Source organism: Neltuma alba, unplaced genomic scaffold (assembly GCF_004799145.2).
Source record: "Neltuma alba isolate B1F8T4 unplaced genomic scaffold, ASM479914v2 tig00011939_pilon, whole genome shotgun sequence".
In the NCBI taxonomy this organism is placed as follows: domain Eukaryota; kingdom Viridiplantae; phylum Streptophyta; class Magnoliopsida; order Fabales; family Fabaceae; genus Neltuma; species Neltuma alba.
Genome location: NW_021636525.1, coordinates 1 through 125,478, shown reverse-complemented (window position 1 = coordinate 125,478; position 125,478 = coordinate 1). Strand labels below are relative to the sequence as shown.

Sequence of the window (125,478 nt, the reverse complement as noted above, 5' to 3'; positions counted from 1 at the left end):
TATTTTAGCCAGATATAATATCATTGGATCTAATCTAAGGCCAAATCATTTCAGCTGGTAGAAGGTCAATAAAAATTGAAAAGTGAGATAAACAGTGATTGGATGATCCTACTCATCAGTGTGTCAGATGAGTCTCTTTTATTTTTCTGTCTTTTCCTTAACAAAACTAGGGCTGAAAAACATTGAACCTTCCAATTCAGTTTTCTCAATTCAAACAAGTTCATAAATATATAATAAAGTCACATAACTTAGGCACAATTAATATCCACAGGTGATTTCAAAAAAAAAATCCACAAGTGAATGAAATACTATTCTTGTATGGTCAATTGAAAATAAAAATAAGCAATGACTAGATGGTATAATTTAGATTAATTTGTTTAAATAAATTTCATAATTTCTTTTATCCTTCTCCTCACTAAACTGGGGGCTAAAAGAAAACCTTTACTTGGTATAATATCAATGGATCTTAATTTAGGACTGCCTTCTTTACAGCTGTCGCCATGATTAATTGAAAATTGAAAAGTGAGATAAACAGTGATTGGATGATTCTACTCATCAATGCGTTAGAAAAATTTCTTTCTTTTTCTATTTCTTCCTTAAGGAATCCCAAGGCTTAAAAAAAAATTGAACTAGCCAACTCACTTTTCTCAGTTTGGACAAGTTCATGAATATGTAATAAAGTCACATAACTTAGTCGCAATTAATAACCATAAGTGAATGAAATACTATTCTTGAATGATCAATTGAAAATAAAGATAAGAAATGAGGGATGATAGAATTTGGAAAAATTTGTCAAATAAATTTCATAATTTCTTTTATTTTTATCCTTAATAAACTCGAGACTTAGAGAAAACCTTCACATGGTATAATGTAAATGGATTTTAATCTAGGGTTGCATCCTTTACAACTATTGTGTAGTCAATTAAAAATTGAAAAGTATGATAAACAGTGATGATCTAACCTATCAATTTGTTAGATAAGTTCTCTTTTCTTTTTCTTTTTTTTTTTATATCTTCCCTTAATAAAGCCATAGGCTGAAAATTATTGAACCAGCCAATTCAATTTTCTCAATTCAAACAACTTAATAAAGCCATAGGCTGAAAATCATTGAACCAGCCAATTCAAACAACTTCATGAATATGCAATAAAGTCACATGACTTAGTCACAATCAATATCCATAAATAAATGAAATACTATTTTTACATGGTCAATTGAAAATAATGATAAGCAGTGATTGGATGGTATAATTTGGATCAATTTGCCAAACAGATTTCACATTTTTTTTATATTTCTCTTCAATCTAGGGGTTAGAAGAAAACTTTTACATGGTATAATATCAATTGATCTCAATCTAGAGTTGCATCCTTTACAATTGTTGTATATACGTCAATTGATAATTGAAAAGCGAGATAAGAAGTAATTAGAGATGAGTTTGCTCATCACTGTGTCAGACAAGCTTCTTTCCTTTTTCAATCTAGCTCCTTCCTTAATAAATCCAAGGGCTGAAAAACAATGAACCATCCAATTCAATTTTCTATTTTTCTCATTATAAATACGCTCATGAGTATAGAATAAAGTTGCATAGCTTAGTCATTTTTATATTCATAAGGGAAATCAAATACTATTATCTTGAAAATAAAGATAAATATTGAATGGATGGTATAATTTGGATGAATTTGTCAAACAGGTTTGCTACTTCTTTCATCTCTCTCCTTAGTAAACTTTGGGCTTAAACAACAACTAACTAGCCTCTAACTTGGGTTAAAACGCTCCCATGAGGAAGAGAAAGATAAGGAGAAAAGGAACTCATTTCTGCAAACTCACAGGTAGAAAAGCGAGACTCATTAAGTGTCAAACTAGAATTGAGTGTTTCACAGTTATTGCGTAATGAACTAACAAAAGAGATAAACGTTGATTGGATAGTTCTATTTGTTTTTTTTTTTGGCCAAAATTGGATAGTTCTATTTGGATCCACCTATAAGCTAGGCAAACTATATCGTCCATATCTCAATTTAGTAAACCAGGGATTGAAAGAATAACTTATCCATCTAGCCAATTCAATTTTCTCAATGCGAGTTAGGTCGAATAATATAATAAATAAATATCTTGCCATTAATATCAATATAAAATATGAAATCTATTATGAGTCTTACGATTCAAAGCCATGTCTAATATGATTTATTCATTATATTCATTAAAATACAAGAAGAGAGAAGCCTACGTAACTAAGGTTAAAATGGGCTCTTATAATCCTACAAGATAGAGAAAGGTAAAGTGGAAAGTGGACAAACTTCTTCATTCAGATGTCAAGAGCGGAAAGATCACATTATGTCTTCCATTCCTATATATCTTTAATAAAGTAAGGGTTAGAAGAATTGTTTATCCGTCTAATTCAAATTTTTGGGTCATGAAATATAATAAATAGTGATCCAAACGATAAAAATACTTTGTTATTAATATAACAAGTAGCATGATTCATATGAACCATATATAAGTAATACGACATTTTAATCATACTCATTAAATTACATGAAAAGCCTTTCTGTCTCAGTATGATTATAATAATGAGCTCTTCTAATGCCACAATTTAGAGTTAAATATATTTCATATGTAATGTAACGTGATCAACTAAGAAAAGAGAGATAACTAGTGATTGAATGATCCTACTGAATGCACTTGTTATCTATGTCACATCACTTCTCCACTATATCTCTACTTGTTGAACTAGGTGCTAAAAGAATAATTCAGTTTTTTTTTTCCAATTTGAGCAAGGTCTCAAAACAAAATAAATAATGGTTTAAAATTATTAATGTTGTTTAATATTAATATAAAAAGCATGGTTATCCTCTTTATTCATTGGAATATAAGAGAAATCTACCTAATTAGAGTTGAGAAAATTCTGTTAATTCCATAAGATAGAGAAAGATAAGAAGAGGAGAAATTGGTCCCGTTTCTGCAATAATTTTTAGAAAGATGTTGTGTCTGTGGGAGACTTGCATGTAATGATAAGATTCATTATGAGATGTCAATTTAAAGTTAAATATTTCACCCTTTTTGCATAATCAAATGAGGAAAGAGATATACAGTGATTGAATGATCCTGGCCTGCTTGGATTTATCCGTCAATTAGATCATGTTATGTCTTTATATCTGTCTCCTTCATAAATTAGGTGTTGAAAAGAAAAACTAAACTAGCTAGCGAATGTAACACATTTTGTGTCCCAAAAGGCAACAAATAATGGTCCAAAGACCCAAAAAAAAAAAACTATCATTATTGTCACTATAAAATAAGAAACTTATAACAAGTTACACCATTTATGAAGTATGAATTAAATAATATGACTTATTCACCATACTCAATAGAATACACGAAAAGAAAATTTAATTAGGATTAAAAAAACTCTTGATTCTATAGGATAGAGAAAGATAAGAACATAAAAGTTAGTCTCACTCTTGTGAGACTTGCATATAAATAAAATGATATTCACTGGAAATTAATTTCAAATTGAACCTTTTACTATTATTGTTGCTAAAGGAAAGAGAGAAACAGTGATATGATCTAGCTTGAATATAATCCACCTATCAGCTAGCTGTCTAAGGTTAGATTTTCATGTGTTCTATCTTTTCATTAATAAATCAATGCTGAAAGAGAAATTAATCCAGCTCATTCATGTTTCTCAATCCAAGTCAGGTCATAAAAAATTTAATAAATAACGGTCCAAAATGAGAAAATATATTTTTCTTATTATATAAAACGTATAATTTATAATAAATTATATTATTCATAAAGTATGAGTAATTTTCATTAAATACAATGGATGAGACCCATAGTAGTTATGCTGGTTGGAATTAACTAGAGCTCATTGATTTGGATTAATTAAGCAGGCCTTTAGAATTTATGGAGTCTATGCAACCTAAGTTATGTGCTTCTTAAATCTTACATCCTTTCTTGGATGCTTAATATAAGAACTACTTAATTAATTTAAATATAATAAAAAAGTCAAATAAATTAAGTTAATTATAACCAATGTGATGATATGATCTCCCCAATTTACTCTTGCATCACATTCAATTATATATCAATTTATGAGTTAAATAAATCAGTTTTGAAAAAAAATAATAATAATATAAGAGATGAGATATTATATTTAAGAATAAATTGAATCCTCATGAAGGAGTATATAAAAAAAATAGCTTTTTTCCGACATTAAAAAAAAATAGTTTTGATGTTTGAAGGGATGAGGAATTGGAAACAAAGATAAGATCTAAGATGATTTTTAAGGAATAAAACTTTAATACAAGAACAGGTAGACATGTCAAAGTCAAACCAATTAATACTTACGGGGTCTTCCAATCATCAGATCCAGAAGGTTACAAAACCTTCAATCCACTGTTTCCCTCCTCTCTACATTAGTACATTGAACCTAATTATAATTAAGGTCAAGTTTTAATTTCAATTAATGGAGAATCTGCTCAAACTTAAATGCATTGGATTTTCATTTATTATGATCAGTCACTTTAAATATGCGTTTGTATTTGGTTCGATAGACAAGGTGTAGGTGTTTCTTAAAGCCAGGCTTCTTCTTTTTTAACAAAAAAAATCCAGGCTCAGATGAGGATTTTATATATATATATATATATATATATATAAATATATATATTGCAATTTGAACTTAAGATCTAATTTAATGTTTTCCAATATTGTACTACAACTGTAACCCCAAAACACAAAGTTATGTCAAGCCTGATATATATCTTCGATTTTTTTAATGAAAAATTGCATCTTTAATCCTTTCATGTAAAGTTTTATTTTATTTCCTTAATTTTATAAAGTATTTTTCAGTCCTTTTATCATAATTATAATTTATTAAACATTCTAAAAAAAATTTTCACTAAATCAAATAAGACTGTCTATACAAAAATATTTTCCCTTCTCTCTCCCTTCTCAACTAAACATGGTCACATGAAAACCTCTACCCTCTCTTCTACTCCCCTCTGTTTTGTTGAACCAAGCGCCGCATAGGTGGTGGAAATTAGGTAATGTCACTGTTTAAATATTGGGCCTCGTTCGGCCCATATTGCAAATTTCAAATTTAAATATCCCAGAAATATTGGGCTGCGGGTTGGGGCTTTGTGTGCTCCTCCAAATTCAGCATCTTGCATATGAGGCCCAAGACTTAAATCAAATCCCCACGGCTATGATAATACTTGATATTCAGGACTTAAGTTTAGCAAAAGGGAAACTTTAACTATTTCAAAAATTTACCCAACCTTCCTTCCTCCCTGAAAATTTATAAATCCAATTCTTATATGGTCCCTTAAATTAATTAAAGGGTTAATACAAATTTGGTCCCTCAAATTTGGACCCAATTTGGTATTGTCCCTGAAATTTAAAACGTGTGGTATGGTCCCGAAATTATGTTCGTTTCAGACCGTTGGTCCCTAGCATTTAGCACCGTAAATTCTGCACATGGCGTTAACACCGTTAAACTGATGAGTTGGATATGACCTGGACATGATATTGGTCCCTCAAATGGGGCCATTTTGGTATTGGTCCCTGAAATTTAAAACTGATGGTATTGGTCCCTCAAATTATATCTGTTTCTAGCATTTGGTCCCTGATAGCTTTAGGCCCTCCTCTTTTTATCTGTTCCTGTAGAACCCTCTACTTTGCTGTCAGCGGCTGGTGACTTGCTGGTTGTGCCTGCCTTTGTGTTGGAGTTGCTAGTGAGGTTCTTGTTGCTTTTTCTCAAGCTTTTTACTCTGGTAATATGGGCTTCTCTTTTTTCTTGGGAGGTTCATCATCATCTGTACTAGAAGAAGATGGCTTCAATGGGAGTGGTTTTGTATCTGAAGTCGGCTTCTTCTTCTCATGAACTGTTAAGTCACCTTTTTGCCCAAAGGTAGCAGATGAAGTAGAAGGTTTAGCTGAGAATGCAATACGTTTACTCCACAATAATATAGGAGCAGAAGCTCTATGTTTTGACAAAAGTGAATCCCAGATTGCATAGATTCTCTTCGACCATAGCCTTCCATTGCTCATGCCACATCATCAAGTTTTAGTTGCCAAGTCAAATGCCATATCATAGGTTAACAAAGTTAGAGCCAACTCAGACAAATTTGATGGCGTAAAGCTATCAAGAACCAACGGCCAGAAACAGATATAATTTGAGGGACTAATACCATCTATTTAAAATTTCAGAGACCAATACCAAAATGGCTTCAAATTTGATGGACCAATACCATGTCCAGGTCATATGCCACATATATGCCAACTCATTGGTTAACAGTGTTAACGCCACGTTAGCAAAATTTAAACGGTGCCAAGATGTCAAGGACTAACTGTCTGAAATGGATATAATTTCAGGGACCAATACCTCACGTTTTTAAATTTTAGGGACCAATACCAAATTGGGCCCAAATTTGAGGGACCAAAATTATATTAACCCTTAGCAAAACAAGCTAATTCCTCACAACATGATCCCAGAGATATTGGGCTGCTGGTTTGGCCTTTGCGTGCTCCTCCAAATTCAGCATCTTGCATGTGAGGCCCAAGACCTAAATCAAATCGGCAAGAGCCATGATAATACTTGACATTCAGGATTTGAGTTTAGTGAAAGAGGCTAAATCCTCATAACATGATGAACTAAAATTTGAATCATCACTGAAAAAAGACACCCACATTTAGCATCCAACATGTCGGAATCAAGTTAAAATTGGTATTTTGGGCTCATTTCACTCACCACGTCTCGCCAGAGTTTTACTCATTTCGAAACATGATTTGCCAACCAAATTGGGGATCAAGTAATGGGGAAGAAAACTGTGAAAGGAGTCATTCTCAGATACATCTCTGGCACTATCACTGAGTTTGAATCGTCACTGTGGTCTCAGCCAAGTGAGTTCGCACATGGGAGGGATGAAGCTTAGACCTTATGGCATTGCAGATGTTCAGGCTGCTCAGGTGGTCGCCGAGCGAGCACTTATTAAACAGTGTTTAAGAATATAGAGATCTCATTACAACTTTGGTATGATTCGGTTTAAGATGGCTTATTTCTCGGGTTTGATTTTGCTTCCCTGCTTCTCTCACGAGTGATTGAGTATTAATTCAAATGAGGTGAGAGAGACCATAAGCATTGGTTTCTTCATGTAAGAAACGTGCGGCCAAACCCCAATCGTAGTCTTACACTGCAACTGAGAGAGTATTTCTGGGCAACTTTTTTCCACTCATGATCATACCTACTTCCAGCAGGTCTGCATCTTTACACTCTAATTAACAAAAAAAATTTCTGCCTATATGTGATAAATTAGTTCTTAATTAACTTAATATATTTGTATTACTTTAATCTTTTCATAGTACGCACTAAGGAATCCTGCTCAAGAAAGTTGGCAGCCTCTGTCCAACAGAAATGCTAACTTGTAAGGCAATATTAGCTCCAGACTCTTTATTGCTGTAAGAGAGAGAAATCAAACCCCAACAACCGGAATATTTTCTTTTCCTTTATACTCTTTGTTTCACACTGATGAGAATAAAACAACAATTGAGATCACAGTCCCATTATGTTTAACCCCAAATATATATGTACATAGGAAGCATAATGGCCAAAACCAATTATTTTGACTAGTAACTAAAATTGTATGAGAGAATCATCATAATATTCCAAATAAATAGAAGGAAGTTATCCAAAAATTAAACCAGGTTGTTTTGTGTCCCTTATTCTGCCAAGAATAGAAAAACTGCCTTCTGTCAAAAATCACTCAGACAAAGGTAAGGAAAGAATAAGCTGTAAATCTATGCAGAAAACGGCGTTTGGTTTCCCTTTTTATACAGTACACAAGGACTATGAACAGAAGAACATTAACACGATACAAAATGGAATTTTCTATACATCACCTGAGTGCAGACATGAGAACAAAGCAGAAAAGTAAGGCATTTGATGCTAATACCATACAATTCAACTTACCATCTAGGATCCCACTAATCACCATTGTTTATCTTTAATTTCTATAAGTTCCTCAATAGATTGACGACATATTGGGCATTTATTCGATTGAAGCCACAAAGCTTGTGCGCAGTCACTGCACATGCACTGGAAAATACAACAAGTATATTATAATCAGAATACTCATATGGAAAACGATTGCAATATATATTTTCTTTTATCAGTTTTAATAATATATACATGATCTGAAAACATGCAAAGAACTGATAGCTTTGAGAATAACATAGAAAGGAAAAATCACGAGCGGAAGGAAAGAGAATTCTAAGATGATACAGGGATCATGAAACAGCCAACAGCCCTCTTCTAACAAATACAGATATAGTGAAACTCCTGCAGACGGCAGTCCATTATCCATGATTATCACAACCATCATCCCATATAAGTAGCCCTTATCCAATCCATGTGCTTAGGCCATAAAAAATAAAACGCACTTATTGCTTAACAATTAAATATCAACCCTCTACATAAGTAGATTTTATATGAAATCTTACCAAGTGTCGACAAGGCAATACAGCTGTGTCCTTTGGTTCAGTCATGCATATTACACACTCCTTCCCAGAATCATTGTCATCAAAACCAGCTGCTGCTGAGCCTCCTATTCCATATAACTCTCTTAACTCATAACGGACCCCATCAATCCACAGAATTTGCCTGTCTACTTTTACTTGTAAAGGACCATCACCATTGCCTTTCTCTACGATTGCTTGAGTAATCTGCATGTGAGGAGAAAAATCTAACACGGAATTGCAGAGATTGTCATCTGCTGATGAAGTTAGTAAACATGTTTCAGCACATATCACAAAGGGGAAGACATCATCTCCAAGTGAGGGTATTGAAACATCATCCAACTCCAAAAACCCTTTGTCAATGCCTGTTCCTGAGGGCTGACAAAATTTCTGGCCTATTCCTTTCTGAAAAGGGATTCTTATAGGCTCAAATACATTGGGAAACAATGAAACAAACCTACATTTTTCCTCCTCCTTTGCAAAGTAGATTATAGTGATGCTGCCAATCAGAAATACAAGGAGTACAAATCTTAGACATGCAAAAGTATTCGATTGTGGTAATCCAGCTAACAAAATCTTTTTATTTTTAGGTTCATTCCATAAGCATCATGCAAACAAAATTAATTTATCAAGTTAAGACTCACTTGTTCAAAGTTCTTAATTTAACAGCTGATATCTTGTTCTAAACAGTCTTTTTGATGATTTGGATTTAAACACTTTACACGAGTGTAGGGATCCCTCCCTCCACATACCATATTTTCCAGCAATCAACACGAAGACATATCAACTACGATTTCATGATTCAAGATAAGCATTAAAGACATAGGTAATAGGTCTAGCAGCTAGAAAATTTGCAAATTATCCTAACTCTTAAACAACAAACAAACATGTTGAATCTCCTCACCTTGATGGATAGAATCATTGACATAATAGTAATATTCCTATCTAAAAATCTCTGCATTTCATTGTAAGTGGAAACCTTCTCGATAGTGGGTATATTAAACTGATACAAATGTGAAGGAAACGAAAAGAAGAATTTCCCACTAAACAAATTAGTTTCTTGATAATCTCATTGTCCTAAATACATGACCTAGGTAAATAATTCATGGAGATTTAAAAATTGATTATTTACTATTATCATGTAAAAAAATGTGTGTCAGTTTGCGGGGTATTAAATTTTTATTCTTTTTCTTTTTTTTGGGGGGGGGGGGAGGGGAAGTATTAAGCGAGGGAGACAAGAAGATTGAGGAGCAAAACAAATCCTCAAACTAAGTGCCATATCTAGGAATAACAGACTCTTTCGACTTCTGCAGAGTATCCTCATGGCCTCAGGTTTTCTAAGCAATGAAAACATCAGGGTCAAAATTAGAAAAATCATTTCTTGAAGCAAAAACTTCTATCATTTGTATGGACAGACAAGACATCCACATTATGATCATTACTAAACACGAAATTCATCTTAATCACCCCACCACATACATCCAAATGCAGCAACAAACTAGCAATTAAACTAATTCAGAAAAGTGAAGAACCAAAGGAAGTCCTCAGTCCTAACCTCCCATCATGCAAGGCATCGAAAACGAATGAAACCAAGCGCTGATCAGGGTAATGCTCATCTACTTCCAACCGCAATGTATCTTTGTGCACGTTCACATCGTTCCTGATCTTCTTAGCCGTTCGATGATCAACATAGGGCGGTGGCGAGACGATAAGACCAGCCGCAGCATAAATTGCAGGCCACCCATTAGCATGATTTACATAATAAGATGGGGGATACTGAAACCTACCCACCATAGAATTAGAATAATTGGAACAATTGCTATACGCATTTGAGTAACAGAAGATATGGGTCTGAGGACAGGGAGGCACATAGTTGTTGCTTTGCAGTGCATAAGGCGTGGATGAGGAGAAATAGTAGCCTTGAGGCGGCGGCGGCGGAGGAGGAGGAGATTCTGCCGAGTAATAGAAAGGTGGCGGAAGATGTGGGTTATGAAAGTAACTGCTTCTTCTTCCGCTACTCGAAGAAATTCCCATTTCAAACGGCGGAAGTAACAGAGAAGAAGAGAGAGATGAGATTGAGAAGGGAAAGTTGAAGAATCAGAATTGAGAATGGTTATATCATTGCAGAGCCAAAAATGAGCTTCAAGTGCCCAGTAAGATATTACTCGCATTCACCAAATTCTTTATTTTTGAGAATGACAGTTCATAATTTTATAATTTAGTGGTGTCATAACATTTTTTATATTCAAATTAATTATAAAATTAATAATCAATAATTTAAAAAATTTTGTGAAAAAAAAAAGACAGGGAAATGAACTCAACGCTGCATATATTATATTATAAGGTATTGTTGGCAAAAAAAAAAAGAGGTAGCATCGGAGAACAAATTTAAAAATCATTCGGATTATTTAATCTCTCATTAACTTCAATTCTTTTTAATGCCATCTAATTTACTCTATAAAAAAGCCTTGAAGTATCAATGGTACAGACTTACTGAAGTTATCATCATTTTAGTGACCTGATCAAAACAATTAAAGACAACAATTAAAAAAATCAACTAATCCAAAAGTATTGGCGAAAACCAACTAAATATTAATAATTCTCCTTAATTTTTTATCTAATTAATCGACTTAATTGTTTTGATTAAAAGGGAAAAAAAATCAAATGGCTCAAGTATAATATCAAGAGTTTCATTGATCACATTGAAAAGGAAAAAAGAACAATAATAATTTTGTAAAACGCTAATGCTTCCTTATTCCTGTCGGCTAACCACCACACCAAAACACACGCACAACACATATTTTTAACTCAGGAAAACACAATCATTATCAATCATTAGGTATAGAAGAATTGATAAGAAACCCTAAATTAAAATTTTGGATACTCTACAAATTACAGCAGTAAAGATGGGATACAAAGAACAAAAAATGGTTCAGACATCAAATTTACTGCCATTACGACAAAAGTTATATATTCAAGACCCAAATTTCTAACATTGATTCTGTGTGTGTAAATATATCCCTCCATATATAAATAAAATAGGAGTCAGCACTCAGCTTGTGCTCAAGCACTTTAATAAAGAAACAGACATAGCCTTAAGAAAGCGGGGAGAAGAATTTACAGAAACTATCGTTTTTAATTTTCATGATGATTGTCTTCAGCAGTATCATCTATCTTGATTATGAGGGGTTGGTTGAGATCTGCTGCATGTTCAGAGGTAATGGGTAAGTCTGGGAAGGAAGAGTGCCATCTATATCTCCATTTTCAGCCAAAGCTTTTTCTAAAGCAGACTTGGCAACTTTAGTTACACATATCATCAAAATCACTGCACCCACCCGGAAAACAAAAAAAAAAAAAAAACACATTGAGAGGTCAACATCTATGTATCTATTAAATGACCATCTTGCTGCAAAAAACAGAACATTGATTCGCCAAGAAAAGAGAATCAGTTTGCATTTAGGGTAAAAGGAATTTAACTCACCAGATATTGCAAGGCCCAAAATGATAAGTGCCTGCATGCACAAGAGAAGTAAACATTTGTTACGCATACACGTGTGTGTGTATTCAATTTGGTCCAGTCAAGAAAATGAATAAATTGCATGTATGATGCAGAAAGGAGTAGACAATTAGCATCTCTTACACAACGAGTCTTTGAAAATTCACTCCACCCATGTGTTACATCTGATAGATCTTTGAGGGTTGTTCCAAGGTATACAAGTGCCAGCGTTATTGGCTGCAATAATAACAATGTTGGAGGTGTTAACATACTACTGTAACTGGGAAGGATCTAGCAAGAAGCAGCTAGCCTATACAAATTACAGAATTCAGTGTTGGTGGAATGCAGTGGTAGACCAGGCTTGTTATTTTTTTTGGAGTAGATGGTAAACCACACTATTAGCAGAGAGACAAAACCATTTCAGAACCACATTCCTTCCCAAATCAATTCCTCACAAATCAGTTTAATCACGGTCATATTCATTGACAATGTTCGGTAATTAGGGAGCACCAAGGGTTCAATGTGGCAGTACTGGCAATCAAAACGAACAACTTTGATGGCTTTCAGAGGTGTCCAATATACCATCGAAAACTAGCAATAAGAAATCTAGTTGGCATTTGGCATTCCACAATTTGGGGGATCATTAAGTGTACAATAGAGTTCTGTTATGCATAAGTTCGTCTTTGATAATTGACCAAGGGTGGAGAAGATACCATCATTCCTAACCAGGAAGCCAGCATGTATTCCCCCAGTGGAACTGGAGTCACGGACAGGAGATAATTTAACATGTTAAATGGTAGTAATGGAACAAGCCGGAGCAGTAATACAATCTGAAAGACAGACAATTAAATTCAAAACACATCAGTTGAAAAAAAAAAAAAAAAAAAACTGAAAGTAACACCAATCAAACCAGCAATAAGAAAGGATCTATTAGAAGTGTAGCCTTCTTCAGAAGCCACTAGTAATTTCCATGTTATTAGCCACTTACACATCAGAAGATTCAAGAATTTCATAACATTATGAAGCATACGAACCTTAAAGCCAGATCGCTGAATTGCAATAGCCACTGACTTAAACTGAGGATAATCCTTCAACCTAGAAATGACAAATGATTTCCCAATCTGTACAGAAGGACTAAGGTGTGAATAAAAAACCTCACATCACGGAATAGAAACATGGACCAAAATGTTGCTTATGGTATATAGAGAAAAGCAAGAAACAAAGGGAATTGGGTACTACTACAAAAACAAGTTTTTAATTATGGAGTTTCCAAAGGTGATGTTTCCGTTCCAACTACTTAATATTGTAAAACTTTGGAAAACTTACTGTTCTACCAAGAAGAAATGCAGCTCCTGCACCAACAGTTGCACCAACAGAGTCAGCAACAAAGCCCACTGGAAGACCAAAAAGATAACCGCCACCAAGCTGAAAACAGTATATCAAGTTAAAATGGCATGGTGTTGGTTTCGTACTCCACCAGGTTCTTTAAAGAAGAGAAGCACGGAGATGAAGAAGGGAAGGAAAGCAAAAACGCAAAAAGGATGATAACAAATAGAGTAAAACCTAAAGCGAACTTCAATAAGATATAAAAATCAAGTTCTAAAGAATGACACAGATCAGCCATCAGAACAGGAAAATTAAATGCTTATGTTGCAAATTAGACTATCAGGTTCAAAAAGTCAAATGCTGAGAAATTTCCATCAAATCAGATATCACAGGCATTTTTGCCCAAAATATGCGACGTGACATAACCACATAAGCAGTACATGCATCTCCGTTTCCTTATCACATGCATCCAGTCACTGGCCATTCTCAACCATAGAAAAGGTTGTAGGAGAACAAAGTTCTGGCACACAAAGCAATGCAGGCAAGTCCACATAAAGGAAGCTTGTATAAACCATCACTTGAATAATTTACACTGTACATGGTCTACTGACTCCAGTAAACGGGGAGGACTACAAGGGCCAAACTTTGTAATAGCCTACTTTGTACTAATGAACTATTTCATTAAAAAAGGATTTAAACTGATTTAAATATATAAAGACTATCAAGTTTCTTTGTTGGGTGCCCGCATGTTGCACTACAAAGGAGAAGCCAGACAGCAGACTAATCATTTAAGACAAGATAATATATTTTCTCAGTTTGGTTTATACGTTCTCAATCTCACATTATTCATCCCCACTATTCTATCTTTTGAAAGGCAGACATCAGACATTCAAGTTAAGAAAAATGGCAGCCTTCAGTCTAAATCTACTACCTCAAAATCTTTGGGGAAATAACAGTGCCATCAAGTTTGTAGAACTTATATACCTAGATGGCCCAGGTAAGTTCAATCTAGAAATTTACAAATAACCAAAGCTTATTAGAGCAAATATCTAGCAATGCTTTTGAGGAACAACTCTAAGCAACATTACATGCAACTACAGAAAATTTCTACAAGCAATTCAATAATGTCTACTACAAATTGTGAGGGTATCAATGCCTCTTACAGTGAGTACAGAAGCTGGAACTGCCAAGACAGTCAGAGGTATGTAAGCAACAGCCCTGAAGATGACCAGATAAATCTGAGTTTAAGACTTCATGCATTCAAGCCCACTATCAAATTATAGACTCAAGGCTCTTTAAACATGCCAACTGTTTTATGTAAATTTAATCTTTTTCACTGCATCAGGAATAAGAAAAAAATTTAAAAGAACATGAATTATATAGTAAATCTGGTAATCAGTAAAATCATCAATCTCTTAAAGTGTTAACATAACATTGGGATCTCCTGACCATTTGATAGCCCAATGTTTATAAAATCCAATAATGGTACTCCAAGCAAATAACAAAGTTATAGTCTTGCAAATTTCCAATAGCTGTTCCAACTTCCAAGGATACTTATATCTATCCTATACAGCTAATATTGCATAAAATCCCTATATGATCTTAATTTCATATAGGCTTTCATCATTGGCCTGGGTAAAAATTTATTCTCAAATTGACATTTTGGATAAACATATTATAATATATTAAACGTTATGCTTCAAAAGCTAGTTTGGTCCATATGATCCGCATAAAGTACCTTGGTTTTCACATTATGACCGAAAGTTGAATACGTTAGACTTCAGTTAGTATCTTTCTCAGCTGAGACAAAGCATCAGCTTTAGAAACGCACTTTTGACCGGGTTTGTTCTGACCAGAATATTTCATACTACCAATTGCCTTTTAGTAGCAAATAGCAACAATGTGATAACATGCATTGGTTGAAGTTTCACAATCATGACAACGTAAGAATCCAAGAAAGATACTTACGAAGTGGAAATAAAGGAAGTAAAGCTTGCAATAACTTACAGGACAAGTGGACCCCAGGGACCAAGATTACTATGAACCCATACCAAGAAATCCTTCAGCATCTGCAACAAACTTAAAAAATATTAAAAAACAGTCCACAGCCAGAATGTTCCTGCAACTTTTCGGGGATGAAAATCCCAAGGCAGTGCTTGTAATGAAGGATAGTAGAATTATAATGAATATGCTTATCAGTGCAGCATTGTTGTTCATACGCATAAATAAAAGAATGGGAATTTTCGTCTGGAAAATTGATTTAACTAATGAATGTCCTAGTTTTTTTAAGATCACATAGCGAATTTATGCAACTGTATTACTTAACTATCAACATAAGGAATCAGCCATTTTAAGAGCGTTCTTAATTTTATTTATTTATTGGATACAGTGCAATTGTCTTCTCCCCAACACTACTCTTCTGACGTTGGGCGCGTTATTCATACATAAAATCCGTTGGCTGAAATCCCAGTAAGCTAAGTAAACAAGACCGAAGAAAGCTTTCAGGCTAGTGCACCACAGCCATCAGAGGATCATCAAATTTAAAGGATAGATGTTAAATTCCATTTCAACTTAGGGAAGGAAAGGGGGAAACCACCGCTAGAAAACGAACCCGCAGGGGGGGGGGGAATTGAGTGGTGAAAAAAATTAGGCACGCGCATAGCGCAGCTAACCAATTCAACGAAAATGCATGCGTCAATCCCATTTCAACCAAGAAACATCTCCGAATCGAGAGAAGTGAATCCGAGATTGTAAAGGAAGAAAAAGAACCTTTTCGATTGGGAGAGTGAAACAAGCAGCAACAACAGCGCCAATAACAAGAAGCAGAAGAGTGATCTTGAGGGCGGAGGCCCAGGTGACAGCCATGGTGATCCTGCGACGCCAAGGCCTGCACTTGTCGTCGTCGTCGTAATCAGATGGCAAGTGTTTCAAAGATAAGCGAGCCCTCAATCCCTCAGAATTTGCCAGATTTGGATGAATTTGATCAAAACCCGATGAAAGCGACAGCGTCGTCTTATTAGTTCATCATCAGTCGGATTCAGGGCCCTTCCAAAGTTCGAACTTTTCTAACCGGCTTTTTCCGCCTCTCTTTTCTTCCAGCACTGCACCTCCAGACACTAGTATTTGATTGGACTGCAATTTGTCCTTCATATTCCTTCTTCTATTTTTTTGAACAAATATTCCTTTTTTTCCGTGAGCTGAGAGAGAGAGTATGTGTGTGATGCTTTATTTTATTTTAGAGTTAATATAATATTTTATTTTTAAGTTTGTTTTATTTTAATTTTGGTTTCTCAAATTGTAAACTATAGGTTTTAATCCCTTAAGAGACAAAATATTTTACATTTTTATTGAATTATAGAAACCAATATTATAAATGAGAAAAAAAAACTTAAGGAACCAAAACCAATAATAAAATTTGAGAAATTAAAACCAAATTAAAAATAAATTTGAGATATCAAAATTTGTATTAACCTTTTATTTTATTTACTCATTTGTTTGGAATCACAATTGAAATTCTAAAAAACACTTCTTTACTGGACAGAATTAAAAATTGTTTTTAAAGGATTCTAACTCGTTAAAAGTCGTTTTATTTATCATGAATTTCATAAAATTACTTCTAAAAATAGGCACAGCAAAAAATATTTTTATGTAAATTGAGATAAAACCCATCTTATATATTTATCTAGTACATCATAAAATTATTTTAAAAAAACTAATCCAAATACCCCTTAATTTTGTCCCAAAAAAAAAAAGCATCAACTTTGCAATTGCAAATAGTAGTGTATTGTAAGCCATTTGTGTTCCAATTTGATCAGATATCCCTAAAAGGATTAGTTATTTGTGTTTAGAAATAGTATGATCATGTAGCTGATTTCTTTTTTTTAAAAAAAAAAATCATAACTTGTCTATACTTTTCATTAAAAAAAAATCGAACTCCATCTCAAATTAAGAAAGTTTTTTTTTTAAAAAAAAAGACGTTTAGAATGATTTGAGTTACAATCCCCAACAACTGAAAATCTTGAGAGGGATCATTCTGGAGATGAACTTTTTCATAGCTATTGAATAGTGAATTATTTACTACTATTTCCGGTCCTAATTATAAGAGCCAGTTGATTAATTTAAAGAGATTAAGAAAGTAATTTGAGTTAGTTATTTGTCATAAATAGGTGTCGTCTTTCCTAAAATATCCTTGCTAATCAAGTGTATTGACTAGAACTCTTATTATTAGAACGGCTACTGTGAAAAAAAATGTATAAATATGATAAACAAAGTGGATTGCAGTCTTATATTTAGGACTAAAATAAAAGTTAAACAAGATCTTATATTAAAGACCAGAAGTAGTACTAATTAATAATTAAATATTACTTGCAGTGTGATAATATGATTTGAAATTTCATGGAGGCAAAGTGCAAAACTAACCTAACCCATTGTGGTCCAATACAGCCTAGCTGGCCCAAGCTGCCTGCTAAAACCGGATCTCCCCACATGGTCAGCCTATGAATCTCTTTTGGACAGATGACCACGCAAGCAACTTATAAATTCATCGCCCAAAACAAAATAATCAAGCATATTTGGCTGCGGTGAATTTCGGAAAAAGTTTAGATGCTCATCAGTTTTGATAAGAACCTAGCACTTAGACACTCCAGATATAATTTTATTTTTATTTTTATTTTTTTAAATAATTATTTTAATTATTTTAATAGGTATAAAATAAAAAATAAAGATAATTTCTTAACTATCATTCTTTGAAAAAAATAATTTTTTCTATTTTAAAATATTAATTATGAGCGCTGAGTGTTCATCAGAGCACCGAAACCGGACCTGATTTCTTTTTCCAGTTAGCAATAGTATCATAAAAATACAATACTTGCAAATTCCAGTTTCCAAAATGTTACTCGCTCCTCTTTTTTTACAAGTTCTTTCAGCATATTTTATAATGTTTTGTTTAAAGTATTAATTTTCTTCATCTAATATCCTTAATTTGGTATTCTTCCGATCTTTGATATAGAATCTAATTGAAAAGTTGATACTGATCTTATATATAAAATCAATTTCAAATGTTTATCAATTTTTTTTTCAAATTAATCCTATTGATATTTTCGTAACAATAATCAAGTAAAAGAGAGAGGAACTTAAAAAAGATATGTAAAGTATTTTAGAAAAAATACTACCTCCTCCGACCATAAGTATAAGACCTCCCTTATAATCTACAAACGAGATCTTATAATTAAAATCGAAGATAGTATATCATAATAACTAATTTAACTAACATCCCTAATTTATTCAATTAGTTAATTACGTTTTATATTAAGAACCGGAAGATTATAAAATTTCTCAATTAATTAACCATACTTTTTGTAACTAATGGTTTTTATTGAAGATAATTTTGATATTTTATTAGAACTAAATAATTTTAACTAACTTTATTAATACATGCAAAGTTGTTATTACATGGTTTTAAGTTACAACAACTTTGCATATATTATATTAAGAATTAAGAAATATCCATAACAAGTTAGTTTTCCTCATCTGGTATGCTCTGCAGTTTACTCATTTGGCCTTACTCGTGTTAAAAGGAGCTCACCAGCAACCCAAGACTACAGAACAAGAGATCATACTTATTTTATTTTATTCCTGTCCTCTAATATGGACAAGATTACTAAATTTTCCCTATTTTCTTAATCCTCTTCCAACTAAAATAATGTTTAGTTCTGCTACCCTGTTATAATAACAAATCAACAAGGTTTTCTGGAACTTAAAACCCAATGTAGATCCACAAGTGAAGCAACCTCGTACATATACTCTGACACATACGTGATAAACAAGAAAGTATGCTAAATCCTAACCTCATGTAACAACAATTACTGACAATGCTATGTATGTAAACAATATAAGCCACCTGAGATAATTCAGATAGTAAGAATGAAACATGCCTATGATGTGATTAAAAAGGCAAAAATACAGTATATGATATGAACATGCCTTGCCTATCTTACACAGATTGCATTCAGCAGAACATGAGCTAACATGAGATCCACAAAATATTGGTGCCCAATTTGGCCATCTCGCCACTTCATCTTCAATGGAGCTCTTCCATAATGAACTCCATCATTACAACGATTATCAAAATGCCATGGATATGTGAGATCAAAGTTATCAATCACACCAGAAACCACCCCAGCTTGCTTCAACTTCTCCAACAATATGCCATTGAAGACCTCCATCTTGCTAGGATTATAGGCCAGTGATCTTGCATACCCACCTGTAGCGACTGTGCTTCTGTAAAACACTCTTGGCCAAGCCAACCCTCTTTGCTTCACTGAGGTCATAACTTCTTTCCAGAATGATGCTGCATAATCTGCTCCTTTTGAGAATGATCTGATGCTAGCCCAGTGAACACCATCATGCAGGCCAGAGTTGATTATCATGGTGTCTGGAACTGTGGGTTCTGAGAAGTAATTCTTGAGCAGGTCTTGAAACCCTTTGTTTCTTAGAGAATCTAGACCTTCATAGTTCTTTGTTTCATTCCAGTGGCCATTGAAGATGCTAGTGATCCTAACTGTTTGAGATGGGTCTTTCGGGTTTGAGAAGTTCATGTCAAATCTTCTGGGTACAGCATGTACTTCAGGCAAGTCTAAGATGAAATTGAGCATGTTACGTATTGTGTCAACATGATTTGAGTCACCCCAGAAGAAGATCCACCGATTCTTCAAGCAATTCCAAGCAGAATCAGCCGAGAACAGTTTGAATGAACAATGCGTGGAATAAACCCATCCATTACTCTCCAGAACCCCCAAAGAACCATCACACCACGGAGATTTACAAGGGAAATCCGGAGCTAAGCATCTAAATCTACCATCATTACTTATTTCACAATCATCATTTTTTCCAAGCCTAATCCATCTTCCACACCACACATCTCTGGTAAAATCAGAAGATTTACAAGTCTGTAATTCTGGTAAATCAACAGTTCTGATGAATCTGACTGGGATATTTCGAAGCACTCGATCGTATACAAATTTCCAAGGGGTGAATTTGAGGCCTTCGAAGTGTCTGTAAAGCAGAATGATGGTGAGATTGTACAAACCTTCGAAGTCTGGATGAACTTGGAGCGAAATTGAGTAAGTCCCATTGCTGAAATCTCTCACTAAAGGCCGAGATTTCCACTGTTCTCCTGAAAGATCAGTTTCAAAGTAATCCCCACCTAAGCAACGAGGATTTCCAGCCTCATCCAATGCTTGGAAAGTAAATTGATGAACTTCACCAGCTGAAAGTTCTATCTCTTTCCCATTATCCAAACCAGAAATAGCAATCTGTGTAGTGTAAGAATCTCTACAAGGTTCTCCTCCAGGAGCCAACCATCGAGCAAGAAGATTTGAAGTCAAGTTGGGTTCTAATTCAGAAGAAATCCAACTCGGACTTTGCTGAACCACGTTCTGAATCGGGTTCTCACTAATTATTTCAGACACCAAAGTGGAATTCTTGAAAGGAACTGGTTCAATGGGAGCAAAAAGAGTTGAATTTGTATGGTTTTGGTTCGAACTAAGTGGAACAAGTGGGGATTTACAGGTCGAATTTTGATAGGTTCGGGAGACATTTGATGAACGAATATCATAGCGAGGGAATCCTCGAGCCTCAATGTAATTTCTAACAATGGTGCCATCGATTCTCCAAAAAGTGACCGTACCAATCAAAACCAAAGCCACCAGAAGCAAGCCCGAAGGCCAATGCCATATCGGACTGAACCAAGATGACCGTTGATTCGTCGAGGGCGTAACAACCCCCATCGGAGAGTCCCAGGACCACTGCCACCGCCACCGACGGAGGACGGCAGCTAACAAAAACAGTCACCACGAAAAAGTCGCCAACTTTTGAAGACAACAATTTAAAAAAGAAAAGAAAAAAGACTACCAAAGGAAAAAATATATATATATCGATTTTCTCGAGCAACAAACACAATGCTTTTAACAGGAACAGGCGAAGGTAACAAGAACAAGAAGAAGAAGAAGAAGAAGAAAATGATGCGGAGATATTTACAAGGAGGTGGTGGCGGTGGGTGTTAAACAGAGAGGAAGTTGGGAGTATGAGAAGAAGAAACAGAAACAGAAGGAGACTAGTGTAGTTGCAGGAGCATTCGGCGTGTAAATCGGGCTGTTGTCACAAAAGGTAAAGTCTTTGAGAATTATCATGGGAGATGATAATATGGGGGCAAAGGAGAATCCTACATGATTGAAATTGGAAAGCAGGGATCAAATCAAATCCAACGGTGATTCGATTACAGCCCTTGCTGTTATTTTATTTTCCTCCTTTTTTCCCCTCTTTATAAGAAAATCTCATGTCGAGTTTTTTTTTTGCAATAAACTGCATAATTCAAAAATATATACTCCCATTTTTCGCCGAAAACAAGTAAATAGAACTATGTGATCCAGATTATCATCATATCCCATAAATATTGGCAAAATTTTTACTTTATCCTATACTTAAATTTAGATAGTATAAATTTTTTTATTTTAATTTTTTTCTTAAAAATATTTTTAACTTCAAAGTAAAAGGAATGAAGCTAACTCGTGTTTACATTTCCATGAAAGCATTGATATAGCTTTACTAGAAACTCTAATAATCAAATAAAAAGCCATAGTTGGAGTTCAATGGTCAAAAAAAAAGTTTGGATATTGAACATTTTGGCACCAAGAAAAAAGAAACACTATTCAGATTTATGGTAGAACTTGGTTTTATTGCTTGTGTATTCATTGTTATATGATTGAGCCACAAAATTAAAATCCTTTTGGTGAAAGAATGAGTAGAGCTTACTGCAATGATCAGATCATACCAGAATCATCATTAGCCATTACAATAATATTGTAACCACATTACCAAACAAGTCTTGCAATTCATAACACGCATATTAAAAGGAACTCAAGACGGGGGCCATCATCAGCATCTTTATAACTATATACTACCTCCGGTCCTAATTATAAGACTCAATTGACTAATTTGAAGAGATTAAGGAAAGAAGTTAAATTAATTATTTGTAATAAATAGGTACTGACTTTTCTAAAATATCCTTACTAATCAACTATATTGGCTAGGACTACAATTATTAAAAGAACTATCTTGGAAAAAAAATACATAAATATGAAAGATAAAGTGGATTGGGGTCTTATATTTAGGACTAAAATAAAAGTCAAGTAAAGTTTTATATTAAGGACCGGAGGTAGTATATATATTAATAATGAAATCTTTGACTAGAAAATATTATCATCCACTGTTATACTTCAAATATATCATGTTTTTTATAAGAGTCTGATAATTGAATTACACAGAAAATAGTTAAAATTATTTAAAAATAATCTGATAAGAAATGAAGTTTTTTTTCCAAGTATGAAGCAAGGGAGAGAAACATAGTGGTAACAAGTTAAGAGAAAGTGTGAAAAAGAATATAATATGCTAAGTTGTCAATATTTTAATTAATATAACGTATAGAATTAATTAGGAGCAACTCAGTAAAAATACATTAAATGTTCAGACAATCCCAATTAGGATCTTATAAAAAAGATCAAGACAATTTAAATTTCAGACTCTTGTAAAAGAGACTAGAAAAATATTTAGAGGCCTATATAATTGTGTGTGATCCCAAACAAAGAACGTGTTAGATATAGAGTTGGAAGAACCTTATACCTTAATGGCATGAAGACTCCCTTAATAGTGAAGGTCATATGTTTGATCTTGCTGGTAACTTAATTATGTCTGCCCCTCAATCTTTTTTTAAAAAAAAAAAACGCATACACACACAAGGAGAGTTAGAGATGGTATTTAGTTCAAGGTGTAACCACACCACCTAAAATAGGGAGCTTATTATGAATCCCGCGTGAAGAAGGTGGTGATTCAAAACATACTACCCCACCCCCACCTCTCAGCTGTTCGCCTCCTTTTAAAAGACGCGTTTTCACACCGACTGGTATTGTACTGTTCCTCATTCTCACCCTGGACCTCATTTCTACGATGAAGTACTTGTAATTGCTGTTTTTGCCATGTTTGGTTTGATGATTAAATTGTTATCAATGAGGGCTTTTTTTTTTGGATTATAGGAATTTCTCTCACCCTTATGAATTGGTTTTTGTGACGGCTCCCCGACGAAAACCGAACATGTTGCCCATGACATCTTGACCTCATACCACACGTCCACACGTGGAAAGAAGAGAGAGGTTGCACGTTACAGGAGAGAAATGGGAAAAAAGAGAGAGAGAGGAAAAGAAAAATTTAAAAGATCGAAGAAATGGGATTGAAAGCTTTTAATTAATTTCTATTATTTTTTATCTTACATCTTCTATTTATTCAAATTTTAAAACCCCACTTTTTCAAGTTGTTAAATTGAGCTCGTTAAATTTTTTTTCCTTTATTTTTCTTACATCAAACATAGGATAAGAGGAGTGAAAAAAAAGCTCTTTCCTATGAAAAAAAATCTATTTCCAAGTGTGTTTTTTATTTTAAAAAAATAGACAAAACAAAAGGGGGGAAAAAGGCAAACTTTATGTTTAACTCACTTTTATAGTTCCAACCAAGTGAATCAAAGTGTGAAAGTAAGCATGAATGAAGAGGACAGGGGGCAGCAGAACAAGTATGGCATTATGCAGAGGGAGAAGGGAAATGGGGGGTAGGACCGGCAAGGCAAATGCAATCATGCTGATTCATCATTCATGTGCCAACAGCTGGCCATCAAATGTGTGGCTGCCTCCTACTCACCGTGACCTCACCCAATGAAGCCTGCCAAAACAAAATCACCCTTCACACGAGACGATGATAATTAGATAAAGGGTAAAACTGGGAAAAAATATTTTAATATTTTTAAATTATAAGAACTAACGATAGCATTAATCGTTTTTTAATACGCCCCATCCCTATTGAAAGTGTCCTCAAATAGAATGGTAAGATAATTTTCACCTCTTTTTTTTCCAGTATATAAATACCTCGTTATTAAAGGTAATTTTATTTGAGAAATCGTTTGGTATTAAATATGAGCACATTGATCAGTGAAGATTCGAACCAAAATTAATTAATACATAGTGGGGAACTAAATACTTTTGTTAGTTTTCACTCCTTTTTGATACTTTCTCTAAATGATGCGGCATTACTTTTAATTAGTCCTTGATTTATGACTGCCCATTCATTTTCTTATCAAGAGAATTCAAGCTCGGTGGGCAGCTAAACCGAATGAAAATGGTGACCGGCATACCCCAAATCAATTTGGACCTTGGGATGGAAACATAAGATGCTAATGGAAAAGAAAACGACCAGTGAAATTGATCATAGCTAAGGATCTGGGAAACCGCTCTAGCAGTTAGCGTAAGCATCGAATGAAAATGAAAGGTATGATGCTGCAAACAAGTGTTTCTTTCATTAAATACACTTTTATAATTAATACTTTATATACTTGTGAATTACTCCTCGATTTACTATAAGACCTAATTATTGAGTTAGTTTTGGTCATAAATATAAGACTCATTTCTCATATTTATTAATTTTTTCTAAATTATACTCCATCGACTATAATCAAGTGGAAGAGAGAGATGGGGTATTAAGAAAGATGATTATGGTGTTTTAGGAAAAACATGTCACATTTCTTATCATTAACTAACTTATCTAACTTTTTTAATCTAATCAAATTAGTTAAATGTGTCTTATATTAAGGATTGGAGGAGTAATTTTTTTAAAATTTAAATACTCTGTTTAATTATGACTAGTCTGGTTTCAAGTTAACTCCAAATTGAACTATTAATCATTAAAATAATGAGTTAATACAAACTTCGGCCATTAAAATTTATCCTTATTTTGGTTTGTATTCCTCAAATTTTAAATTATAAGTTTTGACCTCTTTAATTTCCTTTCATTTAAAATGTTAGTCTCTATAATCTAATAAAAATTTGAATCATTTTGCCCTTTAAAAAACTAAAACCTATTATTTGATATTTGAGGGATTAAAACCAAAATGAAAACAAATTTAAGAGAGCAAAAATTATATTAACCCTTAAATAATTGCCTTGATCGATTTGTTGACTGATCTAAGTTTTAATACACCGTTAATGCAGATTCCGTTAAGCTTTGCTAAATCTGACGGCAATAGTATTGCAGCTTTATATTTCTTTCATGGAGGACTGATTTAAAACAAAAATATTTTTTTACCAGCGATTTAAAACAGAATATTTAATACTATTTTCCTCTAATCTGTAATTCAAATAAAATAAAATAAATAAATCTGACATTAAAAACCTTTTTTTTTTTGCCTTCGAAGGATATTTAAATTATTGTCTCGTTAATGACGACACAAGGGGGAAAAACAAGAAAAAATCTAGGTAGATCCAAAACAGATAGATCGCTTTTCATAGTTTTACGAAATACTCATTGTGATAGGGAGGATGCTAACTGACACCCCAACCAACAACCGGAACTGTGGCTATTAGATCTCAGAACCTAGTTGGGAATTAGATTACTCTAAGCTATAAACACAAGTTCCTAGACTTTTTTAAAGGTTATTGAAGGAACAAGAAAATGCAATTGAGATTGTTGTGCTGATTGTCTGGCCAATATGAGCTTTCAGCAGAGGGAGGTGGTGACATTCTATGAGAAACCACCCCAGAAGCTGTCATTATATTTGTACAGGGATTACGTAGGAATTGCTTACCCACGTAAGGTTCTGAAATAATAATAAGGGCTTTAGCCCCGTATTTTCACCCCAAAAAAAAAAATGTTATAGAGATGAAATTCTGTCCCACACAACTGTTACAAACAGTTTTAAAAAATATCAACATGTATTAAATTGGAAAAAAAAAATGAAAGTAACAACCCCACCAACCCAAGAGGGGGGGGGAACAAGAGAGAAAAATGAAAGGATGGTTGGCTAGAAGAAGTGAAAAGGGGGGGAAAAAACAGTGATAGAGTGAGTGTAAATTAAGAGAGATAAAACACATTAATTCCAGGGATCATCCCAACCTTTTGGTCCCCCTCTTTTTATGAAGTCAATAATTGCTTGGACAGCCTCTTCAACTCTGTTAGAGAGGGAATGGTTCCCATGTTCAATCTCTACTTTTTCGGCGCCTCCCAACGCTCTGCATAATCTGCATGTTTTTTCAAATGCATCCCATCAACATATCAACAATTATCATATACCACCTCATAATTTATTATTCCCCTGTATCTCCCCCAACCCACACCAGACACAGGACATACTGCTTGAGATAGACTACAAACCCGAGAGGGTATTATCTTGATTAGCTTATTTCAAGGGATTTTGCCATGTATAAGATAAGTATATGAGAAGATTTTTGTTTCATAAAATGCAAAAGTGCTTTTTTTAAGTGATTGTCAGAGGTTGCCAAACAAACAGTATTGTCCTTCCTCTGACCTGGGGTTATTGCTCGAACAAAGAGACTACATATTTGTCAACAAAGAGGATTAGAGAATTTACCGCTCAACCAGTGCTTCCTTATCAACATAGTCTGGCACATATTCATCACCCATCGAAAATATAACCTGTAAAACACCATGGCATTTCAAAGAGATCAGCTCCATATTCGCCAAGTAATTCTCTATTTTCCCCCTCCCCCCTCCTCTCTCCAGATTAGAATAACAATCATCTTATTTTCTTAGCCCTGAATCGCTGACATGCATTTTGAGGACTCAAGACATTACCACAAGGGCAACATCAACTATATTTAGTTACATTGAAGGCAACAAATAGATCTTTATTTAGAAAAATGTTAAATTTTAGTTCAAGGATATACAGAATGGGGATTTGAAGAATCAAGCACCCAATCAAAAGAGATTTTTTAAATAAAAAATAAAAGGAAAAGAAAAAAATTAAGTCAGACAGATGCGCTCACCTGGCAATGTGTGCAAGACATGTGCCCAAGTTTCAATTTCAATTGATCCTCACTAAAGTCGGAACTGAATAAATCATCATCACCGTTATATGAACAAAGGGAGTGATACCTGCAAAAGTATTGGTTCACTACAAAGGAAGCAATGGCATGAGAAGACAATCACCTTTTCTGTATCATCCATTTGATGTCTTAATCTTGCACAACAGTCAATATTTTTTATGCATTAGCATATCAGGTGATGATTAGAGCAACTAAGGAGAGGAAGAAGGAGGCCGATGAAGGAGGTAGAAAAGATCAACAAAACAAAAGTAGGCCCGACTAAGGACCACAGAACTAAGACCCCATCCCCATAGCGCCACCACCCATGTCCATCATAACCTAAGCAAGCAAAATTCTCAATGCCAATCCCGGAACCCCAGTGCCCCATATACCATCTTTAATGACACAAGGTTGCCTTTCCCTGTTCTCAAAACCAAAAGCATTCTTTTCAGGGATAACTCACAAATGTAAATTTGTTTCAACTGTCAGATATATATATACACACACACACATACAGAAACTTCAATGAAACAAAAGGGCTAATTATAAAAGAGGACATATTTCAACGTCAAAATTTGTAAATGTTTAGACTCGCCTGGTGAACTACTAATTGAAAGGCAACAACCTACTTTCTTTTTTTTCTTTTTTTGGTGATACAACAACCTACTTTCTTAATCGACAAATTATGCTACTTTGGAATTTATCAACAATTTTATCAGTTCAGGTCAAGGCTTATTTCAGTATTTGTGCTGTTCTTACAACGTTATTGTGAAGCAAACTCACCTATAGGCAGTAATCGGCGCAGAAGAATCTGCTTCTCTTGGCATTAAATCAGAACCTCGCCCTTCTCTTATCAAACTAGCAGCTAAGTCAATCATAGAAGCTGTCTCGGGCAGCGTAGCTCGATATTCCCTATCACTAACTGGAGCCTGGTCATTTTTATTGGCATAACCGAAAAAGTTCAAGTGAGAGAACAGAGGCAATTGCAAGACATAACATGTTTCCTATAAAATAAGGTAATTAAAGAAGATAAAGAAAGTACAACTAAGGGGAGGACGATATATCTTCCAACAGTCAGAAGCTAACAGAAAAGAAAGAGCCAAGGTAGCTCAAAGCAGCAAAGCTAACCAATCTCTCTGCACATCAGAAATGGAAACTCCCCTAATACACGATGATTAAATACACAATGATTAAATCACCAAATACTTATAACACAGCCTTATTCTATAATTAACGAGGGGAAAAATTACAGCTTTGGATATGCACGCATCTACTCCATCCAAGTACACAAGGAAGCTGCAATTGACCCGATGCCACAGAAATTTGGGCTCTCTATCCTTATTAAAATTTAAAACTGTAAAATGTACCAAGAGAAACTGCTCCAAGGTGAAAGAACAAACCCATTGCTCACTGAGAGTACCAAGCAAATAATATTAACCAAAAAATACACATGGTGCAAGAATGAATGAATCATTGTTTCAGCACTAGAAGCGCACAGCCACAATGCTTACAAAGGGTATGTTTGGTTAGAGGGAAGTCCCCTTATTTGGTGTGGTTGAAGGAGAGAAGGAGAGAGATTTTGATGTCTCGTTGTTTGGTTTTGAAGGGGAAGGAGGGGAGGGGAAATACATTTAAATTGACTATTATAATCCTATCAGGTTCAAGTTCATTTGTCCCCCCCCCCCCCAAAAAAAAAAGGAAAGAAAGAACCTGCGTTCCTAGCACAAACAGGCTCCTCTTCCTCCTTGAAGGGGCTTGCAATATGAGAACACAGCTTGCTTTTAGGGATATTAAGGGTAATTGTGGAATTAAGAAAATAAGTGAGGATATTTCAGAAATTATATATAAATTGGTTGCTCCCTGCCCCTCCAAATCCCCCAAATTCTGGAGGGAAGCAATAGGACGGAAGGGCCTTCCCTCCATTTTTTCACCTAAACAAGCACAAGCGTAGGGAAGCGAAATCACTTGTTCTCCTTCCCTTGAAGTCCCTGAAACCAATTACAGGGCAAGTGTTTACATATGCTCTAATATAAATGAGCAAGTACCTGTAGGATGGCAGCACGAACAGCACGGGAGCATGCAGCATTTGTACGCATATAATGCACAATATCCTAGACAACATGTCCAAATTAGAGATAAGTTCATTTCACTTGCTCACCAGATAGTAGTTGCGATAAGAGAGTTAAAAGTATGGCTTAGGATTCAAGCACACTAATAAATAACCTGACAACCGGTACTATGCCCAAGCAGTACCACACCTTCAGAATCTTCTTTGTTAATTAAATAATTTATCAGCTGATCCAGCTCCTTGGCATCCTTCAACATGAATTCAACAAAATATCTTAAAATTCAAGCATCATGGCATCTAATTGAATATGAATATATGTTGCACGAGTTAATAGCCATTAAGACAACAGAAGAATAAATTACCTTGAATATTTGAATAAAAATTTTAAAAATAAAGGTTAAAATGCAAATTCGTCCCAAAAGTTTTCATTCAAGAGCACCGGTACTCAAAAGTTTTTTGGGATGCAAATTTGCTCCTGAAAGTTTAAAATTATAGCGATGCTGCTCCTTACCGTAAAATAATGACATTGACCATCAATATTTTTAATGATAGAAGGCAATATTGCAGCAATTTTAAATTTTCAGGCAAATTTGCACCCAAAAAACTTTCAATCGCCCAACACTCCTGAGTGAAAAAATTTTCAGAAGCAAATTTACCATAGTCCAAAAAATATATATATTTGCTTAATGCGCATATATAAAAATTCCTCTGCCAACATTTTCTTTAGACAACACACTACAAGTCTATAGTTTCAGGTGCCAGAGAATAAAGTCCTGAAAGACAAGGGCAACGTGCTTTGGAGCCAAGAGTATACCTTGACCAGAATGCTAGTAACATTTAGGAGGGTAAAAATTCATACAATAATTTTAAGCAAGTATATTAACAAAGATCAGAATGTTTGGCTTTAATTTAAAAAAAAAAAAAAAGTAAATGAGCATAACATGTTTGCAGAAATTCTTGTGTAGAGTATTACAGTACTACTGCCATATCAGAGGATAAAGATCTAATTGTTTACTTGTTGCAAGCTGGAGGTGCCGTATCCACTATATGAAGATGACATAAGAAATTGAACTAGAGACCATTTCTCACGGTCTAGAGCAATTGCTAGAGGTTCCAAATATCTGCAAGAAGACAGTTAACGGATATCATACGAATACTTTTCATTGGTTCACATATTTATAAGTAGTAAAATTTGGTTGTTGGATGATTTGATTGACAGAGGTTATCAGTCGAATGGTACAGAAGATATCATACTCGCACACACCAAGCCTGAGAGATAAGAAAAATGTATTCTAATATGCTTAAGTTATAAAATATTCAACATACGCCGTGGCAAGAAAACCATCAGTCAATCCACCGATGAAAATGACTTGCTGTTTGTAATCGCCAGTCTTAAATGCAACCTGTAAATAAAAGGAATCATCGCAAAGCAGTCAGCCATTTTATATGCATGCCAAAGTGCATGGCTCACAAGGAAAGATGAACTGGAATGAAGATGAATTTTCCTTCTCCAGCAGAAATTCACACCCCAACCATCTGAATTAAGATGAACTATTTGCTAAGATAGACCGCCCTTCAAAAAGGAGAAAAAAAACCTACAAGTCTTATTTGAAATTGAACATCCAAATATGCCTTGCAAAGAACACAAAAACATGTGAAATGCAAACCATTACTGCTATAACAATGAACTGCAGCATTTTCTTCAGTATAGCGAGAAAAAACCAATCACATGATGAAAACTAATGTAAAGAACGCCCTCAGCTTTACCACTCAATGTTTTAACTTCATAGGAGGGAGGGAGGGTGGGAAGGCAAATGTTCATCATATTGCAAGAATATGTGGAAGCAGTTTGGATGGTGTACTTCATTAATAATTATAAAATTTTAGATATCTAGGTATGTACGAAGCCTCAAATTTTAGATGCCGCCTCTTTGAAACGCAGCACCATAAGGCCAACAACTCTAGGCTCGCAAATATTACAAATATCCACTCCACTTATGTAAAAATATATTACTCGGCATTCATATCATAAACCCAAAATGATGCTTATGGTATTCCATGAACGTTCACTCCGTATTACTTTCATAAAATCACCAAAATGCAGTTATAGTCGATATTCAGACGATGCTTCTAAAAAGTTGCTTTTGTTGCCCCAAGGCTTAACCACATGCCAAATATCCTCTATGTGTACCATTACTCCCAACACAGTGACTCTGAAATGAAATTGGTCAGCAAAACGTCTCTACCTCTGGGAAACGGGAGATTTTGAAGACAATGCAGTAGATGCTAACAAACAACAGTAATTCGAGTTCACGCACATTTCAGCGAAAGTGAACAATGCTACTAAATGCGATCTCAAAGATGACTAAAATGAGCAGAAGGCTACGTTTAAAATGGTGAGACTAAATCTTGCACAATTTAAGTCAAATCCGAAGTTTCAACTCTCAATCCTTACTTCCCAAACTCTAAATCAACAAAAGCAAACACTAAGGTACCTGAATAGGATTCGGACCGTACTTGAATAAGGCCCCTCGGAACTGATTCTTCCGGACAACGGGACCGGCGGAATCACTCGTGCTGGCAGAGGAGTTATTTACCATTTTGACACTGCCTGATCTATCAGAACGGCCTCGAACAATTCCCGAGAACCACGACTTAGAAGATGACGATGATGACGACGACGACGACGACGATGATGAAGACAAAGAAGACAAGGTGGAAGAAGTAGTCGCCGAGGACAGAGAAAGATTCATTTCCTTAACATCGGCTCGAAGTTACGGCCATGATTTGAAATAATTTAGGAGATCTAGGTCGGATTATTCGCGAGATTTGAGGATGAAATAATGGATGGATGGATCCTCCGAGGCTAGAGTGAAGAAATGGCCCGATGTGTGGCACTCGACTTAGTTACTCGTTGAATCATTTCAGAACGGCCAGGCGTGACCATCGAAAACTGAATAGTTTATCGTTAACTTCGAATGCAGAAGTCTGAATCAGAGGGTCCTGATGACGTGTCGAGCGTGTGTCAGATACTTGTTTTCTCAGCGCGTGGGAAAGGAGTCTGGAGGAATATGCTGGACACATATTTTTTTTTCCAAATCCAGCGTTGATAAGCAGGCCCAGGCTTGAAGATCGAATCACAGGCCCATCACTTAATTGGGCCCCTTTGCTAAAATAAACAGACTAATCCATACTAATTAGCCTCTTTTTTTTTAACTCTTTCGTTGTGTTTAGTTTCCCCAGAAAAAAAAAACACTTTCATATAATTTGAGATAAAAAATTTTTCACATATTTATTTTGTATATCATAAAATTGTTTTTAAAATTATGGGCCGGTTTTCATCCAAATACCCTCATAATGTAAAACATAATCAACTAATTTAAATAGATTATAAATGTTAGTTAAATTAGTTAATATGATATGTTTTTTCTAAAACACCCTAAGCATCTTTCTTAATTCCTTTCATCCTTCTCCTACTTAATTATTGTTGGGAAAATATTAATAGAGTTAATTTGAAAAAAAATAATTAACATAAAAAAACAAGTCTTACAACCAACATCAATTTCCCAATTAGATCTTACATTAAAAACCAGAAGAGTACAATACCAATTAGCCAAGTTAATTTCAGTACTGACCAATAAGTGGCATCACCAAAATGGGCTAAGTTGCCCATAATATGATAAATCAATATCCAAATCTTTTTAGAAAAAGATATCTACATTTAACATCTTACGATATCTTGAATATGGCTACTGTCAATAAAAATATGTTTTTGTTCATAAAAAAGCACTGGTATCTTTGTTGTATGCCCTCGAATTCAGAGGATCAAGATGCACATTCGAATGACTCAGATTGTATTTATGCTGCCACAAGGGAAAGAGTGAAACCAAAAGGAAAAGAGTTAAATCAAATTAATTCCTAGCATTTACGATTTCACTTGATTAATGGCACAATTTCTGTAATCCTCAGGTAACACAGAAAGGTCTATTCTCATTCCGTACGATGATGACTCAAAAACTTTGATTTGATGTGGGGTATCTTTGGTGAATTGAATCTTATACCACACTTTACACTTAACCTTCGAATTGGAATTGTGGCCATCAAGTCGATGATCACTTCCGAACTTCTTGTTGGATCCAATTCCAAGCCACCTTCCCATCACTTAAGATATAATTTATTCTCTTTCCCTTTTTTTTCAATTTGATGGAAGAAAGTTTGATAACTGAAGGAGGGGAGGTGGGGAATAAGCTCCCATGTATTTTTCTCCCAAGTTAGATCATTTTATTCTTGTGTGTTTCGATTGAGTAATACAAGAACACACCTGACTAAGTAATGAACTTGACAAAACTAAATTAACTTCACCAAAAGGAGGTACATAATCTATAACCGTCCTTCTTTCCAACTCCCGATTTGAATTTCTCCTAAACATCACATATCCCTGTCCAAGTTAAAGAAGAGTTTTCTCTTTGCCCTTAGCTTCAAACAACGGAAGGGTATCGCATTTGTATTTGGCTCTTTAAGACCGAAAGTGCTTTCTTATCCGTAATTAAAACTTAATTGGAATCAGATTAAAGCCAGCGAACGACAGGACAAATGCATTGTACGTACGTAGTAGTTCTTTTGTTTGCTTGTGGCCACCGTTTGATCCCATTTCGAATTCACGAACAACTTCATATTCTACCCGTGTTTATTCTTATTAGGCAAAAAGTGTAAATTTGGTATGATTTAGACATGTGGCACTAAGTTTTCTTTTTTATTATTATGTCCCCTTGTTTTCTTCTTTTGGATTTAGATCTAATAATAATTAAGTATGCATATTTCGATATAATTCAGGTATACCCTATAGCTGAACTCCACCAGCGCGACTTCTTTAACCTTTATTTCCCATCAGGCATCTCATTTATTAAACCCAGTGATTCATGATTTATAAAGGACAGATAATATTGTATAACAAAGTTGGCTAAAATCAGATTGATTTGACTTAAGTGATACCAAACATTTTTTAAGTAATGCTCGTTTAAGTAAGAGGTTATGAGTTCGACTCTTCTTTTTCTCTTAAAAAAAAAGTTATGACTTGTTAGAGCATTAGAAAGAAGAAATTGTGCCCAATTTTGCCACCTATTTAATATCTAATTATGATATGCCATTAATAGATTAAATTAATTAATTTGATTTGAGTGAAAATTCTAAACCAACACTTCTCAACTAATAACATAAGGACCACATTTATCTAAATTTTAATAATAAAAAATCAATAACATCTTGTTAAATAATTTACATATCAATCAGAGACCTACCACTACTATATATATTCATTTATCTTCAGTTATTCATATTATACTTAGAAAAAGCTACTTTCAAATGATGATGTGATTGATCTTTAACAATAATTCTTTTTTATTTATATTCACATTGTACAAATTAAATTATATAACTTATGTTTTACAGTTCATCTGTCATGCAAAAGGAACTTAGATGGATAGTGATGGATGATAATTAATCATTTTATACCGATGATATATATACAAGTAAAATAAGTGACATAAAATAAAAAATTAAATCACTATCACATATAGTTGCTAAATGTCTGATAAAAGAACAGATCCTTCACTTTTCTTAATATATATACTTGTAAATTTTGGGGCACATATATTCTATATACCTTTGAGATAATACTCTTTTTCTTCTTATCTTTTTTCTATTTTGTATTTATATACAAATTGAGAGGAATATGCAAAGCTAAGACAATACCACTTCATTCACTAAAGGTGATTTTGACCATACATGCAATTGTAAACTATATACGTGACATATTAATTAACTTTACTTTATCAATTATGGGACGAATATTTTCCCTCATTAATTCTTCAATAAAAATTTAATAGATTCATTACTTAATAACGTATATTAAAGCATGCTTAATGAATTACAAGGGTTTGGACGAAAATGGCCAGCTTGAGAACAATTAAAAGATGTTTAAATTAAATTAAATTAAATTCTCTAGGGCCACTAGAGAATTTTAATTAAGGTGTGGTGAGTGGAGGTATAAAGGCAAAGTGTGTTATATCTATTTAATGGAATCATATGTTGGATGAAGAAGACTGAGCTTTCGATGAAGGTATGGATTTGCCTTTCCGTCCATTTATTTCCATTTTCAATATATGTTCTTTACATGGAAGGTTTTCATTTTAGCCATAGGCAAAGTGATAAACATTTCGGCTCGTTTCAATTCATGATCAATAAATATGTTTATATAAATCAAGACAAAACTCATTTTATATATTTATCTTGTATTCAGCAAATCATAGTTGAAAAGTTGCTTATATATAAGTCATTCCAAATAAACCTAAATTTATTACTCATCATTGTATATTCTTTACATGGAAGGTTTTCATTTTAACATATACTACTCCGGTCCTTAATATAAGACCTAATTATAGAGTTAATTTTGGTCCTAAATATAAGACTTATTTCTTATATCTATCAATTTTTCCCAAATCACGCCTATTGATACTCCCTCAACCATAATCAAGCGTAAAATGGAGGGACGATATGATGAAGATGATTAAAGTATTTTAAAAAAACATATCATATTTATTATAGTTAACTAACTTACTTAATTTTTTTAATCTAATCAAATTAGTTAAATATGTCTTATATTAGGGATCAGGAGTAATTCATCTAAATGAAGAGAGATAGGCAAGGTGATAAATACTTCAGCTTGTTTGGATTCATGATCAATAAGCACACTTACATAAGCCAAAAACAAAACTCATCTCATATGTTTATCTCGTATTCTGTAAATTATATTGAAAAGCTATATAAACTACTTCTAAGCTATTTCAAACAAGCCCGAATCTATTACTCTTATATATAACGATTATTAATATGTTTATAATTCACATAACCATTGCATACAGAGTACTGATATTCTAATTTAAGTTCTTCTCACTAATAAAATTTTCAGCAGGAACTTTTCTCCAATTTTTCTTCTCTCTCTCTCTTTTTTTAAAAATCAATTGGCTTCTCAAAATTATTCTAGGTCTCAACTAATTCAAGTTGAATCAAATTGGATTGGACCATATACGCATGATTAACGTATGTGTGATGTTTATGATTATCCTTAAGCAGATGTTAATATACATATTTTTTTATTTTTTAAAAAATAATTAAGTAAATTGGATTCCTATAAATTATTATATCTGTGAGTTATGAGAGTCAAGTTTTTATCAATCAGACAATCTTTGACAATAATATATAAATTATTTAATGAATTAAAATCTCACTGCACATGTCTAAGACTATCTTTTTTCAAAAATACTATAGTCCCAGTTCTAAATATACGAGTTAATTAAGGTCAGATGTTGTTTTAATTTGGTTCTATATGTAATATATTAATTCACTTTGTCTTCTAAAATTATAATTCTTTTTCTAAACTCTTCTAAATAATTGCATATATTAAATGAATTTTCTATTAAAAGAGTAATTTCCTGTAAAAAAATAATTAAAAAGAATATTTTAAAAAATCAACACATATTTTTATAAATAAGTAACTCAACTAATTTTTAATATTTATAAATTATTATTTAATTCATATAGTTGATCTATATATCAAAGACGCCGGACGTACGTACGTACACAAGATTTTAAAATCGTTGTTCTTTGCGGATATACTCCTTATGTCCTCAATGTAAAATTTAATTAACCAATTTGAATATATTAAAGATGTTAGTTAAATTAGTTAATATGATATGTTTTTCTAAAAGGCCCTAAATATTTATCTTAATTCTCTCCCTCCTCTCCCACTTGATTATTGTTAGAAAAATATCAATAAAGTACTTAGTTTGAAAAAAAATTGATAAATATATAAAATAGGTCTTACATATAATACCAATGTCAACTCTGTAATTAGGTCATACATTAATGAGTAGAGGGGTATTGTATTTTATGCTGTACTAGAGTGAATTTGCATACAAGTTTAAGGATAATCAATGAACGGGAAAACTTAGATGAAGCTGCTCATACTCATAGGTGAATTTATTACAAGTGCACATAGGCAATAACAAGTGTTCATATTTTCATAGATGAATTTATAAGCACACATATATATTTTTTTGGCTAAACCAAAGCAAGTATACGTATATATTTTAACAACTAATGATAAAATACACTTAGTGTTCCTATGAAAATTTACAAGATCCTAATTTATATTAAAACAGTTATTACAAAGATTTACAAATGAACTTGCGTATTTTATTACAACGATTAATAATAACAAAATAACAATTGGTAATTAACGAATTTGATCTGAATATAAGTTTTGTCGCAAATGAGTCTGGGAGTTAAACGTTGCTATGTGAGAAATAACGAATATCGTTGCTTCGTGGACAGCGTTTATTTGGAACTTTACAAGGAAAACAAACCTAAATTAAAGCAACTAATTCGGGAATCCATATATTTGAGCTATTAAATTGATTTTACTGTCAAAAGTCACTGAAAACAAATAAAAATCAACAATATAATAATTGATAACCCGTTTATAGAGATTCCCAAACTCCATAAGGGCAAAAATTCAATCCACACACGTCACCCAAAAAAAAAAATCAATCCATACATTAGATAAGCTTTTCTTTAAGCATAAATGTAAATATCGTGTAACTTTAATTTTATATCCCTATAACGTTGTATTCTGTTAATTAAGATGCGAAACTGATCGTGCCATGTGTATGTGTATGTGCGTGCGTATTTATACACATATACATGTATTATATAGACACACACATGTATGTCTGTCATCATCGATCGGAGGCATGTCAATGGTGAGTCAGTGACCTTTACTTTGTATAGATTCTCTGGCCCTACCACCTCTAATGAGTTGCAGTAGCCATGGCCACCAGGGAAGACGGCGGCGGCCGCGGTGGCACATTCATCACAGGTTTGGAAGACACCGCCGGCGGAATATGGCTTTCCTCGTACAAGAACTTGTGGACGATCCTTCGGCTTTTCTTCACCACTTGATTCTCCCACGACTCCGTCGATTCCTCTCCTTTATTCCTCATCATGAACGCCTCCGTCGCATCGAGCCGATGCATATTCCGCTTCCATAAGCCGTGAAGCCGATGAATTTTTAGCAGCTGGCGGCTCGCAAGCCGGCAGTTGTTCATCTTCAGCCTACCAATGGCAGCTTCAAGAAGCTTCTTCTTCCTCCTCTCGTCCGTCGTCGACGACGACTCAGCTCTCAGAAACTGGTCCAACTCTGGAACTCCGATTGCTTTTCTTACCCCTTTCGTGTAATCAGCGTAAGGGTCGAACATTTGTCGAACCTCCTCGACCAGACCGGCTTCGACCATCCGGTCGACCCTGTCCGACAAGAAGGAGTGGAGAACCGGGAGCGAGACGTCGACCCAGAGGAAGCAAAACTCAAGCCTGGTTTGAAACTCAGCGTGGTGGTTCACTAAGGCTTCGATGTAGGAATTAGAGCCGCCGGCGATGATGGGAAGGCAATGTCTGTCGACGATGGAATCAACTGCGGAGGAGGCGTGGCGGATGAAGTCGCCGGCGGTGAAGTCGAGGTCGGGATCTGCTACGCCAAGCAAATGGTGAGGAACACCTAGACACTCCTGTTCTGTTACCTTGTTGGTGGTGATATCGAGGCCTTGATAAACTTGCATTTTGTCGGAATTAATGATCTCTGCGGGAGCAAATTGGGTGGCCAGGTCAATGGCAAGCTTGGACTTGCCGGAGCCGGTGGCTCCCATGATGACGACCACCTTCTCCTTACGGTGGCGGTGGAAGAAAGGATCCATACGCAGTCCCCTTTCGAAATTCACAGAAGCTTGCTGTACTTTGCACACTGACACCGAAATGATACTCATCGTCAAAAATTAAACCTGCAACACCGAACAAATTTGATCGATCCTCAGAAACTGTTTTGATAGTGAATGAGAATTATTAAGCATATATATTATGTGTATACAGTTGAAGTGTTGAAGATGATACCTTTAATATGTATGCGAGAAGAGAGAATGCAGAATTGAGGAAGATGGTGAGGAAGAGAGAAATGGGAGGGGGTGTAGGCATAATTGGGACTTCGCGGGCTATTTATACAGTGGTTCTGAAGTTAAGAAATGTAAGGTGGCCACGAACGTAGATACTAAATTCCTATATAGCAGCTAGGGAGCCTATAAAAATAAGATCACTTGTGTATAGCTCATGGCCCTCATATAGTTGCATTTGTACGCACATATAAAATATGTTGAACCAGTTTTAGTACTCATTATCTTGATGAGTACTGTAAATTTATTAGATCTAAATGATTCATATCTAATTTGAGTAGTTTAAATTTAAAATATTTAATTAATTATTTTTAAATAAAAAATTATTTTTGGAAAGAATGATAATTAAGATATTATCTCTATTTTAAATTCTATACATATTAAAATAATTATTTTAGATAAATAAAAATAAAAAAACAAATTAAATTCGGAATAATCAAATGAAATATGAACATTCCTGGTCTGATGGGTTTAGCGTGCTTATCAAAATGATAAGTACCAAAACTGATTCTTAAAATACCTCTCTCACTTTTGTCTTATTCGTCTCCATGCTATTTTTGATTAATTAGTTGTGTAGAAAGAGTAAATAAATATGTAAAAATATTTTTTTTTATGTTGCAGAATGTAAAATCATTTATTCTAAATGTGAAATCACTTAATAATCTCTTAATGAGTTGGATTTAAGGAAACAAATAAGCGAGGTTATAAAGGGAAATGGGAAAAGAAAAGATAAATTAAATACTTTCTACTTGTATATTTCATTTTTTAAAATTCAACTCATAAAAATTTTTCATTCCTAATCAAAGAACTGTATGATTATATATATAGTATGACTCGGCATATATTATAGATAATACGATTTATTATATTCTCTAAAATTTAAAGAAAAACATATAATACATAAATTTATATATAGTATGACTCTGCAAGAGATAGACGCGTATAATCTACTCTAGTTACATGTAAAAATAAAATAAGTAAGAATTGTGAATTTATTAACAATAATATGATTATTTATTTATATTGAATAATTAATTTATTTTAAAAAAATTTATATTTTTTGAAAAAAAATTGTATTCGCATATGCTAGTGCATAGACCAGCTACAATACATATATGATCTAACAACTTAGAATTTATATATTTAAAAGTTACGGTTTAAAAATAATATTGTGTTAAAATTTACAGTGCACTACCTTCCCTGAGAGAGAGAGAGATATATATATATATATATATATCTTTGTGTGTGTGTGTTTTTCGGGGAAAAAAACTATAGATCTTAATGGGTTGCCATTATGGATTTTTAACTAGAATAATGCCAATGTGTGTTTTGAAAAATAATGAACGAATTTTATTGGATATAATTTTTTCGAAGTTATGTTAGTTTAATTGTGATATATAAAAAATGAAGAGAAATTGAGAAATGGGCCACGCGCATGCTTTGAAAGAGCAAGTTGTGTTAGAGGTGGGGCTGGGATACCAACGTAAAAAGCGTCCACGTGTGGAACTCTCGTATATTGCTATGGTTAAGAGTAGGTCAACATGGCCATTGGAAGTCAACATGCCTAGCTCGTTTCTTTGTTATAATTTGTTCAGAATTAAATTTATAAATAATATTGATTCCACCTTTTGTCCGGCAGATCCATGTACTGTTGCCTACAAACTAATAATACTACCTCCAATTCTAAATATAAAAACTAGTTAACTAATTTGAGAAAATTAAAAAAAAGTTAAGTTAGTTATTTGTAATAAATATGTGTTGTCTTTCCTAAAATATCCTTACTAATCAAGTGTATTGGTTAGAACTACTATTGTTAAAAGAACTATCTTAAAAAAAATACATAAATATTAAAGACAAAATGGATTGCGGTCTTATATTTAAGATCAAAATAAAAGTCAAATAAGGTTTATATTAAGGATCGGAAGTAGTACTGTATATAACTACATATAAAGAAGTAGTTGGGCAAACTAGACACTGATATTACATATACAGCTGGATAATAAAGTTAATCTTATTGTACATATGTGTGTTTTGACCTTTCAAGAAAATGTCATTGTTATATGTAGATTTTATTTGAAAAAATATCAAAAAATACCTCTAAAATTTTAAAATTTCAAATCAAGAATAATTATACAACTTTTCAAATGTTGTTAATTGTTATTAAAGTGCAGCAAACTAGACTAATTTGAAATTTTAAAATTTAAACTTTTTTTATTCTCTCATTTTATTTTGTAGAGCGATTATACCTCAATATTCTTTTCAGGATTAATATAATTTTTTGTAACTCATAAATTTATTCTTATTTTGGTTCTAGTTTTTCAAATTTTAAACTATAGATTTTTTATAAGGAACTAAAATCTATAGTTTAAAATTTGAGTAATTAAAACCAAATTGACAGCAAATTTAAGGAGAAAAAATTGTATTAACCTTTTTTTAACTATAATTTCCAAGTTTAAACGGGGCATTTGCAAGTCATTACAGCCCTCCTCTTTTACCGTATACTCTCCTCTCAAGAGATACCATTTACATTAAATAAATGCCAGAAGAGAAAGACTAGCTAACTAAAGTTGTTTAACACATAGTTGACTCGTTAATTACAAAATTACCATATTAAGAACATCACAGAGACAGCTAATTAACATGAAAAACTTGAAGTTTATGTATATGACAATTATCACATTAAGAATATAACAAAATGAAAAGTGCAAGCGAATGAACCACGATTAACAAATTAATCACTCTAATTGAAGGTTAAGCAAAAATTTAGCTAGTTATTACTTCCTCCGATCTTTAATACAAGATCCAGTTGATTAATTTTGAGAGATTAATTAAGAAAATTAGTTAAATTACTCATTTGTTATAAATATGCATTATTTTTCCTAAAATACCCTTACTAACCATATATATTAGCTGGAATTACCATTTGATAAAACATTTAACATATCCAACTACTATAAGGACTATTTTAGAAAAAATGAATAAGTATGAAAGACAAAGTGGATTGATGTCTTATATTTAGAACCAAACTGAAAGTCAAATAAACTCTTACATTAAGGACCGAAAGCCGTTAGTATATAATTGTTTCTTTCAGTTCCATATATCCTTTTATGCTTAGACTTCAAGTATCTATAATCCAAGTATCTATAATCTTTATGATCTGATCTTAACTCTACCTTGGGAGTAAATAGAATATATCTGTTGTCAAAAGAAGTAGAATATATTTGAAAAACTTATGGAGCCACTTTTTGTATAAGTTTCCTTCCAACACCTTTTCAATCTATGCAATTAACACTAATTTTTCAAAAGCTATCTAATTAGGTTGTACTTGAAGATTTTAAAGAGCTAATATAACTCCACATAGTTAATCAACATTGGGTTATTCAAACAAAATTAATGAATTATATACGTTACGTTACATAGAATTTGAGAAAAGAATTGCACTAGTCATAACTTATGAATATATAAAATAAATTATTATTAGTGTCTATTGACATAATGTGATGCAAATCCTTGCCTATAAAACTATCTCAAACATCAATATTGATATAATTAATGCGTCAATATTAGTGTGTACATAACAATTTAGGTTAATGTAAATAATTGAATTTATCATAAATAAACAAAATTATATATCTTGCTTCAGATCCCCTCCTTCTCTCTCTCTCTCTCTCTCACTCACCCACACACACACAAATTATGATCACTGGGTTGAATGAGATTCCCTCATTTGACCTCATTAGTCTATTCCTTAAATATATGCTTTTGTTAAGTAAGACTATATTTTATGCCCATGAATGATATATATATTAAATGCATCCCAATCATTTAAATATTTTGCCATTAGCATCACCTTACTTTAGTACTCTAATGGTATTAATGATTCAATTTGAGTATTCTTCTTAATTATAATATGAAATACGGATTGCTTTCGGTACATGTTTATTAATTAGTAAATCAAAGGTGATTAAGTAGCTTCATTCACTTTTATAGAATTCCATACTTAGCTTGTATGGGCAAGTTGCATGGACCCCTTTTGTACTACTCCCTCCGTTCCTTATTATAAGAGACATTTGATGCTTATGGCATGTTCCTATATATAAAAGACACTTAAAAGTTGTCTCTACTTTTTTGTGTTGATTTCCTATTTTACCCATATTTATTGTCTCCAATTCACACTCTCTCTCCTTCCCACTTCTCTTTCTTTTAATAAATTACCATTGTTCTCTCTCCTTATTAATAAGGGCATTTTTGAAAAAAAAATTATACTTTTTACATATTAATTGTTCTTAACTAATTTTAACTATTTTTTTGATCAACGTAATTCGGTTATTCGTCTCTTATAATAAGGAACGGAGGGAGTATTAATTAATGGAGCACTCAATTTAACATCATTTTGAAATATTAAATGATAAAAAAAACAAAGTATACTACACTAGAGATTGTCCCCATCTTAACACACTTGTAAGCACTTGATCTCCATTACTAAGCTTAAATTATTTTTTTAAAAAATAAACATCTCTAGTAAATATTATATTATGGGGTTCACCGTGCACTATATATATATGATCAAAAGGAAAGCACTAAACCAAAAATAATGGTGACGATATAGCATGTTAATTATAATCATTAGAAGGAAATAATTTACATTATCTAGTGGTACCAACTTGTTAAATATAATTGAGCTTTGTGGGAACGATTGTGGTGGAACTATAACATATTAATTGTCAAACTCAGCTGAGAATTTCGTTGAAATTAAAGCAGATGGTCGTATATAAATAAATAAGAGTTTGTTGTTTTCTTAATTATAACAATTAATGATCGTGGTGTTTATTGTGCGCGGCGAAGTTCACAAATCTTGCTTTCTTCCTCATCATTTTCAAAATGGTAGTGGCACAAGATATCTTGTGCGTGTGGCGAGGAGATAAAAAGGACACTATTAATAATGATCTCTCTCTCTCTCTCTCACACACACACACACTACACACACACACACACATATAGACACACACACACACAAACATACGCATATATATTATACCACTCCGGTCCTTGTTATGAGCCACTTGCAAAAGAAATTTTTAGTGCCAAATATAAGTCATCACTTGCAAGATACTCTTCCGATCCTTAATATAGGACCTAATTGTTAAGTTAATTTTGATCCTAAATATAAGATCTCTTTCTTATATTTATCATTTTTTTTTCTAAATTATCCCTATAGATACTCCCCCAATCATAATCAAATAAGTGAGGGAGGGAGGATATTAAGAAGGATTATTATGGTGTTTAAAAAAAAGTCATATTTCTTACAATTAACTAACTTACCTAACTTCTTTAATTTTATTAAATTAGTTAAATAGGCATTATATCAATAATCAGATGAGTATTTAATATTTTTTTAATTGTATCTTTGTTTAATTCTTATTGAAAAGAGAGAAAGAATGAGAGAGATGCTAGAATGCTTCATAAATACAGAGAAAGTAACAAACTTTAGTAATGATAAATTTGAAAAATTTTATCAATATAATGATGCATTTCTTGGTATGCGAGATTAAGTTACAAGTGACTTATAATAATGATTGACTGGTATACGTATATTTCTATTATCTCATTTATAATTCAATTTCAATATATTTTACCAAAATAAAAAAAAAACCTTAAACCTTATTAATCTTATTTCATTTTTTATACTAAAAAGCTTAGGTGAGTTAGTAGCCTTAGGATCTTACCAGAGCTAGAATATGCCTTCAGACTCAAAGATCACTATCAAAGCCTCAAAGGTATGTACCAACAAAATCTTCAAATGGACAGTGAAATTGAGCTCACAATCTTGTGGGTTATTAAATTTATTTTGAAATTTAATACATTTTTAACTTTACTTTTATTTAATATATTTTTTTAATAACCATCTAAAATTGTATACTTATATAAAAAATTAAACGATATATGTGACTTATAAATAAAATTAAAAAATATTCTCTCTTTAACTTACAAATAGGATTCAAGTATACATATTGGCTACATCCCCACACACCCATATATATAATATTGGTTCGATATATTTATATTTACATATATGTATATATGTCTGTGTATGTACACAAGACGCGTTACACAGGGGTGTCACGCCAGAACCCTTTTGGTTGTCCTCTCCACTGGTTTGAAAAAACATTCAAACTCATCATATCATCTCATCACAATGAAGTAATCATTAATTCTTCAAACTTCACTTTGCATATTAATATTCAAAGTCACCAACACTACTATCAATCAATCGTGAATCTTTAAACTTTAATACAAGCCTGAAAATTTAAAGATATATTCTATATACCTCTCATTCTGAGTTTTATTATGCCAATTTAATAACCACAAAACTGACATGATATAATATCAATTTAAGCAAACAAAGTTGATGTGATGGAAGGGCAATGATAGAATCAATGATGAGATTTGAGGAAGAGATAAATCTACTTTATCATATATATCAGATAGTTGAATTTTGTTGAAATCCCAGTTCACTAATCTAACTTAACAGTCACTGTCACTAACACTGAAGCAACATAAACTTCTCTTGTCAATGATGAAAATCATGAGAAATACAGAAAGAAATTATCTTATATTTTTGTCCGTGAATATGTTGTTCTTGAGAAATTAAAATTAGTGTTTTCTGCTAAGGAGTGGTCTATTACTTATCTTACTCATATTAGACTATACGTTTTTGTTACTTTATAGCACAATTTAACGGGTGTGTCCTTATATATATAAATATAAATATATATATATATAAATATATATATATATATAAGTCTTTTGAAACCAGTACAATTACGCCAGTACCAGGCTGGATTATCAAAGATATGATGATAACCATAAAGGATTGATGAGCCACCCGTGCGCGAGAACCCATCATATTCGAATGGCTTTTTGAAGAGGCCATATTAGTTGACCGTAATAAATTAGTAGTTAATCAACTCATAGATAATAATAATCATTATTATAATTATAATTATCATTGTTAAAGTTTTGCTTCTTGATTTTTGAGCCACTTTCTGTTGACTCCAGAACGAACGACCCCACCATTAAATAGCTACTCATTTAGTCTTATTTATACGGGAGAGAGAGAAGATTTTTTTGTCTTATTTATAAGTCACTTTATTAAATTTTTATTATAAATGTACTATATTGTCTTTCATTTATTATAGTGTAAATAGATATTTTTAAAAAATTATATATATTAAATAAGGTAAAGTTAAAAAATTGTTATATTTTAATAAAGAGTTAATGCAGTTTAAGTTTTTTTTTTGTCTGTATGAAATATGTTAGAAGTGTCTTATAAATAGGATTAGAGGAGTATAAACGTAAACTCAAGGCACTACATCATAGCTAGCTAGAAGTGTGTGTATGTGCCCGACATTTAATTCTTAATATAAAAGTTAATTTGATATTTAATTTAATTCTAAATATAAATTTTTTATTTATTTTGTTTTTTATATTTATCTATTTTTTCCAATATAATCCTTGTAGTAATTGTACATGTTAAAAATTTCATCAAATGATAGTTCTAATTAATACATATGACTAGTAAGAGTATTTTAGAAAAGATAATATCTATTTATTACAAATAACTAATTTAATCAATTTTCTTAATCTATTCAGATTAGTTAACTTGTTCATTAAGAACTGGAATAGTATAATAGAAAGTATGTGTGGCTCGATCACACAAAAAATAAAAATACGTATAGAAAGAAAACTTAGGGAGCTAGTTGTCGTTTTTGTTTCAGCCGCAAATTGAATTGGTGATTTGTAAAGGACAGAATAATAGTTTTGTTAAATTAATATCAAAGGAGAATTATCATATGTCAGTATGAGAACATGCATGGAAGATTTTCTGGAGAATGTTAATGACTTGGCTGGTTTTATACTGCTACAAAGATCACAAGTAATTCAGTTTGTTATATGTGGTTCATGAGCCCTGTTTATTGTAAGGATTGAGGATATATCTGGATTACATTTATAAATCACTCTCAATGTTTTATCAGAATTAAAAAAATCTTAAAACTTAATAATTCTATCTAAATATTTGATAATTTCTTACTTTTATCCTTATAAAACATGCATATTCTAAAAATAAAATAATGAAAATCTTAGATATTGGCAACATTTAACGAGGTAAAGAGAAGCTTTCGTGATAAAAAATCAATACTAAGTCTTATAATTAAGACAAAAGAAATCTTTTTCTCTTACCTTACAAATAAGGCCTGGAAAGAGAGTGTGTAAACATACATATAATTGGTGTTTTATATATATCACAAATCGTGCAGTTCAAAGACTAGGGATATTAAGAGGAGCTATGTTATCAATAACTTGTAAATAAGTGTGATTTTTAGTGTTTTTAAATTCTGACTCTTGAATTTTGTGTTAAGTTCCTTTCATCCCTTTTTACTTAACTTCGTTTCAATTTTTTCTTTTAATATTTATACTCCTTGGTTTTGTTCAGTTTCAAATCAATCTATCGTGTGCCACCTTTTAATTATGCTTTGTTTTACTTTATTTTTATTTAATTTCATCCTAATACAAGCTTATCATTTATTTTTTGGTTCAGCTTTATTAATTTAGTTAACACAAATAATAATTTTATTTTACAAATTATTTATTTATACTTTAATTATAATAATTATTTTCTCAAATGATTTTAATTTGAAGGTTGAATGAAATATATATTTGACTAATTTTTTTAAAAATAATTATTAGAATAACAGAAAATATAATTTAGAAAAAAGTAAACACAATGTAAAATCAAGGAAAAAATTGCAACCGAATAAAAATATGTGAAATTTGAAGCTAAATATGGGGTTGGAATTAAAAACAAATTAAGAAATAAAAGTGAAATTACAATAAAGCAAATGATAGATCGGAACTAAATAAAAGTTAAAGAATCAAAATGAAATATAAAATAAAATCAAGGTGTTTTGGCCCTATTCTTCTTTTTCTATGATAGGCATGCATAACCCGCTCTGAGGGAATTTTTTAAAAAAATTGTTTTTCTCTTCGCAGCTTTAAATTAATTGTTATAATTAAAGGAACTGTGGGTAGCCCGCAAAAGTCAAATCTATTGTTTTAAGAATATAATATTACGAGCATTGTGAAGTTAAAGTATGCTGTAAGCACTTCATCCTCAACCAGGACATAATTTATGCTATTTATTTATATTAAAAAAATAAATTGCGTGGGCAATCATACTTGATGCTGTCAAATCAACAAAAGGGCCTCAGGGCTCAACCTTAAAAAATGTATTATGAATTAATGTCTCATTAAATAGTGTATAGATGTGTTTTTTTGGAGTTTCTCTTCCTCTTTTTCAAGTAACTCTTACTACTATTAATTCACTAATATTTCATTAATCTTCTTTTTTCGATGAGTATTTCATTAATCTTCTACATCCTGCTCACATTTATAATTTTATTTTATTTTTTTAGTAAAAAGGATGCATATATTCAAAATGTACAAAAGATTACAAAAGCACTATCCCTCCATTTATGAATTCTATTGGAGAGAATTTCAATTAAATTTAAGTAAAATATTAAAATTCGCATTCAGACTTACGTTTTTAGCAAATTCTTAAACAAGTTAAACGTCCTAATACGGCGCAAAAAATGAATGACATGCAAATCCCAAGATTTTTCATTGTCAAAAGTGAGGAAAAAAAAAAGTTATGCACAAAATATCTTTCCTTAGTGAACAATATAGCTCAAATGAAATTTCGAAGGATGGATATGTCGTAAATATAAAACACTTGATATGTGAATTTTGAAAAATGAGTCGTAAGTTATACGAAGATGTCTACTTATGAAATATGTTATTAACTCAACTTAATTTTACATTATATCTAGAAATAGATTTTGTCATTTGTTTAATATTTACCTTGTCTTTAATTAAAATTTTTAAATATGCTATGTCATTGATGGAGTAAGGGCATTTTCTTTGATCCTTTTTCTTTATTTTAACAATTATAACCTTGTAACTTTTGTGTGCATTTTGCAAACTCACGCACTTATTTTTAGAAGGGCCGAATTTATTATGCAGACCAAGTGACTTGACTTGAAATTGACTCAAACATTTGGATGATGACTGATTTTTTTTCCCAATAACAACAACAACAATAATAGTAAGATGGAAAAATGACACACACAAAAAAAAAAAAGAAGTGTCAAAATACCAAATCTCAAAATGAGCACCTAACATTTGCTAATAACAAAGAAGGCGAAATAAAACCAAAATAACATTTGGAAATTTTTAAAAAATGACAAAAATGCCTTTTTTTTTTTTGGTTTAAGTTTTAAACCCCTCACCAAAGACCTCAGTGGTGGCAGGCGACTAGCCAGCAGCACCTGCAAGAGGAATTTTGTTTTGGGAGAGTAGCGTCCACAAGGCCTCCTCTGAGGGATATTGAAAACTTTTTATATAAAAAAAAGAATATTTTTGTCATTTTCTTGGATTTTTAAACGTTATTTTTTAGGTTTATTTTCCTCTTTTTCGTGCTATTAGTAAGTGTTAGGTGTCCATTTTAGAATTTGATATTTTCACATTTCTTTTTATGTTCTTTGCCCTGACAAGATCAGCATGTCTACATTTGTTGAAGCATATATGGGGGCAAACAGGCTAGGTTTAACTTTGAAAAGCTCATCAAACCAATGAAACCAGCCATGAGACGAGATAACGTTGACAAATAACACTGTCTCGCTAGCTACTTGGAATCGTAAGACGTCTTTCAATTATCCTCAAACCCCACAATCTGTAATGTATATGTGTGCGTATGTTTAATTATTACTATTTATTTTTAATTTAATCTTTCAGAATATATATATATATATACTCCTCCGGTCCTAATTATAAGACCCAATTGACTTATTTGAGGAGATTAAGGAAGTAAGTTAAGTTGGTTATTTATAATAAATAAGTGTTGTCATTCCTAAAATATCCTTGCTAATTAAGTATATTGGCTAAAACTATCATTATTAGAAGGATTATATTGGAAAAAAATACATAAATATAAGAGACAAAATGGATTGGGGTCTTATAATTAGGACCAAATAAAAAGTCAAATGGGGTCTTATAATAAGGACCGGAGGAGTATATATATATACCCATTTTCCTAGCTTTTGGCCTGCAGTACGCATGCCTTAATTTGTTCATATGATTGATTAATTGGTAATTGTGCATGTTCGTGGCTACATGATATGCATGCCTTTGTTTCAGCTAATCACAATTAGCAGGCCTTAATTACTTTTATTTATTTATTTCCTCATTTTAAAATTATATGTCTCTTCAAACACAAACATGTTCCCCTTTCGGAGAAATCCAAGCCTTTCCCGGCCAGCAATCTTTTGGTATATATCCTCTATGTGTGTGTGTGTGTGCTTGCTTGGTGACTCTCCATAACATACGACCATTGAATTTACACACACACACACACACAGAGACACACACACACATGCTTGGTGACTCTCCATAACATATGACCATTGAATTTACAAACACACGCACACACGCTTGGTGACTCTTCACAATATATGACCATTGATTATTTTTAATTTCATATATATATAGAGAGAGAGAGAGAGACACACACACAAACTCATATACTCATATCTATGTTGGAGAGGTCATGGGGTCTGCCATCAAAATCAATGTCTCTTTCTGCATTGCTATTCAGTTGACTTCAATTAATTTTCCTTTATCTAGCTGGTCTCATTCTTTTAGAAATCAATATATATATATATATATATATATAGAGGTCAACGAATGCAAACTTAGAAGTTTTTATTTATTTTTTAATTATTAGATTAAAATGCCAAGTAGATAATCAGGATCAAATGAAGGTATAATTTCTCTGATGTGATTTTTCATTCATAATACTTAAAATCGTAAACTTGTTTAAAGATAATTGAGTTCCTTCTAACAATCTAATCGTTATTGATAAATGTAAGAAATTTTTTCCTGTCCGATTTTAGCAGAGGCAAGAATTTTGGAGTGTAAAAGGCCAAGGCATATTTTGTAGGATAGAATATTTTCGAAGGAAATGGAATTGGAGAGGGAGTGGAAAATAAAGATGATTTTTGAACTAAAATTATGTTTGATAAGTAGGAAAAAAGTTATGATTTTTTTTTTGGTGTATTGAAAATTTGATATGAACCAATCAAGCAATAAAAAGAACAAGTTAAAGTGATCAAATGACATGGATATTTTTAATCAAAATATCCATGCTGCGTCTTCAAAATCGCGAATGTGATTTCACCGCAAATATTTTGAAGATAAATAGCATTTAAATATTTATTCAAAATCATACTCATTTAACGTGGGTATAATATTTTATAATTCAAGGTAAATTTGGTGATAGATTTTTTGTTTTATGGGATGTTTGGGAGGTCCAGGAAACACTTGTAAAAAGTAACGCAAGTCGAAACAAAACTCTCATGACATATTTATTTTGAATTATGTAAAATTACTTTTAAAATTATAATTTAATTTTCATCCAAACTACTCTTCCGGTCCTAATTATAAGACCCAATTGACTTATTTGAGGAGATTAAGGAAGTAAGTTAAGTTGGTTATTTATAATAAATAAGTGTTGACATTCCTAAAATATCCTTGCTAATTAAGTATATTGGCTAAAACTATCATTATTAGAAGGATTATCTTGGAAAAAAATACATAAATATAAGAGACAAAATGGATTGGGTCTTATAATTAGGACTAAATAAAAAGTTAAATTAGGTCTTATAATAAGGACCGGAGGAGTATTAAGATATGCAGAAGTTTGGGCCATGCTTTGGGCCTCAAGAGAACCTGGGATATGAAATAGCAATGGATTGTCATCAAAACTAATTGGTAGAGAGCTTGTGGACACTCTCACTACGGGCTGGCATGATGATCATCCAGAAGGAGGGCTGCTCGTTGAGATTCAAGGGTGGCTAGCAAAAGAATGGGAGGTGAGCGTGTCTTGGCACGGACGTGATGTGAACTGCTAAAGAGTCTCTCCATTTCTCTTCTTCTCCATTTTCATCTACTTCCTATCCCAATCATTAAGATCGCCAGTTTAACAGTACATTTTATTTATAATTTTATAAATATAAAATCTGAACCGTTAAGATCTCAATTTTATAGCTGAGATGAGAAGTGAATAGAAATAGAGGAAAAATGAAGTAGAGACACCCCTAGCCCGATTGAACGTGATGGCTGACTTTTTGGGCAAAACTTCTGTGAGTGCTGTTTCTTAACTCTCCTCCTGATTTTGTTAATTTTCATGTGTCTGACTTAGCACAATAGTTTTTCCTTTTGCTTGTAACCACAAAAAAAAAGGCCTCTCTATTTTACAGGAAAGTATTACTTGCTATGTAGTCTAAATAAAATAATGGGTATAACTACTAAATATATCATGATATAGTTGATCTCCCTAAAAAATTTGATTTTCTTTAAAATTTTTCTCATCTATACCAAATAAAAGCTGAAACCCCTCCCCCCTCAAAAAAAAAAAAAAACCAGAAGAGGGATTAAAACGGGAATTAAATCAGAAATTAGATTGGGAGAATTCAGAACGGGGTTGATTTTTTTTGGGGCCGAAAGGTAAGCTTGACTGGGTTACACCCTTATAACACAGCCCATGTGCTTTCTTGGGACGTACGCCGGTCCATGATTGAGGCCTATAAACCTTGCTTTGACTCGTTTTATTTATTTTTGCTAAACATACATATTGTTTTTTTCACAAACAATTTTGTTCGAGTTACTGTCATATTAGATGGGTATTTTTTATGAGGGGAATTCGAACATTAATTAACTACACTGTAAGAAACTGATGGAGTGTTTGAATGGAAACTAAACTATGATTTTAAAAGTACTTTTACAATTTACAAAATAAATATGTGAAGGATTTGTCTCGTTTTATGAAACAATATTTTTTAAAAGTGATTTTGAGGGATGCCAAACACTCCTGTCCTTTCTACTAAATTTAGCTTCCTTCGCCGACTCACTTTACTTTTTTGGTCGAGCCTAAGGTATTTATCTTTGATAGCAGTGATTAAGGTCCTTGTACCGAAGATTTTCTGAAGAGCTTTAGTGCCGATCATGAGATCTTCTCCTTACCCCCCCCCCCCCCCGCCTACTCATTTTGTTGTATTCATACAAATATTTCTTTCCCTCCAGCCCAACTTTCTTGCCCCAAAGCATACCATTTATGAAAATTTGCATGAACCATAAATGGCCAGAATTCAAATTTGTTTAGTTCATTTTCATCGTTTGCGCCAATTTTTATTTGCTCTTTGCAATCATCATTGACCGAGCATATCAGTACTCAGTAGTAAAATTTGCGTGAACCACGAGAAAAATTTTGCTCTAACTTTTTTATATGGGATTTTCCCTTTAAAATGTAAGACTGAAAAATCCTCAAATTTTACCAAGAGAAAAGGTGAAGAAGCTTACCAGCGTTGTGGAAGGCTGGGAGCACAAAAAACTGAAAAAGGGTTTTGGTGAGAGATTTTTAGCCACTGGGGTCTGGAGTACTGGACTGTTGTGGCCGGTTTTCAAATGCCATAACATCATATTGAAGATTTTAGGCTACGAGCGACGTCGAAAACGTCGGAACCGTTTAGGTTTTGGGGGATTCGGTGTTTTGAGCCACACTCCTGTGTGGGTTGGCTGGAAAAGATTAAAAATGGCACTCCTGCAAAATTCACAAGTTGTGTTTCCCAAATGTTTCGCCATTTCAAAACCATCAACCCCCAACTCTCTATTTCTAAAACTGTCACTGTGTCCGATGTTTCCTTCACTATCAACGTCAATTCCTGCCTTATTCCCCACTCTTCGCCGCGACCCATTTTCATTCGTTCGCTGCAGCTGCAACTTCGGCTCCAATTCTTCTGCGGAATTCAACATTTCTTCTCCAGCCAAAGTCTTCATTAAAGGTAACCCTTTGTTTATTTTAATGGGAATCCGCTTTTGATACGGAATATTGAAGACACAAGAACAGGGATTAGAAATGGCAAGGCACTTCAAAGTTCTTGAATGGACGTTGGTCTTGTTGCAGTTGTTGGGACCTAACTTTAAATCTGCTTCTCTGTTTTCATCGCATAAAGTTCACAAACTATATTAGCCGGTCAGAAATCAGAATGATTTCCTAGTAGTACTTCCTTGAAGTAGCACATGTGAGCGTTGCGCACGTTTCTACCTAGAAATGCAAAGGGATAATTCTGAATCTGGTGGCTAAATACTGCTCTTTTCTTAGGAACTCAAAGCTACATGGTACCATTTCTCAATTCTGCTACTCTAATGGACTGTGCCATGTGTGAGAACGATCTTGCATGTCTGTTGTTACATTAATGATGTTTTAAAAGATTGAAAAGAATGAGCACTGCCCTGTTTCAACTCGAATACATACGAGATTGATGTGTTAACCCGTCTGATATGAAAGAATGGAGCCAACAGGGAAAGAAAGTCAGAGTGTAGGAAAAGAAAAAAATTCTGTTAACTTAACTGTCAACCTGTGATAGCCAGAGGTCACAACTTACTCAAACTACTTGACAGAGCTCACATATACTTACCATATTACCTACAGTAGCTACATGTCTGTGGTCTATAACTAAATCTAATCGTTTTTAGTTAGGAGGCGTGAAAGATTTGCCTTATTGAAGTTTTCTGTATCCATATGCATGCAGCGATAAGTCATTTTAGTACTGAAGTCTTGAGGGTGGGACAATGCAGGGCTTCCTCTGTCAACTTCTGGAGGACGCTTGGTTAAGGCATTTTCAGAGTTTGGTGAAGTTAGTCAAGGTGATAACATCTTTTGCTGGCATGCTTTATAGGCTGTAAACTTTGTGATGAAGCCTCTATTGGATGATTACTTCTAAAGTTATGTTGGCTTCAGATATATAATGCTTACCAAATTTTTGACTTTTAATGTTTGGACTTTGGAAGTCCTACTATATAATTTGGATTGAGATGAATGGTGAAGAGAGGGAAAGAAAGGTTTGATTTAAAGGGTATTTAAATTCTTCCTTCTGTTCTCTTCTCCATCCATGTCAATTCAAACATACCTTAAAGATCCTAAGGATCTACAGGCCAAGAATTATTTTCCATTATCAAAATCACTTTTTGCCTCCAGTCTATATGCCAAGCCAAGAGTGGAGCTTCATTTGAATTCATTGCTGTTCTGATGTCGTTGTTATAGAGCACAATGTTGAGAACTGTGTGTTCAATGTATACCGTTTATTATCATATTGCAGTTAAGCTGCTCATGGATAAAGAATCTGGGCAGTTCCTAGGTATTGCATACATTTGGTTTGCGAAGGAAGAGTCTGCACAATTGGCTGTGGAAAAGATGAATGGGAAGGTACAATGCATCTTACCAACTCTTGTTATCTGAAATGGGCTCGTTTGGTATGGAGAATACAATGGAATGGAACAAAAAGTAATTGTGTGTATGAAAAATATATATGTGGATAATAAGAATATAATGGAGATTGTACGTCTCATGCTTAAAGGAAAGAAAAAAGAATTCTTTCCTGCTTGTACTAACCAAACAGCATCATGTTGTGGTACAGTTCTTCGATGGCAGGTTTATTGACGTCAGAATTTTGAAGGCTGGATCATCAAAAAATCGGAGGAACACAGCTCCATACAAGTTTTGATGTTGTGGACTACATTTCTATGCCAAAGAGTAAGTGTAAATGATTTGTGAAGAACAGATTTAGTTTGTGAGGCCAATTTTTAGCTTTTGCACTGTGGTGTATTGTTTGATATTAGGCACTTTTAGTCTTGATGTAATCTTGTCTGATCATTGGAATAGATATTAATTAGAACAGTAAAAGAATGAAAATTGGTACAATATATACTTCATGTTTGTTGTATGACCTTTTATATAATTTATTTTCAGGAACTCAATGAGTCCATTTTCTTATAACAATTATACATCCGGTCCTCAAAATATCTGATGTGACAATCGTATGTGGGAGAATTCCGCTCAAGTCTCCTAGAAGAAGGTTTTTGATGCTTAAATCTCCCGAGATGCTGAAATTTCATTGCAGTGCTTTTGTTCTTAACTGAATATTTTTTTGTATGGTCATTTACCAGATTACTCAATCTGAAAACAAAAAGAAGCCCCTCAAGCCCTCCCTTACTTAGAATGACCTCACTCAAGTTCCCTACTTCACTTCTTCTTCTTCTTTTTCCTGTTGTTGCTGCCGGAGTCCCTAATCATGAGCTCAGGCTTAGCAACGGCTTTCCATTGATTAACAAGCAAGGTATTGAAAATCGGATTATTCAATAAATCACTTGAGGTAATAGTTTAATAGTTAATAGTCTAATTGTGATTGAACTGGGCTTAATCCAATCATGATTAAAATAATATAATTAAAATAAAATATATAAAAATATTCACATATGATCTTGAAAAAGTGTAATATTTAAATAAGAAGGTATTAATCTAGAAGTAAATGGATTACTGGCCAAAAAAATGGAATATTAATATACAAACCACACATAATTCATCAAAATAGGATTACTGAAGCAATTATTTGATGGACTGCTACTTTTCTTTGAGAGAAAAAAAAACTCAAATTGACATTTCAGACTCAGTGTATGGGGGGAAAAAAAAAGTCAACTCAATTGTGTACGAGGCACGAGCTCTTGGGCTGAGTTGCTGGGAGACTGGTTCATTGCTCTGCCTGACTAACTGACTGGAGTCGGGTTTTAATATAACATTAATTTGTCATCCTTAATTGAAGGCAAACCTTCATTTCTTAATTGAAGCCATTCCTCTGGTTCATTTGTTGTCTGAATTAATGAGCTAAATAAATTATTTCGTAAAAAAAAAAGTTTGCTGGTTTATTAAAATACTTCCTTTCATAATTTGTATTGAAAATTATATTTATTGGTATAAAGTATAAATTCTTGTTTAATATATGTAATTAATAGGAATAATTTGGCGAAGGGAAAAATATGAATTTAAGAGATAAAAATAAATTTTTTAACTAATTCCTCTAGGAAATCAAAATTTGTAGGATTAACAAAGTTTATGTAAATGGAGAAACGCACGTACTATAGCCTGTAAGAGGTGGAAATGTAAATGTAATTGAAGCCTAAGCTGAGTTGAGATGAGAATAGAAGAAAGAGGAGAAACAAGCCACTATTTTCTATTATTAATATCTGAAATGCTTAATTAATTTGAATAGATTAAGTCAAATAAATTAGTTAAATACTACCTCAGGTCCTTAATATAAAACTTTGTTTGACTTTTATTTTGGTTTTAAATACTACCTCCGGTCCTTATTATAAGACCCCATTTGACTTTTATTTGGTCCTAATTATAAGACCCCAATCCATTTTGTCTCTCATATTATGCATTTTTTTCCAAGATAATCCTTCTAATAATGATAGTTCTAGCCAATTACTTAATTAGCAAGGATATTTTAGGAATGACAACATTTATTTATTACAAATAACTAACTTAATTTACTTCCTTAATCTCCTCAAATAAGTCAACTGGGTCTTATAATTAGGACCGGAGGTAGTATAAGATTCCAATCTATTTTGTCTCTTATATTTATCTATTTTTTCCAAAGATAATCCTTCTAATAATGATGGTTCTAACTAAGAAATTTGATTAGCAAGAATATTTTAGGAAAGACAACACTTATTAATTACAAATAACTAACTTAACTTATTTTCTCAATCTACTCAAACTAGTCAACTAACTCTTATATTTAGGACCGGAGGTAATACAATAAATGCAATATAATATCTCTAAAATATTTTTTATATAATGTTAAATTAAATACCAATTTATAAGTTCAATAAATTTGTTTGAAAAAACTGATAAATATGATAAATAAAATAATGTAAAATAAAAAAGAGAGAAGTAAAGAGATAGAAGAAAAGGGAGAGATGAGGCAGAGAATAGAGGAGCACGTAAGGGAGGCCGGAGGAGAAAGAAAATAATTAGAATTTGTATCCCAATTTAATCTGTTATTAAATGAAAATCCGAAAACTACTTATAGTAACAATAACAATAAAAATGAGAATAACCACAACAAATAACAACTAAATCTGTCCTAAAATAATGATAAATCCAAATGTCCTAGAAATATAGTTAAACCGTAATTATTTTTTATCCCATATTCTATCATAAAGTGTATTAAGGTTTTATATTTTAAACTAAAACTCCTTTCTAGCGGACTCATATGTCAAGTATTAAAGGAAAGAATGAGATTAAGAAAAATATAATCGAACATGCAAATAAATGAAAAAAATAGAATCGACCCGTATTCTCATATGAATGTTTTTTTTATTAAGTTCATTAAGTGTTCTTTTCGATTTTTTTTACCACTTTTATAGGGTAAGTGTCTACTCTATCATACTCACTATCCTCTCAAATGTCCTGCTTTATTTATTATGAATATTATATATTTTTTTGTATATTCTATATTAATGACGCAATATATTCTATATTTTATTTGGGTCGGAATTGGGACAAAAAGTACTCCGTGAGTAATGGTGATAGTAATAAGCGACGTGTTTGAAGGAGACGATGCCGTTCCCACCTCCTTGCTTCCTGTAACCATGGTGCCGCTGCTCCAAAACCAATTACCACATATGCTCCTCTAACTTCTCCCCTCGTGAACAAGTCGACGACCATCACAAGGAACAAGAAGAAGACGAAGAAGACGCAACAAGTGAAGAACACGATGCATGTGCTGAATGCGGTGATTTTAGGCGCGAAATCCATACCTTTTGGATCCTTCTGGTGGTTCATCTATGCCGGTTTCTCCTGTTTCCTCGTCCTCTTCGCCGGCATCATGTCCGGCCTCACCCTCGGTCTCATGTCTCTCAGCGTCGTCGACCTTGAGATTCTTCAGCGCAGCGGTACTCCCGCTGAGAAAATGCAAGCAGGTCGGTCGTCATTTTCCCCTTTCTTCTTCCATCCCATTTTCCGGATCATATAGTTTCTGATGCTTGATGTGTTTTTGTCTTTTTCAATATGGTTTCTTTCTTAAATTTAAGGTTGTCCAGATCATCAGTCCTTTGTTAAGATTTGTTGATTTTTTTTTTTTTTATATTTTTATTCTTATATACTTAGCCGCGATCCTTCCTGTGGTTCAAAAGCAACACCAGCTTCTTGTAACCCTGCTGCTTTGCAATGCTGCAGCCATGGAGGTAATTCAATCACAATGTTATGGTTGCGTGATTTCTCTTGTTTTAGGCGTTGGGAAAAGTTGTTAAGTATGAAACTGATGTTAGAACTCCGTAGCTTAGCATCTGTCTCGAGCCAATTATTATGCTCATAATTTAGATCTATGTTCTTCTATGTGCTTCTGCATATAATTTGTTTGATACCGACTGCTCTTTGCTTTTAATGCAAACAGTTATTGACTTCTTGGATCTTGAAAGGGTATTATGTTTAGGAAAAGTTTATGTAATCCCATTGCACCGGCATTTTCAAAATTATGTTTGAAAATCACCCAGATAGCTGAGTGCTTTTGAGATGTCAGATAGGTATTGCTGAGTAATTTATTGTGCATTTATTTCTGATTTATATATCCTACCTAATTTTCAAGCAACTGTAAGACTTTGACACTTGCAATGTGCAGGCCCTTCCAATATACCTTGATAGAATATTTAATGAATATGTGGCTATCATACTATCAGTTACTTTTGTTCTGTTTTTTGGAGAGGTAAGTGATCCTGTCATGTTCCATTATTCTCTAGTTTAACTTAAATGCCGCTAATTAAAGAATTGTGAATTTTCTTTTTCAAGTTTTTATTCGTTATCAACTCTGCTTCTTCGATTTCAGGTTATCCCACAAGCAATTTGTACTCGATATGGTCTTGCCGTTGGTGCAAATGTCATTTGGCTTGTCCGAATTCTAATGATAATCTGTTATCCCATTGCTTATCCCATTGGAAAGGTGATTTTCCCTCCAGAAATTAAAGAACCAGTCTTTTGAATAATTGACGTGGCGGTATAATATAACTAAAGAGACTCGACATATTCTCATGAAACTTGAAAATTTGTCATGAAGATATTACACATGTATACAAGTTAAGGTCTTCTATAATTTGCTTTGCGGCGATATCTGTATTTGACTTTGTTTAGGAGAACTCTTTAGCTTGTCAGTAACTGAGCAATATCACAGGCATGCCTTTCGGCTGAAATTATGGTCTCTAGCGTTTTGATTTTTTGTCTGTATTGGTTGTTAGCTTAAGAGTGCTTCTTCTGTTATAAACATCATGGAGGGAAGAGCTCCTCTTACTCTTAAGGAAAAACGGTGAATTTTATCATAATCATGCTCCTAATGGTTTCTTTTTCTCACTGACCTGTGTTTCAGATTCTAGATATCTTATTGGGACATAATGAGGCTTTATTTAGGCGTTCCCAGTTAAAAGCTCTTGTTTCCATCCACAGTAAGGAGGTAAGGCAAGAAACATCATCTCCATCAACCAAATTCTAATAATTGTGCTGTAGAGCCAAAGTGTCAAGATTGCTGAAGCTTCCCAAATATTACCAATGTAAATCTGAAAAATAAATGTATAGATGTTGAATTTTGTTCTTTAGGCTGGGAAAGGTGGTGAACTCACGCATGATGAGACAACAATTATCAGTGGAGCTCTAGATTTGACTGAAAAGGTGAGCACTGAGCACTTCAATTAACCTGCAACTTCTTATATCACTCTCATAATTGTTGTTTCCTTATGTTAACAATTCAATAGAATTTGTAAAATATGATAGTCTCTGCAGCAGGACTCTGAAGTTGATTTTTGTCTATAAACAGACTGCTCTGGGGGCCATGACTCCTATTGAATCAACATTTTCCTTGGATGTTAATTCAAAGTTAGACTGGTAGGTGCCCTGTTCGCTTCGGCCTCTATGAGTTTTTATCTCTTGAAATCCAAACACAAGGCTTAAACAGTGTATGACCAATAGCCTGCCAAGACTAATTAATGACCACTAAAAACTGACACTAATTAATTGGCTGCGGAATGACATTTTTGTTCATAGGATGTAGTCTTTTGTATTTTGTAAATGGGAAATCCAAATGTTCTTTGAGGATTAGTTTTGTCTCTGGTAAGATATTTTCAACTGTACCATGTGGAAATTATATGAAGTCATCCTCACAAAGCAGGCTTGACAAAACACTGGTATATGGAGCAGAGCTGCTTCTTTCCAAAATGTTTATGTGTTCAATTTCTCTCCTAGTTATATTCTTTATCAAGCCCTTATGGTGCCATGTAAACAAGCAGGGAGGTAATAGGAAAAATTCTTGCTCGCGGACACAGCAGAGTTCCTGTCTATTCAGGACATCCAAAGAATATCATTGGGCTTCTGCTGGTGAATGTCCCGTGCTGCAGATTTTTAATTAATTTGCTCTGTTTCCCTTGTATTAAGTTTTGGATTCTCTCCTCCCCCTCTGAATTCGTTTATAAATTAGGTCAAAAGTCTTCTCACTGTACGGCCAGAAACAGACACCCCTGTTAGTGCTGTTTCCATCCGAAGGGTTCCACGGTATGCTTGTCTTTTTTAATTTATCACGTCGGTTCCTATTCTGAAAAAATTGTGAAATATCTGGAGTTTGCGTCCTTGAATGTATTTGCAGAGTTCCATCAGATATGCCTCTTTATGATATACTGAATGAATTCCAAAAAGGTAGCAGTCACATGGCTGCTGTTATAAAGGTTAGAGGAAAAGGCAAGATGACTCCAGTAACAGCTGAGGGACAGAAGAATGTAGAAGACAAAATTAATGTTGGGGATTCACAGCTAACCACTCCTTTACTAATGAAGCAGAAGTTGGAAAGTGTTGTTGTAGACATTGACCAACACTCAAATCCTCCCCATGTCAACCAAGTTTCTTCGAGTCAGGCAACAATAAATGATATAGTTTCAGCGGATGCTGAAGATGAAGTGATAGGTATTATCACATTGGAAGATGTATTTGAAGAACTTCTGCAAGTAATTTACAGCTCTTTCACATTTCTTTTCTTTCATACCCTCCTGCAGTCATCCCTTTTGCCCCCACAGGACTGATTATTATCCAACAATGCAGGAGGAGATTGTAGATGAAACGGACGAATATGTTGACGTACACAAGAGGTAATATAGAGCTCAAACTTTTAAATGTTGCAGAGATGAATGAAACTGCTGCACCTTTGAATTAAAATGCTCCATGATTTGTTACTCAAGAGCGTTATAAATTTTATTTTCCAGGATACGTGTGGCTGCCGCAGCTGCTGCTTCCTCAATGGCACGCTGTCCATCTATCCGGAGATTGACTGCCCACAAGGGAGCAGTAAGTGACTGCTTTTCTTACATTTCTAATGGTGTCCATATGTTCCTTCTTCGTTGTAGTTTGTTAGGCAAATTAGCATGAGCTTAGTTGTCACTTATTAGTAGTTATAACTATTGCTTTCCTTTTTCCATCAGTAAGGTTAACCCGGGATCGATTTCCACATCTCACTCCATCCTTACTACCTGAACTAGTCCTATCAATGTTATTGTATTAATTAATTATTAATAACCTAGTAGTCATACATGTGGAAGGAGAGTTGACCAGCGCGTAAGATTCAGGTGGTTAATTCTGTTTTTACCTCCTTTTTTCTGTTTCATTCTTCCTTGTCATAGAGGCTCAAAGCTGTGAATCGTATTCGTTATTTTAGCTTAAACAACTCCAAGCATTAACAAATACTTCAGCATCAAAAGTTCAAATCTTAGAAAACGCACTTGTTAAGAGAGTTTTAACTTTAGTGCTCTTGGCCTAATAGAGATTAGTTTCAAGTTTAAAGTGGGTTGAAGATACTCTGAGTTACCAAAATAAAATAAAATAAAATTCAGTATCACATTCTCTCTCTCTCTGTTCTTTTTTTTATGTATATATAATCTGACCCTAATTAATTTCTAGATACAAGTCTGCGGCTGTTATAAATTGTGGAATCAATAATCTGTGTTCTGATCATACAGGGAGGCCAAGTTAAGCAAGGGAGTACTCCAAGAAAATCTACTGAAGATGAAAGTAATGTGTCAACGTCGAGGTTCCAAGGGAATCCCGTTGAGCCTCCTGAGAGTAGGAGATGAGAAGAGTTTGCTGCAATTGGTGAGGTTTGGTCTGATTCCTATCAGTTTTGGGAGGTGCTTTCTGGGTCGGTAACAGTATGTTAAACAAAAAAAAAAAAGAAAACAAAAGTTAGGAGCTTTTTTTTTTCCCAGCAGTTTAATCTTATTTTTGTTATTTTATTTTTGAAAGGGAATAAATTCATGTGTATATATATTTTATTTCCACAACACAACATTTTGGCCAACATTAACTGGCAAAGTAATTACACTCTGGCAATAGATGTAACCTAACGATCCGATTTCCTGTGAATATATATACTTATACCGAGGTAAAAGGAAAGCATAAAAATAGTTTCCTAGTTTTTCACTCTTGTACCATGTTAATGGAAAACTCATGGTAATTTATCCATAAATCCCTGCTTTCTTTTTTTTTTGGGTTCTGATAGCCATGAACCTCGTTCTTAGGAGGTAATAGAATTGCAGAAGGAGATATTTGTCTGCTATTGGAATTATTTCTCATTTCTCATTTCTCATCAATAACTTTTTTCTAAAGCCTGCTAATATATACTACAAATATATTTCTACATAGTAAATTTACATGACTTGGCTCAGGTCGCATAGAAGATTAAAGGGTACAAAATCCTACTGTGCATACTTTCTGACAATTAAAGCCACCCTAGGTATCCCCACAGCCACTAATACATCTTACCCTAGGAAACAATCTAAAGTAAAAGCAAAACAGGCTAGTAGAGTAAGGATGTTCAGTGTTCAGTACCAGGGGCCACATGGTGCAGTATATTTTGTAGTTTAATCCTTCTATCTTCTGCTTCCCTCTCAGCCCTCCCATCAAAAGTTCTCTTCCCACCGTACAAGCATCACTATGCACCTCCACATGATATAAACCCTAGTTTTCTGCTCCCGGAAGTGCTCTGAACATCTATACCATAACTGAGGCTTCTGACTCCTCGCTGTTAACCTATGTCTTGCCATGACTATACAAATATCTACCTATCTAGATGCCCCAGCAAACTGTTATACACACACACACACAGAAGCATAGACACACAGAGAAGGAGGACATGGAGAAAACGTTTTGAGGTGATAAGTGGGTTGGCTTCCTGGGAAGGATCGAAGATGACAAAGATGTCCCAATCACAATTTCTTCCCTGACAAATAACCCATAAAAGGACTTACTTAAGACTCATCCTGACAGCTAGGTTAGCCAATCCTGTCTCTTTTGCGCTAATATGAGGCGTGGCATATTGTTTCCCTTCTCACCCTCTCCGCGTACTATATTCCCCAAAACACGCACATGGGTCCCCAGATTTCTGGATGTTTTTGTATGGATTCACTTCGGTTTTTACGATTACATAAAAAAAAAAAGATTTTTTTTTATTATCAAGAAGAGTGCACAATAATTTTAATGCGGTTACAAGTTATTATAAGGCTGTGATATTATAAAGAAGCACCCTGGTTTAGCTTGAGGGAGTTCAATTTCAAAATCAGAACACAGACACGTGCAAGGAATCTCACCAAACTGATTTGTTTGATACTATCACTATTTTTCACTTAGCGCGTTTGAAAGTTGAGTCAACACAAACAACAGACACAAAAACAGAGAGAAAAAGAGAGAGAAAGATCTAACAATTTCTGGGGTTTTCTTCCTTTTTCTTTTCACACCCCCAATTACATTGAAAATCTGTGAATATACAAGCTGGGGTACAAAAAACAAATAGAATAATAACTCAAAGATGTAGCTAGCATTAAAAGGTGACACCTTGAGCATGAGAATACTTGGGAGTTCTTCTAGTTCAAGACTCAGAGTACTTGCGCCAATTAAGAAGCATAGTAATACACACCCTCATGATATAAAGCTTCCCTCTTTGTTGCCTTATCATCTTCCTCCACTTGGCAAACCTCGTGCCCTTTTTCCCCATAACTCTCTCTTATTGCAGTAAACTACCTAAAGCTTGTTGCTTCAATTCAGGCACAAATTATAAAACATGTATATATATATATATTGATCTTTGGATCATCTTAAGGCTCCACATGTACATGAGTTTCACATCAACCTCATGTGCTCTCTCTTTCCAAATTCAACTCAGACATAGTGTTTTTGTCAAATCATGCCGGCCATTGGTGATTGTCGCAATATCTTAAAGTGGTTTTGCAAGTACAAAACACCAACCTTATCTTAAACAGTCCTTAAACCTCACATCATAATCCTATCCCACCTGAGTGACCTTAACTTATTTATTAGTTTAAACAGAAACAAACAAGGTTGTTACTTGTTTTTTAGTTAATCCTTAGGATTAACCCCTACAAACTAAACGAGGACTTCACGTGAGCTCTAATGTTAGCCCCCTTTTGAGCCATGTCCCAAGCATGTGACTTACAAGCTTGTCAAATAATGTCTCACTGTTCTGAAAAGACTGTCATGGAAAAGCTTATACACCTTATCTTAAAGGAGAAAGCATCAAAGATAAGATCTTTAAGCACCCAACTATTCTTTGTGGACCTGTGGACTTATTATTAGTCTTCTGAATTCTGATATAGGTATAAAGAGACATGCATATAACGGGCCAGTTGAGATTTGAGCCACTGAGAGGCAAAGCAAAGGCCAATGAAGAGTACACACATGGAAGCCAACTTGGGGACAGGTTGTTTCAATTGAGTTGGAACTTTGTGATTTTTATGAATTAGGCTGTGAAATGAGAGAAAAGAAAGGTCCAGACTGGTGTGAACTGGGGAGGTGCTATACAGTGAGTAAAAGATTGTGGTCTTTCTTTTTTGTTTTTGAAGTACAGAAACCTAATCTGTGGTAGTTCAGGATGTGACTAACTGAGAACACACAGAAACTGCGCGTCAATATCCCCATTATAGAAGTCGGCAGTAAGTTTCATGTGGAAATGATCAGAGACAGGGCGTGTGCCTTAGCTAGCTGGCTGTTTGGAGAATTGTTGTCAGTGTAAGATGCTTTTTTCACCCCCTATTCTGACTCCAGAATTTTAATAGTCGTTACAAAAAAACATGGTCTAGCGCACGAGGCTACCATCAGATAGGGTCTAACAAGAGATAGATGTAAGTATCCTTGCCTCCTCTAGCCGAGAGGTTAGTTTGAAGATTTGAACCCATGACTTCTGAGTCATATGGTAGAAAGTAATCTTACCAAGACTCACCCTCCTTTTTAAAAAATGAATCGATTATATACTATCTCTGGTCCTAATTATAAGAGCTAGTTGACTAATTTGAGGAGATTAAGAAAAAAAGTTAAGTTAGTTATATGTAATAAATATGTGTTATCTTTCCTAGAATATCTTTGCTAATCAAGTATATTAGCTAAAGCTCCCATTGTTAGAAGAACTACTTTGAAAAAAAAATATATAAATATGAAAGACAAAATGGATTGGGGTCTTATATCTAGGACCAAAATAAAAATCAAATAAGGTCTTATATTAAGGACCGGAGGTAGTATATTTTTGTTCAATTTTAGAAAAATTATATAAACACTCCTTTTATTTTAAGAACAATTTAGTCAATATGATATGTAAAAATAAAATCTTTCTATCAATATTCTTTTATTATTCAAAGTTTTGGAATGCAAAGAATCAAGTTTTTTTTTTTTTTCAAAGGCGTGTTTATTTAAAGTATTCGAACTGCACAAATAAAAATATACTTAAGGAACGGCACAATTATTTTTGTTGTTGATTTTTTTATAAAATTATGTCAAACTTATATACACATCCTTTTATTCTAAACCTTATATATTCTTCTTATTATCCTCCGGTCTTAATATAAGAGTTAGATAACTAATTTAGAAAAATTATGAAAATGAGTTAAGTTAGTTAATTATAACAAATGTGTGTTGACTTTTCTAAACTACCTTATTTAATTGTGTATTGAAATTATTTCTTAATAAGAACCCTTTATAATTAATAGAGATATTTTAGAAAAAATATTATAAATTTAAGTGACAAAGTAGATTGAAATTTTATATTTGAAACCAAATTTAATATTTAACTTGTTTTGATATCAAGAACGGGAGCTGATAAGACTTTGTCTGATCCAGTGAAGTAGAGGCGAGGGCGAAAAGAAATTTCTTGTTTCGTTAAATTATAAAGACTTTGTTTGATTCCTATTAGGCTCAGGAGAATAAGTATCCTTTTATTTATCCAACACAATCTTTGGAAATTGGATAATAAATTAATTCAACGGAGAGAAAATCACTTAACTTTCCTTAAATAAGTTTGACAGTTCAAAATTTTATTTTGAAAAAATTATTTCTAATTAGACCGAATAATTATTGAATTTGATATAATAGTAATAGGAAAATATTTGATCAAGTTCTTTACCTTTAATTATTATGTCATTTTCAAATCGCAATTAAATTAGTTCAGTAACTAAATAATATTAGATATGAATATATTCATATTTTCAAGTTAACTTTTTATACCTGAGTGTTGTTTGCCGTAATTAAGTGATCAATTTTATATGAGGACATGTGTACATAAGATGTTGACTTAATTAAAAAGATTGAATTTTGGCCAAAGAAAAAAAGAGAAAGAGATTGAATTATAAATAATACTCCTCCGGTCCTTAATATAAGACCCATTTAACTAATTTGATTAGATTAAGGAAGTTAGGTAAGTTAGTTAATTATAAGAAAAATAACAAATTTTTCCTAAAACACCATAATCATCTTTCTTAATACCTCATCTCCCTCTTATATTTGATTATGGTTAATAGAGTATTCATAGGGGTAATTTAGAGAAAATTGATAAATATGATAAATTGGTCTTATATTTAGGACCAAAACTAACTCAAGAATTGGGTCCTATATTAAAGACCGGAGGAGTACTTTTTAGCAGCAGCCACCCGTCCTTCTGCGTCAGTTAAAAAGGCAGCTCAGAAAGCTATATTCATCGCTCAAAGATGCCGAGTTCAAAAACTTGTGTTGGTTCGTGACATACAAGTCTCTCTAGGTATTATTCAAATACAACTTAATTCTGATAAGCTTTCCAAAAACTAATTTATCTAAACTTTTTAATATTTTTTGGGGTGGATTCAAAGGAACTCTATAATAATATACAATACTTTATAGATAGATTTACACTTTAACTCATAATTTTAAAAGAAAAGATTAATTACAACCGAATTTTAAAATATTTTTTAACAAATACACAAAATTTATTTATAAATATTATGAACCTCGTAAATATTCTTCCGGAACAAAACATCTGAAAGCCTACCTAGAATTGAGATAGGATCCGTTTGTGAGACGGAACCTGTCTATCCTTAATAGGGTGGGATGGATGGGACGCAGCTTCTCTCCTTTTCCCTTACCATCCGCTGCCCTCCTTTACCTTTGATACTGCGCCGTTTTGAGTGAAAGCAAGGGAGGGTGAAGGCTTTTTTTTTTTTTTTTTTAATTTTAAAAAAAATCTAATACCTTAAAATATTTTTTTCAGTGTCATTTCCTATCCTAAATTAATTGTTAATACACTCAACAAGGTAATATAATTTTTCAGTAGCACCTAATATTTAACACCCAACATTCTAAGATATTTCTTAATAGCACTCAGTATTGTAAAATAATTTTTGGTCCACTTAGAAGGCTAAAATATTTTTTTTCCAATAACACCTATGCAACATCCAACATGCTGCGGTATTTTTTTAGTAGTACCAAGTAGCTTGTGTTAAATTTTAGTGACCATAAAATATATATGACAAATTACTTCAAGATACTAAATGTTATTAAAAAATATTTTTGAGTGTTGGATATATTAAAAATTAATTTATGATATTGAGTGTTATTAGAGAAATGCTTTGACATGATGGGTATTACTAAAAAAAATTTAGGATACTGGATGCTATTAAAAAATATTTTAGAGCGGTAAGTGTATTAAGAATTTATTTAGGATACTTAATAATACTAGAAAAATATTTTAGCTTACGCCGCGGCTTTGAGGGTAAAAGAGGGCAGCGGATGGTAAGGAAAAAGGAGAGAAGCCGCGTCCGGGATGGATGAGTTTTAAAGACAAACAAGCAAAAGAGACCATTCCCTCCCCAAAGCCTGTGGCGTCATGCTGACAACTCTGCTGTTGTTAGGAGTTAAAAGTTTCAGAATATGATGTTGTGCCTCTTCATCTTCACATGGAATATGCCACCTACAATTCTTCCCTACTTCACGTTTTCGGCTTTCCCATGGAGCCCCAGGAAAGCCAGTCATAATCCTGCTCAGGGAATTATATCCTACTTCCTTTTCTTAACTTTTTATTTGATTTTTATTTTAGTTATCCTACTTCCTTTTCTTGACTTTTTATTTGATTTTTATTTTAGTTCTAAATATAAGACTTCAATCTATTTTGTTTCCTATATACTCTTTCGATCCTTAATATAAAACCTAATTTTTGAGTTGGTTTTGGTCTTAAATATAAGATCTATTTATCATATTTATCAGTTTTCTTTAAATTACCCTTATGGATATTCCCTCAACCACAATAAGTAGAAGAGGGAGATGGAGTATTAAGAGAGATGAGTATGGTGTTTTAGGAAAAATGTGTTACTTTTCTTATAATTAACCAACTTACTTAACTTTCCTAATCTAATCAAATTAGTTAAATGGGTCTTATATTAAAGACCAGAGGAGTATATCTATTTTTTTAATATAGTCCTTATAATAATAGTAGTTCTAGCAATACATTTGATTAGTAAAAATATTTTTTTAAAAAAAATCATCTATTTATTACAAATAACTAATTTAACTAATTTTCTTAATCTACTCACAAGTTAGTTAATTAGTTTTTATATTAAAAACACGAGATAGTATATATATTGGTGTTTCATGAGAAATTATTGCATATGACCATAAAATAAACAAATATAGAATGGTAATTGTCTCAATATCTAGGTGTCTCGATGGCTTGATGGTTAAAGATGAAGTGTAAATAAAATGAGATGAAGACATGAACTTTGAGATAGTATATTGGAAAATCAATTTCAAAAATTCTAATTCAAGTAAAAATAAAATAAAAATTAGAAAAAGTTATTACTTCAATGATTCTCAGCAAGGAGTCAGTTACCCTTAAAATCATGCTGAACATTGTTCTTTTCATCCAACCGGCTCTGGACTTCTAACAAATTGCCTAACGTTATCTTAAACATGCGTTGAATCTAAAAAGAAATTTGGCCAAAAGAAATATCTCACGGCCTTTTTTTCCCTTGTGTTGGAAGAAAGATTAATCTTTTGGCGTTTTGGTAATTACATTTTTCATACAAAAGTTATATATAAAATGTGCCATTGATCAAAATCATCTAAAATAGTTGATGATCTCAGTCTCGGGCAGCCTGAACAGGGATTTGCTTCGTCAACAGAGGGTAGCTGTATAAGTATACGTACTTGATCCCAACTTTACCGACGGTGAGTTTCGCCACTTCGCGTGATCTGCCTCTTTAGTCTTTACAGTGTTCATCATCGTCCATTGGCGCGTCCAAATCCCAACAATTTCGGTAACATATAATCAAATATATAGCTATTATTTTTAAGAAAGTAATGATTTTTACTAAAAATAATATACCTTTCTCTAACATGTGCCAGTTTCTAGTCGCCACCACCACTACCGGCTCCGGCACCGTGACCTCCGCCGCACCAACCCCCACCACCGACACCTCTGGCATGGCCCCTTCTTCTCATTCTGTCTCCTTCTCTCCTTCTTCGTCCTTCTTGTCTTCATCGTCCTATCCCAAACACAAATTCTCAAACAATACTCAGAATTCAAACACCAGCTCTCATCTTTCTCCCTGCAAGCACTCTCCTTCCGCCACCCTCGATCTCCTCATTTTTGTTCTCGTCCTTTTCTCCGGCGCTTTCCTTCTCTCTTCTTATTTCTCCTACATCTTCAATTCGCTATCCATACTTCTTGCACAATCCGCGCCCCAGATTTATCAGTTTCCTCGGATCCCTTATGTTCTAGGGTTTTTGGCCTTCTTCGTCGTTTCGGCATTAGTGACGCAACATTGCTGCGGTGTGTATATGAGAAAGTGCGGCAAACCTGGATGTAGAGGGCTGAAGAAAGCGATGGAGTTTGATCTGCAATTGCAGTCGGAGGAGACTCTCAAGTCTGGGTCTGATGAGTTCGATAAACTGCCATGGAAGGGTGGGAGTGATGACAACCCCGATTATGAGTGCCTCCGGTCAGAGCTCAGGCGGATGGCACCACCGAACGGCCGGGCTGTTTTGCTGTTCCGATCACGCTGTGGATGCCCCAATGCCAAGCTTGTGGGTTGGGCGCCCAAAAAGGGAAAGCGGCAGAAGAAGTAAGTCTGGTTCCAGTTTGATGATTTCATAAATTAGTCTTGGTAGCTTTGGACTGACTCTGAATTCAATCTTGCAAGCCTGCACTCTTTTTCTCTGTGATTGTGGGGATTCATTTGTAGGCATGATTGAATGAATTGTACTTGATTGATAGAATGACACAATTTCAGATTTTATGTTCTTTAGGATAGGCATTGGATGAGTTCGTGGGCATGTGTCATTACATTGGTTTTGAGGCTTTTCTTCACTTCTTTCAATTACATCAATCGTGTTGGAGAAGATAAGAATATGGTTAAACCAGTCATAAATAACTTATTAGGTTATCCCCACGCCACAAATCTAGTACCTTAGAAGAGCCTTTTTCTATGAGAGAAACCCATGTGGACATGGTTCGAGAAGGTTCCTGATTGTTTAACTGCTGAATCTATATACCCTTGTTGACGCATTGTATAAATTTTTCTGTCTCAAAATTATGATGTTATGTTCTGTTGAATAATTTATTAGGTATATCGCCGATTGGCTGGTCCTTCAATAAGGCTGGCCTAGCATACTATACAGCCCATGGCTTCATTTAAGGGTCCGTCTTCCCAGTAGCCATGCCCTCTTATTTGGTGGGGTTGTGTGTAAAGGCAAGGGTGTCATGCAATTTTTTTTTTCTAAAAGCACCATGTAACTTCATTTTTGCTGCTTAGCCCAACTATCAGTGAATCCTCTCCCATGTAGGGTTGGGCATATTCATCTTTCCATATAGATGCATTCTTCTAAATTGTGCATGCTAAATGCAAACATTTTATGTTTTGGCAAGCCCAGAAGGAAGCTGATGTTATTGATGTGGTACATTATGCGATAAGTTCAATATAACTTACTAGGACTTCAAAGCTACAATATCTTATTTTTCATAGATATTGTAACTTTTACCCTTCTTCATAGTTTAGGAATCTAGGTATTGGTTTGTAAGTCTCGTAGGTATAAATCTCAGGACAATCAAAAGCAATATATTAATAAAGTATCAAACTGCCAATTCTCTCGACTACTGAGATGTATACGACTTGGTGGTGATTTGTGTGACATACTGATAGACCTGTATCTAATGGGCTTTTATCCATTGGGCCACAAGTCATGTGAAGGGTATGAGGGGGGGGGGGAGTTGTCAGTTGTATATGGTTGGTGAGGGAGCGTTTAGGGGGAGAAGCATGCAAATGGTGGATATCTCTGAGCAAGAGACTCTAGCCTCTCGATAACCAGGTTGGGGGGTGGGGGAAGTACTCTTTCTTCATCATTTTCTGTTATGTTTTAGTGTGTTAGTGTGTTGGAGTGTGCTAAGGTATTTCCTTGTAGCTTGTTCTATTAGTGTGCAGGAGATTTATGCTGTTGAGAATATTTCATATATTGATATAATATTAATCCTTAGATTCATTTTCTGTCAATTTCATACTTGGGTGCTTGGGCTCCATCACATACATTGGACAGATTATTGATTTAAATCTGAACAGCTATTCTGATATGCTGGCATATGAATTTCACAGCAAGCTGACTGTGTTTTTCCCCTTCGAAAGAGACACAGAAATAATGAGGCAATGGCATCAGATAGGCGCTACCTTTAAGAACTGTCAAAATGGTTGATTTGTTGTGAGCCGTAGTTTGAACCCTTGTTGAGGAATTACTCTCTCTGTGGAATATCCGTATGATCAATCTGTTTCACATAAACTCTAGTATTTAAACTTGTGATCCCACAAACACTAAATTGGGAGCATTTAGCATTTACTTGGAGGAAAACAACGTTTTTTTTTTTTTAATTTTCTTTTTAACTGGGTGTAGTATTTGTTAGTCCATGGTTATTTGCTAGTCCAAAGTAGTTGTGGTTGTTCTCCAGGAACCTGAATGACTTTCTTTAGAATTAATGTTAGTGAACTTGAATATTACTGGGTACGAATTCTGTTTTTGATGCTCCGGTGACATGACTATGTTGGCTGCTGCAGATCTCTGATCAACATGACTCTTAACAGGCAAGGAGGTCATCGCTGATTTGCTGATATTTGCTTACTCCACCAGCATCTTTATTTATACCGTTATCATTTTCATCGGTTCCTATTTTCGTCGAAGACTTCTCATCAGAACCATTTTTGTATGAAAAGGAAAATTATGATCTGGTGGTAGCCATCCTTCTCGATGTTTACACTTTTACAGATATTGTCTATAACATTGGAACGATAATACAAAATTAACTGCAATAAATTAATGAAATCTCTTATTTATATTTGATCCATCCCGTTAGCTTTTAGATACCCAAAAATTGGCCACACACGCAAAGCTTTGCTTCAATATGTGCCTGCTTTGAAAATGGAAATGTCTCGTAAAGAGTACCAGCCATTTGTGGTTGACAAAAAAACATTGATGTCATAGGCTTGTCAGCTTTAAGATTAAGATGATAGCGATAGGCACAGAATATTTCATTCTTAATGGGCGATGCTTTTCCAAAAAAAGAAGTTATCACTGCACAACTTTAGGGGATCAAATTAATTTGCACCACGAGTGCCGTGTCCTGCACTATACATGGATGCTAATAAGGAGTTACAGCAATTCACATGTAGTTGTCAATTATTAGCTCAGCTGCTGAGCCCATGGTACCCGCCCCACCTACACTCAATAAAGCAAGAGCAAGCTCTTCTTCATTCATCTGCCTCAGTCCATTGCTCAGTCTCTTCAACACTTGTACATCTACTTCCAGCACCCAATTTGGTGTGCAGCCCACCATTAGGCTTACAAACCCTAGCACATAGGCTCGCCAAGTGGCAGAATCACAGCCAAGTGATATCTTGCCATCAAGTGCACTAGCCAGAAACTCCATGTGAATGCCCAGAATTTTTGGACGTCTCTTTGAAGCTGAAGATGATGAATCAACCCCCCAGGCAAAAGCTCCACAAAGAACTGCAAAGTAAGCAAGCGCATATCCTCCAAGCATTGCCACCATCCCATCACACTTATCCTGCTCAGATCTGTGAACAGATATAAACCAGGAGGGCAAAGTTTCTTTTATCAATAATTGAACCAGTATCAACCCTCCTGATAACCAAACAAGAGAAGCCCCTAGTGCAGCTGCAAGTTTGACCCGAGTCATCGAGGCAGCAAGTGAAACCTGTCCATATTTTACGCCATCTTTGGTTGCTCTCAACTTTTCTAGTCCGTCCATTGGAACTCCACCACATACAATTTCTCTCACTGACTGCATTATTAAGGAAACTATTTCTTCTGTCAAGAAAACAATATCTCTGATTGATCGATAAGCGCGAAGGTAGAGAATTCCAGGAGCAACTGGGCAAATCCCTCCACAAAAATGGGACTTAAAGCCATGGCCAAGGAGGGCTCCAACACCACCATGGGGTGAGATAAGGGAGATGTTCGTGCCAAGGGTTGCTGAGAAGCAGCTTTTGAGAAGTTGAACTACTGCATCCTTGTTGTGGAGGAATACAGTTCGAGATGCTGAGAAGATAAGGAAGTCACTCCAACGCTTCGCCTTTTGGGTCCATAGAGAAGCTACTATTGGCATGCAAGGCCATGGACAACCTGCAGCAAGGGACTCCAAAGCTGGGCCAGCCAGATTGAGAAAACGCTCTGAAGCTTTGTCGATTTTGTAGGTTATGGTAAGGCTTACAAAGGCAGCCAATGGCAAAGGAAGTGCAGCTGGGGAGCTTCCTCCTGTGGAAGTGAGCCTTGGTTAAAAGGCCATAGCAATAATATTGGTAGGAGAAAAAAGCTTGATGGAGGTACACATCTCCAAAACTGATTGGCTCGAATTGTAATTATTAATATATTGAAATTACGATTAACTCCATTCCTGAACATGCCTTGCATTCAGGATTATGAAAAAAAGCATTCAGATTTTAGGGTCAGAACAAGAGGAAACCTGAAGCAAGGCTTGGGACATCAACGCCAGTTGCCGCCAAAATTTTCCGGATCTGATAAGATTTCCAAACACCCCGAGTCACTTCAGCAGAGAAGTAGCTTACTATGGTCGCCAAAGATGCAGGTAGAAAATCAGCTAAATCTTTAAGCCCTGCAACAAGAAGTAAAGAATATTCGAGGATTCCTGATTTTGCTGCACGCATCAATGAAGGGGAATTTTGAAAACTTGGCTACTGAACGAAATTTGAACACCAAGAATTACCAAAGTTGGTTGTTTTTTTTTTTTTTGAAAGTCGGTTGTATTTTTGGGGAGTAGCACTTCTACAAATGTTCTCTTCAATTGGATTTATCTAATCCAAACACAAGGCTAGTAGTGATTTACCTGTCGCTAATTCACGGGGGGATAATCTTCCATGAGCACAGGCTGTGAGAACGGCATCGACTACAAAGGGAACAGCTTCCAAAATATCCCAAGCAGGCAATTTTGGTCTCATAGAGGCATCCTCATTTGCAGCTCCAGAAGAGCTACTGCTTCCAGACGTAACAGAAGCCTGGCTTCCTTTCTTAATCTTTTTAAACATCATGTTAAGAAGCCCCTCAACAATCTGATGAAAAGGGGTTCCCTTAACAAGACCAGACAATGTTGAAGCTATGCACGCTTGATGTTGCCTATACCACACTTTTAGTTTTGGAAACGAGTCAACAAAAACAGAATTTGGTGATGACAAACTGGCAATTTCCGAGAGTCTCCTCCTGTTTTGATCTTTGTGGATGTTACCTGCTGAAACTAAGTGGGAGTTTCGTACTAAAAGGAGGTATTCAGGAGTTAGTTGAGAACCAACAGTGGGTACATCTCCGACTCCATGTTCAATAGGAGGATGATTGAACCTCCATAATTTTAAAAGAAGAATAAATGCATTTGAAAACACAGCATGGGCGGATATTTCTTCCCCTGATGTTAATGTCCATGAGATGTTGGGAACAAAAGATCCAAAAACCTCACAGATTGGCATCAATGAGCACACAAGCTGTGGAACCTGATGAGACATTTGGCCATTGTATTAGCTTAAGACTTCAATTTAGTAGTTCCTCACATTAACAAGTTTAGGTCCATGCATCATTATCTTCCATATACTCCGGGCAGAAAAACTAATATATATTATAATGCTTTTAATCAGGATTTCAGATCAAACTTACCAAGCCATGAAGTGATAATATTTGAACACAATCAACAGGTGCTATTCCAACAACGAGTACATTAAGAATAGGAGCATAATCAATTAAATGGCTGTTGCCTTCAGTATTCTCTACTGGAGCTGGTGGAGATAATAACCTAATAATGAAATGAACAGTGTGCTCCTGCATGAAATGGAGATCTGATGCCATTAGAATAGAAAAATGCTTTACTAATCTACAGGTAATTAGTGTCAAATTTCATTACCTGCACATTCCATCCTCGAATCAAAGATGCCCCACAAAGAATGTTAGCAGCGGATATTTTATCCTCTTCTGATCCTCTGGTTGCAATCTCAAAGATCTTTTCCAGTTCTGCTAAGCTTCCATGAAATCCAGGAGCAGAAATTCAGTTGGTTTACCTTTTGGTAAATTTACAAAAAAGAGCATCTGATATACCTGGCTTCAGGAAAGAAAAAGGAAAAACTGAACACCAAACAACAAAAAACCCGAAAAAGAACAAACTCATTATCAATCTTTATCCTCAGGCCAAAAAATTATCAATCTTTATTGTGATGTATGTTTGAATCGTCAGCTATGATGTTCATGAACTTAACCTCAACTAATGAAGGACATTCTTGTTATACCTGTAAAATTATATCATGTTTCAACACATCAATTCATCCTAACAGAAACATTAGGCAGAAAGACTCAAGTAAAAAGAAATTTTCATTTCACCCATTTTGGCATCCTCCCAAAACAAATTCATGCAGAGGTTACAAAGAATAGATCATACCTCGAAGCAGGATTTGAAATCAGAGCATGTATCATTGCGGGACTAAGTGGTGCTCCGTTCATAAAAGACGACCAACCAGGTATTTGAGTAGGCACACATTGAGGCATTTGATCAATATGTCCATTCACATAACCCGGCCATAAATAAGCCGACATGTCCAGGAGGTTACGGGCAATACAAGACTCAACTAACAGATGACGCAAGTTTCCAGCTGAAGACCAAGACATCAGATCAATTAAAAATTTCAGACATCCCATACATAATTCCTTATTGGCTTTGAAAGTAAACATTACTTACAACACTCAATAGGCATTTCTGTCATATTGAGACATTCAAAATATGCACTCCCTATTGTGATCCCGGAAAGAAATAGCATTGCCTTTGCAGCAGCCTGATTTGCAGCTGCAGCAATTGATTGAGGTGGAGCAAGCAAACTCTGGTAATCCCCCAACGACTGTAGACTCGAGACCAGATCATTTCGGCACTTTCCCGGCACCTTCTCTTTCCATTGATCTGTAGGGCCATTCTCTGTTTCATCAGTGGGTATTCTTTCCTCCTCCTCGATAAGACTGGAAACGACAAGAGGCATGATACACAATAGCATGCATAAGCGGGTATCAAGATGAGGCATTGGGCCCTCGATAGGATCTCTTTCCTACAAGCATAGAAAAAATTTTGATTACAGGTGCAGAAACACAAGTACACAAAAACAAATTAATTTGGAGAGAGAGAGAGAGAGTTCAAACCCTCTGAACAAGGCGAAGAGCTGCTAACCAAAGGCCTAAAAACGTGTCATGCCAAGAGGTGCCATTTATTGCCCGTAGAGTTTTGACCAGACCTACACAGAACAGATAATTAATAAGCTTCAATATCTAATCTGTATATATACTAGTAAGAGATAATATCTACCATTTCATTAGATCTCTATAGATATACTCATCCTTACTGATAATTATTTCAATAGCACTTGTTGCACTAACTTGATAGCCATCCATGGCATCTTCCAGTACCAGGTCAAGAGGAATCCACAGTGCAGAATGGGTAGAGCCGTGACAGAGAGATGCTGGGGAAGAAAGATATTCAAAAGCCGTGGCTTTATGGAACCTTTGTTGTGAACTTGTTTTGCATTCTCGAGACAAGATGATGGTGGTATCTGAAGTCAATTCGAGAAGTGCCTCAGGACTAAGAGTTCTTGAATTTCTCAATACTAATGAATGATCTGCCAGCAGCTTCAGTCGCTGAACAAGACTCAGCCAATGCTTAGGCCTGATAAAAATAGCATATAGGTGCTAAGCTGAATTCCAATCATGCAAGAAGATCCACATAAAGGACATATAAATATTGTCCATGATTTCACTGAAATTGTTAAACCAACAAGGGAGAAGTTTAATTGTAAATAAATATTTAAGAACAAATACTCACAGATTTTTGCGGGCTAAGTAAAGGAGCCTAGAACATGTTTTATCCTGAAGAAATTGACCAATCATCTCAATAGCCAAAAGGGTATTTGCATTCTGCATTCTCTCAAACTTCTCAGTCTTCTTAATATCAACATCATAGTTCCCGTGCCTATATTGATCCAATTCTCTGTATATCATTTCCCATTTGGAATTCTTTTCAGGAATAAGTTCCAGCAGCCCTTCATCTTCCAATGATGCATCAAGCAACTGCCAGACAATTGAAAAAACGAATTCAACAACCAAAACGCCAGGCTCCCTTTGTGACAGGTCAAATATCTGCGAAAGATGAAGAACAGCATCTATGGATTTCATGACCCTGTTCAAAGCAGAAACAGAAGCATTGAACAAAGAAACAAATCACATCATTAAACAGAATAGTCTATTATATCATACTGTGAAAATCATATCGAAGAATATTAAACAGAGCGTATATTATTGTGAAACAAAATAACATGAGTTGTAGAATTTAATATTGTCCATGAGAGTAGATTTTGTTTTAATATTATCCTCTCAAATTATATCACATACTCTTGGGCTCATCCTATGCCTCATTAGCACGCTCCATGAAAGATGAGAAAGTGATCCTGATGGTTCGGTACATCTCTCACAGACCATAATGCAACCAACCTCATAAGGAACAAAAATCTTTACATCATTGCAAAAGAAAATTTCGAACATGTAAACAAGGCGAAGCAAAAGAACTATTTCAAACCAAGAGAAGCAAAATAGAAGAACTAAAAAGCTTACTTTAGATAGGTCGGCAGCTTTAGCTGATATTTAAGTTCAAAAGCTTGTCTTTTGAGGAGTTCCATGTATAGCCTATATGCTCCAGGTTGGAAATGTCGGCATGGAATAACCCTGCCGATAAAATAGGAACATCAATTTGACTCATTTTTCTTTCTTATCCATAACGATACCATATCAGCATTTGCCTTCAATTTACAAATGTGCAAAACAAGACCAAGAAGGAAAAGAAAATTGAGCAAACGAAGGATAATAAAACAAACCTAACTGAAAGCAGAGCAAGAACAAGCAGAGGAGGCGCGATCTTGAACGTGAAGGCTTTCTCTAGAAACTTCCACATAATGGGAACATTATTTTCCCAGCAAATGTAAGAGACTAATACGTCGGCGAACTCCGCCGAAGGCAAGGACTCTCCCGCCGAGTTCAAATTCGAACTTATATGCATTGCCCAAACCACAGGATCACTACCCTTTTCTTGCGCCGCCTTCGTCAGCTCCACGACGCCGTCCCATAGGCTCCCTACGGCGGAAACCTCCATGACCACGCCACCGTCGGAGATTCGGCTACCGTTTCGCTTCGCCGGTGGAAAGAAATCCGAGTGAATCTTCTACGGATGGTGCGATAGATGGAGTGCGTCCTATATGCCTGGCAAACACTTAACCGTTTCCATTTTCAACAGTGCTTTCAACATTTCATGCATGGTTTGGAATAGTGGGGAAATTCTCAAGGAAAATGTTAGAATTAAAGATAAATAAATTTCATGCATATTTCTTCGTTAGTTTCCAAATTAGTCTCAGAATTAATGAAAAATGTTACCATACCCTGTTCTTGCTATAAAAATAAAAGCTATTTAACCAATTTTGATAGATTAAAAAAATTATAATAGACGTAAAATATTTAAAATTCATATTAGTTTATAAGTTAGTAAATTTTGATTCATGAGAAAAAAAATAAACATGAGAGAATTAAAATGTAATCTGATTTTGTAATTAACTCTTATAGTAACAACAATGAAAAGTATAAAATTTCTTATACAAGTTAAGTATGTAAATGAAAATATTTATGGATAATTAATAAATTGATTAGGTAAATAGGTAAAGAGAGTAAAGTTGTCGGGGTGGCGGGCCTTTCATTCTCTGAGTGGTTAAGTTAGGTAAAGATGGTGACTTAGGTTGCTTTGCGTCCTCGCTACCTTAGTGGGCCCAACCTCCTGAGTATATATTTTCGCTTTTCTTCTACAAGTTTTAAATTTGAGATTTTATTTGAAACATATTGAGATCATTGTCTTGTTTACCAAGAGATCATTGTTAATACTGTCAATAATTACAAATTTAAATAGTCTATTTAAAGTATGAGAATAGCTTAGGTGATAAAGATAGATGAAATTGGACGTGGTCAGAAGTTAAAAATTTAAACCTCAAAAAATTACACTCAGTTTCCAAACAAATTTAACTATCCTAAAGTTCATTGATAATTGAAGAGCATACAATGATAAGTTTTAAAATAGAAAATAACAATAGGTTCATGCTGATCATGTGTTATTAGGATTTCTTGGTAATTAAATTCTTTTTTTTTAATACCTAATGGTAATTCTCCTTAAATCTTCCTCCTATATTTAAAAAAAAATTCCTTTGATTATAAATATAAAAGAAAAATAAATGATTTGCAAATATTTATGAAATTAATTGAGTTATTTATTTGTATAAAATATTTTTTGGTTTCTCTGAAAACTCATTTAATCATTTGTATTAAAAACTTCTCTATTGATAGAAATCTCCTCAACTTATCTAAAGATTTGAATATTGATAGAGTACAATAATATCAGGTACTCCATGTAGTTGATCTTACCTAATAGGATAAGACTTGTTATTGTTATTGATCAAGATCTCCCTTTAATATATGAAATAAGAAGGATAATTCAGAAAATTAATTATATATTTAAAACATAAAATGAATTGATATCTTACATTTAGAATTAAAATAACTATATACTATTTCTGGTCTTAATTATAAAATTTTGTTTGTGAATTGATATCTTACATTTAGAATTAAAATAACTATATACTATTTTTGGTCTTAATTATAAGATTTTGTTTGTAGACTACAAACGAGATCTTATAATTAAAACCGGAGGTAACATTTAGGATTGAAGGCCATGTAAGATGAGTTTCGATTTCGATATTTGATGAGCTACATTGCGCAAAATACAAAATCAAAAGAATGTGTAGCACTATTCGTTATTTAATTTGTAAATAATATAAGTTATAAATACATTCACAAAAAAAAATATAAATTATAAATAACATCAACTTGTCATATTTTAAACTTTTAAATGAACAAAAATTGAAAATATATATAGATTAGAATCATGTTGTTTTCATTTTTTCAATGTACCTAAATTCCTAGGTAGGAAGCTTTTAAAAGAGTTTGATGTCTTTTGAAAAAAATTTTAAAAAAAATGAAAGAGAAGTGGACATTATTATTTAATTAAAATAAATAAATGTAGATTCATGGGCTCTGCAGGTAATGACGCAACTTTCCTTGCCGGAGAACATGATAGCAAACCCCCTTCCTTAAAAAAGGAAGTTTGTACATCAAACATAATTATTAACTCTCATAGACTTACCATTTTTACATGAAAACATGTACGAGTATTTCTTAAAAATATGTTTTCTCCTATGCAAAATGTATAAACTGGATAAATAATTTGTAAATATAAAAAAATAATTAATTTAGTTATTATAGGTAAAAGAATGCGTATGACTTACATTGAAATCACCCAAATAAAAACTCCTTTGATATGTGTAATTAATATGAATAGTTTGAAAGAAAAAAATTATTAAATTAAGGAGACAAAATAAATTGAGATCTTATATTAGGATTAAAATAAGCCCTTGATGACTTTTTATATTTACAATCAGAAGAGATACTTATTTAAACAATCTAATTCCTAAGTAATTGAAATGTAGTATATGATTCTTGAATATTTTTTTTCCCCAAAAGAATAACAATACTAGTTTGTAGAAGCCATATTAGACCTGATTAATCTATATCAAATCGGGTTGATAGGTGTAAGATCCTCACACTAATAGTTTTCTTAATTTACAAGACTCAAACTCGCGAATTTATGAGAAAACAAAGCAAAAAAACTTTTTGAATCAGTTGCCTATGGTGTTTTTAAAAAATGTTTAAATATTTTCTTAATTAAGGTATGGATATTTCAAAAAAAAAAAAGTCTTCTCTGATCGGAGCGGAATCTTTGCATTGTGATGAAGTAAGAGTATTTGAGGAAGCATGAAAAGCATTATTATCAAATTTTAATATAGCAGATAATTCATGGGTGATGTCTATTTACGAGTTAAAAAAAAAGTGAGGCAGCATGTTATATGAAGACTCAAAGACTCTTGGTATTAGGAACACACAATTTAGTGAAAGTATTAATTCATTCATTAAAAGTTGTACAAATCCTAAATGGAATATCAATCAATTCTTTGAAGCCTTTGAACAGGCTGTTGATTTTAACTCACGTCAAAAATTACCGAGGTTAATTTTGAAGAATTCAACTATGCTTCAACAACTTTCTCAAGTTTACACTCCTCCACTTTTTGACTTGTTCCAGCAAGAGCATGATTTGCGTGATGCTACCTGCATAAAAGAGAGACAAGAAAGAAAGATAAAAGAAGATGATGATAATGCTATTATATTTGATTATGTCATCACAGGGATTGATAAAAAGGGAGAGTGGACATTGACATTTGAACCACCAAGAGAAGAGAAGGAGGCTACTATTACTTGTAGTTGTAAGAAGTTTGAACAATGGGAAATATTATGTTGTCATGCACTGAGGATATTATACGACTATGATATCAAGCTACTTCCACATAAGTATATTTCAAAGAGGTAGACAAGAGAAGCAAGGTGTGGTGTGGTGTGGTGTATGATAACAAGGGAAAGAAAATTGAGGTTGATCTTAAATTAGAATGCTCAAATCAATATAAGCAATTGTGTCCAATGATGATAAAATTAGCAAGTGATGCATCTGAGTGTCCAGAAACATTCTTTATGGTTCATCAAGCAGTGCTAGAACTTAGTAATAAAGTGTCTGCACTTCTTATTAGACACTCATCAAATGGTGTTTATCAATGAAGGTGATGTTGATAATAATGATGTTGAAGTCAGAAGACAGCATTTGAATGCAATAGTTTAATATATTTTTTTAAAAAAGATGTTAAATGCTGCATTTTATGTAAATGGAGGCTCAATAGAGAGGCTTGTCAATAGAGAGATCTCGCGCCGCTCTCCGATGCGTTATATTCTCTAAATATAAGAGCTAAATAATTCATGTACCAATATTAACATAATTAATGAGCTAATTATTTGTCAAAAAATATATGTTTGTTTATTTAAAACACTTCTCTTTACATATGCACAATTAATTAATTAATAGGGATAACTTAAGAAAAAAATTTATAAATTTAAAATACAGAATGTGTAGAGTTTTTATATTTAAAGTTTAAAAAAAACACTGTAACTCCCCTATATTAAAAAAAAAAAAACGTTACATGCTTTCAATCATAACGTGATTATAAGTAATTATAATACAATTATCAATTATGGCATTAAATTTTAACTTAAAGATAATGAATAGATCATATTTAATTTCCACCTAATTATATTTTATTGCTTTTTCCCACTCTGGTTTCAAATCTGGGCCAGGCGTAATCGCATCGATCCCAATATGATCACACTAGATATGATCGTACAAGTGATCTGAACTTTTAAGGGCAAAAGTAGATATTTGAGAACAGAGATGAATGATGAAGCATGCCGCATGCAAGGAAGGAAATGATGTTTGATTATAATTTATAGCCATATTTATTTAATTACATTATAATTCCTCATCCGCACAAAGTTTGGAATGGATATATGGCCACATGTGTTTTTAAGGCTCAAGATTCTCTTGCTTTCACCATTTATTATAATTTTAAACGCTAAATCAATACATTTTTTTTTTTAAAGAACAATGAGGCTCATTACTCAGAAAATAATACAAGACTTGCATGAATTAATTCTTTTTTTTTTTTAAGATACCACCTAGTATTGTAGTTCTGGTAGAAGTGATATATATATATATACATATTTGTTAAAAAAAAAATCAATACATATTTATAGGAGTGCTTATAGAGCCCGGTTACTTCATATGCCTACTCAAGCCCACAAAAAAAAGCCCCGTCCACTCTAAAAAAAATGGCCCAAAAAATGTTGGGTATGTTTAGGCCAGGCAAATTGTCAGGTAGGACAGGCATCAGGTACAATATGCAGCCCTACCCGTAAAAACATATATAATTTTATTTATATGTATTTTTTATTTGCACCATATTTACCTTTTGAATCAAATGTACTATTGTATCATTGTTTAGTGTTCACTATATTGATTTATTTTCAAATAATTCTGAGAATTAGAGGTCTTATCATTTATTGGGATATGTATAGCTATTCTCTTTTTTAATGCAAACATTATGACCATTAGCAATTTGTATATTGGTCATTTATTTTGAGCATGACTTTGATGTAATGCCTATGGAAGGATAATTGAATTATCTTGAAATCTGTTTTGCTTCTTGTTTTTCTAAAATTGCTGTCTCTGTTTGGTTAAAATTAAAAGATGATCAGGATACTTTAAAAATTTATTAAACCAAAACAAATAGATTTTTTTAAAATATAAATGATTCCATCCTCTTATGAGCACCTGGGAGTTATGGAAAAAAATGACATTCATATTTCATGAAGAAATTTTAGAGAAACTAGAAAAGCAATTAAATTTAATAAAATATACTAACAACATTTTTCTTATCATAGTCTACTCCTTTTAGCTACTACAAAATGTGATTTAATAGTAAATTAATTAGAAATAACTAAATCAAAGCCAATTTGTCATTTTAATATAAAGTTACCTTAGATTACTTAGAGGGATATAGATAATTAGTTAATAGTTAATTAATATATTATATTGAATTATTGGGCATGGAAGCTTGCCCTGCCCAACCCGCACTTATCCAGCCCAAACTTACTAGAGCTTTTCATGGGTAAGGTTGGGCAATGGACTGTATTTTGCAACCTGTTCATTCTTTAGACTGGGCATCAGGCAGAGGTCATGCTTTATCCAGCCCTGCCCATGTGCAGTCCTATACATTTACATCAACTCGAATTAGTCCTATGTGTATATGTGTGTATTGTTATCAAACTTGTGAGTTGATTCTTTGAATTTAACGTTTTTATGTTTTCAACTTACAAAATTGTGTTGACTCACTCTTAAACTTATGTTAGATGCAAACTTAGTTGAACTTACGAGTTTATACTGATTGGGTTATTGGTTTTTCGTTTTTAACTTACAGAATCATGTCAACTCATTTTTAAGTATCAATTTTCGCACTTTTATATCACTTCAACTCTATAGCCTCTTGCTCTGATCTATGAATGGTGGTGCCGTCTTCTTATCCAACTGACACCACAGCCTCAGACAACAATAATTGGGTTGTTGAGCATTTAATCTTAGTAATTCACCAGAGTTAGTCCACTAAATACAATCAATTGCAAAAATAGATTTTATTAATTTATACATTTAGCAAACGATTCTTTAAAATACAACATAATTCTTTTCAATGTCAATAAGATATCTTCAATTGGCCATTACATCTGATAAAATTTTATAAATAATTATATATTACAATTTTAAAAAAAGTTATCAAAATAATAAGTTATGTCATTTTCCTTGGCAACAAAATGCATTATGCATCATCCCTTTTAACAAACCCACAAAAAGGTCAGGCTGCCGCCTAAGAAAAGCATGCATTATTAACTAATTTACTTATATCCAATCCGAATCAAAATGTTGACAAATGATTGTATGAAAAAAGAAAGAGAGGATCTTTTTGTGGAATTTTAACAAACACATCCTTTTCATTTAAGCTTTGGTGGGAAACACCAAAGCAGCACACTGTGTGGTAAGTTGGAGGACCACTTCACCACTGAGTTATGATAAATTCAATAATTATGATGTCACTTTGAAATGCTACTCTTTTCACACACAAACTTCTTGTGCCATTCACAGTCCTTTAACCCCGTTCTCAGAAAATGGCTCTCCACTATCAGATGACGTCGACCTCAACAAATCCAATTTAGTTTTTGATTCCACTTCAATATAATCAGGAAGATGATCACCATCATCCATTTTAATCCAAGCTAAATTGTCTTCCATTATTTATATTTTTCTTCAAACTTATTTACTTAACTTATAAAGTGGTATATAACTTAATGTTTCTATCTCTCTTCTACAGGAACTTGTCACAAATAATTAAAAGGCAATGAGTATGACATGATGATATCTGTTTTCTCCCCCTCTCTAAAGGACAGATATGATTTTTTCAACTAAATTAGACACAGTCCAAACTAATCGGGACTTTGGGAAAAGGCTCCCCTTGTGTCTTTCATTGAATATTTCATGGGGAAGTGGACACTAAAGTAGTATCTATATAAAAATTTATTGTCTTGCAATGTGAATTGGTCATAGCAGAGAGAGCTAGAGAGCAGAGATGATATATTATACAGAGCAGAGTTACAAAGTGGCATGATCAAAGGTCCAACATAATCAGCTAATACGGCTAGAAGAGAGAAACCACTTGTTGTGGGGGCCACACAGGTTGCTCAAAAGAATATAACAAACAAAAAATTGGTGAGCCATTATGCATCTCCATGATTTGCTTTATGCTTCAGAGACAGAACAGTGGTGTGACTAAAAATCCTCATCAAGTTTGAAGACAAAATTTTTCCCAGCATCTTGGAGGCTTGACATTACTGATGCCTTCTGATAATCACCCACTCTTCTCTCAAAGAAGTTAGCCTTTCCTCTGCTCAATCAGGGGGGAAAAATCAAACTAAGATCAATATCCCAAATTACAAATTTATTTCCAAAGCCGCAATAAAATATATATAATACAGGGCCAGAACCTAGCAGTAGCAGTTCAAGGAAAAAATGCAATATACTCACTGCAAGGAAATAAACTCCATCCAGTCAAATGGATTTTCTACATTGTACTTCTTCTCATACCCCAAAGAAACCTGTGATGACAAAAGAAAGTGAAACGAATTTTTTGTTTGGGAAGGCAGGGTGAGGAAGCCAAAAAAAAAAGAAAAAAAAGAAAACTTTTATGGTCATACCAAAAGCCTATCAGCAACAAATTTTATGTACTGGCTCATGAGTGTGGAGTTCATGCCAATCAAGGCACAAGGGAGGGCATCACAGACAAAAAGACTTTCAATCTCAACAGCCTCATGCACAATGCTATGAACCCGTTCAGAATCAAGTTTCCTCTGCAACAAACTGCAGGAAACGCAACGCATTAACTAATCATTATAAACTAAATATTCTTCCAGTCCTTAATGTAGGACCTCATTAACTAATTTGAGTAGATTAAGAAAGTAAGTTAAATTAGTTAATATGATTTTTTTCCCCTAAAACACCCCAAGCATATTTCTTAATTCCCTCCCTCCTTCCCTCTCCTACTTCATTATTAGTGGGAAAATATCAATAGGTTAATTTGGGCAAAAATGGATACATGTAAAATATCTCTTACATTAGGGATCGGAGGAGTATCTCTATATTGCTACATCATTAGTGGAAACCAAAATCAAATCAAGTACACAAATTATTATATATTTACAGTACCTGTAAAGAAGGCAAGCAAAATCACAGTGAAGGCCCTCATCTCTAGAGATTAGCTCATTTGAGAAAGTCAGACCTGGCATCAATCCTCTCTTTTTAAGCCAAAATATGGCACAGAAACTGACAGCAAAATCAAATGAATTAATATTATATGTAATGCCGCACAAGATTCCATTATAAAGCAAGGACTCCTACAAATCATTTTTTCCCTCTGATAACTACCTTCCTGAGAAAAAGATTCCTTCAACACAGGCAAAAGCAACAAGTCTTTCTGCAAATGAAGTAGAGCTGCAATTCATGAAATGAATGGTAAGCAATTTCTATGTTATCTATAGAAATATGCAGCACAATAAGAAGATGCACTATCACAAAGACCAGATAACTGCAAAAAAACTTAAAAGAAATAATAAATTTAGACAATAATGATGCAAAAGCTGGAGCAAAAAGAGGTTTTAGAAATTGAAGGTTTCATCACAGACCCTACATTGAAGAAACCAAGTTATATACCCCCCTGACATGTCTCTTGAAGGATCCGTTGGAGATTATAACCCCATAAGATAATAGAACATGATACGCAGCAGGCTTGAACCATTTACTCGTTGATAATCACAAGAATTACTTTATAGTAATGGAGAAGTTAAACAGAAAATAAACTGCCGACAAGCATTTAAGAGATAGGGGCCTTCATATACAATAATAAAGATGAACTGTTCACATGGATACTGAGTGCAAAGAAGTCGGCATGGCAGCTGAAGATCCTAATGCATCAATTAATGAAGGTGGCAAAGGGCAGGAATCCATGAATATCAGGCGTAAATTCTATAAATGCATGTGTGCGCTTCAGACTTGTTTGCAGATATGTAAAAATCCAACATTGCAAATCCTAATACATGCATTGTGTGCTCCCTCATGGCTACACTATTGGACTAATCACTTACCTATGAATCCAATTTAATGCCCACTCAGCCTTCCTTGCTACACAAGGCAGGTTTTCAATTGCATTAAATAACCTATGCTTCTCTCTTGAATCCTTGATATAGGTTTCCAGCAGCAGGCTGTACATCTCTGGCAAAATATAAACCTTGATCAGGCAGCAAGCAGAAGTTATACTAAGGAAGGAGAGAAGGCATCAATCACAATGCTATACCAGAATGAATATTCTCCATTGCCATTTGAAAGCCATAGAATGCCCGAGCCTGCCATTAATAACACTGAAGTGTAAATGATAGAGTATAATTAAACATATTAGGTGCCAACCTCTGCTTTACGTGTACGCAAGGATGTCTATGTGAGTTCGTCAACAATGTTCATGACAAGTGAGCCACTTTAAAATTCAGTGATTCCACGTAAAACATTGACAGGTCCCATAAACGTACTGATAACAACCGAAAAGGAAGATTTTTTTTCCCCCCAAAAAAAAAAAAAGCAACTCAAAGCATAGGAAAATTCAACCACTGACACAGCCAAACAAGTATCTGAAGTGAGCCAATCAAAAAGTAAACAGGATAAAGCACTACAAGATATTAATAAACAGAAAAATAATCAAACTACTCAGCCAATTAGCAGTAGCAAATACCACCGAACAATTAGAATGCAATATATACCTCAGGGATTTGAACATCCTTCAGAAACCTTGCGGCTAAATTTTCTAGTACTATGCCATCAGATGCAGCAAAAAAGGCTAGGACGTGGGTTATGAAGTGCTTCTCAGAGTCAGTCAAGGTTTCCCAATGTTGAACATCATAGGAGAGATCAACCTCCTCAGCTGTAAATCCATTCACAAATTGCCAGAAGAAACAAGTAATCAAGATAAAAATTAACTATGCTTAGTCAAATTTGACATAAGGAATCAATGACTCAAGTACAGCCTCACACAAATGTTGGCTTCACAATAAAGGGAATATTTTTGTCAAATTGGTCACTAGAATTTAGTTCAAGAGTTCCAAGTGGTGCTGCCACCCAAAAAAGAACTTTATCAAGAAACCCAATCGATCTTATCCACACCTCCAACACCTCTAGCCTCAGCCTAAATTTGATGAAAATATGATATCAGACCATTTTTATTTTAGATTAGATATTTTCAGCTAAGCCTGGTTACTAATTAACAGATCTCTAACTTCAATTAATCAAACAGGAACTCATGTTTTACATGCATAAATACATACGTATTATATTTCTCTTTCACATTCCCACAACTAACTGGTAGTAGTTGTTCCTCAAATCGACATGGCGCAACTTATGTCTGCCAAGCCAAGGCAAAGGCCACTTAGATAATATTTGACATGACGTAACAATATAGCAAAACCTAGAAGGTTAAGGTTTGGTTGGAGACAAGGCCAAAAAAGGTTGCGTTGGAGACACAGAGACATATCAGGGGTAACGTGTTTAACCACAACCTACAGAGACAGTAAGAGATAGTATCTATTTTTCTCACCGCACCTCACGTATCCAAGCATTGCCAAATATTAGGCGCCAAATGGCTGTACAAGGACGTTAATTCAACAATGCCGAGACAAAGAGTCACTCCGTTGCAGATGATATAACTAGAATAAATAATAGTCTCCTTTATGGATATGATACTACGCACGTGAGAAATTAAATATATAATAGCGAAAACACAGAACTGGAACAAAAATTTGAGTAAAAACAGGGACTGACTTGCTCCAATTCAAAGTTCGAACAATTTTAAGTAAGAAAAGTATTGCGGGTATTGTGCAAATTCCAGGCACTCTTTGCCCGAAGGAAAATTAAACTATCAAAATTGCCTCAAATTTCAAATAATGTCAGTAATTACGTTATATTCGTTACCCCAATTGTTAATTAATGAACAGAGGGATGAAAGCATTACGCTTCAACCGTCAACACACAAGTACCATGACAGACGTGGGATAAAACAGGATCAAAGATTAAGTCTTTGTTATCCAACCTAGAAAAGCAACACAAGAGAATGTAATACCCGTCCAAAAACTGGCTTCAGCCTTCTTATACATTTCCCAGAGTTGCTTATACCGGATGGGGAACATACAAAACCTCTGGGTTTGCTCCATTAGTATGGGTTCTTCTTCTGCAAGTTCTTTTCCATGCTTAGCTTTGTCTGCTGCATTTTCCAGAGACCCCATTATGTTTGCGAGTCCAATTTCGTAAGAGTGTGACCCCGAAGTTGAAGCCTTTGATAGTGAATGCGTAGGAAATAGAATAGATAGATAAGAGTGAATAAGCAAAACCCTACATAAACCCTCTGCCCCCGATAGAAAGAAACACGAGGGTCGTAACTGCCAACAAAGAAATCACGGAAATCATTAGCCACTATCGGCCTTTTGTATGTTAGCGACCATGTTCATTCGGATTTGGGATTCTCTTTTCGGCTTTTTGGCTTTTGGGTTCTAGAATAGAAGATTCACCACCCAATTGAGTTTATGTCGCGACCGGTTTTGGGGCATCCTTGAAATCGCACGGAATCAACCATATCTTTCAAACCATGACGTGTGTGCATAATTGTTAAATAAAATGATAAAAAGATACTACTATTGACATTTCATAATTATGCATCCCAAATAATCACCTGTTCCTATTTATAAAATGAGAAGAGGAGATTTTTTTTAACATCTCTATTAATCATAAAATCTGTTTCTATTACTCATTTTCATAATTTCTTTATCTTGACTTATACAAATCTTGTTATTAGGAAGATTAAATCTTAGAAAAAATGATTAAAAAAAGCTGAAAATTACTAAATTTCAAATCAAATTTGATAATACTTATAGTACTTTATTTGGTGTTGACGATATTGAATTTGTAAATGAAAAAAAAAATTGTTAACATTCTTTATTTAGTATTTAGTAATGTCTATCTTCATTTTTTATCATTTCCCCTAAATCTTATACATTAAAATGGTACTCCTTCCGTTTCTTATTATAAAAGACATTTGATGCTTATGGCATGTTCCTATATATAAGAGACACTTAAAAGTTGTCTCTATTTTTTTGTATTGATTTCCTATTTTACCCATATTTATTGTCTCCAACTCACACTCTCTCTCCCTCCCACTTCTCTTTCTTTCAATAATTTAATTGTTTTCTTTCATACTCTCTCTCCTTATTAATGAGGGCATTTTTGGAAAAAAATTATATTTTTTACACATTGATTGTTATTAACTAATTTTAACTGTTTTTTTGATCAACGTAATTCGGTTATTCGTCTCTTATAATAAGGAACGGAGGGAATATTAGAGTCATGATTTCGTATGGGATAAAAAGCATATTATTTAAAGCCAATCTCATCCTAGTTTAGTTTCACCAGTAGGAGAGATTTCTGTTGGGACAGAAAAAGATCATGTTGTAACCTTTGTTTTTCTGTTGGTTCTTCTTTCAAGAGGAGGAAAATCCTGCTCACAAGGATCCATCATTGCTATACACGGGATGAATTGTTGAATGACAGGAATCACTGGATCTGGCCTCTGTTTAGGAACTTCATGACCTATTTCTTTAAGTAAATTATATAGAGATAATATACTAGAAGAAACAGTAAGAACAGGAACCTTCCAGTTTCTAACTTTTTGCTTCGGACCATGATCATCATCATCATGGTGATGATGGTAATGTTTGTGAGAACAAAGTGATGTATTCTTCTGCTTTTTCTTCTTTGCAGCATACCTGATAGGATAAGACCATCCATCTTCATCTTCATCGTCTAATGCTTCTCACCAGTAAGGTGTATCACATTCATAATCCGGATTATATTCTTCTGGTGCATGATTCCAAATGAAATGACCATTTATGTGAGACACATAACATGATTTGGCATTTTGATCTACCCAAACAATTGGAGGATCTCGCTTGGATGAAACATAGGCCGGGGTGATAGACAAAATATGTCTAGAAGGTACAGAAGAACCTTCTTGGCCTGGCTTTGTGAAGACAGTTTTGACTGTGCCATCCAGAAGCCTTTTTATCTCAAGAGGAGTAGAAGTATGAACATCTCTTTGAACACCATAAAAGTGTTTTTCATAGTCGGTGATCCACTCAATAGGCATCAACTGAGCAAGTTCCTCTTTTGGAATCTGTCAGGGAATCTAGATGATGGAGGTATCATCAGCTCTATCAGAAACCACATAAAGAGCATCTTTAGTGGAATTTGGAAAATGGAGATCTGGAGTCTGTAGATAACTTAATGATGAAGAGTTGCCGCGATAGCTCTGAAATCTTGTTTTGCCCCAACTATCTGAACTTGGATTTTTAGTCTGTCCATCAAAGTTGGATCTAAAAGTTTGATGTTGAAATCTGGAGCCATGGTAAGGATGACATTACCGTTGCTAAGAGTGGTCAAGACAGCACCAGTCAGAACATTACTATAAGAAGTATAGGTAGTATCAACTAGAGCAACTTTAGCAGTAGCTGAAATTCTCTTTCTCCCATGGAGTGTAACAATAAGGCATACAACATCTATATGGAGATGAGTATAACCTTGAGCTATCCATTTATTGATTAAAGGTTGAGGTATACCAATAGTAACATATTGTTCAGAGGAAGAGGAATGAAGACCACAGTTTTCTAAACTGGTAGACTAGACAATTTCTTTTACATGGGTCTTTCGGTGGAGATTAGATTTCTAACATTTCTGGTGACACGATTAGTACAATGGCAAAGGCTATAAGGGCTAAGAAGAGGTAGATTTGTTTCCTGGACTCTAGCATCTTCAGGAAGATGATCGATCTCAACAAGATTTTCTATTTTTCTGGAAAGAGTTCTACGAAAAGAAGAGGGAAGTCTTTATGGGGTAAAAGGGGTAGAGAGTCGAACGGGTTCAAGGCTATTTGAAGTTTCACTCATGACATGGTGATATCTTCTTACTCACCTTCACAAATAACATATCCAACATCACCTCCTTCTTATCCCAGAGAATTTGATTACAGCAAGGTTTTCAAAATGTCTTATCCCATTTTAAGACAATTGAGAAAACCTCAACCCACTCTTCCACCTGTACAACCGAATCTTCTTCCTAGACTTTCAATAAGACCACCTCATTTCCCTTAATCTAAAAGACCTTTTCAGCCATCATCCTCATACACTAAACCATTGAACCAATACCATCCTCTCAATGAGTTAAAATAAGAACTCCACCATCATCACCACCAAAACAAACTTCTCTTCCTGATAGAGAAAAAAGAAAAGAAGTTGTTGATCCAAACAAAACCATAGCCACTCTCCAATCCCTGAATAAAGATCAATCATCATCAGATGGAAGCTCTGAAACTGAGTCTGATCCTTCTATTGAATACAGTTCTAACTCTAATTTTGAAACATGTCATGTTGATATTTCTAAGGTAGCAATAGTCCAACCAAATCCTACAGTTGAAGATCCTTTTGATGAAGAGCCATTTGTCCCTCATACATATGAGTTTAGAATAACGGACTACAAACTTACTACAGGTCTGTAGTTCACTTTGATGACCTTCCTTCGGAAAAATAAAGAGACAGACTTCATGAGTTCGGTGCATGGGTTGATTTGCAACTTGTCAGGCACAATACAAATCTTGAGGAAGTTCTTACAGAATTTCTCTCGAGATTGACTGGACATTAAGAGAATGGTTTCAAAGCCTCAGTGATTACCAGAAGATAGCAGCAACTAAAGTTGATAATGCGGGAACTCTTCTGGGACTCATTCACAAGGAATTCATTGGTGATTTCCAGATCATTGACAAAAGGCATCGTCAAGAATATTTTGAGATGAAATGCTATTATTTGGATAAAAGAGACTTGCAGAAGCATTTCCAGAGAATGTTTGAAAAATACTACATGCTTGGAGGAGCTAATGATATCAATCTCAGGCATACTTTTATTGCCTCTCTTCCAAATGAACCACAAACAGAGTTTCATAGAGTTATCAATACACTCCGTAGAAATATGTCTGACATTTCTATATGAGAAATATATTAGTTGGCAATAGCAACTGTAGATAAGCTCTGTGAACAACAGAAATTCTTCAAAAGAATGTTGAAATGACAGTCAAAATTGAAGCATGCTTGCAAAAAACCCCATCTGAAGATAAAGTGCAAAGACTATGAGGATTGCTCTTGTTCTACCAAGAGAAAATCTCATTATCGCCGATTCAGATATCCAAACGATTCTTATTCCAGAAGAAGACCTAGAAAGCATTTCCTGAGATACTTCAAAAGGCGCAGGTCTTATTTAAAGAAATCTGATAGGTGCTATTTGTGCAAGAAAAAAGGACATTTTGCAAAAAATTGTCCTAACAAGACAAAAAGGGATGTGAAGATACTAGAATACTTGTAGACTGTTCTAATGATCAATGCAGATGAAGACATCGAATCTGTCATTGAAGAACAAGATGCTCAGGATGAAGAAACACAATATGTTCTTCCTTTCTCTAAAGATAAATAAACTAACTCTGAATCTTTATCCCAAGAGTATGATGATCTTCAAGGGTATTTATATTCTCCTGAACAACCCGTGTATCCACCTTTCCTTGGTTCTTTGGCTTCTCAGCCAAAACACAACAAAGTCATACCCAGGCCAAATGTCAAAATTCATATCTAAGAAGATATGAAATACCAATAATTCCTGTTATTGGCTTCATAGATATTGGAGCTTGCAAAATCATTGTGAATCCTAATATCCTTCCTTCTAAAGCATGGATCCCTTGTGAGCAACACTTTCTCACTGTTGATTCAAAAACATTCAAAATTGAATGGATTATTCGAAGAAAGATTGGTATTCAATTTTTTCTAGGACGTGTTCTATGGATGAAAGTTCTTGGTAGTGATCTCCCTGGAAAAGATATTTTTATTGGATTTGACGCTTATTATCATACTAGGAATCTTTAGGTACTACCTAAAGGAATTAGATATAAAAATTTCTTTAATACGTATACTAAAATTTCTAATCTCTTTGAAATCCAACAAGCATATTATCTTCAGGTACCAAAATATGAAGGATATCGTTTGGAATAAAAAGCATATTATTTAAAGCCAATCTCATCCGCCAGATTATTGGAATATTGATTATGAGTTTATTTAACTTGAATATTGGGAGAAATTTCACATCAGATAAAATTGGGCTAAAAATCATATATATATATATATATATATAAGTAAAAGAATTCTTAAATTTAGTGGCATAAAATTTTAGGTTAAGATATATAGTGCCAAATTCATTTATTTACATCTTCCTACTAGTGCATGGTTATTGTTTTAGTTTTATTTCTTAAAATAATAACAAATAAAATGTTCTTATATAATATCGGAGTATAATACAATTAGATCATCAAACTAAACCTAAAAGCTTTAAATTTTGGAATATTGTATTCTTAACAAAAATGTAAAAGATGCAAATAATTGTTGATAATTTCATTCTTTGTGTATTAGAACAACCTACCCTCAAATTTGGCTGTTTTTTTTCCTGTAATTATTATATTCTTCTTTGAAGTAAGATTTGATTGAGGTATGGAGTGGTTAATGCTGCTTTTAAGTTGGGTGGTATAATTGAGAGCAATTTTATACTATTTTTTTTTAAATTAAGGCAAAATGTCACTGGAAAAAAAATGTCCCATTTGCTTTTTATAATGGATGTTTATTGTTTTAACTTTATTTCTTTGACTAATCACATTCTTATAAAGTCTCAGAAAATCTTTTTATTTCTTGGTAGAAAAGTCTCAGAAATCTTTAATCTCAATTCTCAAGCATTTAACATGAAAAATCCCCCCCCCCCCCAAAAAAAACGAAAAAAAAACAATCCCCAAACACGGAAGCGGAACGAAGGTGAAAAAAGAAGCGAACGCAATGGGGCTTCCGTTTGTGTGGTCCTCCTTCCTCAATCATCAATAAGCAGGCCCCAGAAACGTCCGTTCATCGTGATTAAATACCCCCAAGTCCCTGTAATAGAGGAATTATCGAGCTTCGGTCTCCATCGTGCATTGTGTTTGTGATTACTGGAACCAGAAGAAGAAGCAAGAAATGTCAGGTCCAGAGTGTTGCTCAAACCCGCCAACGCTCAACCCCAGTGCTGGAGCTGGCCGTGTTGAGAAAGTTGGTGGCATAGATACTTATGTCACCGGCTCCGCCGACTCCAAGCTTGCCGTTCTTCTGATCTCCGATGTTTATGGTAATTTAATTTTACCACTTGTTTCACTTTGTCTTCTTTGAAGCATCTTTATTTTGTGATCAATTTTGTTAGTTGTAGGCTCGGGGGACCTATTCGAGCTATACAGAAGATTTTGTTCGAAAGATCTAATAAATTCCAATTATCATGTTTATGCTTTGAGTTGTTGACGCCATTTATTTCTGTGATGTGTGATTTTACTTCTGGAAGTCTACTTACTACTCTGAATAAGTTTGATTTATTATAACTATAATCTAGCAAAACAATTGTATAGAAACACCTTTTTGAGGCTGAATGGGGCACAAGCTCGTTTCTTTTGGGTTCCAAAATGCCGTTTGGGCTGAATTTAACTGTTATCTGCATATCTCTGTTCAAATATATGTGCGTTATATGGTCTGGTGAAAAGTTAAAACCCGAAAATACGTATATTTTCCTATGCATGCACGATACCATCATTTTTACCCAGCTAAAGATTGCTAAAGTCAGTATCTTTTGGAGGCTGTGGTCTCTACATGGATATATAATAACATGTATTAGCCCTAGATGTTAATAATATCATCTTTTAACTTCGCATGTTCAACTTGTCCTGCAGGTTATGAAGCACCAAATTTGAGGTACGACTAATTCTTTCTGCTTCTCTTGTTACTTATTTTGGCTGGTATAGTTATTTTCATAGGAAGTTATTTATTTTGGTCTCCTGTTTGCATTAAACTGTATTATAGTTGGATTTCATTAGTTGTTATGTTCAGAACCTGAAAATTCTTTGAAATTGGTGTCTGTTGTAACTAAAGTGATGACAACAGTCAATGGTCTTTTTAGGTTATTCAATTTTTTATTTATAAACGTTTCGGTTTATTGGCTTCTGCTGGTAATAATAAAATCCCAGTGCATTTCTACCTATCCAAATTAATGGTATGATAGTTGAACCAACTTGTCCTCTTTATACCGTTAGCTCAGCTTCTGCTTCATGTGGGGGACAGAATTTAATTTTGATGAAGAAATAATAAACTGACTATCCGTCTCTTATCTCCAAAATCAAATAGATGCACTAAGTATAATTTCAAGATCATGGTCTGTGAAAGCAATGCTGCATGATATCTGTGACACATTGATACGAACCGGGGGCCTTTACTAGTTTATTGTTCAGTGAATTATTATGTTTTATGTGTTTTATGTTTTATTATGTGTCCTGTATTGACTGTTACAAGTGTCCAGCGTTGGTTACATCATTGTTAGTTTTATACGGATAGGATAAGGTGGTTATTTTCAGCTTATGTACCATACTATAAATATCGTACATGTATTCTGCCGAAAGGGGAGATGAATGAAAAGCATTATTCAGTTTGCCTTAAACTACCTCTTCTCCTAGAATTTCAGATTCTGGTTCTAGGCTCTCTCTCTCTCCCCCTCCCTTATCTTTCTTTTTCTCTTCTCTTCTCTTCCCCTTTCTTTCTGTCCTAACTCTCAAGATCTAACACACATGTAGGTATAAAACTAGGTTATCGATTTTCTTAGATGGTAAGTGGTGATATTATTATCTGGTTTGACTATTTGTCTGCTCTTTCTTTGATTTCTTTCTTTCTCACTACAATTTTTCAGACATGCTTAATAAGTATGTTCTCCCGTAAAGGAAGATTATTCGTTTTCTGTTGTGAAGGAAGCTTGCGGACAAGGTTGCTGCTGCAGGGTATTATGTAGTTGTTCCTGATTTCCTCCATGGCGATCCTTTTGCTCCTGAGAAAGCTGACAGACCAGTATCTGTTTGGATAAAAGATCATCCGCAGGTTAGATCCTATGTTAATTGTTATGATACTTGAACAAATTTTATTTTACAGTTTATTGTTTTATTTTTAAAAGAATAACCTTTTTTTAATTTCATCTGAATAAAATCTTGTGCACCCGTTCTAGGAAATTTTCTTCTCAATGATAGGGTTTGGATTTTGGGATCAAGCATTATGAATTGGAGGAATAAATGTAGACTAATCATCCTTTTATTTGTAAACTTCTCTGATGCTGTCATGTTGTATAATACATTACTCTCTGATGCTGTCATGTTGTATAATACATCATTCTCTGACGCTGTCATGTTGTTCTATTAGGACAAAGGTATTGAGGTCGCTAAACCTGTAATCGAAGCCTTAAAAGGTAAAGGTGTTTCAGCAATTGGAGCTGCTGGTTTTTGCTGGGGTGGTGAGTGCCTCTCGTTCCGCTTTGTTTTTTTTTTTTTTTGGTGGCTTTTATGTTTCTCCTTTTGTGTACATAACCGTTTCAGATCTTTGTAGGTGTATGTATTGCATCCATTTAATCACAAATGAATTTATAATTGAATTAGTAGTTATACAATGATTTCGTTCATCTTCTTGAGTGATGCTGACGTTTTTTTTTTTTTTCCTTTTCCTTTCTCAGCCAAGGTTGTAACTGAGGTTGCAAGACACGGACTTATTAATGCTGCTGTGCTATTACACCCATCATTTGTCACTGTGGATGACATCAACAGTATGCTTTTTAAATGCTTCATTTTCTTGTTAAGTTACATATCCTGTTTTAGGGGGAGAAGTATAGTATTTTCAAAAGGAGAAAAATTATCAGAATTTTGTTGCAGCTTTTAGTTAAATGATCAGTTTAAGCATGTTGTTTAAAAGACTTTTCAATTTCATGGAGGTCTGTTCATATGATATATGCTTTGGGAGGGCAATTATTTCCCGAACAGGAGTTATTTACATGGGTTTTGTATCTAGCTCTTTTGGAATTTTTTATTAAACTTCTTTTGCCGTACTTGATCTATAATTGATCATGCAATGATTTGCATGATATTAGAATTTAGGAACTTAGTCCATTCCAATTCATCCTCATACTTCTGAGATATCAAATGGAAATTGCAAAGGATGTTCTCAAAGGAGTCATAGATATTTACATGGTGGGCAGTCAATAATTGAATTCTCTTACAGGCGTTGAAATTCCAGTTGCTATACTGGGAGCTGAGACTGACAAAATTTCTCCTCCAGAACTTGTTAAACAGTTCGAACAAATCCTATCTGCTAAGCCTGGGGTAAGATTTAACCCCATCCCCGTTTCTTAGTGATGAAGTATCATTCTTTTAATTTTCTTATTAAGGGAATTTACGTAATTTAGTTATACCTTAATAACCCTGCTGAAATCGTACAACATTTTTTTAGCTCGAAAAGGTTGTGTTCTTTTCCCACCTTGGATGGGTGGGGACGAGTTGTATTTGTTGCATATATCTGTATCTCTGAGCACATTCCGTCTTTATCATCATATGCCATTCAGACCTTTCTGAGGTAATTGATAACATGATTACATTTTAATCTTATCTTCTACACCTGAGCTATGGCTGTTCGTTCTAATTTATGTTCAATAACAGTAAATTTGTCCATAAATTTGTGTCGAAAACAAGCCCTACATTAGCATTGATACATTGTATGGCAGACTTTGATGCATAAAGGCATGCCGTTAATACTGTGATGACAATGGAATCCAGCATGTTTCATACCATGGCTTAGTCTGCACTTTCTGGAAATTCTCACTTTCATGGTAATCCGGACAAGAAGAACTTGAGCACCCTAATCACGCAATCAATTCGAATGTCTAATTTGACATCCTACTATTGGATTCAGTTTCCAGAAAACCTCAACTGATTGCTGTTTCCATCTCATTGAGTACCTACACATATGTAGGGAAATGCCAGCCTCCTATCCTTTGTTTGAAAGATCATTTTGTCCTCGTTATGTTTTGGCTGTTTTTATGTTTGTTACGATTATCCTTCTATCTTTCAGTTGAACATTCCTAGAGCAGTTGTTTGCATTTTATTGTAAAACCAGTTTGGCTATCCTTTTTCTTCTTTGTATGGCTATCTGTATTTAAGATGTCGCTGATTAACATGTTTGTTTTGTGCAGGTTCCTAGTTTTGTGAAAATATTTCCTCAAGTTGCACACGGTTGGACTGTGAGGTACAACACTGAAGATGCTAAAGCAGTGTCGGCAGCAGAAGAGGCGCATCAGGACTTGTTAACCTGGTTTGCCAAGCACCTTAAGTGAGAAATCTTGTTCTGATGGCCTTGTACCATGGTGGCATGAAAGCCATAGGAGATTGTAGATTCAATCCTGATTGTTACCTCAAGTCAATTAGATTATCAGTATTCAATCTACAAGCACGTAACTACATAGTTCGTGTAGATTGTCCTGTGATGTTGCTGCTGATTTGTTCGAGTGGCATTGTACACAGAGTCAAACTCAAAGCATAGCATGTTCATTGCAATGTATTAAAGACTGGAGATATAAATTTCAAAAATTTTATGTACATGCCATTGTAGGCTGATGCCATGTGTATTAATTGAAAAAAAACATCAACTGAAAAAAAATGCGCAATTTGCCTTAAATATGTAGGTTTGTGAGTTTATTTCTTCTTTTTTTTTTTGTCAACTTAAATATGTACTTTTTCTGTCCTTTATTATAAGATCTAATTTTTTGAATGGGTCTATTCCTTTTTATAAGATCCTCTTTGAGTTTGTCTGAGCATTTATTGCAGTATTACCTATTTTACTTCTAATTTAATGCATTTAATACATTCTCTTTTTTCATTTATCTCACTATTATTTTTTCACATTTACCCATTTATATATATGGGTATATCTAAAAAAAAATTATATTTGTTATATATTAATTGCTTTTAACTAATTTTAACTTTTTTCCTTAAATCGCGTAATTTAGTTAAAATAATCTTATAATAAGGGATGGAGGGAGTATTGTTGTTGTTTTTATTTTATGTCTTTAAATATCAATAAATGAAATGTTCTTGGGTAAAATAGGTAAGGCCTATTTAACTATTTTGATTAGATTAAAGAAGTTAGGTAAGTTAGTTAATTATAAGAAATATGACATGTTTTTTCTAAAAAATATTATCTTCCTTATATATCCTCTCTCTCTCCTACTTGATTATAGTTGAGGGAGTATCCATAGGAGTAATTTAGAAAAAATTGATAAATATGAAAAATAAGTCTTATAGGGTCAAAATTAACTTAACAATTAGGTCCTATATTAAAGACTGAATGAGTATGTTTTTTCAATTATACTCTTATTTACAAAAAAAAAATTACATGAGAGATAATGAATGAAAACTTATTACCAAGAAATAATAAGTAGCATATACTTAATGGGAGTAAAAGTGAAAATATTAGTTTAAAATTTCAGACAGAGAATTTTTTTTTTTTTTTATATTTAGACACATCACCATAAAAGACTAGTATGAAATGTTTGATGTGTCAACGACCAGCTTTATTTCATCAGGAGATTGACCGTATGAATTGTACAGTGGCATGCTATGAAATGGTTGATTTTTATATATATATATATAGGGGGCTTGATTCATTCAGAATAATTTACCATTAGATCTAGCTAAACTTGCTTTGAAGCTTTAAACTTTGAAATATTCTTGATAGTAAAGTCTTAATATGCAAGTAAGTGCAGCTAGTTTGATTCCTTTAATATTAAAACGGGTCAAATTTTGCTGTTTCTTCTTATTGATTATTATGCTTCTTTGAAATACGATTGATGATATTTGGGAATTGGCATGATTCATTCACGTTTATTAGGTGGTTTAATTGAAGCATTTTTACATATCCCCCTTATGTGGCTGTGTGCTGTTTTAATTTAGTTCTTTATCTAACCATATTCTTGAGAGGTAATGCTAGATCCCAGCTATATTATAATTCATGAAATATGTGTAAAATAGTTATTTACAGCATGTAACAATAAAAACACTTGAATTGAATTTTTTAAATAATTATATATCAATATAATTTTAGAAATAATTTTTTAAAAAAAACGTGCTTAAGTTAAATCTCAACATACAAGTACAACTAAAAGAGTTCTATATGTTCTTATTGTCAACAAGAACCTGAATATTTAATGCATATTGCGATATTAATCATCTGTTTTTCTCATCCAAAACGTGATATTTATTATTAAATAAATATGGCAGATATGGCGTAGGTTTAGTAATCAAATGGGCAATTAGAATTATTTAAATGCTTCAATGGCATATTTTTATCGCTTCAATGGTAAATTATATAATACTTGAACTAAAATTGTTTGATTGGAAAATCTTACACAAATGTTCTCTCTTAAAACTCAAAACCTGATTCTTTTCTCACTTAATTTTTTTTTTTTTGGTTTCGAAGAGGCAATCAGTGACATTTCATGCCATAATCACTCATGAAATTTGTTAAGATTATAAAAATATTGAAATATGTCAGGGCCTTGTGACCCAGTTGATTAGGAAATAGTATGATCGGTGTTGGATTATAGGGGGGAAAAATTGAAACCTTTATAATATCTTCACTTCTTAATAAAAAAGTTAGTTTGACTTTTAATTTGATTCTAAATATAAGACTATAATTTACTTTGTCTCTTATATTTATTTTTTTTAAGATAATCCTTGTAGTACTTACACATGTTAAATATTTAATCAAATAATACTTGATTGTAAGAATATTTTAGGTAAAACAATACCTATTTACTCCTCTAGTCCTTAATATAGAATCTAATTGTTGAGTTGATTTTGGTACTAAATATAAAACCTATTTATCATATTTATCAATTTTTTCTAAATTATCTCTATAAATAACCCCCCAACCATAATTAAGTAGAAGAGAGAAAAGAAATGTTAAAGAAGATGATCACAGTGTTTTAGGAAAAAACATGTCATATTTCTTATAATTAACTAACTTACCAAACTTTCTCAATCTAATCAAATAGTTAAATATGTCTTATATTAAAGATCGAAGGAGTATTATAAATAATTAACTTAATTAATTTTTTTAATCTATTCAAATTATTCAACTAGTTATATCATAAACACTTCTTAGCATTATCAATAATAATGTCTGCAATGGGTGAGGCATGAGAGGGACCCTGATCTAATTCATCCTTTAGAAAGTCCATAAACCACTACTTTGGTCTTAGACTAATTTAAATATATTAATAAAATAAGTTAAGTTAATTATTTGTAATAAATAGTTATTATTTTTTTAAATAGTTTTACTAATAAAATTATTAGTTAAAACTACTATTATTAAAAAGATTATTTAAAAAAATATAAAAAATATAAAAGATAATATAGATTAAAATTTTATATTTAAAAGTGAAATAAAAGTTATACTGAGAATTGTAGTACGTGGTATTAATTTTCGTGTCCTTATATTTTGAATAAAAGAAAAATCGCATTTTTCGGTTGTTGCATTTGGCCGTTTCTCGTTAACGTTGAACGTCACTGTTGACGCCAATCGAACTTCCGTTTGTGGTCCTTCCTCCTCACTCATCTAGAAGCAGGCTGCAGGCCCCTGAAAGTTCCGTTCATCGCCATTAAATGCCTCCAGGTCCCTCGTAAGAGAGGAAGCATCGAGCTTTCATCTTCACTGTGTGTTGTGATTACTGGAGTCAGAAGAACAATCAAGAAATGTCAGGCCCAGAGTGTTGCTCAAACCCTCCAACCCTCAACCCAGCTGCTGGAGCTGGCCATGTTCAGAAAGTTGGTGGCATAGATACTTATGTCACTGGCACCGCCGACTCCAAGCTTGCCGTTCTTCTGATTGCTGATGTTTTTGGTAATTTATTCATTTTTATCACTTCTTTCACTTCCATGAAGCATCTTTGTTTTCTTATATGCCTATAAATGATACTCTGTCAAGTTCCCATTCCCGGTTTACAGAAGGTATTTGTTCAAAAGATCTAATAAATTCCAGTTATCATGTTTCAGTTTTGATTAACCGATGCCATTTATTTCTGTGACATGGGGTTTTACTTCTGGAAGTCTATTCTGAATCTTATTATTGCATGATAAAGCATTGTTTAGAGGCCCCCGTTTTTGGATGAATGGGGCAGAAGTTTAGAATTTGTCTATTTTTTGTTCCCACATGCCTTTTGGGCCGCATGTGTATTTGTTTTTTGCTTTTCTCTGTCCAAATACATGTGCATGATAGATTTTGGTTAGAAGGTGTATTTTCACTTGAATAACTATTTTGGTTCAATTTAAGATTTTTGCATGCACACGATATGGCTTTTTATCGTGCTAAAGAATACTAAAAGTATCTTTTAGAGGCTGGGGTCTTTACTTCGACTTGATGATAGCATGTATCAGCTCTGGACGTAAATCAATATAATTTCTAACTTCGCACGTTCAACTTGTCCTGCAGGTTATGAAGCACCAAATTTGAGGTACGACTAACTTATCTGTCTGCTTTTCTTGTTTCTTATTTTAGCCGGTATACTTGTTTTCGTAGTAAATTACTTAGGTGTCCTGTTCGCATCAAACTGTATTATAGCTGGACACCATGATCTGTTAGATTTGGTACCTGAAAATTCTTTGAATGTGATTCTATTGTAATTAAAGGGATGAAAATAGTCAATAGTTTTTACTCTCTTAAGTTATTGTTTGGGTGTCACTTTGGAAGGGATTTCTATTGTAATTGAGGAAATGAAAATAGTCAATAGTCTTTTAAGTTATTCATTTTTTCCTTTTATCTACATCTTCGGTGATTGACATCCACTGCTAATAATATATGGATTTCTATCTATTAAAATTCAAATCCATGTTTTCTTGGATCCAATTGCTCATTTCTATTATGCATTCGTGAATTCATGAGGTTTAGTATGGAAGATAATCTGCATGGTGTGGTAGTTGAGCCAACTTGTCCTCTTCATGCCATTAGCTCGGCTTCTGCTTCAGGTGGCAGACAGAATTTAATTTTGTTGAAGAAATAATAAAAGGGCTATCTATCTTTTACCATGCCAAAATTAAATAGATGCACTTAGTGTAATTTAGTGATCATCGTTTTTAAAAGTGAGGATGTCTGATGTCTATGATATATGTAGGTATATAACTAGGTTATTGATTTTCTTATAGGTGATATGATTATCTAGTTTGACTATATTCTTCAGCTCTTTCTTTGATTTCTTTCTCTCTCATTGCAAATTTTTGGATGTGCTTAATGGGATATGTTCCCTTCGGAAGTAAAACCATTTGTTTTTGGTTGTGAAGGAAGCTTGCGGACAAGGTTGCTGCTGCAGGGTATTATGTAGTTGTTCCTGATTTCTTCCACGGTGATCCTTTTGTTCCTGAGAAAGCTGACAGGCCATTATCTGTTTGGATAAAAGATCATGCACCGGTTAGTGTTTATGTTTATTTTTATGATATTTGAACACTTTTTATTTTACAATATCTTGTTTTATTTAAAAAGAAAACTCTTTTTTCCCCCCCCCCCCCGGAATTTCACCTGAATGAAATCTTTTTGCATACTTACTAGAAAAATTCCTTCTCAATGTTATGGTTTGGATTTTGGGGTCAAACACTATGGATTGGAAAAGATAAATGTCTGATAATCTTGCTTCATTTGTAAGCTGTAATACATTATTCTCTGATTCTCTCATTTTGTTCTGTTAGGAGAAAGGCATTGAAGTTGCTAAACCTGTAATTGAAGCCTTAAAAATTGAAGGTGTTTCAGCAATTGGGGCTGCTGGTTTTTGCTGGGGTGGTGAGTGCCGCTCATCCCATTCTCTCCTTCCCCCCCCCCCCCAAAAAAAAAAAAAACTCATTTTGTGCATCTAGCAGTTTCAGATCTTTATAGGTGTATGTATTTCATCTATTTATCACAATTTATGAATTAGCAGCCATACAGTGGTTTTACTCAACTGTTTTGAGTGATGGTGACACGTATTTTTCTTCTCAGCCAAGGCTGTGGTTGAAGTTGCAAGACACGGACTTCTCAATGTTGCTGTGCTATTACATCCATCATTTGTCACTGTCGAGGACATCAAGAGTATGCTTTTTAACTGCTTTATTGTCTTGTTAAGTTGCATACTCTGTTTCTGGGAAAAAAATATATCATCTGCATTTCCTAAGGGAGGAAAACTATCAGAATTTTCTTGCAGCTTTTACTTGTATGATCAGTTTAAGCATGTCCCGTAAGAGTCTTTTAAATTGCATGGAGATTTGTTCATGTGATATATGCTTTGAGAGGGCAGTTATTTACATTGGTTTTGTATACAGTTCTTTTGAAATTTTGTATTAAACTTCTTTTGTTTTAATTGATGGTGCAATGATTATCATATTATTAGGATTTAGCTACTTATTCGATTCAGATTCATTCTCTAATTTCTGAGAGATCAAACAAAAATTGCAAAGGAAGGTCTTAAAGCAGTTACTGATATTTACATGATGTAGCAGTCGATAATTAAATTCTCTTACAGGTGTTGAAATTCCAATTACTATACTCGGAGCTGAGCTTGACAAAATTTCTCCTCCAGAACTTGTTAAACAGTTCGAACAAATCCTATCTGCTAAGCCTGCGGTACCATTTTTGCCCTCTCTTTGTGAAGTACTATTCTTTTGTTTCTCTATGAAGAGAATTTATGTAATTTGATTATAACTTGACAATTTGCCAACAACGTCAATTTCATGTTGATATAATGAAATCTGCTGAAATCATACAAATATTTTACAGCCAAAAATGTTTTGTACTTTTTCCATTTTGGATGTGTGATGACAGGTTGGATTTATTTGATAACTATTGAGTATATTCCATCGTTATCAGCCTATTCTGCTGGGTATCATGCTTTTCACTATTCACCCGTTTCTGGGATAATTGGTAACATGATTACATTTTCATCTTATCTTGTGCACTTGTGCTGTTGATGTTTATTCTAATTTATGTCAAACACTATTAAAGTTGTCCGTATAATTCAGTAGAAAACAATCTTTTTTTCCCCCTTGAAATTACCTTAGTATCAATTCATCGTATTTGTGTAGCAGCACAATGTCATGCATTGTTTACTGTCATGACAATAGGATTTAGTATGTTTGGTGCTATGACTCAGTCTTCATATTTTGGAAATTCTCACTTTCATGATCATGTGCGCAAGAACATGAAAACCCTAATCATGCAATCAATTCAAGTGTCTAATTTGACATCCTAATATTGGAAGAAAATGATTTCTTATCGGTTTTTGGAAAATCTTATTACCGATTGCTGTCTCCACTTCATTGATTACATACACGTTGATGGGAGGATGCTAACCTCCTATCTTTTTTGAAAGATAATGTTGCCGTTGCTATCTTTTGTCTGTTTTTAAGCTTGTTACCATTGTCATCATTCAGTTGAAAATTCCTAGGGCATTTGTTTGATTTAAATATAAAAGCAGTTTGGCTATCTTCACCGTTTTTTAATTTTTTACGGCTATCTATATTTGATATGTCCCTGATTAACATGATTGTTTTGTGCAGGTTCCTAGTTTTGTGAAAATATTTCCTCAAGTTGCGCACGGTTGGACTGTGAGGTACAACACTGAAGATGCTAAAGCAGTGTCGGCAGCCGAAGAGGCGCATCAGGACTTGTTGAACTGGTTTGCCAAGCACCTAAAGTGAGAAATCCTGTTCTGCGCAAATCTTCTATGGGTATTATATCGCACATTAGAGTAGAAGACATATATCAGTATTCAATCCACATGCATGTAACTACATAATACATGTAGATGTCCTTTGATGTTGCTGCTGATTTGTTGGAGCAGCAAGTCATGTGCATTGTGTCAGAGCATAGTACTAGTTGTCGGGAAATAAATGATGGGGTGTCACTTGGACTTGAATCCCACTGCTAGGTTGAATGGAACAATAATTCTTTCTGTAATTGGAGCTTGTGACGTTTTCATTTGAGATATCAATCTATCATATTTTAAGGTGTTGTTTTAAAAATCTAATATGCTGCTTCTGTCAATGTAACTTTTGACGTTGTGTAATTTGAATTCTCAAAGTCTTAAATTCTCCATCTTGCCTCCTCATGTTGTCTCTATTACAACGCTTCTTCCTCTTTTTCTAAAATGGTAGCCTTTTTTTGAGATTCAATCTGTAATTAATGCCTTGATAAAATAACCCACTTTGGCCTTTGATGAAATCTCATAAATCCCTTTAAAAGAACATTTTATCAACTTACACTTTAACCTTGTGTTTGCATCCATCCACAATAATCAAGGCCTTGAACTTTCTCCATTGATAGCCATAACCAGGTTTGCTGGGTCATTTCCTTAAAGTCTAATTTTTACGGTGAAGGTGGATGCCTGCTTGTCTGTCTTGATTTCCAGAAGCAGATATTCTCAAGTGGACCGGTTCTATTAAAGGAACACTAAAGTCAATTTTTGACTTGATTTATGATAGGACCCCTAACAAATGCTTCCAAAATTGATCATGTAAGGTATAGATTTACTCCCGAAAATAAAAATAAAAGCTTTTATACAATACACAGATACATAGAGCATTATAGAAAACCCACTTTGATGTTACTGCTACTGAGACAAATGACACTGATAGAAGGGGGATAATTATTTTTTTCAGATGAGGATAACAAATAGAAAAAGAGATTAATCCACACACGCTACAAACAAACTTTTAATCGTAGAGAGCGGAATCTCTAAAAACATAACGAGAGAGGAATGGCTCCCTACACCAAAGCTTGACTTGAAAAGTTTTTCTTCCTCCGCCTTCGCCCTTCCCCATTCATCTCTTTATACATACACTTCTAACTTTCCAACTTGCTTCTCTTAGCTTTTCATCATGACTACCTACTTTTGCTCCTCTACTTTTTCTGTCTCGTCCGGTTCTGAACCCTTGTATTTTCTTCTAGACCAGTTTTTCCCCGTTTTCTTCCCTCTTGACACTCCTTTATGTCTGGTTGTGAGTTTTGGCGGCAGTGTCCTATCAATTTGTTTGTTTTTTGTAAATGTCAAGCTGAGAAACTTGATAATTTTTTATCTGGAAACATTTGGGGAAGTTGAAGTAAAGCAAAGTCTGAATATTTATTTATGAAATCTGGCACGAAGCAGCATGCAAGGATAATGAATAAGGAAATGAATTTCTTCCAGGTATCCAAGGAGCAGTGTTAATGATTGCTCCGAATTCTTGGATGCAGTGTATGTCTGCATTTCTGATGGGAGTTTTCAAACCCAGATGATGCCTTTCTGGTTGAATTTGCTAGAAGATGAAATGGATTTTCTTTCTTTCTTTCTTTTTGATGGAAAGGTGAAATGTATTGGTGCTTGGTTTCACGGATTTGTTTGGCAGTTAAGATCGTCAGTTATGTGCAAGTGTTTGAACAAGTCATTATGCTGAAGGAATAAAGTTCGTTTCATTTCCTGAAATTGACCAAACAAGTGTTTTTTCTTGAAATAAATCTCAGTACAGTGAGTTCTAGAAATTTGGATTCCCAGATATATGGTGAGAAGAGTAAGCAATTTTTCCACTTTATAATATTCATTCGTTTTCTTTCCTTTTATTTAAAGGGGCCTAAGGTTACAAACAGATGGAATCTATTGACTTTTGATTTATGGAGGAACTTATATGTCACTAGGTTACAAGATGATCGGCTATAATATTAACTCTGATCTCACAAGTGCATAGTGAGACCTAAGATGTTAAACTTCAATTTTTATGTAGTTCTTTTTTTTTTTTAGCCTTGTTTTTATTCGTTTGACCGACAGTTTATAGATAGATAGCTACCAAATAAAATGATGGTGGTATGTTAGTAAAAGGGTTGATACAATTCATATATTTGGATCCATTGCAATGTCTTCTAAATAAGAAATTGCTAAAATTGGTGTTATAAAAACAACACAATTTTATTATATGTGAATTTTTTATTTTATTTATGATAGAATTATTTCCATCCAAAGGGTCCCCATTCAGTGCTCATCAGGTGATGAGCACCCAATGCTCATCACTTGATGAGCAATCTGGACCAACGGTCCAGATTTAATATTATTAAATAATTATTTTAAAATAGAAAAAATTATATTTTTAAAGAATGATAGTTAAGAGATTATTTTTATTTTTTATCCTATACCTATTAAAATAATTATTTTAAAAAAATAAAAATAAAAATAAATTTGAACCATCCAGATCAGATTTGGACGGTCTAGATCTGATGAGCACTCAATGTAAATCCATCTTGAATCCTTTTTTATTAATAAAATATTAAATTGACAATCTTTAAATACACTACCTCCGGTCCTTAATATCAGAACTAGTTGACTAATTTAAGTAGATTAAGAAAGTTCGTTAAGTTAGTTATTTGTAAAAAATGAGTGTTGTCTTTCCTAAAATATCCTTCATAATTAAGTATATTGGTTAGAATCATCATTATTACAAAGACTACCTTTGAAAAAAATAGATAAATACGAAAGACAAAGTAGATTGGGGTCTTATATTTTTTTGATACAAATTGGGGTCTTATATTTAAAGTCAAAATAAAAGTCAAATAAGTTCTTATATTAAAGACTGGAGATAGTATTTTTTTGGGCCAATATGAAAGAAATTTTTTTTCAAATAATTATTATTTTCCATGAAAAGGGCCTAAACAGAATAAAGTCCAAGATGAGAATTAGGTAAGACCCACAACTTATTCATTGGGCTCAATTAATGGAGAGCCCAAATTTCAAAACCCTAGTTAGACATGAAGGCGCTTTATAGGTATTCTTCGTTTTGCTTGTGATCAGTCTCGATTCCAAAGCGTCGACCGTATTCGCGCCGTTTCTCTGAGGATCCTCTGTTCCGAGTTGGTAAGATCCGGCTTTTACAGTTTCGAACGCTCTCCTCTGCTTTGAGGGAAATGTATGAAATTATAATTCATGATCTTGTTAATCCGCTCTCCTGGGGTTACTTGTGTTGTACGGAGAATGGGTGCATGCTGGTTGTTTGTATTGTTGTCATTACCTATCGATGCTGTATTGCATATTGTGTACTTGAATTGGGGAACCACAGTTTAAAATTTGTTCTTTAACAAGAAGTGTTAGGTGTGATTTTGTGTATACCTGACCAAGGAACACAACTGTATGAAACAAGCGATTTTTTTTAGAAATTATGGGAATGATTTGATAACACGAAGGATTTGAAGTTCGGCCATAGTTGAACAAAGCGAAGTTGGTTATTGAGGCAGCTCTTAGTATTCTGCTCGTCATTTTATTTATTTATTTATTTATTTTTTGGAGGGGGGAGCGGATTCATGAGTTAGAGGCTACCTGAGTCTGCGCTATTTTTGGGTTTTATGTTTGCAAACTTGTTATTCTTGATAATTTGAATTACTATCGAATATCTAATGTTTAGGTGTCGATTTGCTCCAAGAGCTAGTGTTACTTATGGCTATTTTTTAAGTAATGGATGGATGGACTTGTAGCTTCCATTCAAACTGGTAATGTTGATTAATGATGTGTCTCTTTCATCAAGGGAAATAAAAGAGAATGGAAGTGGTTGTATAAATATGTCTAGATTGTATCATGAAAAGCAATTTGAACCTTTAAATATGGATTTTCTTCCACTTATTGCTCACTTGTGTCTTGCATTAGTCTATTACTTTGTTTTAGAGATCGTTAACCCTTGCCAAACTTTTTAACAGTGACAATGGTGAGAGTTAGTGTCCTAAACGATGCTCTGAAGAGTATGTACAATGCTGAGAAACGGGGGAAACGTCAGGTCATGATTAGGCCATCCTCAAAAGTGATCATTAAGTTTCTTTTGGTGATGCAGAAACATGGTATGTCTCAATTTTATTTCTTAAAGCACTTCCCTTATTTTTGGAATTGATTATAAAGATTTTTTGGTGATCTCGCTCATTCTGCTACTTTCTAGGGTACATTGGAGAGTTTGAGTATGTTGATGATCACAGGGCTGGGAAAATTGTTGTTGAGTTAAACGGAAGATTAAATAAATGTGGTGTTATTAGTCCCCGTTTTGATGTGGGTGTCAAGGAGATAGAACCTTGGACTGCAAGGCTACTTCCCTCAAGACAGGTTAGCTAAGAAGCTTGCTGTGCAATTGCTTGTAATATGAAATCTATGAAATCTTCTTGTTTGTTGACTCTTATGGGGCGTTTGGATTAGCTTCTCAGCAAGACGACTCTTCTCACATACTTACCTCCTACATAGTAAAATCACTTTCAAAAAACTAATTCAAACATAATTTAATTTGTCTATAGCTGATGAATGCCTCCACTTAGCATCATCTTAGTACATTTCATTTATTTTAGATGATTTGGTAATATCGTCTAGCTCACTGAATTGTCCTGCTGTGTTTCTATGAATCTTTCTAGACAACTGTTCTTCATTTTTCTCTATAAGCATGGCTTTTATGTAAGGTTTTCCTGTTAAGTTATAGCAAAGTCTTCTGGCCTCCTGGCCTATGGTTCTTGTACTTTTAAGTCAGGATCCATATATTCTCTAGTTTTATGGCTCTTCACTTGTAAGGTTCAATGTATTTCTTGGGCTGCTATGACATGAGCTTGCTATTACTTGATAACCATGCTAACTTTACACGGTCGATTACGCATGGGTTTGTTTTTCGTCTTCAGGCCTTCCGCCCATAGGTTTTCAGGAAGCATCTTTCCCCCTTTCTCACAGCATTGGAAGTAGTGCCAATCATTTGAAATGGAAAAAAGTAATATATATTGTGTTCATACGGTTTCCCTGTTGGCCCTAATCTTTGATCATACTAATGCAGTTTGGCTATATTGTCTTGACGACCTCTGCTGGTATTATGGATCACGAAGAGGCTAGGAGAAAGAATGTTGGTGGTAAAGTGTTGGGTTTCTTTTACTAGGCATGTTTTTTGTTTTAGGAGAGCGACTCCAGTTTTGAGACTCCTGCCCACTGTAATGACGAAGTGGTAATCTCCTAGTGCTATCAAGTTTAGCTGAGTTGTTTCCTGATGAGCTTTTGTTTGTCTCGCAATTACAATTTCGTCCTTATGATTAATCAGACATATGTACTTTCGTTCCTATAATGCCAAAATATGATGACATCCCTTTGCCCCTTTTCTTCAACCCTCCTTCTCGGGAGGGGATTGTTTTGGGCTTCATATGAATGTTGTATCTTTCTCGTAGTTGCACCTCAATTATTCTTCCATTTTTGTGAGAAAGGATGATTTTATTGTTCCAAGCATATTCGGTATCTATTATACAAGATTTTGTAGTTCTAGCTGACCATTCTAGTGCTTTGACCAAGTTTAATAGATAGTTTAAATAACGCGTGCTTTGATATGACGTTGACACCAGTGTCATCCATAACCTTTGATGGAACATAGTTTTCACTAATTTTGGCCGTTTTGGCTGATATAAGTGGTTTACCTGTGTTGACGCGTGGTTCATTGGCAGCGGGCAGAAAAGTTGTACGATCTGACAATCAGTGTGGGAAATGATTTGAAACCAGCTTGACTTTTTCGGGCGATTATTTGTGGCTGTGTGTTCGTATATGAAAATATTTAAGTAGATTGTATTTTAACGAGATTTTTGTCCATATCAGTCAATATCACGTCAACAGTCGAGTAATCTAGCGGCAAGAAAACTCGCAGGTTTGATCCTGAAGCCTATTAATACTGGACCCTCTAAGTAAAAAGAAGGTTTATTTTATTTTGGCCAAAAAAAAAAAAAGAAAGATTATCAGAGTTGTATTATTCATTGATTATGAATTGTGCGACATATTTCAGGATGTGTGTCCATAGCAAAGGTGCATAAAAATAGAGAATTTGTAATTTCAGAAGGATGTGCGGTGCCCCTTACATCCACGAAATTTCAAAAATAGAGTTTCTTCACAAAAATGAAAGAAGGAAAAAAAGTACGAAACGAATAAATAAATGAATAATACATGGAAGGCATGGATTGACTTGCCTGTCTGGTGATGGTTGTTATGTAGGATTATGGTTTTATGGTGACCACTCACTGGTCAGTCACAGCTCAAGTTGCTAAGAAAATGGTCCCTCCTAAATCCAAACCCATGTCTCAAACATTAAAGCTCCTTTATTTTCCTTTCTTTTTCTTTCATTTTGATCTCAATAATGTTGTTGTGTGTCTTTGCTGGGAGCCAAAATCACCAATGAAACAAACAGATGAGGCTGTGCACTAAAGTTGAGAATTTTGATATCTCCTGCAATTTGGGAAGTAAAAGAAAAAATATTTTAGTAGAGTTTCTTTTAGTCTTCTTTTAATAGTGGAAGGGGGCATGTGGGAGACGGTTGTTAAGGACTTTGAAGCATTGTGGGTGTCATTATCCCCACCAGACAGAAAAATTAATTGCCTGGTTCCACTTTCCACAACTTTATCTTCTTGTTTAGTTAATTTAAATTGAAGTCTTACTCTTTGAAAATTATTCTCTGTTTCAACTAATTTGAACCCAGTATGTCTCTTCTTTCCTGTCTTTTTTACTTTTCCTATTTGATAACCTTCTCTCTCATTTTCACACAACAAATCAATTCCATTTCTCAAAACTATAGCAAAATGGTGAAAAGTTCTTGTTTAGGAAGTTTTATTGGTTAGAAAGACCTAATATGTTTTTATACATAAAAAATATTGGTATTTTATATGATTTCATACATATAAAGTATTTGACTTTGTACTGGAATTCAGGTTCATTTGACCAATAAAATTTTTAAATAAAGACTTTTCATCTATTTTCTCTAGAATTTTAAAAAAATTTCTTTCATGTAAGCTCCATTTGGTCTCAAATTATTGCCTGTTCCCTGGACAGCAGAAAAACATATAACTTTTCAAAGAACTTCAACTGTGCGTTGGTATAATCAATTTCATATCTGTTTCAAAAGTATTTTCTTCTTTATATCTAGAAAAAAAAAGTATTGTGACCAACTTCTGCTTAAATAAAAAAACAGGAGAAATTTCCAATGCAGAAAAAACCAGAGATTATTTTTAATTAAATAAATATTATTATTCTGCGACAAAGTATGTGGCTGAAAAAGATGATATTGGATTGGAGATTCCTTTTATTTAATTAATAACCAATTAACTAATACCACCGTTTCCCAGCTAGAGAACTCTTCAGCCCATGTGACGCACATGCTCTTGTGGCATTAATTAATGGTGAGAATTTCTTTTAATAATTTTTATTCAAAGAGATAAACAATCCCATGTGTTTAGAAGAAAATAAAATTGTCATTCTTAAAAAGAAAACGAATTTTCATTTTCTATGAACTTCATGGATAGTTTAATTATGATGCTGCTAAATCCAGAAGTATGACTTATTACTGGTCATTATGGTAATTAAATTGATAAAAATTACAATAATTAGTAGAGTGATAACATATTTGAGTTTTAAATTATAAAATTTTTATTAGCGCCGATATCATGAAAGAGAAAAGATCTTAAAATTGTCTAAAATGAAAAAAATAAAAATAAAAAGTGAAAAAGAGTGATAAATAAAAATAGGGAATTTAATAATAAATAAAACTGAAACATTATTTGAAAAGCATGTAGTTGTCATATTCTTGCATCAGAACAAAAAAAAATAAAAATGTAATAAAATATTAAACACTGATAACCCCTTTTCCTTTCTCTGCTTCCAAACATAATATCGTTATTTTAAAATCACAATTTTTCGAATTAATGATCATTTTCATTCGCACCCTGTCACGTTTCGGAGTTCTACGCCACAAAGCCTTCAACTTGAAGTACAAGGCCTCTGTGGGAAGCTGATTTTTACTTGGAAATATTTCCGTTGAAATCTGCATAGTCCTCTTCTTCGATTCCTACCTTCTTCACACACAACAAAAGAATCTTATTATGCTCTGAAAGCCGGAGCATTTCCCTTTTCCGTCTGCATATATTATATTCACTTCCTTTTGCCGCTTTTGAGATTATCGCCATAGCAGATCCTCCCAAGATTAGTTTTTTCCGCTTATGCTAGCTCGGTAACATACCAGAGCGCATTTTCTTACGTGATCTGTAACCTGGAAGTTACCAGCTGCATTTTGTTACTTCCGCCAGCTTGTCTTGATTATGTTGTGTTTGATAAAGTCTCCCCCTTTTTTGATTTAAATATAGAACTATCAGAGCATTTGATCCTTAATTTGAACCCTTTGTCTTTTCTTTTATGACCCCTTACTTTCAATCCTAGATGCTACTGTAGCTGCCAGCTGAACCGCGTCTCTTTCCGTTTTGAGCTTTGTTCTTTGTTCTTTTATGTCGAAGGTTTCTAACTTTTTATTTGGTTTTAAACTTGCACTTTGATCACCGCGTGCCTAAGCGTCATAATACCAGTTAATCGTTTTTCCTTTTGAAGTTTTCGCTTTTCTGGGTTTTGAACTTGGTCGTAGGAGTTGGGGGATCTAGATTTGAGTTGAGAGAAGGGGCTGTTTGATGCACCTATTGGCCTAAATCATTGACGGGTTTTATGCCAAGTTGCCTAGATGCTGCCTGATCAAAGAAAAAAGGTAAAGCTTCTCTTCTGATATATGTGTAGCTATAAATTATCTGTGGTAATTCACTTTGGGGGAGAAATTAGATGCTTATTGAGACAATGAATGGTCGTTGTTTTGTTGTTTTCTGCATCTCTGTGACTGCACACAACTTGTACCCACTGGTCACATAGTTGTGATCTTATTTATTCTGTGTCATTTGTTATGAAGTTGCCCTATTCCTCTTACCTTTTTTCTTTCGGGTATTGTGCTTGAACGCATATTTGATCTATGTCTTGTTTGGGATGAATGATTTATCAGGCAAATGTCTATGCTTCACCGCGGTGCTAACTTGTCTAGTTCTGGTTTGTATGAGACCAGCTGAGCATTTCGCATCATTTAGGACATTTTTTCTCCTCTTGCAGATCCTGTTGGATCTACTGGCCATTGCAATCGATTTTTATTGGCTTTCTTCTTTTGCACTCATGTTATATGCTTCAAATTCCCATTATCCTTTTTAAGTTTAACAATATTGAAGCAAGTTTCGCTATAGGATTTTGTTCCTGAAGAAAAGAAAATCTCTTTACTATTAGAGATGATAAGCTCATATATGTTCTTGGCGATTAATTAGACCATCTCTTGACCAAAGAAAGAAAAAACAGAGAGAGGGTAAACCATCCGGTGATGCTCAATACTCCAAAACTTGGGGGCATATTTCAGTATTATTTTTTCACCAATGGATGCAGAACTTGGACGAATAGCTTGTTCTTTTCTGGTTTAATATATGTACACCATCTTTCCCCTCAATGCAGAAATGCATGTTTCAAATAATTTAGGCCACGTGCATTGATTTGACTTTAATTACTTTCTGCTGAATTGTTTATTAACTGTGTTTATGCAGTCATCTGTGGATGTGAACTTCTTCACAGAATATGGTGAAGGGAGCAGATACAGAATAGAAGAAGTAATTGGTAAAGGAAGCTATGGTGTAGTTTGCTCCGCGTCAGATACACACACTGGAGAAAAGGTTGCAATAAAGAAAATTAATGACATATTTGAACATGTCTCTGATGCTACTCGTATTCTTCGTGAGATTAAGCTTCTTAGACTCTTGCGTCACCCTGATATTGTGGAGATCAAACATATCTTGTTACCACCTTCCAGGAGAGAATTTAAAGATATATATGTCGTGTTTGAACTCATGGAATCCGATTTACATCAGGTCATCAAAGCAAATGATGATCTGACTCCAGAGCACTATCAGTTCTTTCTTTATCAGCTTCTTCGAGGCTTGAAGTACATACACACAGGTTATAATCTTTATATAATCAGAATCTTTTTCATGGATAGCTTGCTCTAGCAATCTTTACTTCTATTAACCATTTAGGTTTTGATTATAACAAACTAGTTGCTGATTTTAATTTGGGATGATACTGAACTTCTGAATGGTCCCAGCAAATGTTTTTCACCGTGACCTAAAACCAAAAAACATCTTAGCAAATGCTGACTGCAAACTCAAGATCTGTGACTTTGGTCTTGCCAGAGTAGCATTTAATGACACACCCACTGCCATATTCTGGACGGTAAGAATCTCTTTTTCCTGAGACTATAGAGCCTTGAACATGCAGTGTTGTCGTTTTTCATCATGCTTATTTCCGTTTGACTACTCACAGGATTATGTTGCAACAAGGTGGTATAGGGCTCCCGAGCTGTGTGGATCCTTTTTCTCCAAGGTGCTCTGGTGCAATATCTGTTACATATTTATTTTGGACCCTTGATTTCTTTATTCAATCCCACTCCTGCTTGGACTTTGAAATTACGAGCAGGTCCCTTTCCCTTCCCCCTTAATCCTGTTTCTTTCCTTCAATTACACATGCTAGGGACCTCTTGAACTCTTATATATTTTTTAAATAATTGTGTGCTTGGGGAAATCTACTATTCTCTATGAATCTTCTACTAAAATTACTAAAGAAATATTTGTTAACAAATTGTCTAGCTCTCTTCTCTTTTTGGAATGCTGATAAGAACCTGTGACATTATCTTGACCGTGATTTCTAAGTGTCTATTCTCAATATATGGACTTACCCCCTTGTGAAAGCTTTAATGGCAACTTGGGTGGCCTCTGGTTGGGTAAACTGTACCTTTTAACTATTTTTATCTATCTTGAATCCGTGGAAGGTCTGACCATGTATTAGGGTGAGACAGCCTATCTCTTTATGCACTATATGTACATAATTATTTAATTTTTAGTCATTTAATCAAGATGGTATATATGATTTTTTTTTCTTTCTTTTAATATGAATTTTCCATGTTTTTTCAGTACACACCAGCTATAGATATATGGAGCATTGGCTGCATTTTTGCAGAACTTTTAACTGGAAAACCTCTTTTCCCGGGGAAGAATGTTGTCCATCAGTTGGACCTCATGACTGAACTTCTTGGAACGCCATCTCCTGATGCCATTGCTAGGGTCTGTAAATCATTCACCCATCTTTTTAGCATATTTTTTAAAGTTTTCTTACCACCAGTACCATATATGCAATTGCATGTGGAAGTTAAAATTTTGATTTTGGAAAAAATGTCACACAAATAAAACTGACAATACTTCCAATAATAAACACTAATTTTATTAACATATATAATAGCATGTTATGTGTATGGGATTTAAATTTGAATGCACAAAATTATGAGAGAGAAAAAAACAGGAGAGGCCCATGAGACCCAGATAACGGGTGAACAGTGATTCTGTTTTAGTATAATATATTGATATAGACTTTCAGCAACCCTGTTATTATATGCATACAGATACGAAACGAGAAAGCTCGGAGATATTTGAGCAGCATGCGAAAGAAGAAGCCAGTTCCTTTCTCCCAAAAGTTTCCTAATGCAGATCCGCTTGCTCTTCGTTTGTTGGAAAGAATGCTGGCATTTGACCCTAAGGACCGGCCTACTGCTGAAGAGGTTGAATTGTCATGCATCTTCAGTTCACTTTCTTTGTTATGTCTTGGTCTAACAGGGCATATTGTTTTTTCGAAAATTGCTAGGCTTTGGCAGATCCATATTTTAAAGGTTTGGCCAAGGTTGAAAGAGAGCCTTCAGCACAGCCAGTTAGCAAGATGGAATTTGAATTCGAGAGACGCAGGATAACAAAGGAGGACATACGAGAGCTCATATATCGAGAAATTCTGGAATACCATCCGAAGATGTTGAAGGAGCACCTAGAGGGAGCAGAGCCAACCAGTTTTATGTATCCTAGGTACTTTTCTTTTGGCTGTCGCATTTTGCATTCCTTAAATTTATCATACAACACAGGAATTTCTTTCATATAGTATTTGTACCCAGAAGTTAAAAAAATTTGGAGGCCTTTGTGTTGCAACTCAATATATTTGAAAGAACTCTTTTGGGCTTTTATTTATTATCTCCTGCATTCTTTAATGGCTTTGTCTGTTATTTTGGTTGTTATTGGATGACTTCCGGTTTTCTGCTTTATCTTTTTCTGGTGCTTAAGATGAGCATTTATTAAGAAAAGAAAAGCATTTTCATTGCTAACCAGAAGCCATGTGGTACTTGATTGGCAGTTTTAATTCTCCATCGGTGCTCACCTTGAAGTTGAAATATTGCGTTAGAGTCTATCTAGAATTATCCATTTCTTTTTAATGCTTTCTGGGAATGTAAAATTTTTATTTTGAATTTTTATTTTGAATTGCTTTGGTGAACCTTTGATTCTTAAGCATCTGTAATATATAGTGCTCTATTTTGTCCGGTTTGTCACACTATTTGATGTAGCTTATCAGCCTTTCATTTTGTGCCCCTCTTTTCTTCTGGTAACTAACTCCTCCTCTTTTAAATAGTGCCGTCGACCACTTCAAGAAGCAATTTGCTTATCTAGAGGAGCATTATGGGAAGGGTGGAACTGTTATTGCGCCTGAGAGGCAGCATGCATCATTGCCCAGGTATCCTTTTAATTACCGTTATTGTTTTTGGGTAATGCAGCTTTCTTCTTGGTCACTGGCCTTTGTCTTGTCAACATGCCCATGTATCTGCTCGGAATTGCTGACTTCTGATTTGAGATTGCATGTGCAGGCCATGTGTATTATATTCAGATAACTCAGCACAAAGTCCAGCCGAGGTTGCAGAAGATCTCTCTAAATGTTGCATCAAAGAAATTGAGAAGCCACCCGTGGAGAGGACTGGTGGCATCCCTTTGGCTCGGCTTCCTGCGCAGGTTCCACAAAATATGCAAGGTATGACACCTTACTCGAGTATAGAATTTTCTCCTCCTCTCTCGATTCCTCCTTACCTCTTCCCATCCCTCTCCTTAATATATTGTAAGACAAAATGTTTGTTTACGGGTTGTGCTGTCATGTGACATGAAGGTCACGGATTCAAATTCTAGAAACAGTCTTTTTGTTTGTGGGGTAAAGCTGTGTACACCGATTTTTCAAACCCCACTTGGTGGGAGCCTTGGGCACTGGCGTCCCTTTTTTCATTAGAACGTTTGTTTACATGCTTGAATATGAGATGGTACTTACTGCTCACTTGCTTTAGGTGCAAGGCCTGGAAAGTAGTTGGTTCAGTATTGCGTTACAACTGTGGGGTAGCAGCAACAGCAGACGTTTTTGAACAGCGGCAGATGGTTAGAAATCCACCTGTTTCAGCCCAATATGCTGCTTCAAGCTGTTCATATCCCAGAAGAAACCCAGCCTGTAAAAATGAGAGGACAGAAGATGATGGAATAGAAGGTTCCAATGGTTTGCAACCAAAGCCTCAATATATGCCTAGAAAAGTTGCTGCCGCTCAAGGTGGAGCTTCAAGTCATTGGTATTGAACTATTGTTTTACATACCAAAACTTGGGTAACATCTGCCACTGAGCCTTACAGATCTTGCATCTGGGTTTGTTTCCGCCTAACCTCAGGACGATAATCTGAATCTTAACTGGTGGCATACCTTCATCTGGAAAGACTCAAGGTAAAAACTTGAAAATGAAGTTGAAGAAGCCTCTGGCTGAAGTTTAGTTACATCTTTGTAATTTTCTGTCACTCTGATTCATTTATAGCATGAAACAGGAAAGACTAGTAGCAACAAAATAGTTCTGATCTCTGCATTCCACAATAGCAGCTGTCTACTTTTGTCCTAATTTATTTTGGGCCATCACACTGATAAGTGTATTTTTCTCACCCCCTACCTGCCTGTATTGTATTCTAAATAATCATCTCGTCCTCTTTCAACTGTATTTTGAATCCAGAACTATCTTTGGTGGTACCGAGACCAAAACTTGACCTGTGGAAGATTAATTCTAGGTTGTTTCACTTGAATACTTGCTTTTACTTTTTCATTATTCTGATACCTTCAATCTTCAATTGTTCTTTCGTAAAATGTTATTGTCGCCATGTGATTAACGGGTACTTGGGAATCAGTTAAGAAAATAAGTCAGAGGTTCTCTACTAATATACTTTTTTGGCCTTACTTTATTAGTATAAATAGGGACATACAGAAATGTAACGTGTCTAATTTGCATAATATTACTGTATACTTCCTCTGGTTCTAACTACAAGGATTAGTTAAAAAGTTTGTATTGATTCTAGAGACAAGGCTTTAGTTGATTTTGTCTCATGAATTTATAATTATTTTCCTAAGCAATCCTATTTATCACACATACTATAGGGGATTATTCTAAGGAGAAAAGTTTCTAATACAAAAACATATATTCATTATAAATAACTAATGTGAATAGATTTTTTTTTTTAATCTCTGTAATTAGTTTTTATACTTGGAACACGAAAAGATAGCATTATTCTAATGAATTTTTGAGAAGGGGAATATTCTAATATGGAATTGGTTATTTAATAAGAGAAATGTCGCTATCCCGTTGAATACTTGAATACTACTTCTCACAATAACAAGTAGCCATTATCTTCCAATTAAGTTAAACTAATCATTAAAAACTAAGAATGATTGTGAATTATAAGTTTATAACTGAGCCAGTTGTGTACGTACAGTAGTAAGTCCAGGTTTTATAGTAATAGATTATATTATATTGTTAAGTAATACGCTTCTTAAGGTGTGAGCTTCAGACTTGTGTCACCGTTATAGCCAAAAAATTCGATCCTCTGCTTGCTTTTCTTGCACCGACTATTTCTATCTCTACCCCATGTTTCGTAAGCTCTTCTGTGCTGCGGCCCAATCCAATCTTCACCATCGTCACTTTCTTCCAATTTCCCACTCAAACTTTCAGAAAGCCTTCATTCCCGCCGATCTCATTCCTAATTTGGTCACTGAATCTTGCTTCGTCGCGAGATCTCAGAATATCAGACCCTTCCCGCGATTATCTTCTTCCTATTCCCGAATGAGTGATTCCCGGCGGCCGTTCTCGGTTCCCATTACTGCCGTCAACGAGGCCAATAAGTCTGAGCTACTTCGTGCTCTCGAAACATCGCTGGTTCGTCGTTCAGCTCAGAGCCTCTGATCCCAAATCCAAAGCCATTGATAATAGTAATTAGCGGGCCAAGTGGTGTTGGAAAGGACGCAGTGATCAAGAAACTTAGGGAAACTCGGGAGGGTCTTCATTTTGTGGTCACTGCAACGAGTCGAGCGAAACGACCGGGTGAAGTTGATGGAAAAGATTATTTCTTTGTGAGTAAAGAGGAATTTGAATCCATGGTTAAGAGGGACGAGCTTCTGGAGTACGCGCTTGTGTATGGAGATTATAAAGGCATTCCAAAACAGCAAATTCGGGAATACATGGGTAAAGGGTATGATATTGTTTTGAGGGTGGATATTCAAGGGGCTCAAACATTGAGAAAAATTCTTGGTAATTCGGCAGTTTTCATTTTCCTTGTGGCTGAGAGTGAAATGGCAATGGTGGAAAGACTGGTTGATAGAAAGACTGAAACTTTAGAGTCGCTGCTTGTGAGGATTGCTACGGCTAGGGAGGAAGTGAAGCATCTTAAGAATTTTGATTATGTGGTTGTGAATGCTAAAGGGAAGCTTGAAAATGCAGTAACATTAGTGAGTTCCATTATTGATGCTGAGAAAGCGAAGGTCTGTCAAAGAGTGCTGTGGTATAGGTCATTGGCGGTTATGATTGAGGTTTTTTAAGGGGCGCCATAGATTGTTAACTGCTTTTTCAGATACTTAATCAATTGTTGTCATTGCGTTCGCAGCAAATAAGAGCTGACTATTTAATTTTTCAGTTTCTGTGAATCTCTTAATTTGTACTTACTTTGATGAGTTAATGTAGTTTCAATTTTTGTGGGTATAAGCAATTTCGGGAATACAAGGTCTTGCACAAAGATTGTCTAGTGCTTTGGCAAGCACATAGTGAAGTGAATTGGCAAATCTAGCACGGATGAGTTGGTGAGATGTGTTTTGACAAAGTAGTATCTGGGCTTTGATTTACAAAAGGATTCGCACTCAGTTTAAGCTATTACAACAATGGCCTTAGCTAAGACGTTAAAAATATTGGATCCTTTGCAATTAGGCAGTCATGTATTACAAGGGAGCAACAGGAAATAATATATCCAAGTATCTGTTTCTTTTCTCCCCTTTATAACCATAATTTT

The 125,478-nt window shown here is 34.0% G+C and overlaps 12 protein-coding genes and 3 pseudogenes across 20 annotated transcripts; 8 read left to right on the top strand and 7 right to left on the bottom strand.

Annotated features, from left to right (window-relative positions):
* Positions 1–7,676: 7,676 nt before the first annotated feature.
* LOC114719701 (probable E3 ubiquitin-protein ligase LUL4) lies at positions 7,677–10,692 on the bottom strand (annotated as a pseudogene).
* Positions 10,693–11,356: 664 nt separating this feature from the next.
* Positions 11,357–16,415, bottom strand: LOC114719707 (TVP38/TMEM64 family membrane protein slr0305-like; annotated as a pseudogene).
* A 2,693-nt stretch (positions 16,416–19,108) lies between these two features.
* On the bottom strand, positions 19,109–21,521 carry LOC114719705 (uncharacterized). Its single transcript, XM_028905213.1, has one exon. It carries the CDS (start codon positions 21,113–21,115, stop codon positions 19,316–19,318), a length of 1,800 nt encoding a protein of 599 aa, XP_028761046.1. The 5' UTR covers positions 21,116–21,521; the 3' UTR covers positions 19,109–19,315.
* Positions 21,522–26,050: 4,529 nt separating this feature from the next.
* Positions 26,051–32,215, bottom strand: LOC114719706 (UPF0613 protein PB24D3.06c). The gene is made up of 9 exons (XM_028905214.1): positions 31,808–32,215; positions 30,639–30,715; positions 30,328–30,433; positions 29,468–29,560; positions 29,290–29,355; positions 28,028–28,173; positions 27,206–27,314; positions 26,791–26,855; positions 26,051–26,440 (listed from the first exon to the last, which is right to left on the bottom strand). The coding sequence occupies exons 1-9, from the start codon at positions 32,063–32,065 to the stop codon at positions 26,293–26,295; spliced, it is 1,068 nt and encodes a 355-aa protein (XP_028761047.1). The 5' UTR covers positions 32,066–32,215; the 3' UTR covers positions 26,051–26,292.
* A 5,761-nt stretch (positions 32,216–37,976) lies between these two features.
* Positions 37,977–39,187, bottom strand: LOC114719702 (adenylate isopentenyltransferase 5, chloroplastic-like). Its single transcript, XM_028905212.1, has one exon. The coding sequence runs from the start codon at positions 39,185–39,187 to the stop codon at positions 38,180–38,182; it is 1,008 nt and encodes a 335-aa protein (XP_028761045.1). The 3' UTR covers positions 37,977–38,179.
* A 14,598-nt stretch (positions 39,188–53,785) lies between these two features.
* Positions 53,786–56,291, top strand: LOC114719718 (glycine-rich RNA-binding protein 4, mitochondrial). The gene is made up of 4 exons (XM_028905232.1): positions 53,786–54,321; positions 55,118–55,186; positions 55,639–55,745; positions 55,957–56,291. Exons 1-4 carry the CDS (start codon positions 54,072–54,074, stop codon positions 56,041–56,043), a joined length of 513 nt encoding a protein of 170 aa, XP_028761065.1. The 5' UTR covers positions 53,786–54,071; the 3' UTR covers positions 56,044–56,291.
* A 2,710-nt stretch (positions 56,292–59,001) lies between these two features.
* Positions 59,002–66,082, top strand: LOC114719715 (DUF21 domain-containing protein At4g14240-like). Of its 3 annotated transcripts, XM_028905231.1 has the most exons (14): positions 59,002–59,302; positions 59,490–59,566; positions 60,001–60,084; positions 60,205–60,318; positions 60,739–60,822; positions 60,966–61,037; positions 61,183–61,250; positions 61,652–61,739; positions 61,840–61,913; positions 62,005–62,359; positions 62,454–62,500; positions 62,615–62,696; positions 63,365–63,497; positions 66,014–66,082. In XM_028905231.1, the coding sequence occupies exons 1-13, from the start codon at positions 59,098–59,100 to the stop codon at positions 63,476–63,478; spliced, it is 1,464 nt and encodes a 487-aa protein (XP_028761064.1). In that variant the 5' UTR covers positions 59,002–59,097; the 3' UTR covers positions 63,479–63,497; positions 66,014–66,082. The 3 variants fall into 3 exon arrangements, 2 of the variants coding, with proteins under 2 accessions (XP_028761064.1, XP_028761063.1); XR_003737929.1 differs by lacking the exon at positions 66,014–66,082 and having other exon boundaries at positions 62,005–62,318; positions 62,408–62,500; positions 63,365–63,384; XM_028905230.1 differs by lacking the exon at positions 66,014–66,082 and having other exon boundaries at positions 63,365–63,585.
* A 4,723-nt stretch (positions 66,083–70,805) lies between these two features.
* LOC114719709 (uncharacterized protein At5g19025) lies at positions 70,806–74,028 on the top strand. Of its 3 annotated transcripts, XM_028905221.1 has the most exons (3): positions 70,806–70,877; positions 71,055–71,773; positions 73,751–74,028. In XM_028905221.1, exons 2-3 carry the CDS (start codon positions 71,133–71,135, stop codon positions 73,794–73,796), a joined length of 687 nt encoding a protein of 228 aa, XP_028761054.1. In that variant the 5' UTR covers positions 70,806–70,877; positions 71,055–71,132; the 3' UTR covers positions 73,797–74,028. The 3 variants fall into 3 exon arrangements, with proteins under 3 accessions (XP_028761054.1, XP_028761053.1, XP_028761052.1); XM_028905220.1 differs by lacking the exons at positions 70,806–70,877; positions 73,751–74,028 and adding an exon at positions 72,276–73,700 and having other exon boundaries at positions 70,951–71,773; XM_028905219.1 differs by lacking the exon at positions 70,806–70,877 and having other exon boundaries at positions 70,957–71,773.
* A 169-nt stretch (positions 74,029–74,197) lies between these two features.
* Positions 74,198–80,497, bottom strand: LOC114719708 (mediator of RNA polymerase II transcription subunit 33A). Of its 3 annotated transcripts, XM_028905216.1 has the most exons (12): positions 80,111–80,497; positions 79,851–79,961; positions 79,066–79,419; positions 78,590–78,909; positions 78,390–78,481; positions 77,941–78,298; positions 77,644–77,854; positions 77,116–77,230; positions 76,872–77,033; positions 76,057–76,711; positions 75,676–75,825; positions 74,198–75,467 (listed from the first exon to the last, which is right to left on the bottom strand). In XM_028905216.1, the coding sequence occupies exons 1-12, from the start codon at positions 80,383–80,385 to the stop codon at positions 74,353–74,355; spliced, it is 3,918 nt and encodes a 1,305-aa protein (XP_028761049.1). In that variant the 5' UTR covers positions 80,386–80,497; the 3' UTR covers positions 74,198–74,352. The 3 variants fall into 3 exon arrangements, with proteins under 3 accessions (XP_028761049.1, XP_028761051.1, XP_028761050.1); XM_028905218.1 differs by lacking the exon at positions 80,111–80,497 and having other exon boundaries at positions 79,066–79,310; positions 79,851–79,932; XM_028905217.1 differs by lacking the exons at positions 79,851–79,961; positions 80,111–80,497 and adding an exon at positions 79,632–79,719.
* A 6,872-nt stretch (positions 80,498–87,369) lies between these two features.
* LOC114719711 (ribonucleoside-diphosphate reductase small chain A) lies at positions 87,370–91,688 on the bottom strand. Its single transcript, XM_028905225.1, has 9 exons — positions 91,526–91,688; positions 90,174–90,334; positions 89,717–89,765; positions 89,508–89,634; positions 88,792–88,857; positions 88,573–88,689; positions 88,065–88,227; positions 87,895–87,965; positions 87,370–87,754 (listed from the first exon to the last, which is right to left on the bottom strand). The coding sequence occupies exons 1-9, from the start codon at positions 91,686–91,688 to the stop codon at positions 87,640–87,642; spliced, it is 1,032 nt and encodes a 343-aa protein (XP_028761058.1). The 3' UTR covers positions 87,370–87,639.
* Positions 91,689–97,484: 5,796 nt separating this feature from the next.
* Positions 97,485–102,082, top strand: LOC114719712 (endo-1,3;1,4-beta-D-glucanase-like). The gene is made up of 7 exons (XM_028905226.1): positions 97,485–97,688; positions 98,278–98,299; positions 99,343–99,469; positions 99,785–99,875; positions 100,092–100,181; positions 100,634–100,734; positions 101,601–102,082. The coding sequence occupies exons 1-7, from the start codon at positions 97,541–97,543 to the stop codon at positions 101,739–101,741; spliced, it is 720 nt and encodes a 239-aa protein (XP_028761059.1). The 5' UTR covers positions 97,485–97,540; the 3' UTR covers positions 101,742–102,082.
* A 2,891-nt stretch (positions 102,083–104,973) lies between these two features.
* On the top strand, positions 104,974–109,519 carry LOC114719713 (endo-1,3;1,4-beta-D-glucanase-like). 2 transcript variants are annotated; one of them, XM_028905227.1, is made up of 7 exons: positions 104,974–105,307; positions 105,896–105,917; positions 106,741–106,867; positions 107,143–107,233; positions 107,429–107,518; positions 107,949–108,049; positions 108,982–109,519. In XM_028905227.1, the coding sequence occupies exons 1-7, from the start codon at positions 105,160–105,162 to the stop codon at positions 109,120–109,122; spliced, it is 720 nt and encodes a 239-aa protein (XP_028761060.1). In that variant the 5' UTR covers positions 104,974–105,159; the 3' UTR covers positions 109,123–109,519. The 2 variants fall into 2 exon arrangements, with proteins under 2 accessions (XP_028761060.1, XP_028761061.1); XM_028905228.1 differs by lacking the exon at positions 107,949–108,049 and having other exon boundaries at positions 108,982–109,016.
* A 2,716-nt stretch (positions 109,520–112,235) lies between these two features.
* Positions 112,236–114,710, top strand: LOC114719714 (40S ribosomal protein S15a). Its single transcript, XM_028905229.1, has 4 exons — positions 112,236–112,301; positions 113,135–113,272; positions 113,368–113,528; positions 114,235–114,710. Exons 2-4 carry the CDS (start codon positions 113,140–113,142, stop codon positions 114,331–114,333), a joined length of 393 nt encoding a protein of 130 aa, XP_028761062.1. The 5' UTR covers positions 112,236–112,301; positions 113,135–113,139; the 3' UTR covers positions 114,334–114,710.
* A 2,948-nt stretch (positions 114,711–117,658) lies between these two features.
* Positions 117,659–122,863, top strand: LOC114719710 (mitogen-activated protein kinase 16-like). Of its 2 annotated transcripts, none has more exons than XM_028905223.1 (10): positions 117,659–117,951; positions 118,817–119,225; positions 119,371–119,498; positions 119,589–119,648; positions 120,236–120,385; positions 120,721–120,876; positions 120,960–121,171; positions 121,767–121,868; positions 121,999–122,177; positions 122,481–122,863. In XM_028905223.1, exons 1-10 carry the CDS (start codon positions 117,928–117,930, stop codon positions 122,741–122,743), a joined length of 1,683 nt encoding a protein of 560 aa, XP_028761056.1. In that variant the 5' UTR covers positions 117,659–117,927; the 3' UTR covers positions 122,744–122,863. The 2 variants fall into 2 exon arrangements, with proteins under 2 accessions (XP_028761056.1, XP_028761055.1); XM_028905222.1 differs by having other exon boundaries at positions 121,999–122,159; positions 122,464–122,644.
* Positions 122,864–124,040: 1,177 nt separating this feature from the next.
* Positions 124,041–125,229, top strand: LOC114719716 (guanylate kinase 3, chloroplastic-like; annotated as a pseudogene).
* Positions 125,230–125,478: the final 249 nt, after the last annotated feature.

Coding starts and splice junctions, on each gene's coding strand:
- LOC114719705 (XM_028905213.1), bottom strand. CDS start 21,115: ATGGGGGTTGTTACGCCCTCGACGAATCAACGGTCATCTTGGTTCAGT.
- LOC114719706 (XM_028905214.1), bottom strand. CDS start 32,065: ATGAATCTTTCTCTGTCCTCGGCGACTACTTCTTCCACCTTGTCTTCT. Junction 30,434..30,638: donor GATGGTTTTCTTGCCACGGC/GTATGTTGAATA, acceptor GTCTTCTTGCAG/ATATTTGGAACCTCTAGCAA. Junction 28,174..29,289: donor TTCGTGCTGCCATCCTACAG/GTACTTGCTCAT, acceptor AAAAATGACCAG/GCTCCAGTTAGTGATAGGGA.
- LOC114719702 (XM_028905212.1), bottom strand. CDS start 39,187: ATGAGTATCATTTCGGTGTCAGTGTGCAAAGTACAGCAAGCTTCTGTG.
- LOC114719718 (XM_028905232.1), top strand. CDS start 54,072: ATGGCACTCCTGCAAAATTCACAAGTTGTGTTTCCCAAATGTTTCGCC. Junction 54,322..55,117: donor AGCCAAAGTCTTCATTAAAG/GTAACCCTTTGT, acceptor GGGACAATGCAG/GGCTTCCTCTGTCAACTTCT. Junction 55,746..55,956: donor TGGAAAAGATGAATGGGAAG/GTACAATGCATC, acceptor GTTGTGGTACAG/TTCTTCGATGGCAGGTTTAT.
- LOC114719715 (XM_028905231.1), top strand. CDS start 59,098: ATGCATGTGCTGAATGCGGTGATTTTAGGCGCGAAATCCATACCTTTT. Junction 60,319..60,738: donor TTGCTTATCCCATTGGAAAG/GTGATTTTCCCT, acceptor CCTGTGTTTCAG/ATTCTAGATATCTTATTGGG. Junction 62,501..62,614: donor TATGTTGACGTACACAAGAG/GTAATATAGAGC, acceptor TTTATTTTCCAG/GATACGTGTGGCTGCCGCAG.
- LOC114719709 (XM_028905219.1), top strand. CDS start 71,010: ATGATTTTTACTAAAAATAATATACCTTTCTCTAACATGTGCCAGTTT. Junction 71,774..73,750: donor AAGGGAAAGCGGCAGAAGAA/GTAAGTCTGGTT, acceptor TGGCTGCTGCAG/ATCTCTGATCAACATGACTC.
- LOC114719708 (XM_028905216.1), bottom strand. CDS start 80,385: ATGGAGGTTTCCGCCGTAGGGAGCCTATGGGACGGCGTCGTGGAGCTG. Junction 77,855..77,940: donor AGAAATGCCTATTGAGTGTT/GTAAGTAATGTT, acceptor CTTGGTCTTCAG/CTGGAAACTTGCGTCATCTG. Junction 75,826..76,056: donor CCCCCGTGAATTAGCGACAG/GTAAATCACTAC, acceptor TTCTTGTTGCAG/GGCTTAAAGATTTAGCTGAT.
- LOC114719711 (XM_028905225.1), bottom strand. CDS start 91,688: ATGGGGTCTCTGGAAAATGCAGCAGACAAAGCTAAGCATGGAAAAGAA. Junction 90,335..91,525: donor TGAAGCCAGTTTTTGGACGG/GTATTACATTCT, acceptor ATGGATTTACAG/CTGAGGAGGTTGATCTCTCC. Junction 88,228..88,572: donor TTTGCTTGCCTTCTTTACAG/GTACTGTAAATA, acceptor CGTTTCCTGCAG/TTTGTTGCAGAGGAAACTTG.
- LOC114719712 (XM_028905226.1), top strand. CDS start 97,541: ATGTCAGGTCCAGAGTGTTGCTCAAACCCGCCAACGCTCAACCCCAGT. Junction 98,300..99,342: donor TATGAAGCACCAAATTTGAG/GTACGACTAATT, acceptor TCTGTTGTGAAG/GAAGCTTGCGGACAAGGTTG. Junction 99,470..99,784: donor GGATAAAAGATCATCCGCAG/GTTAGATCCTAT, acceptor TTGTTCTATTAG/GACAAAGGTATTGAGGTCGC.
- LOC114719713 (XM_028905227.1), top strand. CDS start 105,160: ATGTCAGGCCCAGAGTGTTGCTCAAACCCTCCAACCCTCAACCCAGCT. Junction 106,868..107,142: donor GGATAAAAGATCATGCACCG/GTTAGTGTTTAT, acceptor TTGTTCTGTTAG/GAGAAAGGCATTGAAGTTGC. Junction 107,519..107,948: donor CACTGTCGAGGACATCAAGA/GTATGCTTTTTA, acceptor ATTCTCTTACAG/GTGTTGAAATTCCAATTACT.
- LOC114719714 (XM_028905229.1), top strand. CDS start 113,140: ATGGTGAGAGTTAGTGTCCTAAACGATGCTCTGAAGAGTATGTACAAT. Junction 113,273..113,367: donor TTTGGTGATGCAGAAACATG/GTATGTCTCAAT, acceptor GCTACTTTCTAG/GGTACATTGGAGAGTTTGAG. Junction 113,529..114,234: donor GGCTACTTCCCTCAAGACAG/GTTAGCTAAGAA, acceptor ATACTAATGCAG/TTTGGCTATATTGTCTTGAC.
- LOC114719710 (XM_028905223.1), top strand. CDS start 117,928: ATGCTGCCTGATCAAAGAAAAAAG. Junction 119,499..119,588: donor CCACTGCCATATTCTGGACG/GTAAGAATCTCT, acceptor GACTACTCACAG/GATTATGTTGCAACAAGGTG. Junction 121,172..121,766: donor ACCAGTTTTATGTATCCTAG/GTACTTTTCTTT, acceptor TCTTTTAAATAG/TGCCGTCGACCACTTCAAGA.